The sequence below is a fragment of the Phaenicophaeus curvirostris genome, chromosome 2 (genome assembly GCF_032191515.1).
Source record: "Phaenicophaeus curvirostris isolate KB17595 chromosome 2, BPBGC_Pcur_1.0, whole genome shotgun sequence".
Taxonomy (NCBI): domain Eukaryota; kingdom Metazoa; phylum Chordata; class Aves; order Cuculiformes; family Cuculidae; genus Phaenicophaeus; species Phaenicophaeus curvirostris.
Genome location: NC_091393.1, coordinates 90,057,279 through 90,179,600, shown reverse-complemented (window position 1 = coordinate 90,179,600; position 122,322 = coordinate 90,057,279). Strand labels below are relative to the sequence as shown.

The window sequence follows — 122,322 nt, the reverse complement described above, 5'->3', positions numbered from 1 at the left end:
ATATGATGCAAATGGTTTATTTTCTCAAATTTATTATTATTTCTTGTCTTGACCTAGGAAAGTCTTAATAAGCAAGTAATACTTGCAGATTGTTAACTCTCCTCTAATTATTATTTTATAGACCTAGGTTAGCTATACCATATTAAGAGATATTCTTCAACATAGGCTGCAGTCCACGCAAAAATTAATCCAATGGGCTGAGCTCTTGTATCCCATATTTGGTTTCCTTCCTGCTTCCAGGCAAGCTACCCTTATTCTTCTTTTCAAGGTATGCAGCTGGTCCTAATCCCTTGTCTCCTGGCCTGAATCAGTCCCTGGAACCCCACTCTGTGACACAGCAAAAGTGAAACACAAGACCATCCTTTCCTGTATCTGTCAGTCCTATACCTCCTCCCCTGCTTAGCCATCCATTCCAACAAACAGAGTGCATTTAAAGTTCATTTGTGCTGAGGTTTAAGCAAGGCCTGCTCATGCTAAGCTTTAAGCAAACACACACTTGATTCTAATTTAACTTCTCTCTAAGCAATCACACAATTGTAACATTCTGTAATTAAGCTTATTTTAATCCCTAACATTGATTACACTGCACATAAGAACAGTCGTGGTGAAGGTCCACTGAGCTCAGTTTCCTGCTTTCTAGAAGCAGCAGATGCCTAGAGATGTGCAGAGGCTGGGCAAACTTCAAACTTCACTCTCCCTGCCTCTAGCCATTTTCAGCTCAGTAGATTTCCTAAGCCTGATGTCCCCTCAGTGACTCTCTGCCCCAGATACTTGATTTTGCAAACCTTCTGCATCAGCAACATCCTTTGACGAGTCTAGCGCTCATGTGAAGAACTATTTTATTACTATTGGCAAGTGACTTCATTCCTACCAGCTTCGTTGTCCTCTGGTTCTTGTGTTAAGAGAGACTGAACAGTCTATCCCCACCCACCTTCTCCATGCCACTCATGATTTCATGGATCACTATCATATTCCCTCACATTATTCCTTCTTTCATGCTGAAAAGTCTCAGACTGCTCCATTGTTCCTCATGGAGAAGCTATTCCATATATCTGATCATTTTTTATTACCCTTCTTGGTTCAGTTACGGAGTTCTACAGTTGAAATATACCCTTCTCTGTCTTGTTCTCTACTCCTACTGCTTCTTCCCTCTTCCCACCAAATTACTTACTTTTGAATTAGACAGCATTTCAAAATGGATTTTTTTTTTTCAAAAGACGCATGAGCTAGCTATTGAAATTTAAGTGGGATCTATTATATAATTCATCAGGGATTAGTCAATGATGGCTTCCGTCCCATTGATTTTTGTTTACACCATTAAAAACTCAAAACTACCACATCTTATGAAATGTTATAAACAAGTGCTGCTTCATAAGCAAATTTATACCAGAACTTGTTGTCTAATCATCTTACTACAACAGAGGGTTATATGAGCTGCATGATATATCAAACAACTAGTATACCATGCTAGAAAATGTTTCTTGTTCTTTTGAGCAAGTGTATTGGCAATCAGCTGTTTGTTTTTCAGGTGTGATACCACCCCTCTGAGTAGCTACAAGTTTCCTATAGCTAAAATTAGAGATGATGAGAGTTAAAAAATATCCTTGAGATCATTCTGTCTAACCCTTCTGTTACACACATTGGAATTCCTATTTTAACGGGGTAAGATTGAGTGAGGGCAGTGTCCAAACCAAGAGTAACAGTAATCTTGTAATCACTAGGAAGAGGTGAAACTCCAGCAGCACTGCCAAACAGTGACACATTGAAACTGCTTAGGACTCAAAGGTGAGCTTGAGCTTCGAGATCTGTAGGAATGAATCTGGTTGAGAATTCAGAAAATGAATGGGTTTATAAAGGAAGAGTTTTCATATGCATAGCTATAACTGGGAATACTATAAAGATTCATGATGCAGTTTGGTCATCCTCAAAGGAGACACTTGTTTACTATAAGGTTCAGGACAAGATTCTCTCCTCTTTTACAAATAAATGCAATTAAGTATTTTTCTTTCTGTCAAAGACCTGCATGAGATCAGAGATACTAATAACATGGTAATGTAAAGCTGACTTTTTAAATATCTGCTATTAAATGAATGAAAACACTGATTAAAAAAATAATCTTAACAGGGTCATGTGATCTGAAGTGTGATCTGTATTCATATTGATTTATGGTGCTGTAGATCCCCCTACAGACAAGTAATGAAGGTACCTGTAATCTTACGAATCCATGAAAGGAGAAAGTCTTGCAGCTCAAACCTGACCTCCTTTGGACTGAAGCTGTGCACCTCACACCCTGGAGTTTTGCACACCCCTGTGTACGTGAGAGTCTGCCTACAGGAAGAATCCAGGTACAGCTTAAACAGTTTGGAGAAAACACAAAACATGGTGATTCAGTAACTATCGAACTTGCCTTTCTGTTCACATTCCTCTTTAAAATATGTGAGTAATTTCTGTGTTACAGGCTTTAAGGTTTAGGGCAGCATATCTTAGAAGAGCCCAACCCACAGCAGACGCTGGAAGCGGTGCATGAGCTCTGCTGGTGGAAGGCCTCATTACAGATTTGTCAATGCCATGGGACACCTCTGTGGCAGGGGCTGGATGGCCGCTGCTGCATGTCATCCCCTCATGGCTGTGCCTGAGCAGAATGCCTTAGAATCATATAATGGTTTGGGTGGGAAGGGACCATGAAGGTTACCTAGTCTAACCCCTCTGCAGTGAGCAGAGATATCTTTAACTAGATCACATAAGTCAAAACCCCCTCCAACCTCGCCTTGAACATCTCAAGGGATGGAGCTTCTACCACATCTCTGGAAAACCTGTTTCTACAATTCACCACCCTAAGTGTGAAAAATTTCTTCCTAATATCTAGTCTAAACCTCTCCTCTTTTAGTTTAAAACCATTACCCCTTGTCCTATTGCTACAGTCCCTGCTAAAAAGTTCCCCCCCATCTTTATGAAATGCCTCCTTTAAGTATTTCAAGGCTGCAGTAAAGTCTCCCTGGAGCCTTCTCATCTCAAGGCTGAACAACTCCAACTCTCTGAGCCTCTCTTCATAGGGAAGGTGTTCCAGGCCTTTGACTATTTTAGTAGCCCTCCTCTGGGCTCGCTCTAACAGCTCCACGTCTTTCCTGTGCTGAGAGCCCCAGGATAGATACAGTACTCCAGGTGTGGTCTCTCTAGAGCAGAGTAGAGGGGAAGAATCACTTCCCTCAACCTGCTGGTCATGCTTCTTTTGATGCAGCTCAGGATATTGTTGGACTTCCGGGCTGCATGCTGGCTCATGTCCAGCTTCTCATCCACCAGGTCCTTTTCCACAGAGCTGCTCTCAATCTATTCATCTCCCAGCCTGTAACAATACTGAGGCTTGCCCCAAGCCAGGTAGAGGACCTTGCACTTCACCTTATTGAACTCCACGAATTTTTCATAAGCCCACTCCTCCAGCTTGTCCAGGTCTCGCTGGATGGCAGAGCAGTGTTGCGTAGCTGCTGGGTTGTGCCTGGGTGATTTGACCATCACGCTTTGGCCTCATCCACGCCGTGAAAGCTTCCAGGCTCTGACAAAGGCAGCCACATCCATGTTGCCTGTTAGCAACAAAGTAAGGCTAAGAGAAGTGGGTTTGTTCAGCCTTGAGAAGAGAAGGCTTAGGGGAGACCTTATTACCATGTACCAGTACATAAAAGGTGTCTACCAAGAGGATGGAGACTCTTTTTATGAGGAGTCACACGGAAAAGACAAGGGGCAATGGGTATCAGTTGCTCCTGGGGAGATTCTGATTGGATTCCAGAAGAAAATTTTTCACCATGAGAACAGTTAAACATTGGAATAATCATAGAATTATAGAATTGCGAAGTTGGAAAAGACCTTTGAGATCATCAAGTCCAGCTGTACCTGTCCACTACTAAATCATATCCCTGAGCACCTCATCTACCCATCTTTTAAATACCTCTAGGGATGGGGACTCCACCACCTCCCTGGGCAGCCTGTTCCAGTGCCTGATAATCCTTTTGGTGAAGACATTTTTCTTAATGTCCAATCTGAACCTTCCCTGGTGCAACTTGAGGCCATTCCCTCTTGTCCTGTCACCTATCACTTTGGAGAAGAGACCAACGCCCACCTCACTACAACCTCTTTTCAGGTAGCTCAGTAATCTTCCCAGGGAGGTGGTGGATTCCTTTACACTGGACACTTTTAAGGCTCAGCTGGATAGGGTTCTTGGCCATCTCATTTAAACAGTGTATTACCTAAAAGGTTGGATCAGATGATCCCTGAGGTCACTTCCAACCCAGCATTCTGTCAACCGGGGATCACAGAATCATGGAATGGCTTGGGTTAGAAGGGACCTCAAAGCCCATCCATTTCCAACCCCCCTGTGATGGGCAGGGACACCTCTCACCAGACCAGGCTGCTCAAAGCCTCATCCAACCTGGCCTTGAACACCTCCAGCGATGGGGCAGCCACAGCTTCCCTGGGCAACCTGTGCCAGTGCTGCATCACACTCACCGTGAAGAAATTCCTCCTTATGCCTAGTCTAAATCTGCCCCTCTCCAATTTATAGCCATTACCCGTAGCCCTATCACTACAAGCCTTTGTGAACAGTCCCTCCCCAGCTTTCCTGTAGCCCCTTCAGGTACTGGAAGGTTGCTATAAGACCTCCTCGACGGCTTCTCTTCTCCAGGCTGAACAACCCCAACTCTCTCAGCCTGTCCTCGTATGGTAGGTGCTCCAGCCCTCGGATCGTCTTCATGACCCTCTTCTGGACCCGTTCCAACAGCTCTATATCTTTCTTATGTTGGGGATTCCAGAACTGGACACAGTGCTCCAGGTGGGGCCTCATGAGAGCGAAGCAGAGGGGCAGAATGCCCTCCCTCGCCCTGCTGGCCGCGCTTCTCTCGATGCAGCCCAGGATGCTGTTGGCCTTTGGGCACACACTGCCGGCTCATGTCGAGCTTCTCATCCACCAACACCCCGAGTCCTTCTCCGCAGGGCCGCTCTCCATCACATCATCATCCCAATCCTGCTCTGAAACCGCGGATTGTCTCGGCCCAGGTGCAGACCCTGTCGCTCGGGCGGGGGCTCCCGGCAGCCGCGCCCACCCCCAGCGCGGTGCCCCGGCGGCCCCGCCCGCCCGCGGGGCGTTCCCGGGCGCCGCTTCCGCCGCGGCGCTGGGGCGGCGGGGAGGGAAGAGTTGGGGGGGGGGGCGGCGGCATGCAGAGCCCGCGGGAGCGCGGCGCCGCCGGCCTGGCCCGCTTCTACACGGTGACCGAGCCGCGGCGGCACCCCCGCGGCCACACCGTCTACAAGGTCACGGCGCGGGTGAGTCCCGGGGCTGCGGGGGCGCCGCGACGGGGAAACCCCGCGCTGGGGGGGAGGCTGGCGGGGAGCGCTCGGGCGCGGGAGCCGCCGCGGAGCTGGGCCCCAGCCCCTCCTGCCAGCCGCTGCCTGGGCCGGAGGGGGTGGTCGCGCGTGGGAAGGGTGATCAGGCCCTGGAAAGGGTGGTCGCGCTTGGGAAGGGTGGTCAGGCGCTGGAAAGTTTGTCGTGCGTTGGACGGCTGGTCGTTCGACGGAAAGTTCACATGTGGGAAGGGTGGTTGCACGTGGGAAGGGTTCTCAGGCCCTGGAAACGCTGGTCACACATGAGAAGGGTGGTCAGGCCCTGGAAAGGGTGGTCGCGCTTGGGAAAGGTGGTCAAGCACTGGAAAGGTTGCTGTGCATTGGAAGGCTACTCGTTCCCTGGAAAGGTAATGTGCTGGGAAGGGTGGTCACACATTGAAAGGGTTGTCAGGCCCTAGAAAGGGTGGTCGCGCGTGGGAAGGGTGGTCAGGTACTGGAAAGGTTGTCATGCATTGGAAGGCTGGTCGTTTGCTGGAAAGGTCATGCGTGGGAAGGGTTGAGAGGCACTGGAAAGGGTGGTGGCACGTGGGAAGGGTTGTCAGGCACTGGAAAGGTTGTCGTGCATTGGCTGACTGATTGTTTGCTGGAAAGTTTGCCTGTGGGAAGGGTGGTTGCGTGTGGGAAGGGTTCTCAGGCCCTGGAAACGCTGGTCACACATGGGAAGGGTGGTCAGGTGCTGGAAAGGGTGGTCGCACATGAGAAGTGTGGTTGCACTTGCGAAAGGTGTTCAGGCGCTGGAAAGGTTGCTGTGTATTGGAAGGCTACTCGTTCACTGGAAAGGTCGTGTATGGGAAGAGTTGTCAGGCACTGGAAAGGGAGGTCGTGCATGGGAAGGGTGGTTGAGCTTGGGAAAGGTGATCAGGTGCTGGAAAGATTCTTGTGCACTGGAAGGCTGGTCATTTGCTGGAAAGATTGTGCGTGGGAAGGGTTGTCGGCTGCTGGAATTGGTTGTCAGGCATGGGAAAGGTGGTCGTGCGCAGCGCGGGTGTTTTTGTGCAACAAGGGTTGTCATGCACCACAAGGGTGGTCATTTGCGGAGAGGGTTGTTGTGTGCTGGGAGGGTTTGTCATGCACAGTAAGGGTTGTCATGCATGGAGAGGGTTTGTTGTGCACAGGAAGGAGTGTGGTCACGCGTTGGAAAGGGTGGTCGCACGTGGGAATAGTGGTTGTCTGTGTGAAGGATTTGTCACATGTGGGAAAGGATGCTTGCACACTGGGAAGGGTGGTCGCATGCAGGAAAGGTTGTCGTGCATGGGGAAGGTTGTCATATGCAGGAGGCGTTTTCAGGCCTCAGAAATGTTGTCGTGCGTGGGAAGGGTTTGTCATGCACTGTGAAGGGTGGTCAGGTGCGGGAAAGGTTGTCAGACATTAGAAAGAGTTGCGCGTGGCAAGGGTGGCTGTGCACTGGGAAGGGTTGGTTGTGCGCTGGAAAGGTTCGTCACACGTGGGAAAAGGTAGGTTGTGCATGGGGAAAGGTTGTCAGGCATTGGAAAGGTTGGTTGTGCAAGGGGAAGGGTTTGTCATGCCCGGGGAGGGTTTGTCATGCACAGGAAGGGTTGTCATGCATGGAGGGAGTTTGTTGTGCGCAGGAAAGGGTGGTTGGGCACTGGAAAGGGTTGTTGTTCACTGGAATTGTGGTTGTCTGTGTGAAGGGTGGTCATGTACAGGAAGGGTTGGTCGTATGCTGGAAAGGTTGGTTGCGCATGGGGAAAGGTTGATCACACACGGGGAAGGGTAGTCAGGCATTGGAAAGGGTTGGTTGGGCGCTGGAAGGGTTGCTGTGCTCCGGAAGGGATTGTTGTTTGCGGGAATGGTGGTTGTTTGCCTGGAGTGTAGTCATGTGCAGGAAGGGTTGATTGCGTGCGGCAAGGGTTTATTGTACATGGGAAAGGGAAGGGGTTGTTGGGCAAGGGAAGGGTGGTTGTGCACAGGAATGGTGGTTATTCGTGGGAAGGATAGTCATGTGCTGGGGAGGGTGGTCGTGCGCTGGAAAGGTTGTCAGGCATGGGAATGGTGGTGGTGCGCTGGGAGCGTTTGTCATGTGCGGGAAGGGTCGTCATGCATGGAGAGGGTTTCTTGTGCGTGGGAAAGGATGGTCGGGTGCTGGAAAGGTCATGTGCAAGAAGGAGGGTTGTCCTATGCATGGAGGGCTGTCATGCATGGGAAGGGGTTTGTGGCACACGGGACAGAGTTTGTTGCATGTGTGGAAGGGTGGTTATTCATGGGAAGGATAGTTATGTGCAGGGGAGGGTGGTTGTGTGCTGGAAACGTTGTTGGGCATGGGAATGGTGGTTGTTTTCTGGGAGGGTTTCTTGTGTGCTGGGACGGTTTGTCGTGCATGGGAAGCATTGTCATGCATGGAGAGGATGGCTGTATGCTGGAAGGGTTGCCACGCATGGAGAAGGCTTGTCAGGTGCTGGAATGGTTGTGTGCGGGAAGGGGGGTTGTCACAGGAAGGTTTGTCGTGCGCTGGAAGGTTTGTCATGTGCTGCAAGGGTTGTCATGCATGGGAAAAGGTGGTTGGGTGCGGGAAGGGTTGTCAGACATTTGAAAGGGTTGTGCACTGCAAGTGTTTGTTGGACACAGGAAGGGTGGTTGTGCATGGGAAGGGTTGTCGGTCGCCGGAAGGGTTTGTCAGGCACTGAAATAGGCTACCTGGGGAAACAGTGGAGTCACTATCCCTAGAGGTATTTAAAAGATGGGTAGATATGGTGCTGAGGGAGTCTTATGAAGAGCGGCTGAGGGAACTGGGGTTGTTTAGCCTTGAGAAGAGGAGGCTGATGGGAGACCTTATTGCTCTCTACAACTACCTGAAAGGAGATTGTAGAGAGGAGGGTGCTGGCCTCTTCTCCCAAGTGACAGGTGATAGGACAAGGGGGAATGGCCTCAAGCTGCGTTGGGGGAGGTTCAGACTGGATATCAGGAAAAAATTTTTCATAGAAAGGGTCATAGGGCACTGGAAGGGGCTGCCCAGGGAGATGATGAAGTCACCTTCCCTGGTGGTATTTAAAAGATGAGTAGACGAGGAGCTCAGGAACATGGTTTAGTGGCAGATAGAAGTGGTTGGACTTGATGATCCAAGAGGTCTTCTGTAGCTTAGTGATTCTGTGATTCTATGATTTGTGTGAAGAGCTCTTGCATAAAACGGGAACATATCCTACGTTCTCAAGCTACTCTCTCCAGGGAAGATTAATTCCTAAGCAGACCTTTGTGAAAACCACAACCTCCAGAAAGCTTATGATTTCTCATGTCAGGCACTGCCTCAGTTGCTTATGACTTGGGGCTTGGAGCTAGATGATCTTTAAGGTCCCTGCCAAACCAAACTATTCTATGGTTCTGTGTTTTAGTATTGGAACAGTGCAATTGGACTCAATGATCATAGAATCATAGAATGGTTTGGGTTGGAAGGGGCCTTTACAGGTCATCTGGTCCAACCTCCCTACAGTGAACAGGGGCATCTTCAGCTAGATCAGATTGCTCAGAGCCTCATTCCAAAGGCCTTGTCCAACCCAATGATTCCACGACACTTGTAGCTTTGTGGTTGCCTCAAGCGTGAGTTGCAATTAACTGTCAATGTCTTTCCTGTTTGTTGCAGGGCATACCAGAATGGCTTAAAACCAAACAACTCTGCCTTTCTTTCCTTCCTTCCTTCCTTCCTTCCCCCCCAACTTCTTCTCCCCAAAATCTCTTGGATAGGTGACAGGCAAATTGCTCTGTCTTCCTGCGTGTCCCACAGCGCAGTCTGCTCTGGAGGAAATGATGAGCGGGCAGAGAGGTACAGCATGCCTGTGCTGGAATTACAGAGCCACTTGAGCTGGGTATTCAGACAGCCCCTTTCTGAAGGGCTGTGTGTGCCTGATGCTCAACCCCATTTGGACATAAGAGGGTCTGGATGAATAAAGAGAGGCCTGGTAGGAAAAGAAGGAAAGCTGAAGCAAATAATGATAGCATAAGCTGTTGTGGTGCTAGTTTTGCTGAAAGCTTCTTCTGTTCCCCTAGGGAAATGTCTTGCTTTCTTTTCTCCTCTGCTTTCCTATTTAAGCCAAAAAGGGAGCAGAGTAAGTAAATATAGGGAGAGATAGGTGCAAGAGCAGTGGGAGTTCAGGTCACTGGTATTGTGGGATATATTAAAAGTATCAGAAAGTGTTACAGAGGAACAGAGCTTATTTAAATGACTTGTGATCTTGTAACTACTGCAGCTGTAGACGTTCTGCCTCTGAGAGCAACTTATGTTTATGTGCACCCTTCCCTTAATTAAAATAATACAGCATTCTGTATGTGTATATATCTTGTAGTGCTCAGGTGGTTTGACTGTCATCACTTTGTGTGACTTGTGAAATTAAAAACATGTTTTTAAAATTCTTTTTTTTTGTCAGATAGATGTATACAAATCTACTGAATGCAAATATGGCACATGTTGAAAATGTTCTTTTTAGTTCTATAAAACATAGTATCTTTTAAAAGAAAAAGAAAGAAAGAAAAATAGTTGTTTTTCCCTGTGATGTTTTAAGTTAAAAAGCCTTTCCTGAGATGGAGGCAAGGAGGAAAATGGTGCCATTGCATCTTTCTGGTGGGCTAAGTGTTTCATAAAGTTGTGTCAGTGCAACAGTAAGTAACTGGAATGAGCCAAGGCTTCTGCTTATTCTGGTTCTTACTGAATGAAGCCAGTTAAAATGCTCTGTGATACTTCGGTTCATGCAGAATTGTTCAAGAGCAAGTTGTAACTGACTGGTGAGGAATGTCACTGCTTCTCCGTGTCCCATAAGTTGTAGATGTGCAGATGCTTTTCCAAATGAGGTGGTGCAGAATCAGGTGGTTTGAGTGCACGTGATTTAGTGCAGAAGTAGGAGATGGTTAGTCTGTGCACGGTCCAAATTAATCTGAACTAACTGGAGACCATTAGTTCTTGAGTGTGTTTTAATGTCTAAAATCCTCAAAGTGAAAAAGTATTTTTTCCTTTATGCAGCAAAGGAACCTTTGGATTCACAAATGTATTATTTTAAAATAACTTTTGTTTCAGTAGGTCTCTAACTGGTGCTGTGTTATGTAGTACTTGAGGTGAGGATTTGAGAAGTTAGATGCTGAATTAAATAATTCATTATACATATCTGTTACCTTCCTTTTAACTCTGCTCCTATTCCTCCCTCCTGTTCCTGCAGTGATCTGGCTCCATAGTTGATATCACAGCACTACAGCTGTATTTGCAGATCTGATACTCAGCTACTTTGGGGGACCGCCAGGAAAAAAGTGAGGTGGATCTTTCTGTTGTGTTGAATATCCTTCTGGCTGAAGATCTAGGGTACTCAGTGTGTGCTAGTGGAGATTTCAGGTTCCTTTCAGTGGTGGATGTGTGAACTTTTGTGAAACTAAGTTGAAGGAACTTACTATTCCAATGTAATGATAAATATTGATGGATGAGAGAGCAGTTGTTTAATGTGTCCTGTGCATCTGACCCAAAGACACAACTGCTCATACAGTCTCTTCTGAGTGTTAAGGTGGTCTGTCCTTATGACAACTTTTTCTTAAAGGTTTTATTTGTGTAGCAGAGAATATGTTTCTTATTTACTTGTGAAAGGTGAAATAATAGTAAGAGCAGATAAGATTAAATGAATAATGGCTTTTTTATATGCATTTTCAAAGGCTAAAGAACAGAAAGAAATATCAGCAAGCTGTGAAACAAAGAGTGTTCTTTAATGCTATCTGAAAATATAGGCCACTAATAGAAGTTCAGGTAGTTTAGAAGATCACAGATATTAATACTTAGGTATAGATAATTAGAATCCTAATGAGTTATGTTGGATATCTGCAGGTCAGACAAGAACCAGGATAATCTGAAATACTTTATTCGATGGTGAAGATCCTTGTAGGATCCTTGTTTTCAGAGGCTGACACAGTAGTTATGCGTTGGTTAACTTATTGGTATCATTCACCTAATGATATTCTTAAAAATAGATTAGAGTTGCTTGCATTACAGATTTGCAGAAGGAACTGACTGCACTGATCCTTATGGGAGGATTAAAAAAGTGCACTGAATATTTGGGGGATTGGATCATCTTTGCCAAGTCTGTAGGTTGATTACAGGTTGTATTGAAGGGGCAGACCTCTTCTGAAGTTGACCTTCAGAAAAAGATGTGAAGAACAATGTAGGACAACACATAAATTATTATGTACTGACTTAAAGTTGGCGTGGCCGATAGATATAGAAGGCAATGTAACATTAGAACAAGTGTGAAACAGGGCCTCTGGGTTTTATTCCAGATTCTTGCTAACTGGCTGGGTAATTACTCATCTCTCTGGGTCTCCTTCTGCCCATCTGGTAACTTACCTAGCTGCCAAAACTGTTGCAAGGCTTTAACTAAAGGTGAACTGCAAAGCAAAGCAGTTAGCGTGTGCCCTTTTGTGTTCTTCTGTGATGTGTAGCCATGCCTATGATATCTTCTTCCCCCAGCGCTACAGGCTCCTTACATCAAGTACATCAGCTGTTAGAAAAGAAGGTTAGAAATACTTTACCAGTTGTACATGTGAACTGCCTGGTAGTGAATGAAGGAGCAACAGCTGCCAAGGTTAAAATCTGGTAAAGTTGCCAAATGTTAGATTACTCAAGAGCAAGGAAAAGTTGAGGAAGGTTTTATCAATGTAGACTACGTGGGAAGAAGAGGACTTTAATGTGCAAGGTGAGAGAAAGAACTTAGACTTGTGAAGGAAAATATTTTGTGTCTTTTGGGAGATTGCTAGAGAAAGTAATACTTTTTTTTCTGTGTTTTCTCCTCCAAAATATGTGAAAGATTACAGTGGCTGGGCTGTGTAGTAAACCGATGTTACGAAATCTGGGAGGCTTTGACAAGGATTCTTGAAAAATGAAAGTGCGGAAGACAGCTGGTTTGTGAGGAGCGTAAGGAGTATTTCACTGTCACTGAGCAAGTGGAAAGCGTAGTCTCAGTGACTTCCATCTTAGAACGAGCTGTGTGGGGCTTGCAGTACAGTGGGATGGTGTTTTAATCTCTGGGGTGCAAGTGTCATGGACTCCTTACGCTTGCCTATGTGCATCACCTGTTCACAGCATTAATTATTCTGGAGAGTGTCAGTGTGTGGATAGTTTCAGTTTGGATTGAGAATGCCATGTTTTGCTTTAGCTAACAATAGGCTAATTATTTTGTTAAACAGCTTTGGCTGAGTTATAATGAAGGATATGCTGATTTGCACAAGATAATTGAAGTTATGAATTAAAGATGTCTTTAGTTGATTTGTTTGTTTGGGTGGATATGCTCTTGCTGCTATTTGTAAACCCAATATAGAACTTGGATTACAAATGTTTTTGTGATCAATATTTATGTAAAGAAAGAAATCCTGACAAAACACAGGGCTTCTTTATGGTGTGCAACCAAGCCTCATTTTCACTGCAATTTTCCCTGGACAAAATAATTTATAATTAATTAGGCTAAGAGTGTTTAAGGAGAAACAAATACAGAGGGATAGAGTCAGACGTGTGCGCATTGATGGCTGTAAGTAAAGTAGAAATGCTGTCTTAGTAAATGCAAAGCCTCACATTCACATTGAGGTTGTATGCAGCTGATATTAAGCCAAGTAGCCTTGATTAGTTCTGCTTATTGGGAGTAATGTGGCCCTAATATGAATTAATAGGAGGAGAATGGGAAGATGATGGGGGAAGTACTCTATGCCGTTAGTGGTTTTTTTTTTGTTTGTTTGTTTTGTTTGTTTGGGTTTTTTTTTGTTTTTTTATTTGTGAGATACCTTCTTTATTTCTAACTGCAGCAACTGACTGCTGGTAAAATATCTTGCCATGTTGCATTTGGGTGTTAGACTTCCCTAGAACTAAATGGAAACATTTCTCATCGCAGAGGAACATGAAACTGTTTGCATTTTTCCAGATTTTTCTCTGCAGCAACAAATCATTGTGTGTTCCTCTCTCTAACTTCTAAACTGAAAAGACAAGCATTTATCTGTTTTTCTTGTTTTGCTTTTCAGATTGTTTCAAGAAAAAATCCAGAGGATGTCCAGGAGGTAACAGTTTAAACTTTGTACAAATGTCTTTGTGTATCACACTGTGCGTTTTGAAGCATCTTTGATGTAATTTAGCACGTTCTGTGTGTTTTGTCACTGTAATTGAGCAAGCAGGTTTTTGTATGTTTCCATTTTGTCTTTAGCTTTCATAGTTGAAAACAGTAGCTAGGGTAACATGTTGCAATTCATCCCTCCCTGATGAATCACTTGAAACAAAGTTTTAGGAAGTAAAGCCTCTTTTGATGACCGAGCTGTTTTGATAGCTTTGCAAGCTCTTTTCTCAAAGCTGAAATTGGCAAATTGATGGTTACTTAACTCTTATTGGTAAAATTAGAGATCAGTCCACAATCCAAGTCTTAGGTCTCAGCTGTAGGCACTCTTTTCCTCTTTAACCAATACTTCACTGAAAAGCCTGCATCATTACTGTCTGTTGGTGAAGAGGGAGAATGGAGGAGCTTAAGAGTAGTTGAGAAAGATTAGACTGCAAGTCATATATTATGCCTGTTTCTCTGAGGCTCCTTTAGTATCTCCTAGCGGTAAAACTTCAAAATTGCTTACTCTTTGCCACTTCTGAAAAGGCTCCAACAAAAAAATACATCATACTTCTATGGCTTGTGGTTTATTTTTTCTTTTCTTTAGATTAAAACTTTTTTTTTCATCTTGATTTCTTCTGGACTGATGACTCAACGTTGATACTATTATGCTACATCCATGCAAAGTCTTCCTTCAAAAGCACAACCATATGATTTTTCAGACATCGTGTAACATATGTATGTTCAATTTCTGGTGCAGTCTCTTATTACAGTTGAGGAGAACCTGGATAGCTGATGAAAAGAAGAGCCCATAAATGAATTAATTGTATCTCTGTGGGGTCAAACACGTGTTACTGATTAGTGGCTTGGCAGAGGTGAGAATTGGCTAATACACCTAACACCCCTTTGTTGCATCCTTCTTTGAAATCTTGAGAATCAGACAAACATGAGGATTCATGCTTTTTGTATGTTCTGAATCTCTAGAAGATTAAAATAGCCTATCAGAATTGGAGATGATCATAGATCTAGTTTTAGAACTGCATTACTGTAGTTTGTAGCTTCGTGTTCACCTTTTCCAGGGAGACTCCTGAATTGAACCTATCCATGCGCACATTCTGCCATTACCTTAATCTTAATTTTTTGGAAAAACACTTTATAGCAGCTGTTGATGAGTCATTCATCAGGAAAAACATAGTGTAAGTGTTTTTCAGCTAGAGTACTGCATGCATATATGTTAAGTAGTTCTGAAACAATAGCAAAACCGTATCTGTTACTCATTGCTTTGTCTGCTGCTTTGGTCTGTGGCTGTAGGTTAGCCATGGAGAGTTCCCTAGACAATAAAAATACATAAATGTCCTATGAACTTCATGATGATTGCTCTTTTCCACCCTTCATTGTACCAAGTTAATTATTTTGCATGCGATAGCCTGTCACGTGTGGTGCAGTTCTGTTATAAGTGAGCATCTGAAAGTACCTAGTTATTAGAAAGAATATCCTTGATTATAGTTGCCATAAGGGTGAACTGTAGTCAGAAACTCAGATATGTTGGGAGCCTTTCTGTATACGGGGCTTATTATGATAAAAAAAGAGAATTAAAGAGAAAGAAAATGCTCCTAACCTGTTTCCACTGAAAGTAAATTTAGCTCAGTTTTCCAGGATAGTCCATTAGAAATTCAGCTGACAAAATTTGGTGCATAGAACCACCCTGTTGCTTTATAATTTGTGTCATGCAACACCTTTCCTGCACCCTTACAAGACCACTTAGCTGTGCCTGGCTACTTATTCTGAAGTCTCTTAATGTCACTGCTGTGATATTAATACGTTCATTACATGTGTGCAACTGAACATAAGAGCGTGTCTTGTGACCTCATCTCTACTTACCAGTTTTGTGTCACCTCTTTTAACTGCCCTTTGGGATACAAGCCTTTAATGCAGCATCTCTCCTGCTGCAGCCAAATACATTGCAACGTAATCCCAGCTGTTGTTGCTGGGACAGGAAGGAAGATAATGTTGTAAGGGCTTTCCCCTCAAAAAGATGAAAGAAGTTACTGTGAAGTTGTGTGTGGAGGAGTTAAGTCCACTGGTCTTTCTGTCATAGTTAACTTTAATTTCCACGCTTCTGGGGATTGATAGTGGCAACATGGTGTGTGAGGTGATTGTAGCTACAGTACTCTTGTGGGTTTTTTTTCCTCCTCCATGAATGAGTTAGAGATTGTTCTTTGTGGAACTGATGAGTCACTTAAGTTAATAGAGATCTACTAGTTCTGGCCATGGCAAGCACCTTATTACCTTACAAGTCTAACATGTTCTATGGTATACTTACTGTGTTTTGTTGGGCCTCACAGTACAACATGTCCTTCCTTAATTTCTAATAATGAGTATGTTAGAGTGGGAACTTTGCTAACTTTGCTGAGCCACATACATGCACAGGTATGATTTCCACGAGTTTGTGAAAGGTTTTAGGGTGATTTTGACTGCTTTTGCTATGCAAGCTTTTTTCCTCTTGCAGCAGTAAAAAATGATACTTTTTTAGTGGAACGGAATCTCGTGCTCTTCTTTTCTGGCAGCTTTTCATGTTGTCTTCAAGTACTGACAATGCAGAAACTTAGTGTTTCAAGACCTTGCCATCTTAAGCAAATTTATGTTCTGTATGCATGCTGCTCAAGAAGTGCTGATCATCCACTTTCTGGATATTGGATTAGATGGAAGTACAACATTGAAAAAGTATCGGTTCTGATAGCAAAATGGCTTGTTGACCTTCTTGAGAGATTCTGATTTTTCTTCCCTTGTCTGTTGAACTCCACCAAGTACTATTTCTAATTGAGTCCTCGAAATGTTTGCACAATAGTTGGCGCTGAATTGGGACTGCTAGTTGCAGTATAGCTAAGTTTATAAGGTGGATGGAGTGTTGCCATATTAAAGCTTTGCGTATCCACTGTTAACAGTCCTGTTACCTTACACCTGCGGTGTTTTGTGGGTAGGACATGCACCTGCTGAAACTTAAAAAGCCACTGACCTTCGTGTTTAAAGAAAAAACCTGAAAACCTCCAAAATTTCAACAAACAACAACCAAAGAACCCTCTACTGTTAAACCTTTTACTTAGCTCTAAATCTGGTTTGCTTGAAAAAAGTAGTTTTTCAATTATAATCATTCATGAGAAGACAACCTGTTAAATCAGTCAGAAATATTTGGAATCTTTTAAACTGATTAGTTGTATTAAGCTAATTGAGACATTAGGCTCGTGGAACACTGGAATCAACTGCTGAATGCATTGCGGTCTGTCTTTCCTCCCTGTTCTACTTTCATCACTTTACATTTGACTTGAGGTTTATGATGGCTTAATGAATCTAAGCGAAAATGAGGCCAAGATATAAAGTGTGTGTATTTGTTTTATACATCCTGGTAGCAAACCTGGTAGCAGTCAAGTGTAAATTTTGTTGCTCAGTTCTTTCCCTGACCTGATTTTCCTGTTGAGTTCTCCTCCTTTCTTGAATGGAAAGAATAAAAAGAATGGGATGGAAGAAGGATAAGGTAGATACCTGGCTGGGAGATGACTACTCCTTTCTGGAAAGGATGGGTCAGGAAAAGCTGGTGTAATGAACCAGTGCTAACTTTACATTCCTGAAGTTGGAAATTTTGCCTAGATTATATAGGAACATATTCAGTTTTTGATCAGGGTTATTGGTAACTAACCATTTAAAATACGGGTTTACATTTATACCTGATTAGCATTTTACCTAAACAAATTCTGAGCTGGTTTGTCATCCTGCGTGCTTAATGTGCTGTCCTTAAGAATCCTTTACCTTTATTGATTTCTCTTCCCTCATGTTCTCTTTTGCTATTGTTTCCCCATACCTGCAGCCGTGCCAAGCACAGCATGTTGCTGAGTGTTGAATACTGCAACACCACCATTTGGCATTTTTTCCTCCCTTACTGGTTTCCTGTGTAGCTCTGGATCTCAGTGTGGCTTTGCTCTTTCTGTTTCCTTCTTTCAACTTAATGTTTTTTCCTATGCATTGCAGTCTTGTTAGCCAACATGTGGGTTTTGGATGAATAGTGACTTTTTTTATGGTTGTTAAAAGTTGACAACTCAGACTGTATAATTTTGTTAAACATATTTGCTGAACATAATGGCATGATTTGCTTAAAAAATGCATTTGTGGTATGAACAACGAACCACACTAATACCCTCCCTTTTCTATTCTTCAGATAGTCGTTTGGAAGAGATACAGTGACTTTAAGAAGCTGCACAAAGATCTCTGGCAAATTCATAAAAACCTATGCAGACATACAGAACTCTTTCCACCTTTTGCCAAAGCGATAGTATTTGGTAAGCTTAATTTCTTCTTGACATGCCGAAATTCTTGGCTAACTCAATATCTATAAATACATCCTGTTTTGCAGGTGCATTGAACTCCTTTCCATGTGCTTTGAGTACTCAGCATTTTGGTTTGTTGTTTTTCTTGTAGGTTTGCTGCTATCATAGATTGATACTTTATTTTTTTAACAGGGGTAGTTATGTCCTTGCTTCCGTGTTAGAGGTATTAGCTCAAATATTAATTGACGTGTTTTGTATCTTTACAAGGTATGTTCCCTGTTCTCAGGACCCTGAAGTCTGTATTAGCTTTCTGAACAGCACTTGAACAGTGAACCAAGATTTTCACACATGAGCTGTCTGTGATTTTTGATGATGAGGTACAATAAAGTACCAAGTGGTTGTTGCTGAAAAGAATTTTAGTAATTTGATTGTAGTTATCAATTTTATCTAGCTAGGTTTTTGAGATTGGTTTTACAAATAGCAGTTAACTATTTCACCAAAACAGCTCATAGGAGGATTGTGACTGCATGAGAAATGCATGGCAAAAAGTAATTGGCTCTTAAAACCCAAACATATTAACTTCATCCTGTCATAGATGTCATCAGGAGCGAGCTATAAGTGGACTCCTAGTGAAGTGGCAGGACTCCATATAGAACTCCACCTATCACACTTTTTCTTAGCTGCTTGGTGTGGTTATTTTAGCAATGATGCTTTTAGTATGTATTCTTTGTGTTCAGCACAAACCGTTGCAGTTTTTTTGGTGTGCATAAATGCATCACACAATATCCAGTGCTTTTTCTAGTGTTTTTCAGCATTTTTAAATATGTCTGGCATGTTTGGCTTCTTTTATGCATACATCTACCACATGCTTTGTGAATGTTTCTGAGGCATTTCTAAGGTGTTGCTAACTGTCTGGAATGGTTTGGTGCTTTTTGGCATGCATCTACCACATGCTTTTGAGCCTTTCTCCCAAGCTTTTTAATGTCTTTTTTTCAGGTGTACAGCAAGGGTTTGACATTTCTTTGCATGCGTCTACCATGTGACTTGGTTTGGTTTGGTGTTAGGTGAGCATTTTGAATTCTAAAATGCTTTTGAGGTTACTAAGGTGTTTCTGTGGCAGTGATGAGTTGTATTTTTTTTAAGGCATCCAACTTGTTTATGCTTTTTTTCTGATATGCACCTAGCATGGTGTTTAGTGATTTTTTGGCAAGGATCCTGATATGAACTTTGGGCATTTTTTGGTTGTGTTTATTGGCCCCTAAGGTGTGGCTGTAATGTTCTTTGTGTCTAGGGTTTCCATGGTGTTTTTTGGTACGTGTGTGCCACACAATTTTCTGCAAAGTTTTAAGTGTCCGGTGTTTGGCCTTAGTTTTTGAATGCTAGTAAGGCATTTCTAGGGTGTTCCTGATAGTCCAAAATGTATTTAATGCTTTCTAATATGCGTCTGTCGTGCTCTTTGATTCGTGTGGGTTTTTTGGGCACTTTCTAACTTGTTTTTGGGGTTGCTAAGGCATTTCTGTGGTATTTACAAGATGTTTTAGTATGTTTTAGGTGTTTTAAAGTATTCAGCCTGTGGTGTGTTTTGTGGGTTTGGTTTTTTTGTATGTACTTTGCATTGTTTCGAGCATCCAGCACGTATGGCGATTTTGGGAAGCATCTACCATGTGCTCTCTTCTTTGGCAAGGTTTCTGGTGTGAATTCAGGACTTCTTTTTGTGTGGTTTTTCATTCCTAAAGTGTTGCTGTGGTGTTTTTCTTTCTTAGGTGTAGCTTTTCTTCATGCATATACGGCTACAAAGTATTTTGATCAGGAATTTCTTTGTTGAGGTTTTGTTGTTGGGTTGTTTGGGGTTTTTTTGGCATGCTTATGCTGCGTGATTTTCAGTTTGTTTTTTTTTTAGCTATTCAGTGGTTTGGGTTTTTTTAATCTGTCCAGTGTATTTAGTGCTTTTTTAGTATGCATCTACCACGTAAAATTATTGGGCTGGGTTTTTAAGTTCCAATCTGTGTTTGACATTTTTTCTGGCAGGAGTCTACTGCAGACTTTTTTTTTTTGATGTGGTTTTTGGCAGACTTTTCAGTATCAAAGGTGTTTTGTGGTAATGAAGGCCCTTCCATTGTGTTTACAAGTTGTTTTCATATGGTGGTTGGGTTTGTTTTCCTTTCTGGTATTTTTCAAGCATTCATCCTGTGTTTATGTTGGTTTTTTAATGCATCTTGCACCTTGACTAGTGTCCAGCCCTTTTTGGCCTTTTTTTGAATGCATCTTCCACATGTAGTGGGTTTTTTTGGCAAGGTTTCTGGTCTGGATTTTGCATGTCTTTCTGGTGTGTTTCAGTTCCTAAAGTATTGTCACAGCATGTTTGGCTTTACTGTGGTGATGCTTTCAGTGTACAGCATGTTTGGTGTTTTTTGGCACGCACCTTCCATGTACTTTTTTGTTTCTTTGCCAAGATTTTTGCACTTCTTTTTTTTAGTATATTTTCTTGAGCATATTTATGACATGCTTTTAAGTCTTTTTAGAATCCAGCATGGGTTTAGCTTTTTTTTCCTGTTCATTCTCCTACCATGTGTCTTTTTGTGTTTTTTTTCCAACTGTTTTAGCGTTCAGCATGTTTGGCAGTTTCTGGCGTGGATCTAGTATATGCTGTTGTGTATGTTTCCACATTTTCCACGCATTGTGCCTGTTCTCTGTTTATTGTCATACATGGCTTTGCATGTTGTGCACGTTGTAGCATCCAGCTAGCATTTGGTGTGTTTTTTGGCAAGCATGGTGCTGATTTTTGCAAGTTTTTTTTTTTGTGTGTAGCATTTTTAGCAGTTTTAGGGGTGTTGGATGTGCATCTAGAACATCTTTTCCCATATCTTTCCTCTGTCTCACATTAGCATACTTTAGCATCCTGCATGTGTTTCGCATTTTTTTGGCATACACCTACTGCATGTTTTTGCATGTTTTTTACCCTGTGTCGTGATTTTAGTGTGTTTTAGCATCCACTATGCTTGTGATGGTTTTTGGCATGCATCTACTACATGCTTCATGTAGCAAAATATGCTAAAACCCATTTTTACCGTCTTTGCCTGCTTTTAGTGTAAGCTTTTGTGCACTTTTGTGTGCCCTAGGTATTTCTCTTGGGGTTTTTTTCTGCATTTTAATTTTTTTGGTTGAATGGTGATATTTTTTTAATAGTGTGCCTTTTTTCCGGTGTATTATACTTTTTGGCATTTTTTTTTTTTGCATTTATTACTACTTTGGGATAGTCAAGCCTGTGAGTTTGGCAAGTGCCAAAACTGAGGTTTAGTCACTCTTTTTTCCACCACTTCATGTGATGCTATTGTAATACTGCCGAAGTTTATGGTTCTGGAGGAGTATTTGGTGGCTCTCCTGAACTATATGAAACTCCCTGGAGGCAAAACCTCACCCTGGAAACCATAAATTTTCCTTTCAATGTTTTAGGACCAAACATTCCCACAGACATGTAATTTTTGCTGCTTAGTGTTCATTTTTCATGGCTACTGCATGTAGGTGTGGCACTGAGGTGCTTTAAAGAATATACTAGCATAAACAACTTTGAACAAGTTGAATTTGTCTCATAACCCAAGTCTAAACTGCTCCTACAACTTTGGGGGAGCCTCTGACTTGACTCCTTGTCATGCGGACCAGCTAAGTGTAAGGCAAGGAAACTGAACTCTGATGCAGATTTCCTGGCTCTCTGCACAGAGCTCAGTAAAATTATTTCCTTAAATTCATATCAGCTAAACTGTATCCAGCCTTTATAAGTGAGGTGAATTTTGGTGCAATGTGAGAACCTATGTGCTGATGGTTGAATAGAGAATGTAGTATTAGTTTCATCCTGAGATGATTTTTATCTTTTTTCAGAGTAGACTGCTTACTGGACAAGTTATTTATAAGGCTAATATTTGCAAAGTGTAAGTTAATTTCAAGTAGAAGATATGATAGGAGGGAAGAAAGGAGTAAAAAGAAAAGAAAATAGGGGTGGAAAACAGGACAGTCTTCTCAGATCTTAAATGATTTTAAACTGCCAGATATGCAAATTGTGTGTTGTCACACTAGCTCTGTAAGCAAAGGAAGAATTGAGCAAAATCCTTTCTGAAAGCCATCCTTCTTCCATTGTATTTGGTGAACAAAAGTGACTGCAATGTACATTGTAAGAGAAGGAAATGTACAGAAATATTCTGTGTAGTTATTTACACAAAGCTCTCTGAAAATAAACATAAACCAAAACAAAACCCACTACAGTTGAATGAAGCTGAGCCACAGAAGAATACAGAAAAGAGGAGGTAATGTAAAAAATAAGTTTTAAATGGTTGGCACATAGCTGAAAGGAACAGAAATGTCTGACTCTGCTCTTCAATTTAAGAATCATTTAAGTGTAAAATTTTACTGTTTACTTTCTGTCTCACTTCTATATATAATAGCTGCTGTGTTTTACTTTAAGTTAAAGCATTTCTCTTCAGTCCTAGTATTTTTTTTTTGTTCTAGAGGAAAAATGTAATGTTAGTAGATTTTGAGTTTTTGACAAACTTGCTTTCATTCTTGTTTGGGTAATGGTGAGCTGCAGGATCCATCTCTCTTAAGGTCTTGTCAGGCTGCATTATGGAGCATTTCTGTAGTGTTTCTTGACTGTGGTGACTTTCCATTTCTTGCAGCTTTTAGACAAGTTACTAAGTAGCATTGCCAGTAGTTATTAGCAACTTGTTAATTTTTTTTTGTATTTTAGTGCTTTAAATAATGAGTACCTGTTGTTTAGCAGAGAGTACACTTTACAAAATGAGCATTGGTGATTCTGACAGCTGAGCTTGCTTGTAAGAGAAGTATTAAACATGAGCAGTATCTCAAGTTCAGCATTTAGAGTTTCAGGAGATGGTGTGGAGAACTGGGATGTATTTAAAAATGAATGGGTCATGCTGTGCCTCCGTTTTTCATGCAGCCAAAGACTTGCCACATCTGCAGAGCTGAACTGCACTGCATGTTTTATGCCATAGCTTTTGATAATTATAACAGGCAAGTGTGTGTATTTTTATGCTGTTAAAACAGAACTGCTCATGTTGAAGCATGAAACTTGTTATGGGTGGGAAAAAGAAATAGTTTCACTTTGTCTGCACTTCACTTGAACCTTTTCCACCCATTTTATGAAGAAAATATAATGACTGAATATGGAACCTAAAATGTCCTAACAGTTACAGCTGTTAAAGCTTCTCTGAATTGTCTTGCAGCAATTAGGATATTTATTTCTGGAAAGTGATTGCTCTTTTTTTCCCTAATATTCATCCACATAATTTCTTCAGTATTTTCAAACTACGCTGTTTTGTGGACACTTTAAGTATGCCCATGTGTTGGCTATACATGGCATTTTACCAGAATACTGGTGTATCTATACTGAGCATTTCTTGTATGCATAAGTGTACTCTAGTGTAGAAAATACTCTCCCTCTGGACAAACAGAAACCAAAAAACTCCAGATATCGATAATTTGCTAGCAGTGGGTCAGAAAGATGATTCTTGTTATAAAGCTCAGATAAGGCAGCTTCGGGGATTTGAAAATACCAAATGAAGTAGCGTATTTAAGAATTAGGTATAATATGCAGTTGGAAGTCTTGTGAGAAACTTACTGAAACATGAACATAAATCTTGGTAGATGTTTGTTGTTCAGATCTGCTCTGGAAAATGAATTGTGGATTCTCTTTACAGGAATTTATATTTGGTTTCCATGTATATAAGAAATCTTGAAAGGATCATTACTGGGGGAATAGCAGAACGGTGCTAATGCATTTGTTATATGCCAAGAAAGCAGTTGACACTTCCTACAACCCTGGAAAGACATGATCCCTATAATGAAGTTTCCACATATCTAGGAGTTGTAAAGAGTAGTGGAAATAACATGGATTTAGATGCAGGTAGACTTCCTGATAGAAATGCTTCAAGAGTCAGCTGGCTATTTAATCACCTTTGAACATTTGATTGGGAAGGATGATAATGATAAGTGTTGGGCAATACGGGATTGTTTGGAAGTATGAAGAAAGGGAGAGGAGAAAGGAGTTAGGTAGGATTGTCTGGGAATGAAACTGCTAGCAAGATGCCAGATAGCCTGTGAACAAAGCAGTACTGAATTATGTTCTCACTTCTCCCAAAGTCCTCTAGTTCTGTGGTAGTGTATCATGATGCAGATGAGCTGGAAAATGTGACAGTGAGTAATGTTTCAATGGCTCTGTTCAAACATGTATTTTTACTTTTTTTACTTTTTTTTTTTTAGCTCAACTTCCTAAGAAGATTAAGTCTTATGTAATTCTGTTGTCAGAAAACTCAAACTTCTTACTTAAATGCCTAGTATCAGCTACATTTGAGAGAGAAGGTGGTTGCAAATGTATTTCTGCAGTCTGTGAAACAGCAGCTGAGTAAGAAGAAAGCAAATGCTGTGATGCTGCCAAAGACCAGACAGGCTCAGGTTTTACCTAAGAATGTGCATCTGCCTGGACAAAGAGTGAATGTGTGCTGGTCAGCCTGGCAGTGTGGGTCCTGGCATGCCCTGTCTGGTGCCCAGTGGAAGTATTGAGAAGATGTGATGAAGAAAATTAGCTTTTATTTGGTTTGGTGATCGAGTAGATCGGGGAGAGAAAGATCCTTGGGCAAACCAGGAAAAATATGTTGTAGAATTAACTTTCTTGCAAAAGTTGCCTGCTTCAGGCCTTGTTCAGTGTTTACTTCTTTGCAAGTGATTTTCTGTTTCATTATAACACTGTTCCTGCTATTTCTGTAGATTCATTTAACTGGTGTATGCTGCTGTGCTGTATGAAGGGAAGTTGTTTTTTTTTTCAGGATGTCCTATTTTGTGTGTAATGAAACAAAAGCCCTAATGCACCCACAGTGTTGCTCTGAAGACATAGGAAATTTGATGAGCAGTTTTCAGTGTTAACACTCAATGTGGTACCATTGCCTTTGCCTTCTTTCTGCTTGCTTGTTGCTCACTCTTTTGTGTAGCTGCTAAAGTTTGTACTGCTTAAAGGGCAGGGTGAACAAGTCAAACTGAAAATTAGCCCAAAGATGTCTTTCCTTTCCTTTCATGGAAAAATAACCCCCAAAAGCTTTGTTTGTGATCTTGTGACTATGTATGTGTCTTTCTAGTTTTATTTTCTTTTTTTCTGGTACCACATGGGCAGGAGCTATTTACTTGAAGAATTTCTGGAAAGAATCCTGCTTTGATACTTTCTTCTAGGATTATTTTTTTGCTTGCTCTGAGAATAAATGAATTTTGCTTCTGTATTCAATGTTTCTTTTGTCCTCTTCAAAGGTTAATGCCACAGAGCTGTCATAGATGGTTCTTATTTTTCTGGTCATGCTGTTATAGCAATACTGTTTCTTGAACTCGTCTTCCCAGTCCTTTTTTTCCCCTCTGTATAGCCGTTCCAATATCTATTCCATTCTCCTCCAATTATTACTGTTAACCTCTGCCCTTTTCCTTTTATAAACTTGTAACTATTTCAACAACAAAGTGATGTTGATATGAAAAGCTAAAATAAGTTGTGTGCAATTGTGAAGGGTGTGAATTTGAGGCAGCAATCCAAGGGCTCTTTCTCCTAAGAAGCAAATCTCGGAGGTGAACTGTGGGTTGTTTTTTAAATGTGGTTTTTTCTAATTGAAATGTCTTGGGTGCTGGATAGGGAAAAGGGAAGGATCATATGTTTTGATAAATGAGCTGTTTCCCAGCTTTGCTTGCCTTTTGAATCCAGGAGGAGATGAGACCCTGTCTGCATGGAGCTACTTCAGAGGAAAGCTTCAGTGCCTAGTAGCAGGGCTTCACCATCTCCCTTACCCTGTCTCCTCCATAAATGGCACCTTGGAACTGATGATCTGTTTGGGAGCTTTTAGCAATACTTCGTTTACTGTCTGCTCATATTGTGCATTTTTCTTGAGAATATGTGAAGAATGCTCAGCTCCTTACAGGATTTGGGCCGTAATGAAGGCTGACACTGACTGGCATATTGTCAAATTGTGCATGTATCATTTATTGTTAGATAACACTGGACATCCGTTAGTGTCTCTTGGCTAATCAAGAGTGTTGCCTCACATATTCTTATGATGAGAGGGCGAAGGATTCTTGTCGTAGCTGCCAGCTTTCATCATTTGAGTGGATTGCAGAAGATGGGACTCTAGGGACAATTAAGAATAGGAAGTTTGAAGATTTGCTATGTTCTCCTCGAGCATTGGAATGACTTTCGTAGACTCAGGGCATTGTCTCCAGAAGGTTGCTTTTCTCTTGATTTTTTTTTTTTCATGGTGGTTATTACTGCAGAATAAATGTGTGGTTACTTCTAAAACTGTCAATCTATGTGTCTTTTCCAGGGCGATTTGATGAAACTGTGATAGAAGAAAGGCGGCAATGTGCTGAAGATCTTTTGCAGTTTTCTGCCAATATCCCTGCTCTCTATAACAGCAGACAGCTTGAAGAGTTTTTTAAGGTTTGTTAGTATTTGCAGAAGTGTTTGTTTCTTACTGATATGAATAAACTATAGTGCTGATTCTGCTTTGCTTTATAAACTGTGGAGTGACAGTGAGCTGATCTGACATGCTTTGTGAAGTGACTGGGAGTTTTCCATTCACTGTAGAAATGTGGCTTTAAAAAAATAACAAACATGCCACACCTCAGCAAGGTGGAAAGTTTAACAGGAACTTCAGGTGTAGAGATATAGCAGTTTAATTTATTGAATGATGAGCAAACCCTGTGATGTTAAATGCAGGTGTTTAGTGGGGAAGTAACAAAAAGATTGTCACTGTTTCTGTATTTTGTGTAGGTGTTGATAGTTTTAAACCAATGGAAGGAAGATTGTCTAGACTGTTTTCTTATGGCCTGTTAGAAATTCAGGTCTGTGGCAACAGATTTGACATATAGCTAGTCAAATGTGTTGCTTGTACAGTGTTGTGAGTAGCACTCTTCAAAGCATAGTTTTGGACATTATATTTATCTACACATCATCTTTGTTACATCAGAAGCAATTTATTTTCAGTAATTTCTTCAAAACTCTGTTTTCAGTAGCTTAGCCCAACATTCTGCAAACGCATAAGCATAAATTTACATGTAAATTCAATAGTAATTCCGCTCACCTGACTGAGATGGGACTTAAACATACTTAACACATCAATATAGTTAAGTGATACGTATGAAAAATAAAAATTACAGCAAAGTTTAAAAATCTTCACTAGTTTTCATGATGCAGTTGCTGCAAAGCCCTTTCAAATACTTAAAATTATTTTCTTTAAGCTTTGGTGGCAACAATGAATGGGAGACAATAAGAACATTTTATTTGTCAGTTTATTTTTCCAGTCCTTTGGAAATACTTCTGTGGTTTTGGATATTTATTCAGACCTCTTTTTCCCCTCCTTTGCTTAGCAAAAATTACTAGTTTTAGACTTCTGATGGACCTTTTCTGGCTTTGTAAGGCAATGAATAAAACTAGAAAGGCCTTAACTTTTATAGGAGCAAGTACGTATATAAAGGAAGTAATGGAAATGGAAATTTAGCCTCTTTAATTAGCTAATGTTGTATCATGTTTTCTTGTGGGAAAGCCTTGGGGTTTGATCAGTCACCAGCTCAGCCAGTGTCCTGTAGTGCTGCTCATAGGTGGTTTTGTTCTTTTTCAGATTTTTGTGTGAATAGCTATGGAGGGATAGACTTTGGCAATGGAGTCTTAGAAAAAGTTGAAGGAAGTACTGTGTGTATCTATGTATTATAGACATCAGAAAAATGGGCTGGCTAGTGTGAAAATGCGCTGGGCTAGTTCAAGACAGATGAGCAGTGCCCATTTGTAACACTGCCTTGGAAATGATGCAGTTTCTATTAAAGTTGCATAGAAAATGTGCTCCTGAGATACAGAGCAGAATTTATTTCCCCTAATATTTAGATGGTTTCTAGTGCAATTAATTATTCCTGCTTCTACTTCACTTACCTTAGATTCCTTGCAGGTTTGGAAGGGAATAACATCCTCCTTATATGCTGACCTGGCCTTATCTTGCCTGTTTGTCCAGTCTTGACTATGACTGTCCTCAAGATAGTGGCTCATGGGTGGGATATTACTCTGATGGGCAAACTCTCCTGCGTGAGAGACCTGCTGAGCTAGTCCTGCTGTGCCACTGAAGGCACAGAATGTATATACCACAAGAGAAGCAGAAGTATAGCTGTTCTCTCCCTTTCAGACTCTAGGGTTTGCAGGCAGACCTGCTGCAGCCTGTATGGTTCAAGACTCTGAAGTTAGCAGTAAGCTAACTGTTTTGATAGTGGACAGTCTGTGGCAACCGAAAGCCCTTGTTAAATTTTGCAGGCTTATATAGTTTAATTAAATGCATTAACTCTAAAGTAATGGAGGAGTCACTGGTAGGGAAATTTAATTTTTGACTATTGTGTCTCTATAATGAGACTTTTCATAGATCACAGCAGCTAAAATAATTCCTTTCCCTCTCTCTTTTCAGGGTGGAGAGGTGCACGATGGGTCTGAACTGATTGGTCCTGTTGAGCCTTCGTCTGACTCTCTGACGGACAACCTGTCTGACTGCAGCTCTGAAGGTTTGCTTTTGCTTTTCTCATATAACCTTATAATGGGATATGTTTTAAAGCAGCACATAAATGCCAAGTGCCATATTTGTATAAGCATTGGCACTCAGTTTCTGTTTGCTTGGTGTGACAGAAATGCTGGAGCTGGGATTAACAAAAGAGAATTTGGGCTCAGCAGAACTCTGTTTACACTGCTAGAAGTTTGCTTCTTACAGGAAATTTTCTGGGAGTCTTTCTCGTGTATTCTCAAACTCCTTGTGCTCTGTTGCTTAAGAAGTCCTACTTTTAGTGCCAACTGAACTATCCCCTCTGGTTTAAATGTATGTAACCCTATCTGCTTCCAAAAGTTGTGCAAACAGCGTGGTAGTGTTCACAACTAATCGTGATCCAAGCCTCTAGCTGTAAAAATTTGCTAAGAATTTTAAAACTATTTTGAAATTGATCAGTAAATACAAAGGTGACTGGCTGAATTTGTCTGGGGCACGAAGAATATGTCGCAAGATTTGAACTGCCACATTTATTTCAAAGGGTTCTCATTCAGCTGTTCATGCTCTGGGTGTCACTGTGCTCTTAGTGCTTAGCAAAATCCAGAAGAGAGTTAATATATATTTGAAGTTTAAGTCTGTCTTCTGGATTGATCATATGGGAGTGGAGAACATTAAAACCTACTGCAGGGCTTGGGGAGATATGCAAGTTAAGTCTCTTTCAAAAACTGCCAGCATTTTTGCTTTTCCTGGAAAGAACTCCCTGTTCTTGAAAGTTTGAGATGTTCCGTGTTAGAGCCAGGGTGAGTTATGGCCCACTGAAAACTGGAAATCCCTCCCTTAGCTTGCTAATGTTTTCTGGTTGTGCCATGCCAGTAGAGGGAGTTTCCCTTTTCCTACTATCCTGATTCTTTACCACTCTGTAGAGATGCATGTGCTGGCTTGGATATCAGATATAGAGTAATTTGTGGCACTTCACTGGCCCTAAATAGTATAGCTGTAAGGTAGGGTCAGTCAGCTCAAATAAATACTGCACTATGGCTTCTTGCCTGCTTCTGGAGGCTGAGCTAGCTTAGGCATCCCTGCTTATAATCATCTGCCAAGTACCATGCAATCTTTTAGGTGCTGATGTATTTCTGAGTTATGTTTGGGTCCTTGTGATTTCTAAGAAATTCTCTTTACACCCTTCAGATTTTCATTTAGAACTGTTTTACACTGATCTGTAATCATGCAATATTACACAAACACTTATAAAGTTTATTTGGGAGGCTTTTTTTTCCCCCTTAACTACTTAATTCCCTCTGGTCTCTTAATGGCATAGAACTTGCTTTGCTAAAACTCTGCTTAAGCAACAGGAACTGCCTGTGTTTTCTAATAGTGGCTTGTTTATTTATTTGCTTGAGGTTGTGTGACTTGCCAACTGGGATCTCTCAATGTCAATAACTAAGCCCTTAGTTATTGATGATACATTCTACACCTGCAGTGAGTTTTACAATGTATTTTGTAGTACTTTTTGTGATGTTAATAAACTAATGCACTCACAATAGTTAGTTCTGTGAAGGGAAGGTGTAGAGCTGTTTAATTACAGAGGGTAATTGTCATAAATACTGGTAACTGGTTTTAAATTTCTGTGAAATCTACAATTCTGGATTTTGACAATGCACCAAAATTACATTGTGCCTTGTAAAAGGAAAAAGTGCTTCTAAAAATCCTTAATGTGAAGGGATCCTTAGGGCCTCAGTTTTAGAAGAAAACACTTCCTTTATCTGAGATAAAAAAAAAGAAAAAAAACCAAAAAAATGCTGTAATCTAGTAAAGTTCTTTGATATCCTTCATCTGAATTGGCTAGAGTGCTTTTAGGGGATACTTCCAGCAACTATAAGTACAGGATTTCTAGATGCCAAATGTGACTTCTGTGGAGTTACCTTTTTCTAAAAACCGATATGTCTTCCAGCTCACATTTTCTTATGTTTGAACCCAAATTTGGGATGTGTTGGGAGTCTAGGAAATGAAGGAAACATCTGTTTTTAAGGCCTCTAGATGGCAGTGCCAATACTCGGCTCAGAGTTCTCTCCCTGCCACTCCTCAGGGCATCCTGCCTGCAACTAATTTTTCCCGGTCTGATTATCATAGTTAACTGTAACTCGTTCACAGTATTTGTTTTTGTGAGCATTCATGGGCCTCCATGTGAGGACTGCTCCTTCAAGCTGTTGCACTGAGAAGTATCAAACCTGTTCCTTAACAGGTGCTGGTGTTTGCCTACAAGGGTGGGTTGTGTTTTCTCACTTTTATCTGTCCCTTTCAGACAAAGTTCACTCTGCAGAAGGTGTGTAAATTAATGGTAGAAGATGAAAATCATGTTAGTAGAAATGGTTTTCTACCAAAATAAGCACTAAGTGTCTTGCTTGTAAAAGCAATTTGGCAGTTCATGCTTTCACAGGAATCTGTGTGCTCTTCAAAAAACCAGGTTATGCAGGCTTTCCACCAGATTTTGGAAATTGTGTTTGCTGCTCATATAACTGATGAAATTGCACAATGCAGAGACAAGTACAGGAGTTCATGTTCAATTTCAGCATTGTGATACTCATAAATATTCCTGATGAACAGTGACTCTATCTTCTTCTCTGAGAACATGGGGTAATGTTCAAATGTTCAACTTCCTCTCCAGAAGTTTTCCTATGCCAATCACCAAATTCTTTAGAGAAATTTCTGAGGAAGTTAATCTTTTTTTTATCTATATTTGGTTTTTTTCTCTTCTGTTTTACAACATTCGTGTTATCTTCCCAGAAATGAGCATATGGAGTTCAGACTCTGCCTGCCCCTCGGGGTGATTGGTAACCCCATAACTCTGGTTGTGTGGTGCCAGTCCTGTGTTCTAAACCTTCTCTTAAGCAAAGATTATTGGTTTGGGCTCTGTGCCATGATAATTATGTTCATACAGCTTCTGGTCAAGTGGGCTGCAAGAGAAGATGAAATGTTGTTTGGACTGCAGGGAGGGGAACTTGCGTCTGTATGAAATCTGCTGTGTAAATGTGCTTAATTCATCTAGTATGGGTGGCCAGCATACCCGTCTTACAAACATGCAGCTTTTCCAGTCAAAATATGCACCCTTTGTCTGTCAGTCAGCTCTGCTTCCACCTAAATGTTCTCTAGCTAGAAATTCCTCTTCGCTGAACAAAATAACTTGACTTCTCTAAGTGTTGTTTTGTAAATTATCAGTCCTCTGCACCCAAATTTGACATTGCTGTCCCTGAATTGGGCAGGTAAATGGTCCGTTACTAATATACTAATTAATGGATCTTCTGTCATCTTCCAACTGTTCTGCTGTGAGGTTGCTTGCTTTCTTGCAGGACTTGGGGCTACGCAGGCAGTTTTGTGGTTTTTTTTTTTTTGCATGGACACTGTGCTTTGTGTCCCTCCCCTGAAAAGATCAGGAGCATTGTATTCTGTGCACCCTGCCCCCTCCTTTTAAGTAATCTTCTATCACTGAGTATCCCTGTCCCTTGTTTTTCAGACAAAGAGAGTGGCTGGTAATCTGTTCTCCTTCCTTTCTCCTTTAACTCACATTAAAGGAACAGTTAGCTTTTAGAAAAGCAGAATTTCTACAGTGCATTCTTACTCCTCTTCCATAAATTATTAACTCCCTCTAACCGGAGTTGCAAAATCAAAAAGAAAGTTTGAGTTAGTTGCCTTTGAGTCCTTGCTTCATACTTTCTGAAGATAACTCAGCGCACTTTACCTGATTATGTGGATAAACTCTTGACTCTGTTGATAATGCTAAAGAAAACAGATACCAGGTTTTAGCTCAGAATTTACTTTCTCTGTGTGTACAAACAGCTGAATGTCTTGACCTTGTTGCCTGGTTTATTGCCTCAGTGGGTACATGTGCCAAGGTGATAAAACAAACTGCTACTTGATATCCAGGTGGCACTGCCAAATTTGTGGCTCGCTCCATATGTCTCATGCAGGGTACTATTCTGGAATGACATTTTTGAGACTGAAAACTGGCTTTTTTTTTTTTCACTTGATGCGTAGGTCCCAGCTTTGAAGGCTCTCCTGTTTTAAGTCTCCTTAGCTGTAAATCATCAGAGTAGTAAAAGATAGGGATTAAAGCGCTGCTGCTATTGAAATTAGGTGAGTTAGAGTGCTGAGATTTGAATTAGTTAACCCCTAAGCAAGCACCTGTATTTTGTTTTTTAACAATAGAGGCAATAAGAAATGGCACAATTTTAATGATGTGTTACCAAATGAATCTCTCTGATAGCTGGTCAAAGAGCAGTTTCATATTATGTACTTTTACCTGTAGTAGGGTCATGCCCTTTAATTTTGATGGCAAGTGAATATCTAATCTGTTGTACAGAAGGATGCCAGAAACATTTTTGTCATTCTTGCCCTTTTCAGTTCGAAAGGATTTGAGTGGGCTTGATGATGTGACACTTACAAGCCAATCGGAATGTGGAGGTGAGAACTAGAAGTTGTTTCCATTACATTGTGGAATTTAAATTATTAGAAAGTCATAATTAAGAGTGAATGCTTTTCATGGAGGATAATCCTTATAGAGTGAAATGGTGTACATGTGAAATATCTTTGTTGCCATTTATTTCAAAATAACCCTGCTAAGTTGCTGTGGTTTAGTTACTGAAGGTCAAATTGTAGTAAGTATAAATGCTTTTGGCAAGTGTAATTGTTTCACCATGTGTTAGCAATGAAAGAAGAGTATATGTGGTAGACTGAGTACTGCATGCTACATAAGCTGCCAGTAACTCTGATAATTCAAACTCTTAATTTACTATTTTGGGGATGCTTCACCCTTCTGATTTAAAACAGAGTGTTGGGATTCCTTGCAGTAGTAATCTGACTCCTGCTCATTGACTTTTCTAACAGCACTCACAGAGAGAAGGCTAGTTTTGTAACTTCTTGGAGTCCAACATTGTGCAGGCTTTGCAAGTTTGGGTGTTAGATATCGGTTTCTTCATTCCCAATATTAAAATGAAGACCAGATTCTCCTTCGAGTTTGTAGCTAACTTGGAAAAAAAAATTCTGTAGGTACTGTAATAATTTTTAAGACAGCTTTACAAGGAATTTCTGTGCAAAAAGTGTCAGGAAGCTACATAAGCGCGAAGAAAGCTAAAATCTTTGGATGGGATAAAGAATTTTGGAGATTTCTAAGGTATATGAGAAATCTGGTTTAATGGATATCTTTCTGACTGTGCTTTCAGGCTTATCCAGTGACAGCGACCTGATCTCTCTCACAGTTGATGTAGATTCTCTTGCTGAGTTAGACGATGGAATGGCATCCAACCAAAGTTCTCCCAGTAGAGCTGTTGGCCTTAGTTCTGAACCCCCAATACAAAGCACACTTGCACCTGAGCAGGAGTGGAGCAAACCTGAAGAAGAGAGGGAAAGCCATAGTCTGTTTACTGGAAGCTTAAAACCCAAGTCTGGCAAACAAGATTACTTGGAGAAAGCAGGCGAGTTAATTAAACTGGCCTTGAAGAAGGAGGAAGAAGAAGATTATGAAACTGCCATCAGCTTTTATAGAAAGGGAGTTGATCTGCTTCTGGAAGGCGTTCAAGGTATGGATCTTACCTCTTTTTGCTTTATCTTTGAATATGGGTATTTGTTTATGGCATTTCCTCAGTTAACATCAGCTTGCTGTGTTGCAAAGAGGTGATGTGAAATGCAGAACGATGTGTGCCTGGCTTTCCTATGCTTAATAGCTGCTGTACATACAAGAGAGAGAGAGAAATATTTCTCTCTAAGACTGAATGATAATTTAGGGTCTCATCTTCCAAGTGCCAAATATCTCCTCTTTTAAAATTGCAGCACAACCTTAGACTTGCAGGTAAGTAGTAAAGTGCTCCACTTCTGCCTCTTTCCTTTTTATTACCTAGACATTAATTAATATGTGGCACTTGCAGCACTGTTGAAACATTATTTAATTTACATGGTTAAGTGAGGATTAATTATCCCCATTTTACGCATGGGGAGAGGCAGACTCAGGTTAACTTCTCAATCACAACAGGATTAGAACTATTCTTGGCTTACAGCCTCTTGCTTTCTTCCACTGAACAATTCTTTTTTTTTCTAGCTAAAGGGTGCATACATACTTACATGCCTGCACTGCTAGAGGAGAACACAATTTTTTTCCCCCAAAGACTTTGATGTATCAATATATGTCTGCAAAAACTGTTGTTAACTGATCAGGTGCAACTACTTGCAAATTTCTGTGGAGTCTCCTTGCACCTTGTCAGTCGGGGAACAGTTTTTGCCTTCTATCCCTAGACTTTGAGAGTCTAGAGTGATAACCTCATATATTTGTATTTGTCCAACAATGGCTTAAAACTATAAAGAACTGGAAAAAAAATGGTTCTTTTGTGGAGTGAATTCAGGGTCTGTGTATTGTGCTTTTCTCTCGCAAATGAGTAAGATTAGAATTGTGTCTTTGTCTGACAGTATACAGCACGGATACGTTACACTGCTCCAGAGCTGAACTTAAATGCTAATGTACTGAAGCACATACAAGCAGAACCCTTTGCTGCATTTCGGTAGGACACACAGCAGTGATCCAGACCTTCTTAGCTGTTCTAGAAATGAAAGCTACCTGCTGAGCTGATTTAACAGGGCCTGGCAAAATAATAATGGATACGTTACTGATGAAAACTAGAGGTGTGGGCCAAGATATGTGCATAGACTTTGCTTAAAGTGTCAAAAGTTAGCACAAGTAAATCTACCCCTTTCTTTTCAAGTCCTGGTGAAGTCAGTAGAGTTACTGCTTTGCTGCTTATTGTGTCATTTCAATACTGTCCTGTCTTTCATTGCCCATGTTATCAAAATGCTTTTTAATTCATGATATTGAATGTGCTGGCAATCCTTCTGTTGGACAGCCAGCTGTTCTTCCTTTACTAATACACTTCTTTGTAAAGCTGTGCGCCATTCAGTCGTGGTCTTCTGAAGAGTATCCTGTTTCGTCATAACCACTGCTGTCTTCTCACTGCAATGCAAGGCTGCCATGATGCAGTTTCAAACAGACAGTTTGAGTTTCAGCTTCAAAAAACGTTCCTTACTAAACATTTGCAAAACTGTTTAGGGCATGAACACAAGTCAGGCTATTGTACCTCATTTGAGCTGTGGTACTTGACTTGTGGCAGTGATTAAACATGTTGGCTTTGAATCCGAGGTAATCCTTATGGTAATGTGTTTAGCTTGAAGTTGTGAAAGGGCATTCTTGGATGTTTTGTAGGTGACTCGCTCAAGTGACGTATAATAACTTGTTAAACTAGAGGAGGTTGAGCATTTTAATTGTAGTTGATAACATTTTCTGTAAGGGGTTTTGCTGCTTTGCTGTTAACTAGCTACACACCCAGCTACCTCAGAAAACTGCTTATCCTTTTCTCTTGCCTGCTGGTATCCATGCTTTTCAGGCTAGCAAAAAAATCAAGGAGTCTTAAAGAAGTATGATATTCTGCCCTGCCTGCCTGATGTCCCACAGATAGTACAGTGGGGGTTATTAGTAAATGAATAGTGGTGGTACCTCTGTGTGTGTGTGTCTGTTGGTAAAGGTATTGGATGAAGACAAGGATAGCCAGCACCTGCAACTTTTTCTGCGCAGCCTCTGACGTTGTATCTGTATAGCACAAGGAAGGGGATAATAGGAGTGAGTTACTTTTTAACTGGAATCTTATCCCTTGAGAACATAAATGTACATGGGCTAGTTCTTAGCAGTCAGCTCTTCTTTCTCCTTTCTTTGTGTTGCACTGCACGGCTGTGGAGCTGGAAAGGAAATGAACGTTTGTCCTCTGCTGGACGCTTGTGCTAGGTTAGGCTAGATTTAGCTCATCTTGTGTCCTTTCTCTTTGGACCTTCTGCAAGCTGGCAAGGAGAACATTGATGTCCTTCTCTGTAATGATAGGCCTGATTCATATGCCTTCCTAAAAAATATATGGCTTCTCAGGATCTATGAGGACAGTAGAAAAAAAATCCACCAAAACTAAACCCAACAAAACCCAACGAGTAACTGTCTGTATCATGCTTTTTAATCTAGGTGCTTTGAGGGTGATTTGTTTAGTGTTGATATATGAATAGTCACTGTATGCTGCAATAAAAAACCCACAGCCCTAACTTAATTACTTCGGCTATTTAAACACTCGTGATTATGTATTTTGCATGGATTATAACATGATTTTTTTGAAGATAAAGATGGTGCAATTGTTACAAAATGCCTGTGATCATCTCCCGTTGATTATTTTTAGGCTATTTTTGTGTAGATTAGCCTTTGCAATATGTGAAAGTGAAGCACAGTGTTCATATATGCTTACACACTCGTATAAAGTGACATTGCCTTTCAGTGTACAGCTGTTGCAGGGTGGGTGGCCTCTCTTTATGTGACGTGGTAATACATACTTTTGCCACCGGGTGGCACCAAGGAAATAGAAATTGACACCTAAGAATTGCAACCAGGATATGTAACCATTGTAAGAGGAGGGGAAAGAAACCATCCATCCTCTGTGTTTGAGTCTTTTTTCAGAATTACCTTGGAAAGGTAGTGCCTCTTAAGTTGGTTAGATGTATCTGAAACTTTACGGTGTCTCTGCCAGCTGCTCTTGGTACAAGATGAGCTACTTGCACGATTTTGATGAGGCAGTCTTAAGAAGTGTAATTAAGTTTATTTCTGCAAGTTTGTGGACTTGTGTTGTTTAGCTTGAAGTAGCTGGCTTCTATAAAGGCAGTCCGAGCACGCTTGAGTTTGTTACTTTCCTGATGATTTTCCAGCTCTCTGAGCTGATGGCGCTGATTCTAGATGAGACAGGTGTTGCATATGCTTACACCGAAGAAATGTACATCTTGACTTCGTTTTCAGCTGTGTGTGCATGCTCTCACAAGTACAGTAGTGTTAATTACACTGTGCAAGGTGCACATGTATTTTCCTCTACTAGTCTCTTGCAGAGTTTTAGAACTAAATCTTTTAATATCCTATTCACAGTCCTGCCAAAAGGCCTGATCTGCATGTCACTTGGGGAATGAACACTGTCTGTGCTCTGAGAGGCTGGTGTATGCCTTGGACTCTGGGCATCTGCTCTTTATACATCTTGGGCCTAGTTCTGCATTTAATATTAAACATGTTTGTCAGTGGTAAGGAGGAGAACACATTCTTGGATTGGCAGCAGAGCCCTTGGACTGTCCATTGGACTACCTGTACATATTGTAGCTCCCTGCTTCACTTATACCCAAGCTTCCTTGCATGCGGTGAGAGGGAATGGCTGCCATAATTTGTTTTTCCTCTGAATACATATTGATTCTGCTGCCCCTCTTGTGTTTTCTGGATATTGTGTACAGTGTTTTGGAGCTTTTGGGAAGGTCTGTAAGGGTTGTATAGGATGGTTAAATAATTCTTGAGAAACTGAAACCTTCTGGAATCCAAATATTCTGCATTTATAAGCATACTTGAAGATAAGTTTATTAATTGATAGAAACTTTGGCTCACAATTATAGTTTTTCTTTTGTTTCATTAGCATGTCAGAGCACTTTGAGGTCAATGCATTGCTTCAGGCCTAGTGATGGAAAAAATGCACTGATCGATAGCCAACCACCAACTTCTAGGCTGGGAGTTAACTGTGCTGTATGTGAAGTAGTGCTTTCGTTGACTTTAGTGTAGGATATAGTTTGTGTTAGGAAAAAATAGATCAGGAGGCTGAAATTATGGAATGACATTTTTTTTTTGTGGTAAAGGAGGGAGTCCTGTCTGTATAAAGTGCTTTTCTTTTTCCGACTCCAGCTGTTCTCATGTTTTATCCATTATAGATCTGAGCAGTCTGAGCTGTGTGATGAACACAGGATTAACACTATTGCTTACTGCCAGGTTTCAGTAACTTCAGGCACTTGATGAAGCAAGAACGCTTCGCGATATGGCCAGTCTAATAAGTGTGGAGAAGTACAGTATCTGATCCATGTGGTTTAGAAAGCAAATGTGTTCCTTGCTGGTCTGTCACATACAAGGCTCCATGTTACACATTAACATCTGAAGGGGGATGATCCATTTACTCTGTCAGAGATTTGGGGTGTTTGTTTTTACATGTGTAGCAGCTGTGGCTGAGCACATGAATATTTATTTGTTTTAGAAGGCTAGTTCAGCTCAGCAGCCTGGACCTTGTTGCATGAAGTGTGTAGTGCCTCTTAAGTCCGCTTAGCAGCTGCAAGCTGTTTTCTAGGTATCTGTATTTTGCATTAGATATCTACAACTTCTAGATAAGCGGCTGGTGTCTTTGAAAACAGGCTGCAAATGTTAGTTTTGCACTGCTCTTTGCTATTTTAATGTTTATCCAGTAAACAGAGCTGGAACAAAAATTACACAAATTACTGGAACCTTGCTAAAATGACTTTGACTTGTAACCCAGAAATGCATATACAATGAAATGCTGGGAATACTTTGGACAACTAGATGATATTTTTGGATATACTGAAAACAAACCAACTTGTGTCTAATTACTGGGATTATGATGGGCTATGATTTGAAATTGTGATGGAGCCAGGGATGCAAACAGGAGTGTGCTTGACAGAATGCCGAGAAGACAATGCTTTATGAAAAGGAGGAGAGCAGCCATGGCTGTTCCACAAGCACATTTCTGGCTTCTAGAGTGAAAAGCACCTTTGGTTGTTTATTGAATGGCACTTATGAAGACAGCCTCTGTTACAACACAGTAGCTATTTTAAATTCTTTTCAGTTTTAAGTCCTCTGAGTAGTGTTTCTCATCAAGAATAACACTCTCTTAGGCAGTTTCTGAGCTTCCCAACAGCTGTGCCTGATTGGAGCAGTGTCTTTGAGGAAGCAACAGGCCTGTTTTTGAGGAAGATGCATTGGAGTGTGAGCTGATGTCTGCAGGGAAAGCTTAGAGTTGTGCTGGGCCCTGCAGGGAAAGCTTAGAGTTGTGCTGGGCCCTGCAGGGAAAGGTTGATGACAGAGGGACTGACAGAACTGTAGTTCTCCCCACCTGATCTCAGATGTCTCCGCTCCTATGGTGTATCATCACCTTATTTGCTGTTTTAGCTTTATGCTTCCACTGAGGCTGGAACCAGTCAAGACAAAAACTTTCTGCCTCAGTTCCTTACAAAGGAGCTGAAAACTGTCTCTTTTTCCTGCTGATGAAATAAGAAAGCTCAACCCAAACAGTCCTACAGCATCCTCAAAGCAGCCATACAAAGTTACTATCCCTAGTGCTCGATATGAACTTTAAAATCACAGCTGCTGTTTTAGAAGATTAGATGTTTGTGAGAGGACTTGTCTATTGACAAGCAGCTAGATTAAGAAGGGATGTTGGAAATACTGTGACTTGCTTAAAAAAAAGTAATCTGATACAATCCCACTGTGCTGCCAGTGATGCTGAAACCCATACTGATTTGTGCTACAAGCTGTTCATAACTGAAATGTGTTGGCTTCTAAGCCCATTGCAGACCATAGAGAGCTTCAGAGCAGATAGTGCTGTAGGATCCATCACAGTGCAATAGATGCTGGATGGATCACCCTGAGTGATATCATTCCATATGCAGGTGTACTGGGTTTAGACACTTCATTGTGGCAAAACGATAAAATACAACATCTGCCAGTAAAGTATGGTGAAGTTTGTTAATGTATTTATACAGCCAGATTCAGCTATGTAAAGGCATGCTTGAGGCAAAGTTCCACTTAAACTGGAAGACTTCTCTGTACCAAGAGGCTGATAAAGTTCTAAGGTTTAGCACCTGCTGTGTAGCTCGGAGCCTTACTATACACGTGAAGGTGAATTGTAGCAATGCCTGTAAGCTAACATGTAGAGCATGATGCAGAGATGACTCTGACTGCAGTTGTTTAGCATGTTGCTGTTAAAGAATGAATAAATATGTGATGAGGTGAGCCTTAAATCTGTTCTTTCTTCCCTCTTCTGGGGACACAACTAGCTGCGTTGGCTTGGTGTTCATCTGATCTTTCCAAGATTTCTGAGTCTGTCTTTATAGCAGCTCCTTGCCAGGTTGCTGCTTGTGCCCAGCCTCTTTGACAGACATCTCTTCCTGCCTGCACAGCCTTTTATCTCAGCTGTTGTTAGCCAGCACTTAGCTGCAGCTAAATGCATTAATCTTTTTTAGACTGTTGCTACGTGAAGTTTCTTCCTCCCATCAGAAGACCTTCTTCCAACCAGAGTTTTCCAGCATACATTGTAGGCAGAACAGACTGATCTAGGTTACAGTGCTGCTTCTGTCCTTAGGTGCGGAAATTGAAGTCTCTGGCTACAGAATTAAATGCCTCAGGCAGTGTAGGTGAGTTGGGAAAAATTTCTAGCTGGAATAGAAAAACTGTGTAGATATAGTTAAGGGCATGATGCTGTGTAATAATCAGTGCTCTGAACTCCCCTTCTCTCCCCAAAACAGTTCTTGCCTATGACTTTTCTCTTTTCCTATCTTCCTTTTCTCTTTTCCTATCTTCCTATTCTCTTTTCCTGTCCTCTTTCCCTCTTTTCCCTTCTTGAATCTTAAAATAGCCTCTCTAGCTTCAGAGCTAGAAGGACTAGTATAGGTTTCATCTCTCCAGGGCCTGTCTCTGGCTCCTAGATTTTAGAGATTTTAGTGATCGCTTGTGGAAAGATTTCCCACAGTACTGTATAAAAGTATTGTACATGTGAATTAGGTTTAATACATAGATATAAGTGCTATTAGACTATCATGATTGATGAATCTTAGTTTTTTTTCATCTGTCTTTTTATTTTCCCTTTTCTTTTTCTGTAATACTTTGAAACAAACTGCAGTAACTTGTTCTTACTTAAAGAGGTAGATGTCTATATACCTGGGTTTCCTCTGCTCTGAAACAAGGAGTGTTTATAGTTGCTAATTCTACTTTGAACTCATCCTTCTAGTTAGGAAGAAAGAGTGCAGAGAACTTGGAGAATCTTTTCCTCTCTTCTGTGCTGGTGGCTCATGTAACTTATTTCCTTGCTCTGACTGTCCAAGTACTATCCTCCTGTTCCTGTGCTACTTGTGGTGGAGGAACTGCTGCTGTCACCATTCTGTTTCCTCATCTGTGGTGGGATGCTACTGTTTGTCCTTTTTCTGTCTTGCAACACTCATAGTGTATTTTTGTCTTATTCTTATGTAGTTTTACAGGAAAGTGTTCAAGGATATTTCTCACATTGTGATGTCTTACTTTGGTGAAACACCTTGTGGTTGAAGACTACAAGCTTTAGCAGACAGACGGAAAGTTAAGCTTTTACTCTTAGAAATGGTTTGTGCTGTGTGGCCAATTAATTTTATTTTTTTTCGAGATAGTCACACATGCATATGAAAAGTTGCCACCACCTTGTGGATTTAACATAATAGATTTTCTATAAACAGATGTTTGATCAGTGTTTCTGGAAAGTTAAGTTTCTTATTATCTTAAGTGTTACTGACTCCTGCTTTACTGGTTACTCCAAAATGTTTCACCTGCACCATTCTTCTATGTCATCTTAACTTTGGCCCATATACCACCACTTTTTTTCCAGAGAGGTGCTTCCCAGAGATTTACACCACCAGTGTGTAACCTTAGGTTTGCCTCAGGATGTGGAATTGGTAACTGCACAGAAAGTGGAAATCTCTAAGTGTTTCAAGCAACATGCAATGAAGTTATTTAAAACACAGATGTAATAGTTATGAGCACACTGGAAAGTTGGAAGAACAATTCTTTGGTGTTCACATGCTGTCACACATTTGTGCTTCTGCATATGAGGTTTAACTTTTAAGCGGCTTTTCTTCTTGGTTGCTGGAGTGCAGTACTGTCCTGAATATTCAAAAAGCAAGAAAGAATAGTTCTGATAATAAATTTTGACTCTTTAAAAGTGTGATGTTTTATTTTTTTTTTTTGTAAATGAGAAAATGATCACTTTGAACTGATGTACTGTAACAGGCTTAACCATGGTCTTATTTTTTAATATTTACAGTCTTTTTTTCAGCTGCAGAATTTCACCACCACCTCAAAGGAACTCATCATTAATGGAATATATAGCATACTAGAGATGGTGAGCTAGTGGGCTTATTTCACAATTCCTAACTGCCACCTGCTGCCAAAATCTATAGCATATTCCTTTGGTGCTGAGGTGTCCATCTACCTCAGCGCCTGCCACATTTCTCTTAAGTAATTGTTTGAAAATTAAAGGTTACCTGCTTTCCTGTGGAAGTTGGTGGAGACTCATTCCAAAATCAGCAGCTCTTCTGCTTCCTGAAATAAATTTTGGGGTTATAAAACTGTGTCCAAAGTGGTCGCAAACCTGTGCTGAATTATGAGTCGCATTGTCACTTACAATGTGCCTGAGCTTTTGTTTGGCTAATATGGACAAAGGAGTCTGCTTCACATGATGTAAGAAGTGTTTGCCCTAAGAAGAACAGAGGTCCTCTTGAACCAATTAGGCAAAAATAACAGCTGGGCTACCCACTAATAAGGAAGGTGCTGCTAAACCTCTTTTCATTGTGAGAAGAAATAAATCTTTTAAGGCTTACTCCCTTGCATTTTTATAGAGAGCAATTCTTTGAAAAATTCAGCAATCCAGCTGGGTGATATGTGCAGGAAGACTGTGAAGAAGATAAAGAAACTTGTAAAAATAAAAAATGGTATTATAGCTGTTAGATTTGGCAATTATAAATGTTTCATTGAAGATTTCAGTATTTAGAGAAAGTTTTACTGTTTAAATTGTTAAGAACATGGAGTTTGGGGTTAGCACAACAGGCAGTCTCCCACAAGTTCCTTGTAGCCTTTTCTGCGAGAGGACATTCCTTCCTGGAGCAAATCTCTTCTGATATCTTCTTTTAATAAAGGCAGGTCACATATTTTTAGTAAGTCTGAGAGAAAAGCAGGAAGATTTGGAATATGGAGGTTACAAGAGGATTGAGATTGAGGTAGTGCTAATGTTTTGGCCTTACTTTTTCTGTGGAAATAACCACATCTTGGTCAAGCAGCTGGTTAGGTAGGAAATGCACTGATGTTGGCCTGGCAGATTGACTCTTCCTGAGGAAAATCTGTAATGCCTGGTGTGGTGTGACTTGGAGGTGATCAGACACAAAGCAAGGAAGGAATATCTAGAATTCCTGGGTAGGTGATCTATACTATGTATATATACATATATTGTGTATGTTAGTGCCAAATGGCAACTAGCACTGTCTCTATTACCATCCAGTGAGATACACATCTTCCAGATGACTTCATCCTGGATCTGTGGAGGAGAATTCTTAAGGACCAGAGCAAGTTTCACAGCACTTCTATGCATATGAGGTGTTTTCTGTTAGTATTACTGCAGATTATTTGAGGGAAAAGGACAGATTTCTTTTCCATGGTCCTTACTGTCCAGATTTTTTTTTGTTTATTTATTTTATATGGCCCCTTTCAATGCCCTTTTGCTATTAATAAGTAATGTAATTTTCCTATACAATAGGATTACAGAAGATTTGATGCCTGAATGAACAGTTAACTGAGCTGAACAATTTACACTTCCAACATTGAGTTAGTTAATCTCTTAAAGTGTGTACTCTTCTAAGATGCTATGAGGTGTGAGTAGAAGACAAAAATATTACTAGTTCCTCAATGCTACTGCAACGTACATACTCTGTGGAAATGCTGCTTCTCTGTATTTTTCATTCAAATCAGGCAACTATGGGAAAATGAGCAGGGAAGTCACAGATGAGCTCAATGGCACAATTATTCTGATATTTGTGATTTTTCCTCTATCAAACCCTCAAGATCATTTGAATGTTGTTAGGAACGTCTGTTTTTGTAGATATATTGTAGCTGAGCTGTCCTTGGAAATAAAAATTGAAGAACAAATTTTAAATCATTGGCTGCTGTCCTAATGTCCTGGCTACTGTTACGTTGATCAGCGGGTGGCTTGGTCAGTCTTTCCAGAGCAAATTTTCATTTTAAGATATTTTTATTTCTTTGACATAGGCAAGGCCTTTGGAAAATGAGGGAGCAGCCTGCTTGTGCTTGTATATGAAGGCTTATATGTGCAACAAAGTAGCAGTAGAGTTTTTATATTCTGTTTGCAGTAATAGTAAACAGAGCATCTAAAATAACCACTTGCACATTGCAACAAACACATCATCATTTGCTTAAAAAGAGTTATAATTACAGTTGACGAAGCATGGACACCATAAAAAATGCATTAGTTTGGCTTGACACATTAATTACCTGTTTTTGCAGATGTTTTTATATATTGTTGTGTGAACAGTTTACAAAATAATTACGGGAAAGTCATATGGAAAATAAACTAAGTGGGTGGTTTCTCGCCTTGATATTTTCATTCATGTGAATCTGTGTGAGGCACAGCTGCTCTGTAGCAAATGCAGAGGGAAAGAGATGGGGAATCTTGAGGGGTTTTTATTCTAAGGTCTCTATGATCAGCCCTGCTACACTTTTATATCTTGCTTTGGCAGTGTAGTTTTTAAACATGTAAAATGACATTGCTGATTTAATCCCAGTGATCAGGAGGGGGGAGAAGCTTTGATCCTCATCAGATGAAACGTAAATCTTCTAGTATCTAGGAAAATAAATGAAAAATCAATATTATTTTAAGCAGGATGATCTTTTATGAGCAGTTGTAAAGATTCATCAAAGGCTTTGACACAGTTTAAACATTTCCTGTTTGCTGCCACTTAAAGAAAAATGCCTTTCAAGTTTAAATTGTAATTAAAGAGAGATAGCTCTTTAGATTATTGTGGACTAACCATAGGATGGAAATCGGAGTTCAGTATGCTCATGCAATGTTTAAATCAAGAGTTTTTGACATGGAATAAATTAGTAATTATTTTGATAATATGCATTTTGTGTAACTAAAAACACTATCCCATAATAAAATCTAATATTACATTTAAAAAAATGTATACATAAAGCCTGCATCATAGCTTTAATGTCTGTCAAATATAAAGATTTGTTTCAGTACTGTGTTTCAGTGTATGATTTTAAGTGAAGAGTTCTGTGACCTGAAATTTAGCATAAATGCTAAAGATGAGTTTAATGGGATCTTTGTTATTACACATCACCCTGTGTTTAAGGCTTTTAAATAACATCTATTTATTTGTTTCTTAAATTAATATCCTGTATTTCCTTATAGCTTTTTGTGAAATATTGGCTGTTCAAAGAGGAATGTGTATTGGAATGTATATTTTCACATTTTCTTGATTAAATTGATTTAAAGAGTAAAAAGCCAAAATTCTACTTCTGTAAATCCAATTCTCAATCATGTACCTGTTAAAGTATTTAGAGGCTGAACTATTAGTGATCTTATTCACAAATAAGATGCAAGAACTTGTTGAGTAAATATTGTTTTGTGAATCCACACCCTGTTCTAAGGCTGAAGATTTTAATGAGCGAACAGTTTGCAAATGTTATTTAGCAAATTACTCAGGAAGGAAAAGTAGAAGGAAAACTGAAATTAATGTCTTGTGAAAGTAGGGAGAACAAAGACAGCTCTAAGGGGACATCCTAGTTTGTTTGTGTTAATTACTGTAAAATTACTGAAGCATTGAGAAAAGGCAATAAACATCCCAACTAAATACACATAACTAACAATTAAGCAGTAAGCTTGACTTTTATGGTAGCCTTAGACACTAACCTAGCAGTTTTCCACCAGTCTGCTTGAAGAAAATGCTGGCTAAAGAGTTTATTGTTGCTGTGCAGATGACTTGTTTTCCCTGAACAGCAGCCACTTTTGTGGGTCTAAGAGAATGTGGGCCGTCACTGGTGAATCGGCACAAGAAAGCTTTATGGTACCCTAAGATTAAGTGTAGAGATGAAAGCAAGAGTGTTAGTCATGTTCTAAGAAATTGCAGTACACACTTACAGAATACTGTCTATCTTTTCTCTTCTGATAAAGCCAAATTCGAGTTCAAACAATTGAGTGTTGTTACCTTTTTACCCTAGAAGGGAGTAAGAACCGCACTCTCTTCTAGGGCAATTTCACCAGGAAAGTCCTACCAAGTGCAGGCTGATAGTAGAGGTGCTAGACCTGGTACAAATTCCCCTCTGTCTTTAGAATGAGAGAAATTACTGAGAAATTGGTACATACCCATAATATTTTATGCTGAAAGCGCACTGAATTTCTGAGCATCCAGCTTCTTCCCAAACCAAGTTTTTGAAGAGCAGACCTCTGTGTCTCTTTCCAAGGATGTGACAATTCCTTTTCCCTCCTGCTGTGAAGTGAATAATAAGATTTACAATAGATCACTTACAACAAAGCTTGGAGTAGTTTGTAAGTCCCTTCTACTTATTCTTGACGGAGTCTGTGTAATGGTTCTGTGTATTTAGGTAATTTATAGTCGTGATATGAAAGGGAAGGGGAACCTTTTATTTCATAACAGGGTCAAATGGACTAGTAGTAGACGATGGTAACATCAAATGGAAAAGACTCTGCCGCCTTCCTGCTTTGAGTCTAAGAGTTGTCTAAAGCAAGAGTGATGATTCATTTTCTCTTGTATGGGGCAGGAGGAAAAGAGCAGCCCTAAGAGCCTACAGCAGAGGAACTTTCCATCAACTTTGTGAAGAAACCTTGTACTTAGTTTTTCATTAGTCTCTGCCATCTAAAAAGTGTTTTGGGAAAATTGAACTGCCAGTCAACCTGCTCATTCTCCTTTATTAGGGAGCTAGGGTTTAAGCTAGCCAGATCTGTCTGACTGAGGGATCAAGGCGATTCCTCCTGCCCTGAGCTGCTGGAGAGATGTGACTGCAGCTTATCCTTTCTTTAGGTCCTACCAGTAGAGGGTCTGAGTGCAGATTTCCAAGAGGGGCTTACATGTGTGCTTACGTGTATGGACCTGGTTGACCACAAACAATTTGACGCAGGCAAAGCAATATTGTCTTTGCATACACCTACATAACCACAGGCAGTGCGAACAGCCCAACAGCCTTTGAACTATTGCTGCTCAGGGAAACACCTGCTATTCAGATCTCTCTGGTAGCTGACCCCGAAGTCCATGGTCCAGTTCTTGGGCATTTTGTCTGACTTGCCTGCTTATGTGACTTGAAGTTTGTTGGTGTTTCTTATGCACAGAGAATGATGAGCACACTAATGCAGAAAATAGTGAGGAACCGTTTCATAAGAAGGTTGGACAGATAGTGGTGGGCAGGTACAGATGTCAGACAAGCATATTGACCCGCAGCCTGCTTGTACACAATTGAACCATAAAATTCCCACCTGTTTTCTCATGATTGCCCCCCCCGACCCCTCCTTTTCCTCACCTCTAATCCTGCCATTTAACATCTCACAATGTCTTACGTGTTTCCGCAATCCCCCACCCCCAAAAACCTCCCACAGAAAGTTTTGCTTGCAAGCATTTACACAGTAAATTCTCCCTCAGATATCCTGTAATAAGTTTGCTCTTCTTTTATGAGGCTCATTCTTGATAACCCACAGTAATCCTGTTTTATTTCTTATCAGAAACCAAGTTTCTGGTTGAAATTCTTCAAGGTTATACTCAGAGGTTCCTTTCATGGCCCATTGATTAGTGTCTTATGAGTCCTAGTCTTCATTATTGTCTCTGTTATCTGCTGTTGGTCAGGGTTTGTGTGTTTGCATGTTTAATTTATTACCTCTCCTGTTCCTTGCTTTGTCTTTCATGATAAGTAGCACTTAGGCAAATATCCTTGCAGTTCCTTGCCCTGTTTGAGCACAGTTTTGTGAGAGAGGCTTGCACCTGTCGGTGCAGAAGCCCATGAAAGCCAAGGCTGTATTTCTGCAAGTCTTGGTTGACCTTGGGGCTGGAAGAAACTGTCAGGGCCACATGAAGTCTCTGCTGTTGTTCGGGCTCCTTTTGGCCAGTTTTCTCTTAACTGTTTTTCAACATAGTAATCTCAGCTCTCTGTTCTAATAATTGTCTCGCAGTCTTTTTGCCTGGCTGTTGACTGATTGGGTGTTGTCATCACAAATTGAGTCTCTTATAACAGTACACTGCTCATGATGTGAATGCCTAACCATAAACTGCAAATTTTGGAGTGAATACAGAATTTGCGTGGTGTCACAGGATTCTCACCTCTTGCAAGAATATGGGTAGATGAGACATAACACAGTGGTGGTTCACCCATCTGGGAAGTTGGTGCAAACACTTCTTCCTTTCTTCCTGTGTCACCCTGAGCCAACAGACAAGGAGCAAGTAGCACCAGAAAGGTGTGAGCAAGAATTCTTCATATCTCTCATATTGCCTTCTGACTGTTGATAGCATTTCTGTCTTTACTTTACACTTAGGAAAGTCCGTATTAGAAACATGAGGAAAAAAACAAGTTTGCTTATTGTTTCATTATAAATGTCTTATTATATTTTCACTAATTGTTTTTTTGGGGGGGCACAACATTTGAATCAGTGACTTGTTTCAGTTACTTATGTTGCCATAGAAACATATACCAGTTCACAGAAAAATGAGGTAAGACTTCTTATTTACCTTAGGCTATGGTAAGGTTTAAATTGTTATTTTTGTAGAATTCTGAGATCATAGTGCTTGCTTTTTATAAGATGCATGTCTGTAGGTTTGATTATGAATAACCCAAAGGAAATCAAAAAGGTAGAATCAAAGCAGTCATGTGCTTTGATTACTTAGTACCCCTCTCTCTATAGAAAAAATAACTTTATCTTCCTCCATTGAGGTGAATCAAGTCCAACTCGTCGAGAAGCAGTGAAAAGGAAGACTGCAGAATACCTTATGCGTGCTGAAAAAATTTCCAGTCTCTACCGTAAATCCCCTGAGGATACATCTGTTTCTATGGTAGGCTTTAATTTCTTTTTTTTTCTGAACCAGAATTTGGTGTAATTAAATTACTCTGTCTTTTAACAAAGCATATTTGAACTTGAGGTTCAAAAACTGTCTAGAATTTCTCTTTGAGGAGCCCTGAATGTTATGTGATGTCACTGAATGTTTTGATGTTATGTTTCTGTCAAGTAGACATTCTTTTCTAATTCTTGTTGGTTGCATTTCATAGCATTATAAAGAGAGCTTGATTTAATCCAGGCACTTGTTGGCATGTTTTCCTTCTACTTGCAGCTAACTATATAGAAGCTTTTCATCATGCTAAAGAATATTGCTTGGTCCTGTATGGAGCGGAAAGGCTGTCGGTTTCTGTAGCCTAGCACAGAGCAGTGTTTCAGAAATGAGTTAAGCACATGGTGGAGGGGATGAAAGATGATTTTCCCACAAAGTAAAAACTTAATTGAGCAAAGATTTGTCCTGCTCCCTTCAAATGCCTCTCTTGGCTATACTTGAGTGATCAGCTGCTTCTTGATTTTTGAGGAGTTTCTGTAGCAATTCCCACCTTCTTAAGCAGAAACGCACTTACCTGTACTTTTACAAAGGACAAAGAAAGCTTGTTCCAAGGAGCCCTCAATAAACTTCTACTTTGCCCTTCCCTAACCAGTTCCTCTGAGACTTATCTGTTCTTACTTTAGACTTTTACTGCAGTCACGCTAAACTGTGTGTGATCGTCGATGACTGCTCTATTGTAAAAACTACAGAAGTTACCAACTTCCTGTCTCTCTACATTTATATCAAGTGAGGACAAAAAGGGCAGCAGATTATTGCTTCTTATTTTGCACAGATCTAAAAAATGCTTTAAGGAGACCACTGCTGCAAAAATGGGAAGCCTTATAAAATCCTACTGCCTAGTAAGTAAATTGAAAAAGTGAAAACATTGATTTTGAAGGGTAGCTTTTTTATGTTGAGAGCCCAGAAGTACAATTTTGAGGATGTTCCAAATGGGATATATTTTGTAAGATTTGGAGTCTTGCTGCTGCTATGTATTGTACTTTGAACAATTTAGTATTTTGGACTGATATGAACTCCTACTAGGTAGGTTTTCTTTGGGTCAAATACGCCTGAAAATGGTGAAGAATGTGTACTGAATGAAAACCTCAGTGTGTTTGGAAACCACAGAACAAGGAAAAAAAATAACATGAGCAACCTATTTTTGTCTTCTTATAAGTTTAAAAACTAATTGTGTTTGGGAAGGAGGAAGAAATAGGTTGAATTTTTGTATGTGAACTTGAGTGATAAAATATTTTCTTTTTTATACTGTATTGAATAAAGCACATGCCTTCTTTGCAGATCCAAAGGAAAGCAGAATTAATTGGGATAAGATAAGCAAAAAAAGAGTTGAGAATAGAGTGCCACTCTCCTTCAGTGTTGGAGCTCAAAACTGACAAACTGGGGCAAATCTGACTTTGAACAAGCAAAATTTTGCACCTGCCTTATCCTATTTGCCATGTTTCTACATTTTGGCTTTGTTTTACCTAAGTCTGTGCATGTAGTTTAATTCCTTTTATCTACTGCTCTTCAAAATGCATGAACTTAACTTTTACTGTAGAGCTTTGGAATCTGGTGGCATCAAGGGCAGATGGCACTGATGGGTCATTATGTTTGTTGTGAGGAACAGCTTGTCTCTGAGTTGATAGCTGAAATTTAATTTGGAGGAGGCCTTATTTCTCAAAGTTATTGTGAGGGTAATGGTAGGAACCACTAAGGATTGTCATACTGTCTGCTTTGGCTTAGCGTCTTAATGAAAGCGAGGAATGTGACTTTTGCTGCATGTTGGTTGCTGACCAGACCTAAGTTCTTGCACTTCGTGTACTGTTTATCCTTTTTACTCCCCATGATAGGTTATACTGGAGTTTGTGTGATATGTTCCAGCCCATGCAGACAGTGATAAGTGCAATGAAGTGATCTGCATCTATATAGTGTTTTTCTTGGGAGGTACTAGTGGAAACATGCAGATATTTTGTGTTCTTCTCCTAAGGAAATTAAGTGTTTGGTGTACAAGGTTTGAGTGTATGTCCCCTTGCACCTTCACTTCACACCAGGCTGATGTTTATCTAACTGCTGTTGACATGCTGTTAGTCATGCTGGGGCAAGGTTGGTCTGTTAGCAGTAGTACCTTTCACTGCTGTAGGTCATGCTGACCGATACCATCTCTTGTTCAAATGCTGGTGCAAGGATATATATGTGAAATATATATGTGAATTCTGTACAATAACTTGTTTGCCTACATGGATCTGTAAAGAAGTCTCTCATCAACTCTTCTGTGCTGGAGGGACACTGAAGCGTTTGAGAAGAACCACTACACACATAGGAAGCCTTTTGTAGCAGCATGGCCAAGTGCTGCTACATCTGGTAGCCCAGTACAGTTTAGTTGTACAAATGAAAGTGATTTGGAAGAAAATGATGGACAGATACTGTACCCTAGCAGTGCCTGTTTCTATATTACAATTGGCAGAGTGCAGTTTTGCTATGGGAAGCATGGTTCAGCACAGGGAACTTCATAGGCAGTGGGGGTGCTGAGACCGTTTGCACCTTGAAGGAAGAGGTCTGACAAGTAAGCAATAATGGGCATTTAAGACAAAGTGTTCTTGTTCATGACCTCATGTTACAAGCAGAACTGTTGTGTCACCCATTTCTGGTGTAGATAAACTTTGTATTTCCTATTGTGCCCTTACAAGGAACAACCACAGTGACCAACATCAAAACCAGGCTCGCATGTCCTTCTTAGACATGACATTTTACTTCTTTCTTTTCCACAAGGCCAGAGAAATGTGCAGCAAGGGAAGAAATAAACTCAGAAGTGTGGGTTCAGTTATTGTCCTGCACCCCTCGGCCTGTCATATCTCCGAAAAGCTCAGGATTCCAGCCATGTGCTGAGCCATGTGCAGCAGTCTCAAAAGACTATGCTCGCTAAACACACCCCAAGCCACCCATTTGCCATCTGAACACCACATGCAGGTGAAGCACCATGACTTTTCTCTAGGGGCTTGGGACAGGAGGAAGCAAGCCATTCTTCCACAGCTTGAAATGCCAGCCCCTTGCCTCTTCGAACTCCAGATTTCCCTAGGGGCAAAGGCTTGGCATATCAGAGCTGAAAAGCAAAAATCATCTTTGATGCCATGGAAACCAAACAAAGAACAATAGTAGCTTGTTTCTTTCCTTGCCTCAACAAAAAGCCAACAGTGTAGCCCTCAAGGATAGCATCCTTAGCAACCACCCTGCTGCTGGCAAGTCTGAGTGGTGAAGAGAGGAGCACAAGAGGAGGTGTTTGGCACTGTTAAAGAAAGGTTATGGGTAGAGAGCTTAAGGATGGATAGAAGATTCCTTAAGGCTGAAGAGAGGCACTGGGAACTGACACATCTGTGACTGACCATGAACTGGGAACTCACTTGAAAGGGTCCTGTTAACATTGAGGAAAGCCTTGCTTTGACCTGTAGGAGTAGGAGAGGTGGAAACAGCTTCTGGAATTTGTAAACAGGCATATAGACCTTCTGGAAAAACAAGCTGCAGCAAATACTGTCCTTCTCTTATTCTTCTGGCACAGTATGGCAATCTCAAGAGCCTTCTTGACCACAAACACTCAAGAATGCTGTGTAAACGCAACCACAGGTCATTTTACAGATTCTTAAGCTCTGTTTTCTCCTCTGCCTCTTTTAAAGTAGCAGCTCTGGGGAGCTACCTCCAAGCCTGAGTGGGAGCTACCTCCAAGCCTGAGTGGGAGCTGCAGCGGCAGCCTTTGAATCGCACTGGTTTGACTCTCAGAAAGCTGTGGTTGTACATAGCTGTCAGCTGCAAGGCCCAGCACAGCGCCATGTACAGGCTGTGGGTCCATTTTAACTTTGTTGGTACTTTTGTAATGCTTAGGGGTTTTTCACTCTTTGAAATTATTTCTGATTCTGCTTATGCCAATTTTTTTATCTTCAGAATTGTTTCTTTTGCACCCTTATAAAGGCTGTTGTCTTATAAAATGTCAATTATTTTTGATTTTCAAAGCCATTTAGTAACAAGGTACATGCAAGCCTGATGCCCAAACAGGAGAAGCAGTCTTCATTCTTCATGGTTTTCATAAGATACTTTACTTCCTAAAATTCTCATTAAATGTGCATGAAAATTACATGAACCGTAAAGAAAATAAACTGCTGTAGATCTGTAAGATGTAAATTTAACAAGAAATAAGAAATTCAGTGCCAGTGCTTTCATGATCACATCCAAGGTGTGTCCCAACTTCAGGGAAGATACAGTCCCCAAATGATGATCACTGGGTGCCTTGTGAAGCATGCCATAGCTCTATCTGGTTCAGATGCATGCAGAAATGCAACCTGGTTTTCTCCTGATGCAGCGTGGAGAGGAGGCCAGGATATTCTGCCAGACCAGGAGAGCTGGAAGCTCTTTCACACCCGTAGTGTGGAGCCTCATGCCACAGACCAGCAGTATCTGCTTCAAAACAAGGCATCTCCTTGCTGCAATTGAGGGTCTGGCCACGCTACAGGGAGATGGTTACTGAAGTCATCAGACATAGGCCTCTGAATGGTGAGGGGAGATGGCATCTTGATGTGCAGCTCTGCACTGGTGTTCATGAAAGTAATCATTTTTATCCTGAAGTTCTGTGGTGGGTGCTGTCAAAGGTGGCAGTATCAGCAATAAAATCATTTCCCATCAACTGACATTTGTGTCACTGGGCTAAGTACGGTGCTTTTGCCTTAAATGAGGTTAATGAGAGAGGGTCTTCCACTTGCTTGACTGGTGGTGTGCTTCTCTCCCAGCTCTTTCAGCTGCTGGCAATGATGCCAAACTCAGGCTAGAGCTATTGGTCATATTTCATTGTGTAGCTTGCAAAACTAGAGCCTTCTGAAAGCGATTGGTGGCTTTTAAGTCTTTTAAGTCTTTGTGGAGACCAGCATCACAACCAGCATCATACGTTTCTACTTGAAATTATCACATACTAGCTGAGAGATAATGGTGGGAAAGGAACTGTTAATACCAATTCTAAGTAAGGTAGCTCCAACTGTGCAGCTCAGAGTGTAGTTTGGAAGTTGTTTAAAAATATATAGGGACGGTCTACAGTTGAGAAGATCCTGGGGTGCTTAAGTAGCATGCTGAGCATCTGGACAGGCTGCTGAAGTCTTTCTGAAGGCAGAGGTAGCTTGTACACTTTCTTTAGAATACAAGCGCCTTATTTCTAAAGGCAAATGAAGCTTTTAACTTTTGTTACACTCCTTCCTTTTTTTCCCTCTCCTCTGTTTTTGATGACAGTGCTCATTTTTACTTATTTTTCTTTCTGCTGGCTATGTGCTGAGCTTGGATTTTTACTCTATCCAGAGGAGTAGGCAGCTTCATAGGGTGCTTAATTGGTGTAGTTTTGGGAATTGAATATTTAGACATAGGTTCTGGCTTGCTTCGTGACAGAATGTGATGCCTCCTCATCAATGGGCTCCACTATTAGACTTAGCAACAGTGAAACCGAAGTACTGTAAAGAGCAAAAGATAAACTGAAACTGATAAAAATGGAGAAGCTACTAGGAGCTGCGGAGACGTGGATGTGATTGTAAATCATTTTTAGGTAAGCAGTAAAGGTAGACTATACGAAAAACAGTGTGTACACAGTATTACTGACTGTGCCACCACTGATCATATTTTAGAAAAGGATGTAAAAATATGTACTGTTTTTCGGGCTCTTGAGACGTGATGGATGCAGAAATCTGATTCTTGTAGCATTATTAGTCAACTATTAACTTCTGTAGAGATGTATGAACTTAATTATTGGTTGAAATGTTATGCATAAGAGAAAGTTTTAAAGCTTGATTATTGAGGAATGGTTATAAAGCGTAATAGCATGCAGATAAAAGTGGAAATCTTTTATAGTGGTCTAGAGGATTTAAAAATATTCTCTTTCATTAAATGTATTCCTTAGAATGCTTTTGAAATCTTGTCATGAATAAACTCTGTGTTAGCACAACCCTTTGTTTCAAAGCAAATATTTCATTATTGCAGAAAAATTGCACACTCTTAAAATACAACCCAGCAAAAGAACTCCCTCGACCTTTCAACAGCTTGCTAGAATGTGGGACCTAAATTAGATTTGGAGAAAAAAATTCATGTAGCTTTTTTTTTTTTTTCTTCCTCCTGCTGAAACCTTTAGTGAATTGTAGAATCTGGGCTTTTTTCTCTTAACTGTTGTTGATACTCGAGCTTGGCAGTGTTTACATGACAAAATAAATTATGAGACTCAGTCAAATAAATGAAGGTAAATAATAAACTCTTCTAAACAGAGCCCAGTTGGTGAACACAAAAGAAAACCACACTTTTCTCCATGCTTTTTAGACCTGTGTTTGTGTCCCTTTCTTTTGAAATTTTGCAGCCAATGCTTTAAATAAGTGCTGATTTTGATTTTTGGGAAGGAATCTGGAAGGAGAGAGAAGGTGGCTCACTGGCAACGTGAAGTGGAAGCAGTTTTGGGGAGGGCTTCGAGAAGGTGCTCTGGCCTTTAGGGATAGCATGTAAGGATGTCAAGGGCAGACACTAGGATGAAAGGAAATGGAATTACCTAGTTCAGGATCTTCAGTTTTTTCTGGGAGCTTCAGATCATAGGGGAAAATTTATTCATTTTCCCTGATACTTAAACATTTCATCCATAGCATAATTGCTTAGAACTGTTTTCCTTTGTGAGGTTGCTGAGCATTTAGATAAACAGCTTTTGCCTCTTAGAAGCCTAAAAATCAAGGAGTTTCACCTTCCTCTTCCTTTACCTTTGTGCAGTAGAAGCATACTTGGAGAGGCCAGGTTACGCTTAAATGGAGTTTGGCTTTCGACAACTCTGCAAGTGAAGTTACCTTATTTGTGAGGAAGAGATCCAGGTCTGTGGTTCTAGTAGAAAGCTGCATGTTGAATTTTTGGAGGATGATCTAATGAATTCTCTCAGTTGGCAACTAGAAACTTCTGAAAATGTTTGTTAACGTGCCAGAGATATATGTGATGCTTAAGAGGTTGATCTTTGTCCCAGAAGACTTTCAGTTGAAATGTTGTTCCCTCCTCTGACATGCATGCTTTGAGTTTGCCCTGAGAAACTACAAAACATAGTACAGATAAGAATCTATGCATATTAACTACCTGAATATTTAGCACCTGCCAATTCTCTTGCTATGGTGTTAATTTCTAAGTTAATGAGACATAGCAAGCAACCTTTTTCTAAGGCAATTTTAGGAATCCTTTCCGTTGTGCACCTTGTTATTAAAAGGATTTCATAAAGCTCACCAGAGAGCAGGAGAACCCTGTTTATAATTCTGTATTTTATGTTCTTCTGGCTTAAAAAGCCCTTAATTTGCTTTCTCCTCCTCAGCTATCTCTGAATTATTTCATATCCAGAATACCTGTAAGGCTTTGATTGATTATTATGGGGTAAGAATTGAGAATTGATTGCCATGTTCCATTAAGCACGGAAAGTATAAAAATTCATTATTTTTCTTTTTAAAATTTTTGTTTTCAATGTTATCTCAATTTTTATTTACTTGTAAGTTGTTTTTTTTTTCCCCTACTAAGGACAAACAGAAAACTTCTCCTTTCATCTTCACTCTCTCTGATTTATGTTAAATTTAGATTCCTTCGGCCTGGCATTTGCTTCAGCAGGCAGTCTTCCTTCAAGTACCACCCTGATTGATGTATAATCTTTGATATCTTCCATTAGCCTCCAGGATCACTAAGTTCAAGGCCCTCTTGGAACCTAAGGAGCCCTGCCGAGGAACTGAAGGCCTTCAGAGTCCTTGGGGTGATTGACAAGGTAATTCTTCAGTGTCTCTTCAAGAGTTCAGTCATAAATCGACTGCATGCTGACATTTTGTCTTTGAAGCTGTGGATCTTAAGGATATGAAACAAAAGGGGAAAATGACTCAAATGCATCTGCACTTTAAAATAACAAAAGTAGAAGAAAAAAGGCTTTTATCTAAGCAATTCATGTAAGGTCATGCAAAATATATTTGAGCTAAAGGATAAGGTACATGTTTGGTGGCATTCAATAGGACGAGTCTTGTTTTTCAAAAATGAAGTCATGGTTACAATAGTGGGGTAAGGACGAGTAGATGTATTTGCAGTTGAAAAAAATGATGGATACTTGAAGTATAAAAGGGTAGAAATTCCTACTTTTGAACTGTCTCTTGAAATGAGGGCTGGGGACTATTCTCCTTCCCTAAGAATTTGGAATTGAAATCCGCAGCAAAGACAGATCTAGCAACAACGCCAAGCTTATTTTTGACTCATGCAAATAATGTCTTTGAAAATCCCAGGGTAGTACCCCTCTGTAAACAGTAAAGGACCATATGGATTTTTTGCAAGCCTAATTAAGAGAGCAAAAGAATTGCTGCATTGTTTTGATAATGCTTATTAGTTATCACCTTACCAATTACTTTTAAGATGATGTGTTATTCAGCAGTGTGACAATGGCTAATGTTGACTGTAAAGGCTCGTTTCCTTTTTGCTATGCCAATTCCCTTGTGCTTTTGATAGTTTCTTATGTAGTCCCTGGTTTGTGCATGATGTACTGATGCATGGTCAATTTATGCATTTATAACGTGCATCAGAAAACCTGTAGCTAGTCTCTTAAGATCTGTATTTCCCAGTTTCTTTTCCTTGTTGGACTGAACTAAGCTATGGGACTGATATTTTGTTTTCTTTGCTTGTTTTGTTGTAATTATGTGCATAAGTTGATAAGTTCTCCTCAGGGGGCTATATACGCTAGGTATTATGGTTGTTTTTATAGCACACAAGATTTTTTCAGCTCTCGCTTCGTATTCATTGTATTTTCTTTCCTCAGTTATAAAGATTTAACTGGTGTTCCACTATGTGTGAATCAGAGACGCAGGTTGGAAAGAGCACCTATCTCTTGAATTAGTAGGCTTTAAATAAATTAGCAGCTACTTAAATGTGTGGAGTAGGTATGGACTTTGTGAATTAGTCTGACAATATGAGACTGCAGAAGTGTTGGAGATAAATGAAGAAAGACCTTTTCAGTGTCTTCGTTCTTGTATGGGAATAATGAAGAGTGACTGGAGAAGATGCTTGATCAGAATGAAACTTTTGAAGTCCATAGTGTTACCAGATCTCCTAGATCTCTCTAAGCACAGCTCTGGTAAGTGTCTCAGGTGCGAGCTGAACGTGTCCAGATCTTTTAGGCAGAATTGGGAAGAATCAGGTTCTGATGATGACAGAAGTGCAAGATTGTAGTGTTGGAGATGTGTGCGAGGAGTAACAGGCCTGTGTATTCAGCTGTTATGCTCATGTGTAAACAATATCATGGGGTCAGTGTTAATGTTGGATTATTGTATGAAATAGGGAACAATAGGTGTCTTTTAGGTGTCTTGTAGTCTGTGTACCTTCTTCCAAATTCTTCTTATTATGAATTTAATGTAATTCTGAATATGCTGTCTTTTTAAATATATTTTTAAGTGTTCATAAAATTGTGAGTCAAATGAAACGGTGCTCTAAGTCCAAATGTTCAGTGCTTGTGGTATTTGCTTTTATAGTGTATACACAAAATGCATGTGAATATGAAGCAAAAGTGTGCACATGTACCTGTGTGCTAGAGATGATGCTCCTGCCTGTGGTTTAAAGTGCCATCTCACCTCCTTCCTCATCACTACTGTTCTTTGCCTCATTCTCTGCTTGCATATGTCCTAAAGCTCATGGGACAAATCTACATAGGTGTTTAAGTATCCTCGCTAGAGTCAAGCAGAAGACATAGCATGTTTGTTCTTCAAAATGGATTCTGATTTTCAGGGCCATCATTGAAGGTATCATGCTTTTGGGCACAAGTCTGTAGCTGATGAAGCATCACGGACAGTTTTGCCTGTAAATACGCTTCTATTGCAATTCTGAGGCACCTGCTTTGGTTTCAGCAGAAAATGGGTGTGTAATGAGCCACTGGCATTTTTACTGTTGCCTTGCCTAATCCTGTGCAAGACTGACTTAAACACACTGACTTAAAAATGTTGGTGGTTGGTTTGCAGACTTGTTCTCCCACTGCTGCTTGAAGCCCAGAGTGGTGTCTGCCTGCTACAGTGGTGCCTCAAAAAACCAAGCTGTTAACCTGCACTCCATCAAATGCTGAAAGGTTCAGTGCCTTCCCTTAGAGTAATGTCAGTCTTTGTTCTTCTTTTGAAGCCTCTTGAAATGTTTTGAATTGGCTTCATTTTCACAGGCAAAATGCTTGTTGCTACCTTTTCAAACTATTTTAGGCTAGGCAGAATGATTAGACATTTAATTTTAGCCTAGTTTTTTCCCAGTGTGCCATCTTTTTCTCTGTCTACCTTTCCACCTCTGTTGTCACCTGAATAATTTTTCCTATGTTGACCCTTTTCCTGCTGAATCTGCGAGACTTAGAGATCCTAGTGTTATTATGTTGCTTAAAATATTGTGAAAATTCACAGAAGGATGACTGTATCTGTGCCTCGCCTCCCATCCTTCTGCTTCTGCCCTCATGCAAGGGCTGTGGTATAAATCTGACTATTGTAACAAACCAAAGAGGACCCACGCTTTGCTTGAGGAAACTAGGTTTCTTGAATGCTGCTGCTCCTGTCTTTGCTCTTGTCAAGGTGTCAAAGTCTAACTAGACGGTGTTTGCAGGTGTTTTAAGTGTTTATTATTGGAAGAGTCTACCTGTGAATAGGTTTCTGAAAATAGATGTTTTGTCTAATTATAAAGGTGTCCTGCAAATTTGGTGGTCTCTGAGGTGTGCTGATTTGGCAGCAAAGCTCTTGCTAGTGTTAGCAGAGGTACTGCATTGGAACCAGGCTAATATCTAAATATCTTTGCTACTGTTACCACCAACTAAGAATGATCAATTATTTTATCAATTCATGTATTTTGAAGTAGAAAACTTCTTTTTGGAATAGTAAAGATTTTTTTCTTTCAAAATTTGCCTAATTAAAAATCAAGGTTGCAGATTTTGTGCTGAATTTCTGCCCTAGGCAAATCTTTCCTTTGAAGCTACAACTGGCCCCTAAAGAAACAACTTTGTTATGGTGCTGCTGGATACCTTCACTATGCTGTTTCAAACCCGATTTCTTATTCATTAGAACCCTCTGTTATTTAGATTAATTCAATTTAAAGATTCATCTTGAAAGCAGAGTGCATTAAGCAATAACGATGCCTCCATAACCAATGACTGTCTTTTATGTCTTTTCTCCTCCCCTGGCCCCCCATCAAGCCACATTGTCAGTATTAGCACTGGTGTGACTGTGATCAGTTCTTCCACAGATGTCTGTACATCTGAGCTTGTTTGTTAAGCTGTTTGTTAAGCTTTATTATACAATCTCAAAACTTACAAAATGAAATAGTTTCATCAGGGCCTTGCTAAAATTATTCTGGGGATTTCTGAAGAGGATTCTGGAAATATAGAATCATTAGGTTGGAAAAGACCTTTGAGATCATAAATTCTAACTGTGCCTGTCCATTACTAAATCATATCCTTAAACAACTATCCCAAAGTAGATAATTTCTTTTCTGAAGAACTGGAAGGGATACTGTTAAATCTTGAGTATAGGTTATTTTTTGTGGCTGTTGTGCTATCAGGAGAACTCATAACTGTGGTGGTAGTACATTTTAATGAATTGACCTCAGAAATATGCAGAAGAACCAAATCAGTATTATAAGTTATGTAGAAAGTGTAGTTAATACTTGTCTACTGGTGAGCGAAAGTACCAAAAAGCATAAGTATGTAGAATATATGTAGGGCTTGCCTGCATAATCTACAGACCCATTGCTGTATTCAAACAGGTTATGTTTAGTTTTAATGAATTTATTCAGAGGATAGGAGAAATGGGCTCTTTTTATGGCAGCATGTATGATGTGCATGACTAACAAGAATATGTAGCTATGCCTTATTTGTGTCTGTTAAAAACTTAAATATTTGGCATTTTATTTTGAGGTGATATTAAAGATTGTTGCAGATGCAAAATTATTTGCCCATAGCAAATAGGTGTTTTCTCTCACCTGGTTCTCAGGTTCACACTGCCAAGTGTCTTTAGATCGTCTTCTGGATTTGAATGAGTGGCTGTATGTGCATAAGAGGTGTGGGTAAAAGGGAGATGTAATAACAGCATGATTCCCTTCAGATATTCATTCTTGTTTCATTATGATGCTTAGAAAGAGAAACTGGCAAAAATGGTTAAAATCTGAAACTGAGTAATAACAGTAAGTATTACTGCAAATAAAGAAACTTTTAAAAGCTTGTTTTATGTTTTGATAACCCTTTAGCTTCTTAAGTGACTTGCCAATTCCTACAAAGTCAAATGGACTACTGAGTCGTTGTCAAATCTGATTTCTTGGCTAACTACCTTCCTTTCCCCACTGCTGCAGGATTATTCCTAAGCTGCAGTCAGGTTTGAAGCCACAATAACAAAGCTTGCTCAACTTTAAAACTCAATCTCTCTCTCAGCTTGAGAAAGACTTGTCCCTTCTTCCTTGCCCTCAAACATCTGACACTTGTTTTCCTGAAGTCATTCCATTTATCTATTTATACTAGTCTGAACAATTCTGAGTGTTTTGTTGTTGTAACCCTTAGTCTCTCTCTGGCTTCTTTCTTGTTGGTCTCACTGAAGTTTCTTTTGACTTTAGTGAATGTTTCATTTCATCTGACATAAACCAGTCCTAAAATTGACTAAAGTAACACAGATTTTTGCGCTTCCTTTTATAAACTATAGATTAGATTATTGAATATTGCATCTGAACTATATATATATATCCCAGCTTCCAGAAAGAAATTATTTATAGACATATTTTACTTCCCTAAATTTTACTAAGTTGCCTAATAATTACTCTTAGCAATTACTCTATAAGCCCTAGTGGCATTTCCTATTATAAACTATATACTCTAGCAGTATAATTAGCATAACCTGCCAGATTTATTTTCTAGGTTAATTTTTGACCATTTGTCATTTACTGGCTGGTTTTTAGTTTGCTCTGAGAAAGTGGACTTTCGTCTCTGTTACTGACCAACTAAAAGTATTTAAAAATTGAATTTGAATGTGTGCTGCTTTCTTAGCAGTTGCTTTATTTAAAGCTGCACCATTTGTCTTTTAAGTACACTATTGTTACAAGTCATGGGATATAAGAGCTGTAAGTTCCTTAGAACAATGGTTTGAAAGGAGGAATAATTGCAAACTGAAGATAATTCATATTGCACAGGTACAGGCATAAGCAATAATTGCGTCTTTCATACAGATTAGCCAAATGTAATATCTTTTTATAACGACAGAGGGAGATGAGTGAGTGTCTGGGTGGTGTAATTTGAAAAGTGACAAGAATAAATCTGTGTTAAGTAGATCTTTTAATCCTGGTAGCCTTGACAGCCGGCACAGCTGAGGAGAGCAGGGAGAATTGCATGCCTGCTTTTGCCTTATCACTGCAGCTGTGCCCTGAGTGTGGCACCCAGCCATGTGCTAGCCCCTGCTAAGGTTTTCTTGAAGGCCCAACTGCTCATGTTAGGGTCAGGGGACCAACTTGTCTCGTTCCTGGTAGGCTGTCACTATCTGTAATGGGATTTTCCAAGAAGAAAAATCCTGGATGGTCATCTGATATATCTTAGAGTTTGTAGGACTTCTGCTAGTATCCTGTGGTAAAAGCACATTTGTTTAGGAATTAGGGACCAGAATTAATAGATGGCCTACTGGTGACGTTATTACATGATGTGTTTTCAGTGTAGGACAGAAGTTTAATGACAAAATGGATCTGGTTTTAAAATAATCCCTTACCTCTGGTGTGTCTTAAAACCACTTCACATATCTGCTACTGCAGTAAGAGATCCTATTACATTTTCTTTGATCAGGCATGGGCTATTTTTCAATCTGTGTAGTGAACTTGAAGCCACGTTTTTGAAAGCAAACATCTTTTGAGGTATTTATTTTGTTCAGTGTTAAAACCTGCTCAAATAAATAAAAAACATAGGTGTGTTCTGTTGCCACATCCTGAAACTGTGGAGTCTGGAAAAAATCAATATTAGATACTAGGTGTGAGTTAAAAAAAACCAAAAACCAACAGAAAAGAAAGGAGGACTGAGGAAGCAAATGTCTGTGGTGTGACAGGGGACTGAATTTATATTTAGGCCACTAGCAGGAGAGCAGTGCATTTGGAGCAGTCCTTAGTTCTTCCAGTGTTGTCCCCTGCGACCTTGATTGGGTGCTCGGTGGGGTGACTAATGGTTCACTCTGTTCTTTTTTTCCTGGTGACTTGCCTGTTGCCTGCCTCTGGGTTTGTGATTCCCCTTATGCTGACTTCTGCAGTATTCCTTCAGTCTCTTATCTCAGGGCTTTGATGCATATGTTCTGAAGGTGGCCACCGTGACTTTGGGTGGCAGCAGATGGTAAACCTTCAGGCTGCCACCGGCTATACTGGTGTTAAGTTGGAAACTTAACGTTTGATGAAGAATCAGTAGTGCATATGAAAGAGCTTTTACTGCAGAAATATCTTTTAATTAAAAAAAATTAGCATAATGAAACATTTGCTAATTTCTGTGCATTTAAAGGATCCTAAAATTAACTGTTTTCTTAAAGCTAGGCTATGGATATTTACCAGGCAGGTTTTATTTTATTTTTCTCCAATTAATTGTACCAACGATATTGAATTTAGTTTAATTTATTTTCCACTAAGCTGTTGGATACACTGTAAATCAAATCTAAGAAGCTATTTTTTTTTCAAGTAGCTTCTGTCACCATCAGAATTAACCCTTGACTTAGAAAAAAAAATAAAAGTCACAAATAGAGACTCCTATTTGGCATCATGGAGGGTGATTCCTACCTGCCACTTTACTGAGATGCTGACATGCAACAACTGCTGTGTTCACTTGTGTTTTGTGAGATGCCTGGGAGCCTAACTGCTGGTAGAAAATAGGGATGTCTGTGCTGCTGAATACATTTATTTACATTACATAATTATTTCTGCGAATTACTATTTGCCTGTCAGTGGTTTTGACCATGTTGAGGTTGTTATTAATGCAGAAAAATTGGGAAAGGACAAGTAAGCAACAGTACTGTAAAAGCCGGCTATGTAGACCTTGACTCTGTTCGTACATTGGTAATACAAATAGGATTTTGCCTCGTCTCCTTTTGTGTCACAGTCTAGTTGCTCAGTGCCCAGGAGTGCCCTGCTGTGCATTTTTCTCCTCTGAGATAGGCTGCTGAATGTTGCAGCCGACAGCTCATTGTTATAAGATATTAAATATTACAAGTAGCACAGCAGTCAGTGAAAAAGGTTCCATCAGCTTTATGCAAGCTAGAAACAGCCTGGTCTAATGCAAGCATCTCTGTCCTTCTTCAGAGTAGATTACATGGAGTTATGCAGTAGGGAATGCTACATGGAATCCTGTTTTGTCCCATTATGCTGTTGTCACTTTCCATTTTAAAAGAAATCTTAGAAAAAGAGTCACTGAAGAACACGTACGCACTCTATTTTGCAATGGGGAAGAAATGTGAAGGAATGCAAACAGGAAAGACTTGTTGGGATAGCACTGCTATCCAAAAATTGTCTGTAAAGCCTGATGTGTGTGGTATAAGTTGGCATTCATGTAAATGGTAGGCTTACTGGAACGCACTTTTGTAGCAGCCTGGTAATGCATCCATGAGCTGCTCTCCTTTCTCTGCTCTGCATGTGTGATAAAAAGTCAAGCAAATATACTTGTGTCTGTCTCTTTCCCTGGTCTTATCCTTTTCTGAAGTGCCAGTTCTCTGACAGGGATTTATTCATTTGCGAGGTCCTGTAATTATTTCACTGAATCTGGTTAAACCACTTTTTTTTGTAATATGGATGGAGGCTACCTCCCCTTGAAACAGATTTTTGGTTGGGTGGGCCCATGTTAAGTAGTCTGCTGGGGCAAAATGGAGCATCACCAGGTAATTTTCTGAAGTTACTTTTACGGTTCTTCTACTCCCCACAAGGGGCTTTTGGGAGTCCTTTGTCAAGTAAACACTCTGGCAAAAAGTTCAGTATAGAGTCGGCAAAGAGATAGTTTTCCACGAGATGGAGTGGAGCTGTGGATGATCATCATTGAGGGAAGAAATGATGCTTGATGGGAAGGAAGAAGAAGCTGGTTAGTAAGACTGGTTAGTTCATCTAGGTAGTTAACCTCAAAGACACACAAATACTATTTGTTGTTATTACTGTTATAAAACTGTAGCTGCTACTTTCATTTAGATGTTGTAATATATCAACAGATGAAGCTAGTCCTAAAGGGACCCGTTGACTGCTTTATTCCCGTTTGTGGTAGTCATTCTATATGTCGTCTTATAGGGTGAGGGCTCAGTAATCTCTTCTGTTACACCATATGCTAATACAGTGCTGATAAGCAAGTGTGAAAAATGAAAGGGAGGAATACATTAATTGTATTTGTGCAATAAGGTGTGCTATCAAAGGTAATTATTTCATGACAGTTTTAGTTATAGCAGTTGTTTTATCATAGAATGAAAGATGGCTTTAGGAGCCTTTTATTGGAAAGACAATTGTATCAAATTAGTACCAAATTAGATTTTTGTCTTTATAAAGGTGAGCAAACCCATGAGCAGTTTTTAAATTGGTGTCTTCTACTCTACAAATGAATAAACCCTGTTTGAGGGTTAAAGAAGCTATTATTCTGTCCTTTATGCTGACAGCTTCATTACTGATTGGCCTACTGTTGGTATTAAAAAAATGTTTGGCTCCTTATGATCTTTGTGCATGCAACTATAATATTAATACAGACCACAGAATTGTTCATTAAGAAATGACTTTAAATGAGGTTGATGCTTGTAAATCTGGAGAGTTACAGATGTTAAATGCTATGATTTTTTTTCATATACAGCCGTATGGCTAATAATTTCCAAGTGGCTAAAGCTCTTGTTAGCAAGAGTGCTGGTGTGTTAAGAATGGCCCTATAAATAACTTTAAGAACTGAAGTTGAAGGTGCTTCTTTTAAAGACTATTGTTAACTAAACATTATTGCCAAACAGATGGAAAACATTCACCAGCCTGATGTTTTTAGGTCTAATTATATTATCGCCAGTCCTGTACGGCTCAGTTGAAGAGGTGTATCCAGAGGCCAATTTATAATCATTTAGCCAACACCTGTTTGGGAGATATTGACAGTCAAAGGGCACATTTAAAAAAAAATCACATATGTTCTCGTATTTATTGCCTCAATGTGAACAGTGTCTAGTTGCAAAGAAACTTGGGACAAGAATGAGTAAAGTGGCTGTTAACTTATGCTTGTTTCTGAACCATTTTTACCTCTTTTGGCACCTCTTGTAAAGTGGCTTTTATTTTTCTTTTGTTCTTTTGGTGTCCTTTATTATTTGATTGTTTGGTCCTTTATTGCTTGATTGTTTGTGGTTGGTTTTTTTTTTTACTTTTAATTTTGCACATTTTGGTTAAGCAAGGAGAACAAAACCAGTTTTACAGTTGTTATTTATTCAGCTGGTTTCCTGTGTTTCTGGAAGCCACAGTTGAGGCCCACAAAATTGTTCAGCAGACTCAGTGGCCTGGGGACATTTGCCTTTCCTTCCTGTGTCCCTGAAATGGAAACTGTGTGCCTTTCCTTAGTCAGAAAATCTCGGTGACACCAACTTCTGTTGATATTGTTTTCATCAGAAGATATAGGACGTCTTTTAAAATTGTGTGCAATCCTAGTAAAAGAGGAGACTATCGAGATGGAGAAGTGCCTGTCACCTCACTTCTTTTGGTGAAATTTGATGAGAAGAATGATTAGGACAGGCTCCAATTTTCCTCCTCTTGCTTGAGATGCTCACGGTTGTAATAGGGGGGAAACGGAGGGCAGCATTTTGAATGTGGCTGTCCCAAAGAGCAATGGTTGCTTTGCTGCTGCTGCTGCTTGGAGGAAGCCAGCACAACCCTACCTTGAGACATCTCCTCCTGGCCCAGCCGCCTGGACATTTTGCATGTCTCCACCTCACCTCTCTGGGGGAGTTGCATTGGATGGCTGTTTCCACAGTTGCCTTCACCATGCCAGCCTGGTAGACTTCACCCTTTCAGAGATAGCAGACATGACCACATCACTGCCCCACACAGCAGGGAAGTGAGGGAGACTGCTGTGGTGTTCTCCTGTCCCCTGATGAATCCAACGCAATATTACACCTGACATGTTGTTCCTCTGCAAGAAGTCTTTTTTGATGTGAGTTGGCTCCATCTTCACTGCATCTTGTCTCTTGATTTGGAGTTGCTGCATCTTGTCTATTGAACTCAAAGTTTTTTAGCTCCAGTGCTGGCATTTATGACACACTAGGTGTTTGATTTTGTAGCCTAAATATTTTGGTATATTTGCATCAATCTGTTCAGAGTACACATTTACATTATTCTTTAGGTCCATTTAAGATATTTTTGGAGAAAATGTTTGAAAGATTGTGTCTGACTCATTCCATATTTTCCTCTGGATCAAAATAAATCCCTTTAAAGCAGAGACTAAGAAGAGGTAACTGATACTGTAGCTTCAAACTAAGCAGTCAGATTCTGAACTAGTTAAACACTTAAGCATGTATTTAGCCTGAATATTTATACTGGAAGTTTACGATGTCTATTGTAAATAAACAGTGAGTGCAAAATCTTGTTCCTAGAGGAAGGTTGATCTTGTGCTGGTCATCTGGCTGTCTTGCAACTAGCACTTTTCAAGTATATCTATGTTCTTGGAGTTTAAGAACAGTTCATTTCCAAGCAGGAGTTGAAGATGTGGAGGGTCCCAGCTCTCTAAAGACGCATGTTCGCTGATATGTATATACACATACATTTGTTTTTTTAATTTTATTTTCAACATATAAATAAATCAAGCTTGCTAAGAGGGAAGACATTATTTAGTACTTCTCTCATTGCTGTACTGCGTTTAAAGTGCTTTCAGTAGAGGTGATGCACTCCTAGCAGAGATGCTCTCGGCAGTTGTAAGTATTCTCCTGTCTGCAACGAACCCGCTCTTTTCTCCCTCAATAAATCCCTTTTTTGTTTGTTTATTTTTACCTTAATGCTAGTTTACAGTGGCACAAAGGGACTTCCTTACAGCCACTTCTGTTGTGGCTTATGATTGTTGCAAAGCAGAAATGATAGTGGAGGATGGAGGCAGCGGTGAATATACAGTTGGTAAACCACTTTTTCTTGTCTTGGGCATGTGTGTGGCCATTTTTTAGATTAGCTTCCCAGAAAGAAGCTATTTAGCCACCCTGCAGAAACCCTTTCTCTGGTAACCCACTGGTAGGCAACATGTTTGATTTATAGAAAGCCTGATGCAGAAAAGTGTTGCACTAGGAGGGTAGGTACAGTGAGGGTTTAAGTGAAGTGGCATAGGAAAGTAAAGCTATTTGAGGGTTACTTTTTGCGCTTCATTGTGTTGCTACTATTCTATTTCTATAAACTGGGTTCTTCTAGATTATTGCTGTAATTATAAAGTACTGGTTATTTCTGTTACCAGGTTAGGATTCATTTTTTTTAAGTTAGCAGGAATCAGGTAACGTTCTGGTAGTTCTCGAGAGATCTATATCCTCAATCATATTTCTTTCCAATAAACGGCTCATTATCAAATGTATGCTGCCGGGCTTTAATTTTTTTTTTTTTTTAAGAATATTCAACGTTAGATTTAAGAACCATGTCTTGTTAACATACTCCTGTGAATCTTAAGTATTTCTCTGTATATTTTTTGCATAGGTTTTGCTTGTAATGGACACTAGAACACAGCAGACCTTTATACTGAAGGTGAGTAAAATCGTTGATTACTTCTCTAAACAGTTTGGTCTCCTATATTACACCAACACAGAGATCAATTAGTATCTAATGTAAAGAGTTATCCCTGTGATACATTGTTATGTTAATACAAATATTCCTGTTAAGTGCACTGGAATTCTTTTTGTTGATATTCAGTTGCTTTCCCTTCCTTTCTCTGTAATGTCTCTTGTCCTCAGATGTGCTGGTTTACTCACTTGAGTAGACACCAGTTATTGAGGCTAACACCTTAGCAGGCTTCGGTAAAGAATCACAGTTTCAATGTGCTGCTTAAAGCATCTGTAAAACCTTGGTGACTCAGGACATGTGCTGGCTGCTGATTAAGGTGAAAATTCTCCTTAGCCCAAGTACATCCACAAGACTTTGTGTTTGGTCTTCCCTTAGTTGAAGAAGATATTGGCCAATTCTGAATGAAATGGATGACTGGTCTTATTCAAAATTGCTTTCGTATGTTTTACATTGATAGGCTGTGAAAATTGAGTTTAATTGAATTAACGAATTAATAATATTTTTTTCCCATTACTCGTTTGTGTTTCAGAAAGTGCTCAGATCAAGATCCCAATATCCTATGATGCTGAGAATTAGTGTAGTATGAGTATTGTTATTATGGCCATTATTTCAGGCTCTTCTTGGCATGAATTCCACTGCTGATGAGAGGAAGGGCTGAAAAACTGTTACCAAACATAGAGTTCTAATTAGTTGTTAACATTTTGTTACTTTGCTTCAGGTCTGGCTTACAACTCTGCCTTAACTTTGTGCATCTGACCCTTGAAATTGTTTGTCTTGAGTATATCCAGGGTGCAGAAAACCTGTTTGTTCCTCAGAAAGGATTATTTGTGAATATTGTATATCCGAACCTCATTTTATCTACTGGCAGATAGGGTAATTGAATTTCCCATTTAACTGCTTATGTTTATCAATATTGTAATAGGTCACACTATTGACATAATTTTTTTTTCTCTTTCTCTCTCCCCTTTCTTTCTCCCTCCCACATCAATTTTTTCACTCCTGGCAACTTCATCTCCATGCTACCTCCCAAAAATCATTACCTCTCAAGGAGACTAATCCTTTCCTTTCCTTTCCTTTTTGTTGTGGTGGTTGTTATCTTTAGTTAAGTACAATGGAAATGTGAGGATTACCTGTAAGGCTAAGACATTATTTTGTCTTTAGAACTCAAATTGAATTTTTTTAATAGTGTCTTTTGGTCACACACAAAAATAAAATTTTAAAAAAAGGTCACAGGGAAATAACTGAGTGTCATCCTGATGACTTAGTTTGAGAGAGATTCTAATAAAAACATTGACCCATGTAATTGATTTTAATGGCAGCTTTGTGCCATCTTCTGTTCTCTGGAAGTGCGCCAGATGCCATCAGCACAGCCTCGGGGGACTGAGGGGCATAGAGCAGCAGATGAGTGGTTTCTCTGAAGCCCAGAGTAACTCGGATAGATTAGTTTGGTTGATAAACACAGAGCACAGCAGGCTCCAAAGGCAACTGAGGGTACAACTGACCTTTTTGTTCTCTGTCAGGGTCTAAGGAAAAGTAGTGAGTACAGCAGGAGCAGAACGACCATCATCCCCCGCTGTGTGCCCAACATGGTGTGTCTGCACAAGTACATCATCTCCGATGAGTCTGTCTTTCTCGTGTTACAGCATGCAGAAGGTTTGTCTCTTGTTTACATATATTGCTGAAAAGAGGTAAAGGTTTAAGTTTTAATCAGTGGTACATTTCATTGTTAAATTAATCTCTTGTACATTTAATTAAAATATTTTTTAGTGTGCCTAGGGAATGTCATGTAAGACACCCCACTCCCATCCTCCAGCCCTCCCTCTTTTTTGCTGCTGTTCCGTGGTGGATCTGATTTCTGTTTCAGATGGCCTCAAATCCTGATGGGTCACTTGAATTCTAGCAATATTGAAAACTTCCAACTGTTTATTTTCTACAAGAGAGTGAATGCTTTGACTGCAACTATCTGCAGTATTTGCCATCATTTCTGAGGTGGTTTTGGCTAGTAAAATCTTTTTAGCATCTTGCAGTTAAAATGACAAGTATTTACACAAGAATTTAATAACTCTCTGCTAAAAAAACATGAACATTTGCTATTGGTTAATATTGCATAGTTATCTTTTTTTAAGAAAATAGCTAGTGGCGTCACACATGAGTTCAAAGCAGAACCACAGAGTTGTGCCTTCAAACTATTTATAAAATTCCTGTTAAATGTACAGGGAACAGGTGGCACAAAATAATTACATTTTGATTTTTTCATCCGACACCTGGATTTAAATATTCCCTAAATGTAATTACCCGTATTTGTATAGAATGAGCGCAGAATATAAATTTTGGGATTGCTAATAGTTCTTTTTTTAGGAAATGTTAATAATTCAGTCAGAATGGATGATGTGAAGGAACTAAGCTAACCGATAGAGCACGTAATTTTATTACAGTGAATATTATCTTTTTATCCTAATAACTTAGATTTTGGCTTTTTCATGAACAATTTGTCCCATGAGGCCAGTTAACTTTAACTTTACAACATGAATGACTGTTTCTGAAATTTGTGACTTAATTTTGCCATGAGCAGTGATGCATGAAGAAAGGCTGCATATTACAGTTGGCTGATGGTGATCTTGAGGGTTTACTTCTCTGTACAATGCTACTTTTCTTTAAGTGTGTGTAATTCAGAGAATAACTTAGAAACTCTCACCTAACTGTAATCTCCACATGAACTGGTACATTTTGCTTGGAGAAATAATATTCAAAAATATCCAAACCAAAGCCCAAACCAAGCAAAAAACCAACCCTTGTCAGATACCAACTTCCATTACAGCTAGTGTAATCAAATAGAGACAGGATAAAAATCATCATTTAAAAAACTCCTTCCTAATGTTTCTGCTATTTCTGAAGACCTACAGATTTTCTCTTCTCTTGGGGAAGAACATTCCTTCTCAAGACAGATGGAAAAGTGGATGAAGAAGTAGTGGGGGGGGCAGTGGTCACATAATTGCAGAATTGTTTAGGTTGGAAAAAACCTTTAAGATCATTGAGTCCGAAAATTTTAAGGACCGCTTACCATGACCAGTTGACAAAGATAAAATCCTGGAAGTGATAATTTTATTGTGACAAAAGAGAGAAAAATGGAGACATTGCATGATCAGACCTCTTTCATTTAAGAAGAGAAATCTCAGCTTAACGTTTGGGATGGATGAACGTAGTCCTTACAAAGGAATTACTCTCTCTTGGTCATCTTTGACATGGTCACAAATCCGGTGAAATGTGGTTGGCCTGAATGTCTTGCACTTACCAACATAGGCTGCAATGTTTTGATTTCCTTCCTTCCTTAGGGAAAGGGTTTTTAATTTACTAAGTGGCTTCTAAATCAGGTTTGTGCAACACACGGCCTTGTGCAGCACCCCATGTCATTTGTGTGATCTGCCATCACTGGAGGTGGTGTCTGTCAAGCATCCGCATTTTGGTGGGTCAGGCAGCAAATACATACTCAGAGGCAGCTATGGCTCATGTAGCTTTTCTCCCAGCTGTGGGTCAAAACCATGCAAGTAGGAGACATGGGAGGTGAAGGGTTATTTTGAGGTGGAATTGGGAGAGAAGGTGCTGATGAGATATGAGTGCTTTCTACAGGGAGAGCTCTGAAGGGAAACAGCGTCTGGGAAGAACTGGGGAGCATTGAGGGGAGGATGAAGGACTGGCAGGTTGTGCTGGGGAGGAAAGGGAGAGCTACAAGGACCTTAAGGGATTTCAGTGCGGATTGGGGGTCTTGTTGGTAATACATAATCAGTGGATTCACTTGACTTGGACACTTGTGGGTATAAGTTATAAATTGCATAGGGTTTTCTGGTAAAGCAGCAAATAGGTTGGAAATGGTTTCATCTCTATCCTTGTTTGCAAACTGTTTGAAAATAGTGATGTACTATAAGGACTTCTCCCTGATTTTCAGGGAATTAATAAGATTATTGTCTAAAGATAGTTGCTTGCTTTCATGAACTTACTGACTGGGCTTGGAACAGGCAAAGGGGGAGGAAAAGGAGTGATTGAGGGGTACAAAGTCATGCCTAAGTTGCCTGAGAACGCGTACAAAAAAAGCATAATGCAGCTACAGGGCCTAATCCCAAATACTTAAGTGAGTATATATAATAATTATATATTATTATATTTTATTATTATTATATTATAATATATATAATACTTTTGTTGCTTTTAAAACTTCATGGCCTCTGCATGTCACCTTGTCCCAGAGGACTGATGCTGGAAAGTGATTCGGGAGGAAGGCTTAATTTTCAAGCCTTGGAATCTCTATAGATAAAGCTCTCTTAAAATTTTGTTTGTCTTGGAGCAAATAAAAATAGAGAAGTTACTTATTTATTTTGGGAAAGGACAGAAATTTCTAGGACAATGCTTTTTATATGATAGGTTCTGAAATTTTGCTTTGTAGCTTCGTGAATGCTCTTAACATTCATACTCCAAGTAGTTCTGTTCCAATAGGAAAGATGGTACTGCCAGTCACATTTATAAATATATTACTTTGTGGTGATTTATTATGTTAGGTATGTTAGCTGCATCATTGGGAAGTTCAAGAGTAAAATATTAATTTAAGTGGGCAGTGACTTCAATTATAGCAAATTCAGAGGAGGTTTTAATGTTATACACAGACATTACATATTTGCTAACAGCTTGCTATTTCCTGTTTGTAGTGAATTTTAGCTATATTAATAAGTGCAACACTATTAGGTTTTGTATGAAATTCTGAGAGTTTAACCCTAGACTCTTGGCCCCAGATTCTTGCTCAAGATGAAGTCTTTTTTTTTTTTTTTCTGTAAATCATCAAACCATTGCCTGCTCAGAATTGGTGAGTAAAGTCTTGGGTTCTCCTACAGGCTTTTCTCATGGTCACAGCTGGAGACTTCAAGGGTTTCTCAGAAGCACAAAAGTCCATAAAGTTATCTTGTAGCTTTGTTGGAAAGCACTTGGCAAGTTCTAGCGTGATGGAGAGCCAATCTGATGTTAATAAGGCCTCACTTCTTCTTGGCAGTACTAACTCCAGAAATTTTAGAAGCAGATGCTTCAAAAATAGGCTGGGGGGCTTCCATGGGACATCAAAGTTTAAGTGGCTGTTAGAAGCTGTCAAATCTCTTTAAGCATAAACAAGCTGGAGTTCTATCAATCTGGAGAGCACTCAAGAAACTTCATGCTGAAGTGGCTTGCTGCATACAGGAGTTGATAGACAACAAGGCAGTAGTGTTCTGGCTCACAAAGCTGAAGATTTGTTGTTAGGAAAGGAGATAGTACTAACTGTAAAGATTTGACAGCGATTGGAAAATGTAGGAAAGGTGATATGGTCCTTGGCAAGTGACATTTTCAGGAGGCTGCTTTGAAATAACAGCTTTTGCTTAAAATGCATCAGGAAGTGGGAACTTTGCCTAAACTAGCAAACTTTGTAGCACAGATTCACCAGTGGCAGTGGAAGCAGCCATGTATCTAAGGCTCTGGTGTTTGTAACTACTGTCATTAGGTTGGAGATTAGCTTCCGATTCATCTGTACGCTGCAGCCTCACAGGGATGCTGTGAAACACTATTATTGTACGTAGCAGTGCCTACACATCTGATTCTTTCTTGGCTCAAAAACTATACAATCATAGTTTTACGTAATCATTGTATATTAACATGATGAACTTCACCACTAGCCACATCTTTATTGACAAGAACAGCGATTGTAAGGAAACCATTAGGTTGTACTTTTTCCAGTAAAGAATAATGAGGTGCATGACTTACAATTGGTCCTCATAGCCATACAAATTCTTATACCATGATGTAGAGAGTTTGGCCCAGTTGTGGAGAATAATTTAAGCAAATGTCTTTCAGTACTCTGTTTTTTCTTCCCTATATTGTCACAGTTATTTGGAAGCCTGAATTGCTTGCTTTGAGATTGTTTGGGATTTCCTGAAAAGAGTGAGTACTGCATTCTTAGCTGCATTCCAGTTCTGCAGGCACTGGAATACATTGTCCTTCAGAGTAAACCAATGGGCCAAGGTGGCAAGAGCCGCTGATGTATTTTGGAATGTGTCTCTTAGTCAGCCAGTCTTTAAGGATGTGAAGCTGAAATGGTGAGTGTCTGAGCACTGGGTGAGGAAAAATAGAACAGGCCATAAATTTTTCTTGTTAGCTAAAACAAAAACATGTTTAGGACAACAAGTTTACTGATTTGTTAGGTTTCATTTTATCCTATGATACATACTGTATAGTCTGTATGTCATGTTCCTGCATCATGTGCTGTTAATAACGAAAAACCTGCAGAAATGTTCCAAAGAATAAAAAAAAAAAAATTATGGAACTAACCAGATTCTTAGCCACCTTCATCACTTAGTCACTTTATGCTGAAATTATTGATTATTTTGGACACTAGCTTTTTAGATTCTGCCTCTTAAAGCAGAAGTATAACCTCCAATGTGGTTAAGTAAGGTGATTCTAATAAGTAATTTTACATTGAATATCTTCAGAGAATGTAGACCTTGGTGATTTTCACGGGCTAATAAAGCCAGAAAGGGTGAGCTGGACTGGTAGTCAATGCGTGGCAGAAGAAAATTATCTTAATAATTAGTTATGTTGATATGGTACTTCTGAAATTGTATTAAACACTAATAAACTTTAACTTCAAATGGTAGCCTTTATAGTTATTTAATATGTTAGACTATTTGACAGTGACTGAACCTTACTTATTTGGATTGATTTCTGTAAAAATCAATGCGTAAGCACTTTAAACATGCATGGCTTGCTAATGGGTTTTCTTGATCTTGCACAACACACGGGGAGAGGGGGGAAGATTATTAATATGTCATTCATAAAGGCATAATTATATACCCAGATACAAATATCACTCTTGTTTGACCCCGGATTGGACGTTTTCAGAACGAAATAAAATTGTTGTTTTTCACTATAGAACACAATTATTGAATAGCATTTATTTACGTATTTCCACTTGACCAGGAGGCCAGTCTTGAAATATTTGTTCGTAAACATATTTGGACGTAAATATTTTTTTATGTATTTACTTGCATTTAACTCTAAATTGGAGTGTCAGTAAGTATCTGACATTCCAATGTGACTTCTAAGTCCAAGTGATTATTAATGAGCAACTTCTTTATTAATAAGGCAAGATAATAACACCTTTACTAATAGAAGTCATTGTTGCAGTTCTGTTTTCATAGGTGAACAGTGTTGAATTCCTGAATTCTGTGAGGGTAAAGAGATATTTTTTGTCTTTTGCAAATTTTAGGTTTGCTAAAAGCATTTGAAATCAAACATTTAAAAAAATGTACTCTGAACCTCTTGACTTTTGCAGTGGTTTTTTTCTATAGGGTTTTGAAGGATTGATCTCAATGCATCTGTTTTCCTTTCTTAATCCATCTTGTGCCTCCTTCTTTCTTAAGCTGCTCTAAGACTTTGAGTAGAGGCCAAAATCTGGTGGAGGCTTCATGAAATCTTTCATGAAGTGGGGTGGAGGGAGCAGAAGACAGGAGTTAACCTGAGAGCATCTTGACCTGTCTGCGTGTGAAAAGCAAAATTGTGTGAGGATAATTCTTGCACTTTTAATACTGCCGGGCAGCCCATCCCCTTCCTACTTAATACAGGGATATGAAACGCTTTGGTCAGTGAGAGCCCTTCAAGTGTTGCAAGTAAGAGCACACCTAGTATCCAGTAATGACAACTGTGGTAGTAGACCACAGAAATAAAGTTTTGAGCTTTCTGCATCCCCGATTCCAAAGCTTAACCCAGGCCTCCATTAGAAAGACCTTTTCTTAGTACTTGTGTCTAATGGTGCTAATATTTGCATTATAGCTGTGCCTGGAGGCTGAGGTGCTGTTGTGCCAGGCACTGGCCCGAGCTACAGAAATGTAATGTGGGTTTTCAGGGGTCATGTTCTGTCAATACCCTTTGAAACCTGAGATTTGTGTTTTTATAAGAAATTTATGAAGCACAAATAATAAACACAAGTAATTTGAAGATAGAAATATTTAGCATTTGCTTGTAGTAATTAATGGTAGTGGGGTGGGGAGACTTTATTTTTTATTAAATGCAGCAGTGGTTTGGTTGTTAAATGAGGTTTTATTGTTTGGTAAGAAATAATATAATAATAATTCCATGACTAGTTAATAAGCTGAGGAAAGTTATTTTGCAAGAACTGTTTACTTAAAATAATTTAATTGAAATTTTTAAGCTAAGCAATTGCTATAAAAATATTGTTCCATCCAAATCTTGGGGAAAAATTAAACTTTTGTGTTGCTGCTTTTGTCATGGATGAAAATGTGGAAAAGAGGAGGTGGTCTTTCACACATATATAAATGTATGTATGTTCTCACTCTCTCATTCTCTTTTCTGTTCTTTTCCTTCTCTGCCATTCCATAGGAAAAGCATGAATAAGTGTAAAAATGTAGTGTTAGAAAAAGAATTATTGGTGATTGTGGGATGAACAACTCATATTTATACAAAACAAAATCAGTAATTCTGAAGTCCCATGCAAGCTGCAGGGATCAGAAGGCACGGCAGTGCCCTGGCTCTAATACATCTTATTTAAGGCAAGTGGCTTCATCTAAGATTTTGCAGGGACTCCCTGCTCCTCACAGAGGTGAGGTCCTGCTTGTCAAACACTCGTCAGGCTGGCAGGACCAGGGCCCTTGGTCTCACCATTGCTGGGTGCTTGTGTCCAGGCAAGCTCAGAGTTAGTAGCTGCCCAGGGAGGCAACCTGCTCTGCAGGGCTGGGGGCTGTGGCTGCTAATGCTGCTCATGTGGGACTGACCGATGAGCCATGTCATGCTACTGTAGCATGGCACGCTTTTAGGTATTTGGAGTGCATCCTTGGGTAAGTGTTTAAAGTGCTTATGCAATACAGTGGTCGCTATAGCAGTTCTTGTTCCCTTCTCTATGAGCATTCCTTCCATTTACTCCTGTTCGTTTACCTGGCATCCTTTCTCTTTGTCTTCTAGAAGGTCGCAAGAGTCATTCTGACCTACTAAAGTCAGTTTGTAGCATATGACAGAAACCATGTGGGTTAATGGATCTAAGTTGTCATTTTTACCATTGGACTCAAGCTATTAGAATTCTCTCTTAATATTTCTAATATACTTAGTTTCACTACAACCAATGAGACTTTTATTTCTTCCTCTTAAAAAACAAGTCTTGTCTTAGCCAGGGGGATGGAGGGCAAGAAGACCCCACATTATATTATTCAAATTCATTTTTTAAGAATCAAGGGTTTTCTGCCTTTGATAAGTTATTTTTTGAAATACCTGGAATATAGAAAACCTGTTCCTAGGCAATGAAAAATACTTTCTTCCTTTATTGTGCTTTCTAAAGGAATTTTGCTTGATATGGAGACTGTTTAAAAATAACCATTAAAGACTGTATTTGGGAAAAATATAAAACTCTGTTTTAGCCAAATAAGATAAAAAAAAGAAGAGGGAGAAAACAAAAAAAACCCCCACCCAATGAAAACTTTGCAGATGCCCAGTGGGCTGGATACTTCTTTTTTCCTCCTACAAAGAGTTTGTTAGAACTCCTAGAATTTCTGCACAATCTTTTAAACTGACGTGTCTTGACTTTGCATTTTCCCGTAAGTTATCAAAGGTGGCTTTCTAGCCTTAGGCCAAATTCTTTGGAGTGTGCAAGAGATGCAGTAACTTCTTGATTTGTTTTTTTTTGCAAATTATGTTTTAGAATCTGTAAGACTTTTTTGTAAGTACAGTGTTTGGAAACTTAGTAAGTCCTGTCTTGTATTTTTTAAATGTAACTATTTCTTTTGGAACTGTGACTTTCTTAGAGCCTTTGATGTAAGGGAACTGGTTTGTCACTGTAACATAGAGTACTGATAAATCCTTGTGTAATGCAGCAAGGCATAAAATCTTTCTTGAGTTCTAAAGTTAAAGGGAGAAAAACATCCATATTTAACTAAAAACTCCCTTCTTCAAAGAGAGAAACAGATGCTTAAAATATCCTTTTAGTGTAAGGTAATTCCCTTCCCCTTACTGGAATTGCTAATTAGTTTTTAGTCCACCTCCCTTAATGTTGCTCAGGAGCTTGGAGCTGTGATACTGAAGTATTTAGTACAGGCAGAACTGGTGATGGGCATTAAACCATTTGATCTTCCTTAGTTTTTGCTTTCTTTTGAGACAGCAGATGGAGAGTAGTCACCACTGTGCAACTTGAGACAGACTGTGAAATGAGACTTTACTGAAGTTTAAAAAAATAAAAAGATTAATATCAGATGCAGCTCTTTAAATATTTATGTATTAATACAAATCTGCATGAAAAGCAAGTTGTGGTCCCTGTAATTATTTCCTCTTGAAGTAGCTGATGCAACTTCGTCTATGGGCAGAAGAACATAGTGCATTGTGACAATGAGTGTATTTTCTTGTTTCATAATGAAACTGTTTCTGTTTTGAAAGAAATTAAGAATCCCCCCTCTTTTCTTGCAGGAGGAAAACTGTGGTCTTATGTCAATAAATTCTTAAACAGAAGTCCTGAAGAGAGTTTTGAAGTTCCTGAATCCAGAACATCCAGTTCGACTAAAATTTACCTGGAGCAGCCAACACCTAGTCCTAAAGAAACTGGTAGCAGCACCGATTCCAGAGAAAGTTATGGGGAGAGCATGCTGAAGGTGATCCCACTGAAGAGCAGCCTGACGCCAAGCTCTCAAGATGACAGCAGCAACCAGGAAGATGGCCAAGAGAGTTCGCAGTGGATGGACTCAGGATCTAGCTCAGAAGAAGAGTGCACTACTAGTTATTTAACATTATGCAATGAATATGGGCAAGAAAAAATTGATTCTGGTTCTCTAAATGAGGAACCAGTGGTTAAACTGGAGACTGAAGGTCTAAATGCCAAACAGAGAAGTTGCTTGCAGAAATGCAGTGTTGGTGGTGGTGATAGCTTCACCTCTCAGGTTGCATCTCAGGAACGACAGCTTTTCATTGATGATGCTGAGTTGGAAATGGGTAGCCCTACTAGGATATTGGACTCATTAACTAAATCGAAGAACAGCCCCATGGAACTCTTCAGGATAGACAGCAAAGATAGCACTAGTGAACTCATGGGGCTTGATTTTGGAGAAAAGCTATATAACCTGAAATCAGAGCCTTTGAAGCCATTGTTTTCTGTCCCAAATCATGACAGAAGCTTGGACGCTCTAGAGAGCCGAATGGATGCGAGAGCTCATGACACTATAAGCCGGGGTTCCAATGACTCTGTGCCAGTTATCTCCTTTAAAGATGCTGCTCTTGATGATGTGAATAGCATTGATGAAGGAAGGCCTGATCTCTTAATAAACTTACCTGGTATGTCTGATGAAACAGAAGAGGCAGTGTTGTCAAAGCAAACAAAGTTTACAAAAACTGATAGGAACATGTTGGAAGTAAAGTTATTAGAAACACCTGATGTCTTGCAGTTAAATAATTCCTCAGAGCCATGTGAAGCATTTGACCAAGAGCCTAATCATGTGGCACCAGAAGTGGGTGATCTTTCCCACGAAGAAGCAAATGGGCAAAGTGGTGTCACTCAGGGAGGTCTTGGGACTCTCTTTACATCTGACCAAGAGGTAGGTAGTTTAGAAGATGGGGCTCTGTTTCAAGGGCTTGGAGCCTGCTCCTTAAATGTGACGAACAAAGAAGAAAGTTCATTTGGTTCCAACCAGCTCTCAGGTGCTCAAGATGTTAGCTTGGATGGAGACATGTTAAGAAATGAAGCAGTGTTGCTGTTTTCCGATCAAACCGAAGACTTTGCGAAAGAGGGAACAAGTTTGGCTTTGTTACCAGCAGCTGAAAGTAAAAAGACAGCACCAAAAAGGGAAGACAAAATAGTAGTAGCAGGGGAGAAGGAAATACATCAAATTTTTCAGGACCTCGACGAAAGATTAGCGATAACCTCCAGGTTTTATATCCCAGAGGATTGCATTCAAAGATGGGCAGCTGAAATGGTTGTAGCCCTTGATGCTTTACATAGAGAAGGAATTGTGTGCCGCGATTTGAACCCAAACAACATCTTATTGAATGATAGAGGTCAGGAACTTTTGCAAATGCATTTCTTTTTATTCGCTGTTGCTTCCAATTAACTGAGTAGGCGTTTTATCTTGTAATTAGTATCTTCATTTCCTGTCTAGAGCTTCATTATCAGTGCAGCAAATTCACCCCCAGTAATAGCTTCTAGTACTTAATGATGCCATTATTCTTAATGATACTGTTTTTAGCTACAAAAGGAGTAATTACAGTTCACTTCTGCAGAAAATGGAAGGGAAAAATGTTTTGATTTCTCTTGTCGTTTTGTTTTTAGGACACATTCAGCTAACGTATTTTAGCAGGTGGAGGGAGGTTGAAGATTCCTGTGACAACGATGCCATAGAGAGAATGTACTGTGCCCCAGGTTAGAACAATCACCTACAATGTTTCACTTGGAAAGCAGATTAGCAGTTTTCATTTTCTCACAGAGCCTTTATGGCAAAGAGCTCGAGATCGTGCAATATCTGAATTTTCTTTGCTTTTTTTCCTGAATGTCTTAAAAAGCTAGAGGTCTCATAACTGCTTTATTGTTGAACTGTGGTGGTGTTTGTTACATCATTTCCATAAAGTGTAATTATACTGAATGTCTTGGTTAAGCAAAGTTAAGAAACATTTTGTTCTCTTGCAGTTATCTGTTATGTGTGAGTACATCCTGATAACTGAAAAGAGCAAATAATGGAAAAGGCAGATTGAAAAGATGACTTTAAGACCCCTAAAAATACAAAAAATTATACATGCAAAGAACAGGGTGGGGAGGAGGGGGGAGGAAACATAGCAGTTTGAAAAATACAACCCTAATAGGCTCAGAGTTGCTTCTGACATTTCTGATGAGCTACAACAGGCTTTGAAATAGTTTAGAGTGCTCTTTTCTTAGAACTGCTTTCATCAATCATAAGGGTGATAAAATCAATATCTCTTGGGTCTTTATAGCAAGGATAGCACTTGAAACCGAGTCCTCCCTCTTTTTCTTTTAAGAATTTATTTTCTGCTAATACAGTGGTCAAATAGTAGTGACAGCCAAGAATCAGGTGTTTTACTTATAACTTGATTTTTAAAAAAATTCATAGCTAGCTTTAAAACCCTTACATTTAGAGTTGAAATGACTACTGGGAGGCTATTCAGATTTTCTGTTTCTCCTTTCTGTTCTGAATTTGAAATGCCAGCATACTGTTTCTGGTGAGTGCATGGTCTAGCTGGGCTTTGCAACTCAGCATGCAGGTAGTCTTCAAGCTCAGAGTCTGCAAATGTGCTCAGAAAAAATTAGATAAGAGTTATCAGCAATGGAAATTCTGAACTTAGTTTGACATCAGATATGTATTCTCTGACTTACTCCAGCAACTGAAATACTGTAAGGAACTGCCCTCTGTGAATATATGTGATGAGATCTCAACAAAAATTTGAATGCCAGCCTTTTGAGATAAATAGTAAATGAAATATTTTCCGTCCAGGTGCAAGTCAAAAGGGCAGGTGTTACAGAAAAGAATTCTTTTGACCTATCAAAGCAAACTCAACTTGTTAGTTCTACCTTCACTCCACTTTAATTAATGAAGAAGAAAATTGGGGAATCCCGGCAATTCTTCTTGTTAAATAGAAATGTGTTCTGGTTGCCAGCAGAAATGTGTCCTGGTTGCCAACGTAGATGACGTCCTGTAAGAAAGAGGTGTTTTCCTGCCTCCCTAACACAGCCTCATGCAAAGCAGTCCCTAGCTGAGTAGTAGCAAAGATGGAAGTGCAGCCTTTTCCCACCCTGTCATCATTAATGAGCTGTGAAAGTCAAAGCTTAATTTTTCTGTATTTTAATGAGGATCCAAAGAGAGGCTTTTTTTGCCCCCTAAGCCCCAACCAGCCAACTCCTGCAGTAATTAAGTGTTTAGGGAGCAGTTGAAATAATATTTGAAAGTCCCCAAATGCAAGAATAAAGTTTTCCGCACCATCATTATTTCCACCTCACAGCACAGGTGTGGTATCTATTCACACTTTTCTTGGTTAAGTTGCCCTCTCCTCTTTGCCCTCTCTGCCCTACCCCAAGCTGCAAATGATGCTGCAAAAGGTGAAGTTTGCAAATGCAAATATTATATATATGCAAGATGGCTGAATTGATATTGGTCTATGATTCTTACCTTTCATATTTATGATCGTAATGTTAAGAGCGTACTCTTATTTTAGTGTATTGGTTTTTCACACTAATTCTTGCATAGGAGCATAACACTTGGTATAACTTAGCAGTACAAAATATATTTTGGAGCCAAGTACCATTCTATTCTGACTAATGATATAATACTGTTACCTTCAATAATAGTGTATACCTGAGTCCAAAGCCGCTTTTTTTAGGGCTGCTGCCGCTGGTTAATCTTGCTGTAGAATTTTGATCAATATTAAAAAAAAAGTCATGTTAGTGAGCTTTCTTTAGGCTGTGATGGTGTGGGAAAATAAACCTTATTTGAGCAATCATTTTTCATTTTGAAGAGTGTACCATGTCCCTGGAACCCACGTCTCTCACGACAGCATTGCTCCTCAAGGTGATTCTTGGAATAAGGATTTTGAAATTATTCTTGAGCTTCAATTCAGTACAGTAGGAGAAATTGGCAGGTTTGGACTTTGCTATTTAAGTTGCCTTTTAAAACTGATCATAACTGTTTTTCACAGCTTACTTTTTTTCCTGCTGAAGGGAAGGCAGCAGTTGTATAGAGATGAACAAGTGATCTTCAGAAAATTTTATCAGGTCTTATGATTTCTTATCATACTAAAACACAGTGATTGCATAAAGTGGTTCAAAGTGAGTCTTGTTTTGAAATTTCCTGGTGTTTACAGTATTGTGTGCTGTGTTGCTTTACCTTTGGATACTCAGCCTTCCTTCTCCTTTTCTCTCTGAACTGAAGGATATAGTGAAACTTGGCTGTAAAATTTTCTCTCCATGCATAGCTCAGTATGTATTTTCAGGAGAGCTGAGGATAGAATAGGATGTGGATATGATATATGAAAATACACGTTATATAGTTTCAATGTTTTGTTATTTAAAGGTATGCAAGAAAAGGAAGGTGTCTTTATCAAAACACTGCCTTTTAGGGCCTGGTGTTAGAGACTGAGAGCAGATGGTGAGTCTTGGGACACAATTCTTTCTCCATAGTGATTTTTGAGGAGCGAATTTTGTAGGCAGAAAAATGAGAGGATGAATGTGGAAGCTAAACCAATTGCAGGATATCTTCAGTTTAAAATACGTAAGAAATCATATTGCAGGGCTTTTTAAAGATATGAAAGTGTATTTGAAACTATTTTATCTTTTTAATCGATAACATTTCAAGTGTTGTTTTCATGCAGTAGAAGTTACCAAGTACTTCGAAGTGAAGTGCCTTATGACATTTAAATTTTAATTTGCTCTATTGGGTCAAGGAAAATATGGAATCTAAATTCTACAATTATATATCAGAATCTAATTCTTGGAGGGATTTGGGATAATAGTGTATTAATATTGAAGCCTTTCAGACTCACGGGAACAGAGGTCTAACTATATGGAGCTTGTTTGCAGGATCTAGGATTTTGTTTAAGGCTTTCGGAGTACTCTGAGTGGTAACCTTGTCTTAAAGCAAAGCCAAGGTAGTATTGGTACAGAAACAGTGATAAGATCCTTCCCATGGTGAATAGCAAGGACTTGCTTTGTTCTTGTTATCCTTTGAAACACAGAGAGGCAATATGATTGAATATGTAGGAAAGAAATTATGCAATGTATGTATAAAATAATAAAACAAATGCAAACGTTATAAATGAAGAATTGTCAAGAAGATGGGGGAAGAGATAGCTTATAAAGTTGCATACCATTCCCTTCTACCAAAATAATAATTTTTGAGTGAAATAGCAATTCTTTTTGTGCATGAACTAGAAGTAGGTCTCTGGTCTGTTACATGAAGTGGCACTTCTCCACTATTGACGGCAGGTGGCATTATACCATTAATGGATTTTGCTGTTATACTTGCTGGCTCTAATTTGCTTAACTTCACATAAGAACTGGAGACGGAAGATGTTGTTTATTTGTAATAATTTGCGTATCAAGAGTTGCACTCAGAAGCTCAGAGTTGTGTGTTTTAGTGCCGTTGAATCTGTTGATAAAGCTGGATCACTCTCTTCACTCCTGCATAGTTCTACTCAATAAAAAAAAGTTCATGCTGATCCAACTACTGTAACAACAAAGCAATCTGCAGATGCTTAAAAGTAGCGCCTGTGCTATACTTTGATTAATGGCCAAACTAAATCTTTGCTGTTCACCTATGATAAGTCAGATGTTGTTTCTCTAACCCACAAGGGAAATGATGGATTATAAATCATCCGCTATAAACTCAACACCACTTCAAGTAAAACTGTGGGGGTTTTGGCCAAGAATAACCTATTTGCTTTTAAAGAAGAAATTAAGCACTTGTAACTCAGAGTTTCTGCTGTGTTAATACAGTAAAGGTGACTAATGTGAGGCTTATGTGTTTTTTCTTTAACTTTCCTCCTCTTTATAGTAATTTTGTTTTCTGAATGTTGTAAAGGGTGCTAAGCAGCTGATGTCTGAATACAAAGTTATTAGCAGATCAGATGAGAATGATTCACTTCTGTTTAAACAGCCCTTTGCTCTCCATGCCCCCTGAGAACTCTTATCACATATTTGTCCAAAAACCCCCACAAAAACTAACAAAAACCCCCTTGCATTATCCACCTGCCTGGTGGCTGTTAGTATCAGCAATGTATCTCTTTATCTCTTGGATAATGTGCCTTGGTATTCTGAAGGGGGGAAAATTCCAGTAACAGATTCAATTTACACGGACAGAAACTTGAGCAAATGCCAGCCTAGCAGGGGGGCTATTATTCTGCTCTATAAATAAGTTTAAAAAAGAAACAAACACACATACAAACCTGTGAATCAACATGTTTTGGTCTAATTGAGGGGAAAGCAAGATAGATGAATTTTGAAATGCAAATGATCACCTTCTGTTATTTAAGTATAATTTTTGCCAGCTTTGTCATCTTAAATATAAGGAGCTGTTACCTTTTAAATGAAGTAATAATTCTATTACATCCTTGATAGTAATGAGTTTTAAAATCAAATCAGTAACTTTTTAAAAAATGCTCCTTCGTAGTATGCTTAATACTTGTGAGAGAGAAACGAAGTGCCTACAGCTGCAGCCCAGTCGAGGCTGTCTTCAAATAAAACAGATTAAGGTGAAGATATACTCCTAAAGAGAAATTTTTAGGTACTTTTTCTGTCGAACCTGTGAAGTGTCATGTTGTAGAAGTGCCTTGCTGTTCTGATGTCATGTGTAAATGCGATGCGTGAATGAGGTGTTTTATTTACACTCTCTGAGTTCTTGTTCCAGCAATGGGGATATGTTCTGTCACATCCCTGTAGTGTTATTGGAGGACAACATTTCAGAACTGAGCTGTATTTGGAATCTTTTTTCTTTCTTGTCCAAACAATGTGTTTTCACCAGACTGTGCTTTGTGAAAACTGGAGAATGCCTCATTAAGATCATAAAGCTAAAGGGAGCTTAGCTTCATAAAAAATACAAGTCGGAAACTGGCCATCAGTAATGCATCGTATTTTTCTGATGCTTTTATATGCTGTGTGCTATAATCAAGCCTTATTTACACAAACCAGCCTTCACAGTAAACCACACATAAATATATGGTATATTGGGTTTTATCTAACCTGCTACTAATTGTACACAATGCAAAACCTAAGCAACAAGCATGCTTTTTCAGTAAATAATTTTGTCCCCCGAAAAACCTGACACATTTCGGTGTGCAGCCTGATTGTTGCACTTGCAAGTGAAGATGTCGCTTCTGGTCTTAGACAGTTGAAAATACCAATGTGAAGTGCAGCTGATAGCCTAAAACATATGACATGAAGATAAAAATTGGTAGGTTGCTATTGTTAGCCTGTATGCTATAATTTTTATATACTGAATAAGGAAAAAATGGTCTTCCTCTGCTTACCAAATAGATATTTAATGCTGGAAAACCTGCTTGTTATTTGTGTATGTGTTTTTCAGTAGGAGTTTGCAGGCACTCATTACATCTGCTATTCTGTATTATAGTAATTTAATTTGAGTAGATTGTTTAAGGAGCAAAATAACTGTGGTAGTTTAAAGTGCCATTGACCCCGAGAGGTACTGAGGGGTGGACTGGTCTTATGGTTGTAGTATGGGACTGGACTTCCTAGATTTTCTCTCTGACACTATCCTAGCTTTTTGTGTGACAATAATGTCTCAGGATAATCCTAAAAAGGAAAGGACAAAATAGGGCAGGTGAATGAGCTTTGAGCAGCAACGACAGAAGGATGGGCTACCTTTATTTGAAGAGCTTTGGCAGTAGGAAACAGGACTAAACATTAACATGAAAAATATATGGCTGGTGTGAATAGTGAGGAAAGATCTGAAGCTGCAGAGAAGGGACTGATTATCGTGAAGCTGGGAATAACAACTTTACAACAAGCATTTGGGGTGGTACAGCTCTCCTAAGACACCTGAGTGTCCCACAGAAAACCATAATAACTGCTCCCAAAATAGCAAGATGTCTTGAACGTGGAGTAAGTAATTGAAAGCATCCGTTTGGGGAGAGAATCAGGTATTTGCAGAAAATAAGCTGATGTGATTTGGCACTCAGGCTTACTGTAAGTACACTGCAAGTTTCAGGTGAAGTACCTGTCCTTGTGGTTTTTCGTAGACTCTAACTGGAGTAAGAAGTAAGATGTACCTAAGCCATTGATTTGTAAATATCTGGTATTTTAGTCTGGCTGACATAAAAGCCATTTAATAACTATAGAAGAAACTGTAATTTAGCTCTGTGGTCAGTTTCATTTTTTATTTATTTTCTTTTTTAATTTTGAAATTGTTATTATAACAGATAGAGCTAAAATGTGAAGATAGTATAGAAGATGCCTTTTGAAAATAAATGGAGCTAGCTGATAGGTTAATTTGTGTTTGCTTTGTTTTGATAACGGAGCGGCACAAAGGAAGAAAGAACACAGTTCCCTGTGTTAATTTGATTTTTTTAGTGACACGTGGAAATTTCTTCCAAAAAGGAATGTAGATGCTCAGGGGATTTTGCATATCTTTAAGATGAGACTTCCTATTTTCATACTCCATTTGATCTCAGCAGATGTTCATTGGTCTTGCCTCACTACTTGATTGTTTAAAGACCATGATGGACTTTTTATACTTAGCTCTATATGGTTCAATACTGTCTTTTATAAATTGCTAAAGCATTTTAGGCAAAGTATTATGGCTAGATTGCTTGTGTGATGTGTTATTTAGTGACTATATCTTACAATATCTTGACTGACTGAGTCTGCCTAGAGAAAATTAAGTTGGACTCATTTTACGTGGTTCTCTGCAAATGCTTCTTTACATACATAGATATTAAAATATGATAAAATAGTAAGCTTTTAAAATTAAATGAGTGTAAGGTAAATAGAATTTCTGAAGCGACTCTAATGGTTTTTTTGTGCAATACTGTTTATCTTAATGACTAGAGAAAGTGAAAACATTGTGTCTAGTGTTTTCAGGATGTTGGAAAAGTCTGTCTCCTCCTGATGGTTTCAGGTACATGATGGTAATTCAGATGGGGCTCCTTGTTTTCTTATCAGTGCAGAAATGATACTTGAAGCTATGGTGTTTCTGCCTGAAACACGGCATAAGGGAAAAGGGCCCCCTCAGGTTTTGAAATTCTTATCAAATTCTTCTTTGACAAAGAGTCAAATGATTCCCTTCTTAACTGCAGGAAAAGCAGGTATTTAGGTATTTGAAGGAGCAGAATCTCTACCTAGAGCCTGTTTTCTTGTGAGCTGACTTAAGATGAACTTGTTTGGATATTACAATTTATCCTATGAAGTTTTTGTTCTTGGTGATTTGCAAGCCCTCTGGCCTGAATTGCAGAGTCATTATCTACGTCCACCTTTATGCCATACTACTTTTATGTTATCTATTCTTTGTGCCTGCTGTTAAGGAGGCCCCGTTGTCAGCCCTGAAGGAAACAGTATTTGCTAGAAAATGTTTGAGGTGTGGTAGTAAAAGCTTCTGAAATCCTTCAGCGTAAAGGGTGTGTTTCAGGTTAAGGTGCTGTAGAAAGAATAAGAAAATCAGCCTTGGTATTACTGTTAATACCTTTATCGAGGATTTGTGTTCAAGAGAGGTGAAGTTCTGCTTTTTTTACTTTAGTATTGGCACTTCTGTTTAAAAATACGGAGCATTGTCAGCTACGTGTCCCTTATCAGGAAGTAAGGTGTTACTGTGTATAATGTAAATATTGAGATAAGTATGGAAACCATAAAGAAATGGCCTTTCAGTTGAGACCAGCTGCTCTGGAAGGAGGACAGTGCTGGGTAGTGAAGGTGTTTACCTGTACCACCTGTCTCTGTCTGAACCTGATAGCATTTTACAAATCTCCTTCCCTTTAGTTACCCGAACGGCTGCAGTTGAAATTGCTGCTATGCAGGAATTTAGCATTGCTGTTGCCATGTGCTACTTGGTGCTAGATGTCCTATAGGCGTGCATTGGGAAAGGAGAAAGAAGAAACCTCTCCCTTCAAATAAAGTTGCAGTGAAGTTGGAAGAGCTGCCGATTTTTTTTTTCACTCTACTTTTTTATTTCTCCAGTTTAAAAGGATTTTGTATTTGAGAATGATATGAATATTTTTTTTTTGCAAATTGGACACTGCTAGTCCTAGAAACACCAACACCGTGCACATGCGCACACAGTTATGTTTGTACAAATGTGGATAAGGTCCTTGATTTCAAGGTTCATGAAATAAAGAATTGGCACAAATATACCCATGTTATTCACTTAAGCTTATGGGTTGCTACCATTTATTGTCTAAATTACTTTGCTGATGGATTGAGATGAAAATGTTTTCTTAGTGAAGGCAGATATTGTAGTTCAGATTTATTGCAATATTAAAGCTTTAAAAAACCCATATGCCCTATGTGGTATATTACATTAGCTAGCTGCTCTGTATCATTTGAAAGCACTTCAGAATCTATAGTTTCTACATCTTCCTATGATGTGTAGTCAAGGTAAAATGCAGTAATATTGATGTGATATCCTGAACTTATTATGATCAGTGTATTGCATCAGAGCAATGTGACCTGTTTGACGTAAGGGAATGTAAACAACACATGTTTATTTGTAGTACTCACTATGATTTTTTTTATTATTAGTTTTTTTTTTAAGGAAAACAGGTATTTTAAGCTGAGGTAAGGAGCCTTTGGGACCTAGGGGAAGCAGCGTGAAAGCAGATGTTGGATAATAGCAGAAAAGTTAAGCTAAAATTTAGTTCTTGTAAAAAGGATATCCAGATGTTCCTCTCCACTGACTTTTTAGTTTTCTGTTCTGTGTTGGTTCAGATGACTTGTTGTGCAGTTTCCACTGTGTGCATGAGAGCTCAGCCAGTGCCCTTCAGCCTGGGCAGAAATCTGCATTACTTGAGTGTTCTCAGTTTATCTCACTTGTGTCATGGTCAACAGTGAATGGAATAGTTCAGTGCTGCTCTCTTAAGAGATCTGCAACGGCGTTTGTTTTGACTTGGCACATACTGAGCATGTTCTTACAGCTGAAAATACAGGCTTGGATTTTGGAGAAGTGGAATCTAGTTTACTTCTTGACTCTTGTTCTGTCTTCATTTTCCTCATCAGAGAAATAAGTGAGGTTACAACAACATCCCATAATGAACAGTGTATGATTCTGTAAATGAAACTAGTGTAACTTGGATAATTCAAAGAACTGGATTATCACCTGTGATTGCCAGCATAAAAGGAAACAACACCAAAACTCAGAAATTACTTTTTTTTTTTTGTAGTATTTCTTTTCCCTGTCCTCAGAATGATGCTTTATTTCACCTTTAGAGTATTTTTTAATATCGGGCTGTAACTCGAGAGGCCTATACCCACCGAATGTCTTTGAGGAAGAATGGATTAAGTTCTTTTGTGGCATTATTCTAAAATTTAAAATGTGTCAATATGGAGAAGTAAATGGTATTATAGGAACTGAGAATGTTCTAGTCAACCTTAATTAACTCTCGGCTTTACTGTCCTTGTTCTGGAATAAAAATATTTTAATATAAAAAAACTTCACTTGTTTGGAAGAAAGCTCTGTCAGTCTACAGTATCCACAGGATTAAAGCTACATGGGAAAGAAAACTCTGCTCTAAATAAGCCTTAAGTATTTGGTTTTAGTTTTTCCTTTCCATTCACGTTATCTTGTTTTTGAATATACGTTATTGGAACATACAGCACTAGAAAATCACAATCGGACTGAAAAGGCATTTCCATTCTGTAGGTTTCAGTGAGATATGCTATGAAAACCTTTTGCCAGCTGGTTCATGTGGAAAGGCTTGAGTTTGGTTTTTTGCTTTTCTTTTGTAAAAGACAGTTTCCTAGAAGGTCTGACTTTCTGAAGGGCTGTAAACTTAAATTGCAAGAACAGATTTTGATTTTCACACAAATTCTCTCAATTTACTGTAATTTCAACTTCATCTGAATGCTTGTCTGGAATCATAAAAGATCTTAAAAATACATGTAGTTATGCTGATACAATTCCCATATGGATGCTATTATATCTTTGTAAAAGTTTGTCAATGCTGATCGAAGGATTAATCTCTAAGGAATGGAATGAATTCTAACGTGTGGTACACTTATAACGATATATTGGGCATTCAAGTGCCATTGATCATAATAAACTTTTTAGTATGAGGGATGTCCTACCTCGAGAAACAATCTCTGAGCCTTTCTTCCTTGTTGCTCTTGCAACAGCAACCTCAGCGTAATCATATAAGGTGCTGAACATCTTCCAGCTTGTGTGGCAGCTGCCCGAAGGGGCAGCCCTCTGCACATCCCTGTACTCAGCGTGTGTGTGCATCTCCACATCTGGAGAGGTCTGGGGCTACCACCTTCCTTTCTCTGACCCTGGAGTGTGACTCATCTGTAGTTCTCCTTGGCCATGCTCATACTAAGCTCCATAAAACGATGAGCAAGATTTTTCAAGCATGCCACAACGCTTTTCACAGCAATGACTATGTGACTATATGCTAATTATTGTCCTCTGCTGGGAAGCTGCTGTAGCTTTTGCCACCAAAGCTATTTTAGTGCAGCTCCTGCATTTTTTTGACAGTCAAAATGAAGATTTCATCTTCATTGCAATCTGGTTTTCTGCCTGTTTTAGAGCACACAGTGTGGTGTGTTTGTATTTAATAGTTTTTATAGTTTAAAGCCTGAGTCAGTGAGGGCCAGGTTTTCTGCATGCATCATGCTATTGTATATATGAATTTCTATGGCTAGGGGCTCTATAACTCCCGTCTCACCTTTCCACTGTTTCTTGTGCATGAACAGCAATAAGAGAGTGTTGCGTGATGGCTGGATGCGAGGGGAAATGACTTTTCATACCTAGGTACAATTTAGGCTGAGCTGAAGTGATACACAGTTCCTGGCTGTGGTTAGGCTATGTGAGGTAGATTTAGCATCTCTATCTGGTTCCCAACAGACAAGAGAAGCTATCATGGAAAGCCTTGCATGGTGATCCCAGAAAACAGTGTGGGTTAGTTATGAATCCTAGCCTTTAAGACAAAAATAAGGCATGCAGTAGACTATTCAAACTTACCTTGTTCTGCTTTTATGGATACTTCGGGCCACTCTGGTCAGTCCAGCTCTTCTGAGCAGGGTAAATTATCTATGAAAGTATTTTGCTTTACTGTCTGTCACTGTCCAATTTTGGTCTGGTGTAGAAGAATCCTAACTGTAATGCCTACAAGTCGTGAAAATGCCTATGTATGCACAGAAAAGTCAAATTATGCATGAAATATATAGTGTTGCTGCGTTTGAACAATAGAGTCTGTAGGTGGCTAAAGGGCTAACTAAATTGCAGGCATAATGAAAGCTCTCTGGTGTTTAGTATATGTTCTGTCAGCATTAAACAGTCACCTTGTAAATATATGTTAATTTTGAAGGTGTAACTGACCTCTTAAATATTAATTGAAATGTCTTGTTTTTAGAGGTTGGTGCTATCCTGGAAGAGACAGAAGCCTGTGACTGGTGGAGTCTGGGTGCCATTCTTTTTGAACTCCTCACTGGGAAGGTAAGGCTCGGAGCAAGTTACTCAATAAAAAAAAATGACCTCTTGGCTAGTAGTTTCTCACAAGTGGTGTGTCCAGTTATGATTTCCTTGCTTGCCTTTTTCAATCTGCTTTGCTAACCTGAGTACCCCCAGTTTGCTTGGTCTGCATTGAACCAGAGAAACCAAACATGTTGTAGCTTCAGCAGAACAACCAGATAAAGCTGTATCAACCTCAGAACTGAAAAAAAAAAAATAGCCAAAACCCAGGCTGAGCACTCTTAGCTACAGTGGAATCGAAGTTCTGAAACATTCCTTCTGTACATTTATAAAATGTTTGCCCTAATAGTTTCAGTATTGTTTCCTGGGACAGTGTAGAAGCCGTATGCTGCTGTTGCACATTAATTCACTATTTTGAGACAAAGAGTGCTCAGCCTAATCAAACTGGTGATTAGTTGACAGTTATGCACGAAGAAAGCAAAGTCCACCAAATTCCCAGACTTCAAGTTTGGGCAATAGAGCACAAGCGCTAAGATATAAATGTTCTAAAACTGTATCTTCAGGGAGACATCAGTGCCTGTAGACATTCCTTACAGGATCAGTACTTCATACTAGGAAGCATTGAAATTTTAGTTGTATGTGTTAATTTACATGTGTACTAGGAGATAATCCAACATAACAGTCTTTTAATTGATAAATGCATCTGCCTGCTTTGGGGATTTTTTCATTTTTTCATTATTTTTTTTTTTCTTCTACAGTCTCTGGTTGAGTGCCATCCATCAGGAATAAACACTCACACTTCTTTGAGTATACCAGACCATGTGTCAAAGGAGGCCAGATCACTGATTCAGCAGGTAATTTAGGGGAAAACTTGCTTTCTATAGGTACACATGTAGACTGATAAATACTTACCTACTGGAGTTGTTCTAGTGAAGTAAATGTAAAAACAGAAAGCTGCTGATAGGAATGTGTACATTTTTTTGTCAGCATTGATGAATTTTATCCAACTGTCTTGTTGCGTCTGGAAACTTTGAGTTCTGCTGCCAGGTGTCTCTTTAGAAAACCAGAATGTCTTGCCATTTCTTCAAAGAACAAGTTTGGCCAATGCTGAATGCTTTGGAAACACCTGCTGGTGATGTATGAACATTTTAGGAATTCAACCCTAAATGTTCATGGAAACATTTGTAATGAATTAAACCAAAAAATGTTGATGCCAGTTCAGCAAGATAGCTCTAAGTATTACGAAACATGTAACACAACGATTAGAATTTATGACCTCGGTGTGGTTGAAAATCTGTAGATGTACTCCAGAAAACTTTCTGGATGCCATTTGTTAAGACAAGTACTTTAAATTGTGAATACAATTACTCTTGTAATAAAAAGACAACTAGTAGGTTGGACAAAAGGCAGAATAGGAAACTGAAATACAGACAACCTTCCAGACTGATAACACCATTTTCAAACTAATGGGAATAGTATTGACTGCTAGTTTTAGTTTACTCTTAGCTTGGGGCACAAAACTGAAAGAATCAACTAGTAGTACAGGCTCTTTAATTTCAGGTGATGCTATCTTCCGTCTTTTTAGTTTTTACCCAGCTTAGGAAGTGGAGCCTGGATCTGACCTATTACACTGGAGTAGAATAAGTGGTAGATGTGAACTGTGTTGTTTGGCTTTGAAGAGTATCTTACTAGTGGATGCATGAATGATGGCATCACTTAGATGTAGATTTGAACAGATCAGAGTGGAAAAAATAATTCTTAAAGAAAATGAGTGAAAGGTATTCTGAAAATTCTGTGAGTCGAAAGCCCCAGTGACAGATTGATTTCTGTGCCACTACTGTGAAACTATTAATGGAAATGAAAATAGGACCTTCTATTTTGACTAGGTGACATAAAGTCACAGAAGGTGAAAGCATGTGTCTGCGTGTTTCTGGCAAAGGTAGAAAGAGAAATGTCTAAAGAAAAATCCCATCTTTGTGTAATCTACATTTTATTGTTAGATGGTAGCAAATTGTTGCCCTCACCCACAGATGCTACTGGACTCATATGGCTAAGGGAAACCAAATCCACACTTCATGAGGAATATTCCTCCCAATAAGACTAGAAATCAAGACAAATGAAGTCATCCGGTCCACCTCTCTCTGCCAGTGCAGGATTATTCTTTGCTGCAGACTAATTTAAAGTATGCCGAACAGTGGCTCTTTTGCCACTTGCAGTTAAAGTGGCAAATATATCTCTGCCACTTGCAGATATATTACAAGGCCATAACAGTCCAGAGAACAGTCACCTCAGTGCCTGTTAGGTTAAGCTTTCTAGTGTTGAATGGTGACTTGTCTGGTGGAGGTTCAGCTATATGAGCTAGTAAATCACGTTTTTGTTGTGTGACTGTCCAAGGAAGCTGCCATTCATTGTTGAGGAAGCCTTGTCAGGAAAAGGAAGAAAGCTCTCTTGGCATGGATAGTAATTTGTCATTGCTACTTTCCTTCCCCCCACTGCCAAGGGTACGCAGGTCAAAGCATCACAGAATAACTCTCCGGGATCAATGCTCAGCTATATAGAAAACTCTGTCAGATGTTGTCCCCTGCTGTGGCTTCCAGTGCAGGTGACTTTTTTGTAAACACCTTCTTCATTTAGCCAGCTTTTATGAAAACAGAGATCCGTTTATTTCTGGTGAAAGATGAAGTTTTTTTTCTGTTGGTTTGGTATTTGACACCCAGTATTTTTTTCAGGCACCTCCAGACTTTACTACCAACAAAATATGCAGCATGAATTTACAATAGGTATCTGTTGCAGTTGTGTTGCATCTGCTTTCAAAGATTAAAGTTCTTCTGAAAGGACAAACTCCAGAAAATTAGTGTCCATGCTTACTTTCTCCCTGCTGGTGCTGGTTGTATTTTGAGAGATGGCAGGGAGACTCTGGCTGCATCTGTATCTGCTGGCTTGTGGAAAATACTAGAGCAAGACTATTCACTGTCACCGAGCTACCTTTGCTATCTGACATTATGACTACAAATAGCAGAGCCGTCTTAAAATGTGTAAATGCCTATGTTTATGGATGTAGACTCACTTAGATGTTGAGTGCATTAAGATATGAATACACATTGTTGCAAGTGACAACTGGGAGAAGTTATCCTATTAGCTGTTGCAGAAAAAGCAAGCAAGAGATCATGCCTTTGTACTGGCTGTAATTGAATAGAGTATAAACAGTTCTCTAAAACTTCAAAATATGTTTGTGTGTCTTTATTAGTCTCTTTGGAGTATTACCTTTGAATTCCCTTTTATATGGATTGGTAACTTTTAACAGATGTAAATATTGTGATTTCCTTTTCACATGAATTCAGCACGTGATCTACAACTGAAAACCAAACGAGCTGCTGAATTTTAGGAAATTTCCATGAAGCCCTGACACTGTTTTGTTTCTTTCACTGGGGTTTTGATTTTTCAGTTTTAGTCCATTTGTAGGATTAAACTTTTTTTTTTTTTTCAGGAAATAGAGTACTGTCTGTAATATCCTGGTACTTTAGGACCAGCTCACAGTTTATACAACGGAAAGTTACAGACCACTGTCCCTGATGTAGCCATAACGCAGTGGTGTGAGCAAAGGTTAACCTAAAGCAAATGCGATGTCCAGAGTTCTACCAATGCAGGCTCTGCCTGCTGCTCTCTTTTTTTAAAATGAGGTTACACTTAAAATGAAGTCCCAGTGTGCAGTGCTTCAGGGAATTGCATACTGTGATCAGTAGTCTCTGAAGACTGTAACACTGAGACTCAAGGAAAGGAGTCTTCTTCCATTTACTGGATTTTAGGAATTTCAAGTATGCTTTCGCACTCTTGAAAGTAATTCGTAGAGCAGGAAAACGGTAGGATGTCTCTTACCTTAGACCTTTCTGGAACTTTTAAGCAGTTGTTTTTGTTCTTACTCACTGAATCATATGTATTTTTTTCTTCCTATATCAAGCTTTTGCAGTTCAATCCTGCAGAGCGTCTTGGTGCTGGCGTTGCTGGCGTTGAAGACATCAAATCTCATCCATTTTTTGCCCTTATAGAATGGGCAGATTTGTTGAGATGAGAGGTATGTGCCCTCTGAACAAACTCAGGTCAAGTGGAGAAGTTTCTCTGGCACAGAAGCACCCTGACTTGCTTCCTTTGGATGTTGCAAACCATTTGGACGCGATGGCTAAAGGACACTGGAACAATCAGGCCAGAAGTGAACACTTAACAAGAATCACTGTTTGTACAGGGTGCTAGCTTGTTTTTATGGCAAGTTGCTACGTGTATGTGAGTCTTTTCTCCAAAGGGTGGTTTGTGATGAAACTCCTGGGCAGCATGTTTAGCTCTCCCAGCTTGTTGACTGTGTAAAATCAGGAATGCACTCCTAGTGCTTTGTCTGATGGTGGAAGTGTCTATAGGCTGTGCCAGTTGGAAGTATCTTTTATAGTGTCAACAGACCATTTCCCTATGCTAAGTGCAGCTCGGGGGCGGGCGGGGGGAAGAAGGATCAAATAATTTATTAATAGTATATGCTGAATAAAATACTAAAATGCTTTATGTGAAAGTTGACACGTTAAAAAAAAATCTATTAAAAATTAAGAAAGCTGTTGCATAATACTGTGGAATGTGTCTGGAAAATGGCATATCATTTCCTGCTGTGGAAAGAGTATATAAAAGGCAAATAATGCTGTCAAATGTTGTACTTTGTTGGCTGGCAATATCTGTTTAAAACTCTTGATTCCATTGTATTTGATGAGCTACACATTAAAGTCACTACAGAAAGGGAAATCTTCTTTTCCTCAGCTGGATAAACACTGCTTTGGCACTCTAATAAGGAGCAAGAAAACATAATGCTAAATATATGTATAGATTATGAAAGGAAAAGCTCTTCTTTCATCACTGCAGCCACCACTTTATCACTTAATGAACTTTACTTCCTCTAAGTGTCCTATTTTTAGCTGCTACTTCAGGAAAAAACCTTTCTGCTCGTGCTCTTCTGCTTGAGGAAGCTTCCAAACTCTTCTGTTTGTTAATAGTCTTAATAAATCAAAGAAAGCCTTCACCCACTCTGCTGCTCCAACAGGAAGAAGCCTGGGATTTGCTCATGCCAAATGACTAAGTGACATCTCTGTGCAAACCCTAGTGGGTAAGACTTGGGCGGGAGCCAGTTAGCTGACCTGTTTGTTTGTTAGAAAGGTCTGGAGAATGCGAGAAGAATATAAGACATGCAGAATATTTTTACTGTGCGCTGCTGTTGCTGCTAAGCGGCCGTTCTTGTATGGGTTCCCGACGTACAAATGCTGTACACTGTGATGCTTGTACAGATTATGGATCTGTGGGTTTTTTCCTAAATGTTCCCTGTGCTCTCACTCTTTTTTTTTTTCCTTTTTCTTCTTCTTCCCAGCTTTATCCGGAGAACAAAGGGCAAATTCCTTTGGGAAAGTGAGGTGACAGCAATGCTTATTAAATTTACAACTCAAAAAAAAAAAAAAAAAGTATCCCTCCATTTGTATTTTAGCAGTGTGTTTTATGGGCACTCCCAAAAGTGCATCTGCACAGTCTCCATCTGTTAGACACCAGGTCGATGCATTCAAATAAAGTGGAAAAGGAAAATGCTTCACTTAAACAAAGGAAATCTGGAAACTTTTTTTTTCCTTTTTAAATTATTCCACTCCCCTCTTTTTTTCTTTCTTCCCTTTCTTGTGATCACCAGGCCAGCAGAGAGGGGCTGTAACAACACTGCAGGTTGTAACCAGGTCACTAGTATCACTGCCTAGGGAGTGCTGTCCAAGATTACATCACTCTCAGAAACTGTGTTTCAACCTACCACCCTCAGGCTTCATAACAGGAACTCCCTCAGGTGAGCCACAGGAACAACTTCCTGCGCTGAGCGGGTCGGAAATCTCTAATGCGGAGACCAAGCTGATCCAGAGCTTCCTTCCAGCACTGCCCTGACTGTGACTTTGGAGAGGGCTTGTTGCTCAAGGGAGGCCTCCCTTCCCTCGGCCACCTAACTCCATCCCTGGGACTCTTTAGCCCGGCCACCAGATAACGTCGTTGTGTGTGTTGATCAGTCCCATTGCATTTGCCTGGTGATAACTGTAAGATAAAATCATTTCCACATTACTTGAAAGTGCTTTCTTGTTCAGGTTGTGCCCATGTGCCAGTTGCAAGTGAAGGCAGGATAAGACAGCACAGGAGCGCAAGCTGGTTTCCCTGAGCAGCAGAATGAAAACACTGTTCTAGCAGAAACCAGATGACCAGTCACTCTCACTGCAAAGCATTTGTTATTGTTCATGGCACAGAAATATTTCTTTTCCGAGTATGTTAGTAGTGAGGGAATCTAGATCATGGAAGCTAGAAGGAATGGGGCACTTGGCAAGATGACGTGCCAGAAACGAGCTTTTAAGATGCTACACATTTTTGTAACCTTACCACTGACTCAGATAATGGTTTTGCTAAAGGAAGCCCAGTCTGGAGTTAATTGCACAAAAAAGTCCTGCTTCTATCTTTTTTTTTTCCCCTTTAACATGTATTATGTTGTATTGGTGTTTACATTTATTCCTTTAATAAACAAGACCTTCTAACCCTGATTCAGACCTTGAGTTTCTGAACTTTATGTTTAATTCTTGAAGACAATCCTTCCTACCTAATCAATGCATTTTGTCCTTGGCTTTTACAACGTAAAGTGCTCTATGCATCATCTTTTTGGTGCCTCTTAAGAAGCCCTGTGGAGCACATCTCTAATTTGCTGACTGTTAAGTAGTGCAAAGTCCGTTCCACCTTCCTTCTGTTACACCTAATGGCTGATAGCAAAACAAATCAGTGCCACTTTGTTCACAGGAATTAGCAAGATCCTATGTAAAGCACAGTAAAACAAACCTACAGATTTTCCTATTCTCCTGTGGATGTTCACGTAAGGCAGATAACACGCTTAGGACATGTCAAAGCAGTAATTCATTGCACCCCATTGAAACACTCTGTAATGTGTTTTGTGTTCTAAATAAAACTGGGAGACAAAATGAAGGCTCGCACTGGGTAGAACTGCTGCAAGGTGAGCCAGGGCCTTTGCCCAGACCTACGGAAGAAATTGCATCTCATGAAATACAAGGGGCATAACTTTGTTCGCTTTTAATGGCTGTATTCACAGCTTCTGTGCTTGTAGCACAGCTCCTATATCTCCTGTGAAAATCACCTCAGACAGCAGTCACTGTCACGCTGACTCTCTGTGCACCTTTGGGATGCTGAGTTGGCAGGGTTAGCTGCGCTGGGACATCCACCCGGCTCCTCTCTCCAGTGCTAAACCTGTTCCTTGGCGTGTCCCCGCAGCGAAGGGCACTGGGATGAAGAAGGCTGGGGAGGTCAGCCTTCTCTAAATGAAGCACTCAGCATAACAAGGTACAGGGAAGTGCGAAGTAAACCACTATGGGACTTTTTTTTTTTTTTTTTAGTGTGGTGTCATTCATTTGTTTTCTCAAGGACACTGAGTAGGAAGCTGGAGAAACAGAAGCTTCCTCTCTGGTGAGATTTATGGTAGGGATTTTAGCAATAAAATGAAAAAGTACATTTGTTGATTTCTTCGGGTTTGTGCTTTCTGCCTGGGCTTTGCTTTGAGCTGAACTCTGCGGTTACCAGCTGCTGCCTGGCCGTGTGCTCTGTGTGGGGTTCCCAGTGTGTGCTGGTGAGCCAGCCCGTGGTCCTGCTAAAGCACCCCAAAGCCCTCCTGCAGTCAGCAGCATCAGTGTGTGCCCACCAACAAGTGGCAGGCTGGGGTGCAGCGAGGACCTCACCGCGCCTGGGGCTTTGGCCATCCTGAGCACCGAAGGACTTTCCATGTGACCTCACCTCCAGGGCTGCACCCTGAGGGTGTCCTGCCGTGGTATTGGGGGCGAACAGCTGCCTCGGTGAGGTCTTGAGAATGGGGCGTAGCTCCTGCTTATGGGAACGTGCGTGGGGTGAGATGGGGGAGTGAGGGACTTGGCTGAACAGCACCAGGACTGCTGACAGCCGCAGCGGGGCACGGGGCGTGCATGAAGGGCTCAGGCAGCTCCCAGAGCAGGGTGCCTTGTGTAGCTCCAGCTGTAGTTTGGGAAGAGGTGGCAGAGCCAACTCCCAGAGGGGAAATGGGACTTGCTTAAAAGGTGCCGAGCAGCTGCTGCTGGCAGCAGTGGTTTGGACTGGCAGCACATTGCTGTCTCCTGTGCCACAGGGACCGTGGAGGGCTGCTTGCTGCCTGAACAGTGAGGGCTCTTTGAGAGAATCCCAACTTCTGGGTGGTAAAGTGGTGGAAGTGGTCTTAGTAGGGCTGTGTAGTGAAATCTCCTGCATCCCTGCCCCTGGGCAGCGAAGGCTAATTGGGGCACAGCAGAGAGGATGCTCCAGACTCCCAGCAGTGAGTGACAAGTTAGCAAGCTGCCCTAACAGGACCTCACTGCCTCTTGGCAGACCAGAAGCTGTCCTTCTCCAAAGGCAGCTTGTCTCCATTGTTTTGGCCCAGGGACCCACCAGGAAGGATTAGAGCTGCTGCCGGAGGGCTGCAGTAGCACCGTGACGGGCAGGAAGGCTGGGGAACTGTTCAATGCTGGGCTGTGAGGAATTAGCACCCTCCTGGGAAGGTTGCAGGCAGTCACCTTGATGCTTCACTGCTGAGATACTAAGGTTGGCAAGTCTGGGAAAAGTCTTTCTGGGGGCTATAAGTTAGACAAGCCATTTGGCAAAGGGTGGTGCTGGATAAAGATGGGCCAGCCAGGGAAGAACAGATGTGAGGGTCAGCAGTCCTCAGTGAAGCCTTGCTAACCTCTTTTTGGATTGCCTTGGAGATAGAGGCGTTTTGCCTTGGTACAACCTCACCTCTACCAATTTCTTCCATCCCTTTCCATGAGCTGGGCCATTTATCCCCAGGGTATTTTTCTAGGTTTGCTCAGCTGTCTCCATCCTTGCCCTGCACTACATCCTTCAGCCCCAGTCACAGATTTTCTTGCCCTTCCTGTGCCATTGGTTCTGAAACATTGCCCCAAAATGCTGGGACCCTGGGCTGGATTATTAGACACAACTGTTATCACCATGTATGGATGAAAACAGAGAGAGGATTACTCCCACAAAAGGAAAGTGCTTGGGTTGTAAATGCGTTTGGAAATTGCTTACCCCGGCAGCATGCTAGTAACGAGAGTTTTATGGTACTGTGCGCAGCAGTGGGATAACGAAGAAGGAGCCTCCACAGAAGGGGCTGGTGCTGCGCCATGATTTAGAGCATGGCGCTGTCTGGCTACACTCCAGTGGTGGTCTTGCTTGTGCACTGTGGTCTGACATTTGCCAGCTCACAATCTTCCTTTATGAACCAGGCATGGAGCATAGCTACTTCAACAGTGTGGACCATGAGCCAAATGGAATATATCCTTTCTCCTGATATCTAATATTTTTTTTTTTACATCCTTTCCCATTACTCTGCCTCCTTGGGCTCCTTCCTTTCCAGCTCTATGCCTGCTTTGACCTCAGAGAAGTGTCCTGTGACCAGCCCCTGGTGCCTCATGGTGTCCTGCCAGGCCCGCCAAAGCTGAGACCGAGGAATGCGAAGCAAGAGGTGAGCTCCTGTGAGAAGGGGCTTGGCTGCTCTGGCTCCTTGCAGACACCTCAGCAGGTGCTCTGTGGTACTGCAGAGAGTCGTGACCTAATCAGCCTTCTAGGGTAAAACAAGCACACAATGTGAAGTCCCAGCCCCATTAACATCACTGGGATTTTCCCCATTGACTTTGCTGGGGTCAGAAGCTTACCCTTGAATTACAGAATTATATAGAATCATATAGAATCACCAGGTTGGAAGAGACCCACCGGATCATCGAGTTCAACCGTTCCTATCAACCACCAAACCATGCCCCTCAGCACCTCGTCCACCCATCCCTAAACACCTCCAGGGAAGGTGACTCAACCACCTCCCTGGGCAGCCTGTTCCAGTGACCAGTGACCCTTTCCGTGAAAATTTTTTTCTAATGTTCAGCGGAGCTTGAGGCCGTTCCCCCTTGTCCTGTCCCCGGTCACTTGGGAGAAGAGACCAGCTCCCTTCCCTCCACAACCTCCTTTCAGGTAGTTGTAGAGAACAATGAGGTCTCGCCTCAGCTTCCTCTTCTCCAGGCTAAACAACCCCAGCTCACTCAGAGAAGCCAAGTTCATGAAAACAGGTATGGGGATCTTATTTGCTTTCCTACTTTAAGCATATCCATGTAATTTCAGCCTCAGTGTTAGAGAAATAAGGTATTTTTGTGTTAATTTCTTTGTCCTTCTGGTGGGTGCAGTTAATATGGTTATCCAGTTACCGCTCCTGGTTAGGGCAAAGTCTGCAACTCTTCTCCCTCAGTGTTTGCTGTGCCACCGATTGACTACGTGAGCCTCCCTCTAGTGCGTGGAGGGCATTTTGCTAAGTGGCAGAGATGGGAAGAGCTAGTTAGCACCTGCCCTGTGTTTAAGGCTGAGAAGTTTTTGATGACCAGTGCTGCACATGTCCTGTTAGGGTGACTGGAGTGCAGAGGGCTGAGAAAGGCAGGCATCTGGTTTCCTCGTTATTTCTTCTCATAAATAATCCCTTGTCCCTGCACCCTGGACTCTGACAACATTTAGAACATGCCAAGTGTGGTTTCGCCCCCAACTCCCTTGAGACTTACTCATTTGGAGAATGGTTAAACAATAGGTTTTTGTCTAAATCTTTACCAGTGAAATCGTCAGGAGAGATTTCTGCCCCCCTCTCCCATCTATCCTCCTTTTGTCTCCTTCAGTTGCCGGGGTCAGGATCTGCCGCCAAACGGAGACCACGGTTGCTTTTCCAGGCCCCAGATGCCAATATGTGGCAGCATCTGGCTGGTTGGCAGGCGCCGGGGCAGTGGTGCTGGCTGCGCCGCAGCCTGTCATGCTGCGGCAGTGCTTGATGGGCGCCCTGCTTCTTTGAGAACATGGTCCCAACCAAGGAAACGGATAATAATTAAATCTGCTGAAGGAGGTGAATTATCGGGTAAGGCGGCTGCCATCGGAAGCTGTGCTGGCTCCTGGCCCTGTTTTTTTATGTCCTCTTCGGCAGCATCTCGTGTAACCTTACCTTCTTGTGCTGTGAGCATTTCAGGTGCCTTAAGGCATGGAGCTCCTTGAAAGAGAAATACAAATCACTAAAAATGTAGAGATAAAACCCTCTCCTTAGAGGCCATGTGTTTGGCATGGGAAACACATGATAACAGCTTGCTTTAGAAAGGTGACATTTCCACTGAAGGCTGAATAATAAAAAATGCATTCTAAAAGCTGAGCTTTTCTCTTTTCTGATATATTAGACTCTTGTAATGAAGACAGCTTGTGGGACCGGGGAATCTACTGCTTCCTTGAAATATATGCGTGGGAGCTCTCCCTGGCCCTAATGGGTGTCACATGTGGCTCTGGCTACATTAATGTTGCAAGCTCTATTGAAAGGGGTTGTCGGTAGCCCTTCACGTGCTGTAAATCAAAGCTGTCTTTCCCTAACTTTGCTTTAGCTTAGGCTCATGCATGCAGACTGACTTGCCCAGGGTTAAATCACTTTTAATACTGAGATGGATAGAAAAGATTCTGATATGTGGGTTGGTTTTTTTTTTTCTCCGTTTTAATTCAGAGCTTGCTGGTGAAGGACTCTGGAGGGATGGGGAAGGAGGAGACAGCCAGGCAGCTTAAAGAGGCCTCTGAGGGTCATGTTGAGTCTATGCTATTATGTTCCAGCGAGGAGAATAGCTTTATTGACAGACAGCTGTTTGACTCCTACAGTCATACAGTGTTTGCTGTGGTTCCACATAAATACTGAGCCCATGTTGACAAATTCCTCATCAGTGGAAGACAGTCAAACCTGCTTGTTTAATCATTTGTGTGCTCTTACCTCTGCAGCTCTGAAAAGAATGGGCTGCTGTTTTACAATACGATGTATGAGAAACCCGTAAATGCTCAAGCTGTTTCACATGAGATTTTCAGGGTGTTTTGTTTAATTTGGACCCTCATAGAAATATAATGCTCTATATTTTTAATTATGGTTAATTAATTTTTAAATTGAATTAGATTTTTTTAATTTAAATTATTTTCCTTTTTTTTCTCTTAAAAGGGTTCAAATTTTGTTTTTCAAATACATAAGTCCGGCAAGCTGGTTTTACAGTACCGGTTGCAGATCTCTTGGCAGAACTTAGGTCCTGCCTGCGATGTGCTACTAGCACCAGCACAGCCCCTTCAGCATTCCCTCACCTTGGCTTGCAGCATGTGTATGGAGGCACGTGAGGATGTGTGTTTTGCTTTGGCTTTTCTGGCATGGGAGTATGGAACTGGTTGCCTCCTGTCCATAGCTCAGGTTGTGACTTTTTGACTTCCCTTCTGTTTCACAATAATATCTGCCTTCATACCAGAGTACTATCTTGTCATGTTGTTGGCCTCATCTCTGGAAATATAGTATCTAAATTTAAAGGTTTGTTTCCGTTTTGGAAATTTTAAATGGACCTTTGTCACTTAAATAGGGAGTGGTGCAAGTCAGAGCTCCTACCATGCAGTCAATAGGGAAAAAGCGAGATGTCTCTTGAGCCTTTTGTCAGACCCTCTTTACAGTGTAGTGTTTGTGGTGCTTTTAAAATGCTCTGTGTGTATGTATGTAAGTTTCTACTCAAAAGGTATGTTATTGAAGAGTGACCAAAAGAGAAATCTATTATTAAGGCAGACAAAAACTTAAAACTAAAATTTCAGATTAGTATTTAGAGAGATTAATCACTGTACATTTATATGGCAGTGAGGGAGATGGATGTTTCTTTCAGGATCACATGTAAGGCTGTAGATGTTTGAAGTCACTGGCAAGTGACAAGCTGTCTATCCTATGGCTGTAACTGCTGATGGAGTTGAACCTAATGATGCTACTGGGTTTTGAGACTTTTTATCAGTTTCCTAGCAAGTATGGGGAAAGCCAAAGTTATTTGTCATTTTTTAAGCTCTAATGACAGAGTAAGACATTAGTTATAATAAACGTTTTCACTTGTGTGATGCACGCTTGTGAAAAATCCCGTGTGTTCTATGGAAGGACACTCAGCCTGGTCATCAGTCTCTGATGTGGCTGCAGGGATCAACATACAGAAGAAATCAAGTTTCCACTGATTTCAGAGCACACAGGTACTTCTCTTGCATTGAGTTAACTAAAAAACCCAATGTAAGTATACAGTTTTCAGAGTATGACACAACTTTGCCTGTAGACCAGGCCAGGCAGCCTCATTCAAAGTCTCTGGAGCATGGACAGCTCCTTCATTACCTCCTAGGGAATTAACCCCTCCTGTCTCCGTACACATGCTTATTCGGGGTTTTCCAATTATTAACCAAATAATTTATTGAATGTAGTTTTTATGATTCATGGGATTACAGTTTTGACACTCAGTTATTTTTCAGTCTTTTTCCAAGTGAACTTGGTTCTGACTTGCGTCCTGGACACTGAAAGGATGGTTTGTTGCAGAAATTTTAGCTTACATTCCATTCAAGCATTTTAAAAGCATGTTCCCTTTTTTTCCCATACATCCCCATAGCTTGTATGTTGAGGCCCAAAGAGCTGCACAACATGATGTGGCTGAGGAAAATATTTCCAGATTAAGATGTTAAAAAAACGCAAACATCATGAACATAATTAGGAGCTTTGGAAGTTCCTTTGGTTCAGGGCATAAGCCAATCTTCAGGTAGAGGCCTTTTTAAACAATTATTTTCCTTATGTTCTTCATCTTTCATCATTATATGAGGAACAGCAACCTATCTTTACATATAATTAATAAAATAGCTCAATCGGCCACTTAAATAATTTTTAAGTGCAATTTTTAAGTACAATTTTTAAGACAACCATGCAGACCAACAGGTAGCAGTCATTTGGAGGGACTGAGGAAAGGTAACCACAGAGAACTGGCGTAGTCAGTTGAATTTGGAGTCCACCTTCAGAGAAGAGTCAGTAGAGCTTCCAGAAGATGGCTGGAAGCAGGTCAGGTTTCTTCAGGTGCCGTTGGTACTATGGCTGTTGTCCACACTGTTTTTTAAACAAAATTTTTGGTTGTGGGGCAACTATTTTGTATAAAAACCAAAGCACTAATGATTCCTGGCAGTAGTGGGGCTGGTGTAACCCCCAAGCATGACCTGCTAGAGAAGGACATCAAGCTAAAAGGCTGGTGGATGGGAGAAGGAATCCTGTTCCGTGTTCAGTGGGATACTACTGTTTTGTCGTGATGTTGCAGTCTTGAATAATCCTTGTGCAAGATCGAAGGAAGGAGCATCCCCAGCCTCAGAAAACTGACAGTTCAAATAGCCTCACGTCAGAGGGCCTAAAAGAAAGGGGCTGAAGCCATGGTGTTTTGTACTATTGATCATGCTGGGACTGGGCTCTTTACGTGCTTGATATTTACCCAATGCTTCCCAACCCGGCTCTCCCTAATTAGCCCTCCTTAATGAGAAAAGTCCAGATGATTGATATCCACCACAGTTTTCTCACTTGTTTGCCTTGTTCCTGAATTATGAAAAAAACCAATTTGCTGGTGTCTGGGTGTCTCTGTGGTGGGAGTCTCAGAGGACAACATACAGCAGATGTACCTGAGTGATGGGTCACTACAACCACAAGCACCCTGGGGAGGCACCTGAGATTGCTGCCACACACACCTCTGCTGCCAGGAAGCCTGAGAGGTTTTCTAGTATGGGATACAAGTGGGTTTTTCTGCAGTCATCAGGGAGTGAGCATTTCCTTTGGATGTGTGCAGCTTGTTTGTTATGAAGCAAGATGTATTCCTGCTGTGCAAGTGTTGTGTATGCACAATGCTTATTTATTACAGCCCTTAATCAGAGCTGGGTCAAATCCATCTAAGGAAAACATAAATGTGTTACAATGGATTTTTTAGTAATTAAAATTGCAACTCCTTCTCTGAAGTCTTGATTAAACAGTATTAAATGTCACAATGCTGTGAGAAATAGTCATTATCAACAAAAATCAAACCAGGTACAGACCGCTAAAGGAATTTTGCCTGGAGCGGTCAAATTTCAGTGCAAACAGAAAGGGTCAACTTGTGACACTTGGCTCCTGTATTCTGCTCGTAAGCATCCCGGCGTATTTGCTTTGCTCTCTCTGTCTTTTTCCTCCTCTGTTCCCCTCTCCATATATCAGTGTCGGGGAGTTCAGACATCACAAGGGCCGGTGGGTTTTTTATTATTATTGTAGTGCCTAATGTGGAATTTTGCATGAGCAACACTCCTTCCTGTCGGTACTTGGAAACTCTTTTGTGTTACGTCCGTCCTTTCTCTGAAGTAATCGCTCAACTATTTCTAGCAATAAAATATTCCTCTCTAGCCCCATCGGATATGTTGGAAAGATTAGTGTGAGATCTGAAGGCCCTGTCTGGCTAAGTTCAACAAAACATCCCTGGGCTTTAATGTTCTCCTTTCATTTTACTGCAGATATCGCCTGAGGACACAGTATAGGAAAAAGGCACCTAGATACTGCCTGATAGGCACAAGCAGCACGCTCTATAGTTACAGCTGCACGCTGTCTGAGCGGCACATCTCACGTGAACGACTTGTCAAGGGACAGGGGCATGATGAACAGGAGTCTGCATGTGGTTTTATTAACTTTAAAAACACTACCCTGAAGATTTGTCTAAAACTCAATAGGGTACTGGGAATGAGACCCGCCTCTCCTGTGGTCTGAAAAGGCAGTGTGGTCCTTTTCTCTCCACAACTGGGAAAGTAAGGCAGTTTAAAAACCATACTTGGCACCTAAGATACCCATTGAGGGAGGGGAAGGTTTCCCTAAGATATTTAAACATACCTGACAAATGATGGCAGAATTTGCTTCCTTCGCTCCCCACTTGGGGACTGACATTCGTTGAAGTGGTGCTGAAACTCCCAAAAGTTGTCAAGAAAACCTTACAGAATGGAGAAGTGATGCCCAGTCACCGATCACCAGTTGCACCAGCTAGAAGTAAACATGCAAACTGTACTCATTTTCAGTGGTTGCTTTGACCTGACTTTGGCAAGAAGGGAGAGAGTCTGTCGACACTTGCTTGTGGTAAAAAACAACTTGAACTTCCACTGGAGAACCATCTCCTCCACGAGATTAAGTGCCAGGGATGAAACTGCTTGTTCCTTGGCTTTTCTTCAGTCTTTCTTCATCTGGACAGAGGCCGTCTTTGGGGATGCTTCCCGTCATGTGGCAGTCTACTCCCTGGGAAAGGGCTGTGAATGAGGCCACGGCACGGCTGTCTGCCTGTCCCACTCGCTGCCTTGCTCCACACTGCCGTCTCCTGTGGCTTGGACTCTAAAAAAAAAGTTTACTTCAGTTTGAGGGTATATTTTTGTGCACTACCTTTTTTTTTTTTTGTTTTGTTTTTGTTTGACAGCCATGACAGCCTCTCCTCATTATTATGGAAAATATAGGGTTGGTGGTAATTACTATCTGAGTATGAATGGGATCAGAAGTGGGCATAGCCTGCACTGGCCTTTCTTTGACAAGGTATAACTTTCTTCTGAATTTCTGTGTTAATTAATGCTTATTTAAAAACCACTTTAATTGGCAGTAAACACCTCAACTTTTTGTACTCATTAAAATGCATCCATTGATGTGTGATGGATTTTTTAAAGCTTAATTAACTTTCTTCCTGTATATATAACCTATAATAATGACAAATACTGGAAATGGCTTTTCTGGTTTTTTTTCCCCCCACCATTCAGGCCCTCCCCCCGATATTGCTATCACTTGAAGAAAGGCTATAGAAATGTATCCTGACTTGGCCAGGATGGGAAGGTGCTCTGGGGACGGTACTTCGGCTCCTCTCAGAGCCCCCACCGGGGCTGGAACAGTGGCTGGGAGCTGAGGGCGGCTGTCCTGTCCTGTGGTTTTGGTTGCAGCCTGAGATGCCCACCCTCCCCTCCCCTTTCTACCAGGCATGCAGAAATAGAATCCTTCTCCCCTTCTTATTGCATGTTACCTTTCCTTTGTTTCTATAAAAAATGCTATGTGAAACTTTTTCTCAGGCAAGCTTGTATGCCTAGTCTTCCTCCTGAAAAAAACAAAATCTTTCAGTGAAAATTGAAGCGAAAATTGACTTTTTGGTTATTTTGTTGGGGATTTTTGTTTTGTTTGTTTGGGTTTTTTTTAAAGTATCACATGAGTTTATCCACACAAGCGTGTATAAGCACCAACCCAAAGTAACCAAGGGAGCTCTAAAAGTGCTTTTCTCTTTTTCCAGTTTTCAGTCCACGTATGAGCAACAGAGCAGGATTTAGTGTAAGACTTTCTGAGATGCTGAAGTAAGCGATGATTTCAAGCAGTATTTTTTAAGTGTCTCAGGATTTTAGACTTATGAAATTAGATTCCTGAATCACTTTTGAATGTGGGATGTGGGTACTTTTTGCAACTGTGATCCTTCACATACAATGGAGATTACTAACAAGCAGAGCCCATTATAGTAATTCATGCAAAATATGCAATTCGCTTATTTCAGCTCTTAAACACAGATAATTTCCTAGTTTTCCTTTGCAGTTTCTGGAATATTCTTGTTTAAAGTAAATAAATCACAAGTTTTAAAATGGGGAGTCTAGTTTGTGAAGGCATCTCTGCTGAATATATTTTAAATGCATGAAGCAATAATGTCATTTCCAGAAGTGCTTTGTTTCCAAAAATTTCTTCAAACTTCTGTGAAATGTAAAATTGTTTAAAATACCTTTTAAAATTATCTTCTTTCTCCTTTACTCTGTGCATTTTTTCTGATCTAGTCAGCAATTTTAATGCTGTCCAATTCCTTTCTCTTTACCTGTCTCAAGGAGCGATTAGACTGTCTAAATTCCCCAGCAAGATAATAACTATACCAAGAGATTCCCTCCTGCTTTGTAAACTGTTGCATGACTGAATATGTAATGGCCACTACCTCTTGTCTGTTTTACAGGAATCTGCCACTCTGTGGTGACGGACACAAATCTTTATAGCTGCAGCTTATCATTCAGTAAAGCACGTGCTTTTTGGAACTGTATAAATAAGTACATTATCCCTGTGGGGCAAGCCATCTTGTTCACCAACTCGTGTGCAATTTTCAGATATCCCCCCAGCTGTTGATGTTCAGATAAACACTATTTATTACTCACACTCTCACTCCAGTTTGCCTGAATTTGCCCCTTCTAGCAAGCAGGGGTCAGGTTTGTGGCTGTGCACACTTTAACCTGTGAAGCTTACTTAGTGTCTGCTGCTGGGTAGTTTTTCTGTACAGCCTGAGAACAGAATGAACAAGATTAAGAGCTTTAATTCTCTTACCTGCTCAAGGTAGCTCAGTTAGGGTGACAATATTTAATTATTATTTTAAAATATGTATCTATGTGGCTAAATTTGGGTGGCATGTAGTATCTGAACATTAATGCTAACTTTCTTCCTAGGCTGGTTTCAAGGCTATCATTAAAATAAAATGCTGCTGCCTGTTAATTTGACTATGTCAATAAATAAAAATGTCCATAACAAGTGTATGAAGCTAATTAGGATTTTATCGCTGCGTTGTTCTGGTTGATAGTTGTGCTGCGGGCTTGCTGGGTCTTTATGTTTCAGTGATGTACACCTCATTGATGCATAACATGTAACACCTGTTGATGCGTTAAATGTTTCGTTCTGGCAATTGGCCCTTACATCATTTCTGGGTACAAGAGCTCTGTGTAGCAAGCTGCAGGTCTCGTAATTAGGCTTCCTCAGTTTAGAAGAGCTTTCCCTTTTTCCATTAAAGCTTCTGTAGTCCTGCTAGAAGCTCCCTGAATTTTGTGAAAAAGGCCATGGCTATTTTCTGTTGCAAAGGGGCAAGTTTAGAACCATGGGCTGGTTTGGTCCTTGTCTCTGAGGTAGGGCCACCCCCACAATAGGATGCTGAGGCTCCAGACACAGCTGCGCTTTTTGTCCCAGAATGTGCCAGCAAATGCACAGCACTAACGACATAGCTGCTTCCTCATCTTGAGTTGCCATGCGGTAACATAGGTATTCTGAAATAAAATCAGTATTCACTGAATTGAGCATCTGTTCTTCACTGTTTTTCAGCACCAGGCCTGCCTGAGAATCACATCTGTATAATTAAGAGCTATGAAATAATTTTCATGTAGGTGGAGTTCCCTGAAAAGTCCAATTAGTTTCAGACTTTGCTTTGAAATGTAAAAGATTATAAACATCTTACCTTTATCTAATTGAATGGTTTTAACTAGATACACTTGGATGGTTGTTAAAAATTATTGTTTTTTAAAATATTTATGTATTGCTTATAAAATCCTGTTAATGTTTTAGCTTTAATAGGATTTTGTCAATGTGGATTGCACAAGCCCATTTAACACTGCTCTTAAGTAGAAACGCTGTCATTTGCCTGGAGCGCTGGCTCCCAGGCTAAGCTCCACAGCAGTTCCCATCTGCTATGGCCCTGGATGTTAGGAAAACCACCTTGTGTTAACAAAGGGGGCAGACACACCTCCCAGTGAAGTGAAGCTAATAGGGATTCCTGCTAATTGTAGCAACAACCCTTGAGGTTTCTGGTTTGTGAAAGTTCGAAACAAGTGAACAAGTTTCTCTGCCACTGCATTAGAAACACATTCTTTTTACCTTGTTTTTAAAATAACTGCTATGTTAACAGGACATCAGTGTTACTCCTCAGAAAGAAAAAGCGGGTAAGAAACCCAGCTTGGAATCAAATCCAATAAATGAACACAATAAAAAAAATCCAGCAGTTTATTTTATCCACCTCACTCTTGTCATTCTGTAACCCTTTAAAAATTTGTTTTCAGAAAAGAGCATGGCTGTCAGATGAAAACAAAGCTGTTACAGAAAGAAATGTTTAAGAGAGTGAAGACTAAAGCAGACAAGATGGAGAAACACCTCAATAATCAATTTCAACAAAAGGTAGGCATATGCTGATGGGGGATTCAGACCTTGCTTTTTTTATGGAAAAAGTTGTCTCCTAAAGGAAAGGCCACATTCTTAACTGCAAAATGACCTGAAGGGAGAAAAATGGGGTTTGAATTTTGGCAGTGGCTCCTGAAATGGTGGAAAGTGTAGCTCTGGGCGAGCTTGTTGCTGACTTCTGCTTGCCATGGGTCACTCAGTGCCTCTCATAGAAGCTTTCCATTGGCCCTGGGGGTGGTTTGTTGATAAGACCACTCCCCTGCCAAAGTCATCTTACTTCTTAAAACTGGATGTCTTCCCGTCTTTCTACTTTTCTGCACACATTATACAAAGTAAGTTTGTGTTTGCCTGTGATTAACTTGTTACCAAGATGTTTATTACTTGACTTGAGAGATTAGTTGCGTTGATGACCATGATGGTATCACAGCTCCAGACAGAAGGTGATACGCAAGCAACCAACTAAACCCAAATGCCTGGTTTTATGGTTCAGAATTTGAAACCCCTACCATTCCTTCTGCAAACTGACTGGTCAATGCGTGGTGAGAAGAATAACTATGTTGGATGCATCAGGGTTGATCAGGAACCTGATTTGGAAATCTTGGGGTCACCAGATTTGCCAGTGTTTCAGATTTTTGCCAAAGCAAACTGGTAAGAAGTTTGATTTTTGAAAACTGGAACACAGTGGTTTCCAGATTATTTAAATACTCTTCTAAAAAAAATCCTACGCACCAAACTAGGTAAACTAGAGGAGAGAAAGTTAAAAGCAAAAAACCTTGAATTTTTACCATGTAAGTTTTACCAAAATGAAAAATTTTTATAAAAATGGATTTTGTTTAGCAGGCTATTTTGATTTGATTATTGTTTTTATTTTTTCAATGGCAAGTTATTTACTGTTTTCTTTTCTCCTCATTGTGTGGTCCCAGGCCTTACTGAATGTGTTCTATTCAAACCCTGCTCTGAAGACAGAAATATTAATTTCCATGTGGGCTTTTCTATAGAACTCATCACTATGGTAACTGAATGTTTCATAAACATTAATGAACTTATTTTCACTGCACCGCAGTGAGGCATTGGGTGGTAGTATTATCCACATTTCATGATGAAGAACTGAGGCAGAAAGAGATTAAATGCAAAAGTATTCACTAATTTTAAGTTCCCAATCTGAGATGCATGGTTTGATTTTTCAGAAGAGTTACCTTGTTATCTGTTCAAAGCACAGCTCCCATTGCCTTCAGTTGCAGCTGTGAGTTCAAATTTCTTTGCGCTTTCTTTGCTTGGATAGAGACTGCTTTAATCCCATTCATACATGGCCCTTTTAATTTCTTTCCTCCAGGATAATCAGAATGAACTGAAACTTATTAGGTACTGGCAACATATTCTTTCTACGTATTGACTGAAATGACAATAGTTGGTTTAATTTTATCCAAACACCAGTTCATAGCCTTGGTATTGTAACTGGAGTAAGAAATGGCTTTATCCTAACTTCTCAAAAATTAAACAAGCATTTACTCTGGTGCCATTTGTTTTTAGCTTTCATGAAAAAGAGCAAACTCCTGCGAGCCACTTGTTTTGAGGATAACCTGGAGGCTGCTGATGTAGTTCCAAAGAGTTAAATTGGTGTTTGGAATGATGGTTATGTATCTGGAGTCATTCATTTAAAAAATTAATCCTGCCCTTCATGAAGGCAAATACATCAAAAAAGCTAAATGTATTAGATGTGCTTTGTTATATAGGATTTTCAAGCAGGTAAATCAAATATCTTGTTTCAAACACATCTGGGCTTCAGCAAAGTTCAGATTCGCAGTTGTTGACCTGCAGACATAACCCTGCACATGAGAGAGGGTCTATCAAAGTTGCTTTCTGCCTTTAGACTGCAATGCTTTATAGTGGCTTAGGACACCTTGAAGAGCCAGGCAATAATTTGCATCAGAATATGTTACTTGGACTCACGACTCCCCTTATTCAGAATAATCTTGCAGTCTCCTGTCCCATTCTTTCCTTAGGCCTACAAGTTACAAATGTTTCTGTCTGTAAAGTTTACTCTCAGATCTTCCCTGAGAGATTTACTTCTGGGATAAAGTTTTGTAGATGTTTTTCTGAAGCAGTGATTTAGAAAGCAAGCACTGACCCCATCTTAACCACAGAGGTACGAACAGGCTGCTGTAATATTGTGTTGTTGAATTTTCCTTCCAGTACCGAATGAAAGAGAGCTTGCCCTTTTCCTCAAATCTCTCCCCGATTGAGAGATGAGTGAGCTGGTACCTACAATATCCAACAGCTTCACCAAGTCGAGAATGTGATGCCTGTGTAATAATGCTCAATTTTGCACACTTCAAATCCATTAGTAGCAATTACCTTACCTGAGGTGTTTTGAGTTAGTTTTAGCACAGCATTCTTGCAGTTGGTAGATAATGAGCATAATAACATATACAGCATTTTCAAGTCTCTGTTTTTAGCTACAATAATGCCATTAGGATTCTATTTAGTAAATATGTGCTTCAGGCAAAAAGTTAAGACTTTTTTGTTCATGTTTCCCCCCACACTTTTTCTGTTGCACTTCATGTCCTATTCTATGCAGTGCTGGCTTTCCTGAAAGAGCAGCAAAGTGTTTTAACTACTGCACTTGTGCAAAGGCAGTGGAGCCTAGTACACCGAGCACAAAACCAGTATGTTCAAGAGCAGGGTTTTGCTTTAGGTCTGCTGCAGCTTGCTGACCACCCTCACCAAGCTTTGCGTTTGTTCTCTGCTGTGTCCTGTTAGCCCAAGGGATGGGGATGCTTACCCCTTGGAACACACCACAGCAGCAGTCCAGCTCGCAGCAGGATGGGCTACAACGCTGCTAAAGCCTCTGGTGGACTGTATGGTGGTAAAGAGATTCAGGTTGGCTGTGAGGTGGGGAGAGATACAGGTGTTGCAGCACCTTTTGCTAAGGATGTGGCTCAATCGTCTGTGCTGGGGGTCCTGTGGCACTGCAGATATGCCACGGCTCCCCTGCCCCACTGGGATTTTTCTTCCTTTAGAAAAAATAATTTATAGGCTGTACGGGGAGTTACAGCTGAGAGGAGCCCAGCTTGGCCCTGAGAGACTATAAGGGATGGATGGTAAAGTAAAACTAGCTGCAGTATGTGTTGCCTCATGCCCATTTTTTTTCCAGAAGTCAATGGTGTCATACAGCTCTGGTTCAGGTGTGACAACCCTGCCCTCACTCTGGGCTGTGGAGCCACCCCAGCACACCACGGGATTCTTCTTCATCAGGTAGGCCCTGCTGTCCTTGTAGCAATATAACTGTTTCAGGAAGGCTTTGGGCTGGTACTTCACCTTGTTTTCCTTTCTTCTGCCCACTGAACGGGAAAAATAAGGGTTCTGAATTTTGGCTGTTATCTGAACCAAAGCATGCTGCTGAGTTAACCACCTAAGTTTTCTAAGAAACAAGGTTTCTTCAGTTTTATCTTTCCAAAGATTTCCTTACCAGAGAATGAATAAAGGGATGGGGAGGTATGACTGATGCCTTTGTAGATGTCACTGCTCAGGTCTCTGGCACAGATTGTGTTGGCACATTAAAAATAGGTCTAAAATGTCACAGTGTTCTTTTTATTATTAAAATGACCAAAATCAAGAAGCAAAGAGCATTTGGGCAGACACGTAAAATGTTTTGAGAAATTATTTTGTATTTACAGTTGATGTGTTTAGAAACAGACAGGATAAGATCTTGGAGAGCCTTCTCTGTTTTAAAAGGGAACACATGAACGCGTCTTTGGCAGACGTGCACCTTCTCTCCAGATCTTTTTGCACTTAGATCCTCTTTTGAAAAAGCAAACTGATTCTTCTGGCATTGAATTGGTCTTTCTCACCTTTTAGATGCTTCTGCCACACTGTACTGCATGCCCATCTAATGCTTCTTCCAGCCCTGCGAGCATGTGTTCACAACATACAGAATACGCTAGGTATGCCGTGCTTGAAGGAGTGTGATGGAGAGCTGTCCTGATCATGCTCAGCTGGGAAAGCTCAGCTGAATTTAGCACCCCATGACAGGGACAAAATGATGGACAAGCAGCTGGCTGCATGAAGACAACAAAGTGCTTCTGGCTGTGGGGTTGGTGGGATGAAGGGGAGTATAGCCTGTTCCTCCTTCCCCTGCTGCTGCTCCTTCTCCCTGCTTGCAGGGCTGCCAGGCAGGCAGTCGGGCTGTGACTGCCTGTTCCTGGGGCTGAGGTGTTTGCTCACCACCTCCTGGCCCCTTCAGCTGTGACTGTCACCTCAATCCATCGGCTGCCCCGAATGACTGCTGACTTGACAGTAGAGCCCAAAAGCTGACCCCATCCACAGCCTGCAAACTGAAGGGGAGCTGGGGGAGGCAGATATCACCTCTCAGTCAAAACGTGCCCAGGCTGCTCCAGGGGCAGCACAGCAAAGCGCTTGCCCTGATCTCCTTGCATTGCCATCACCTACCCTGAAATTAGTAACAGCACGTCCAAGGTTAGTGGCAAATTCAGATATCCAGGCTACAGAGAAGGAGGGTGAATAAAGGACAGTGGTTGTGTGCAGTATAAACGGTTGTCTTAGACAATGCGTGACCTCTGAATTAAAACGGCCAGGATTAGCGAAGAGCTTTTTGCATTATTGGGCCCATTTACAAAAAGCTTTAGTCCTAATTGTATGGTACCACAGAGCTTTAACTCAAGCACATATTGGTTTTGTAACCTGATCCCCACATAAATCATAGTTGGTGAGAGTGGAACAATTAGTGCCTTAATCTACTGGAACTACACGATATCTGTAAATCTGAATTTTCCTGATCATTATGGATATTACAAGAGTCAATTAATTTATATTTCACACAAAATGTAATTAAATCCCATGATAACCTGACTGTGAAATGAAAGGGGGGGGATAAGGGGATAGGGGAGAGGAACAGGGAGGAGCAGACTTTTCCCTGTGGAGCTACCATCAGACGTCGCAGTGTGCCATCAGTGGAGACAAACTGCCTGCTCTTCAACTTTACAAAATATAGAAATCTTGGGGAGAGGGATTATTGGTTTTTAATTTCGTACTGAGCAGCTGTGTGGTCACAAAAAGAGGTGGTCACAAAAAGAGTTGGCCACCATGTGCTTCCAACGCAGCCTGCAAGAAAAGCATATAGTGTTTTCTAACCCATTTAAGTGCCTGGAAAAGAGAAAGGCCTTGATGTTGCAAAGAGCCCAATGCCTGTAGTTGGTCACCTAAGGGAATCCACTTATGACTCTATTACCCAGTAAATTAGCAGAGTGGTTCAGTCAGGTATATTTATCATGAAGAGAACTGAAGATAATTAATACACTGCATTGAATGCAAATTGCACCCACAGCACTTATCTCATTTTCAATTAGCACAAATGTTACAGCACTGCAGGCTTGTTATGGTTTTACCATGGGCTGGGTAATTAATTTCTGTGAGCTACACATCAGACACCTGATAATGCCGTTTATTAATAAATGTCACCCCAGGTATCTGTTAGGAGAGGTAAATAAATTAAATGTTCAGTTGTCTGCCCTGCACAAATCTATTCTTACACTTCATTGCATCTTTTCACCTGTTTGTTTATTAAGGAGAATGTAAACAGAGATTACAATGGCAAACAAAGGAATAAGAGGAACAGTAATCTGTATCCAAAAGTGGTGTTTCTGTTGGAGGCAGCCCCACAACCTGTAGGAGTCTCCCTTCTGCTTTGGGGCATAGTCCGCTGAGGAAACCCTCCCACTGGGAGAAAAGCTGAAGCATCCCCAAAATTCTCCACTTCCAAGGAATTTGCCAACCACTTATCTGTATATAGTGCTGTCAGTAACTCTGTCCCCCACAGGGTTTTATCCACCCCTGGCAAAGTCCATATTTAAAGCTAATGTCTAATGTCCACACAGCTCCTTGTGGCTTTTTTCCTCGTTGGCTCCTGAGGTGATTTCAAGTTTGCATTTTTCCCTAAAACTTTAGAAAAGGAAGGGTGGGTGTGGGTCAACCCACTGGCTTGTCTCTACCCCATGGAGGATGCAGCCATGCTGTGCCAGGTATTTTCAGAGGGCTCTTCCTGCCTCGGGAACGAGAAATACTGATTATAGTAAGAATGAAGCAGCCGTGTATTCTCTGATCCGTTCTAGGCTTTGGAAAAAGAGAATAATAGGAGGTGGTGTGATTTTGACAGCCTGACACAGGAAGAAGTCAGGTAAGGCCCATATGCAGGAATCCAGAAATGTCAGGTATTGCCATTTCCCTCAAATCTTGCACTGCTTTATTTTGAGTGCATACATAGTATCTGGCCAGCTTTATGGCCAGGTCCTCCTTTCAAAAATTTCAACATCAGGCTTCCATGAGGAAAGGCTCTTTTTTTCTCTTTGAAAGTTTTAGCGAGTCATACTGATAAAAGTAGCTGAAATTATTCCAGCTAACACCTTAAAAAAAAAATAAGAAAATCAGTTCACTGAACTGATTAAGTTCAGTTAAGGCTGTTAAGTTTGGAAAATGTGTGTGGTCAAACCAAACCTATTTTGCCTTTTAGCTTCTTTGCCAACTTCTTTTGCTGGCTCTGTTCAAAGAGCACCTGCTTCTCCTTCCATTCATACAGTGCAGACCTGTGCCACAGGTGGCTTTGGTGACCCTTCTCCCCAAAGAAGATCACAAGCAGGTAGCTGCAGTCATTTTAAGCAAGCTTTGCTTTTATCTGTGTTAGACCATGCAGGTCTGGTGAAATCAACACAAGCCTTGCTGTATGGGTGCTGTTCTGCTGACAGAAAGATACTCTGTGCTAGCAATTCCTTAATACAAGCATAGCAACAAGACAAGTAGAGCTACAGTGTATAAATACTTTTATTCTGGTGCACATAAGGAATCACAGTAGTTTGAATATACTGGAAAAAGAAATATCTTTAAGCGACTGTTAAAGATCTGAGTATAGAAAGAGTTTCAATCCTTCCTGAGGATAAAGATTTCTTACGGCAAAAAAAATAAAATAAAAAAAATTAGGTGCAATACAACACTCAGAGCCCCAGCGAAAGACATATTTAGCAATAGCTGCATTGTGAGCAACTGCTACGTTAGCTATAGGGAAGGAAGGGTCTAACAAGTGACTCTTGCCACAATAATTTAATCAGTGTGAATTTCAGCAAACACTGCTCTTAAACAAAGTGTTTCCATTCCTTATGCAGACCTTCATTATATTTCCTAGTTTTTATACAGTAAATAATTTCCATGTGCTTCCTGGTGGCATGACCTAGCATCTTACCATCATCTGCTGTGATCTTTTCAGATTGAGGACTCAAAGATAGCTCACAATTTGAAGATAGGATTTACAATAATGCTTCAAAAATACCACAGCTCTTGAAAAATCAATTAAAAAAAAATTCTTATTTGGATTAAAGTTCATACTCCAGAGATGAATATGTGATTTTAAAGGCCAAATGACGTGCCAACATCCCTCGAAACCATGTTTACAACACTGAGAAAAATGTATAAACTCTCAGTTTCAATAATTATAATACTCATATGTGGAGATGGCAAGGTACAGAACTCATGAAAATTCCTTTTTTGAACAAGGACAATATATATAATAAAAATAGAGATGGTGAATATACTTTAGTATGTAGGTGAGACAGATTTTGTTTCTTTCTGATCAGATCCGGGTTAACTTCCAGACATGGCTGATGGATCCCTACCTCAAGTGTGTATCCTGCATGCAGGCTCCCCCCACAGAGCCACCTTGCCCCGAGAGGCAGAGTGCAGCCAGTGCCAGGGCCATGCTAACCCCTGTGGCTTATCCTCACGACAGTCAGCTCCTTGCACCCTATGATGAACCTCCTACCCCTGCATCAGTCACACACACACTGATTCCCTCTCCCACCTTCCTGCCAAGGGACAAGTGGATGTAATGGAGCATCTTGTTTTTGTGTTACTGATGCTATTATTTATGCAAGTCAGAGCAATATGCCTTTATGATGGAGGGGAAGTTTAGTGAAGGTTTCCATTCCCTGAAGATGTTCAGTCCACAGGCTGAGGGGTCTGGATGGATGCGTATGATTCTTTCTGCAGAGATCTCAGAGGGCTTTTGGAGCAAATCTGTCAAATATTTCCTTCACTGCAGCTTTATAAAAAGTGTTAGATGTGACGAGGATGATAAGAACAAAGACCATGAACTCAATTAGGAATTCCATGGGAAGCTGGTCCCAGGCCCAATGCCAGATTTGATATGCCTTTGTCACTGAAGAGATGCATTGCAGCAGTAAATGAAGTTTTTGAAGCATGAATGCTGTGTGCTTGCATATTTCAAATTGCTACAGTCCAGCTGAGAAGTGGTACAGCCATGAATAACGGAGACAAGGTCATCACCTGCCAGGATAGCAGAGAGCCTCCTAGCCAATGGAAGAGAATAGAAGTGTTACTTCCAGAGGTTGCTATGGGAAAACTTAGCATCAGTAGCAAATCCAAGACCACTCCTAAATTGTAAAACAAGCACACCGATTCTGAATATGCACCTTCATGCCAGGCATAATGCACTTAAGTGACAAGCTCTTAAAAATGCTTTCCTGCCTCCTGTCTTACCTCTGTTTTGCTTGCATTTAACCAGCTACATTTCATGCACTGCCACACTGGTTGTTCCAGTGTGTGTACGTACACAGAAATTTAGGTAGAGCTGTATTTTATCTGCGTGTTTCTGGCAATTCAGTCCATGCAGTATAACCCAGCAGCTCTGCGTAGACACAGGGAAGCACTACAAACAATATCGATCAGGAGTCCACAGGAGAGGGGAGTGTAGTTCTGGAGCTAATTTTTTTTTTTTTCACAAATCACAGAGTGGATGCCAGCAGGAATGGTTCAAAATAATTTCAGCACGTCACTCTGGACTTCTGCCACCCACCAGGTGATAAAGCAGTATCTCATGGTTAATGCTGAAGTCAAGGAGGATGAGGATGGATGTCCCTACTGACAAGAGGGCATCATCTGTCAATGCCACTTGAATAGGTAAAGTTCCACACCCTGGCTTGAATCCAGACCATGCCATATCTAAAAGATTCACTTCTGGTAGGTTTAGTCCAAGCTGCCCTTTGACTAGCAGCTGTAGGAGCTTTCTTGGGGACTGGGGAGCCTGCTGTATATTATTTGGGAAGAACTCTTGTCTGCAGGGTGTTTTTTCTCAAGACTGGGCCACAGTAAATTCCCAACATACTGGCAATTCCTGGTTGGTGTCCCCCCAGCTTCTCTCTTTCAAGACTTCAGCCTTCTGTGTTGGACTCTGGAGCAATCCTGGACAGACAGCAGTGTGGGGAAGCCAGACGGTGTCTCTGGGTTAAACCCAGATCAAGCAGATAGTAAAATGGAGGGAGATCTGTGGTGCAGCCACTACACCCACAAGCCCCATCCTGTCAACGCACTGGTAAGTGACTATTCCTCCAATCAGCCAGGTGAGAATAATTTCTAGGATTTTAAGATGAAGATAAGTTTGGCCAGATGTAAAAGAGT

The 122,322-nt window shown here is 40.2% G+C and overlaps 1 protein-coding gene across 2 annotated transcripts; it reads left to right on the top strand.

Annotated features, from left to right (window-relative positions):
- Positions 1-5,190: 5,190 nt before the first annotated feature.
- Positions 5,191-99,551, top strand: RPS6KC1 (ribosomal protein S6 kinase C1). 2 transcript variants are annotated; one of them, XM_069852822.1, is made up of 16 exons: positions 5,191-5,310; positions 13,375-13,410; positions 17,653-17,773; positions 26,119-26,234; positions 28,240-28,333; positions 32,707-32,766; positions 33,525-33,881; positions 48,926-49,044; positions 56,768-56,860; positions 68,743-68,790; positions 70,347-70,479; positions 79,300-80,877; positions 81,149-81,238; positions 92,890-92,972; positions 93,707-93,802; positions 96,907-99,551. In XM_069852822.1, exons 1-16 carry the CDS (start codon positions 5,203-5,205, stop codon positions 97,015-97,017), a joined length of 3,243 nt encoding a protein of 1,080 aa, XP_069708923.1. In that variant the 5' UTR covers positions 5,191-5,202; the 3' UTR covers positions 97,018-99,551. The 2 variants fall into 2 exon arrangements, with proteins under 2 accessions (XP_069708923.1, XP_069708924.1); XM_069852823.1 differs by lacking the exon at positions 81,149-81,238.
- Positions 99,552-122,322: the final 22,771 nt, after the last annotated feature.

Bases quoted from the DNA above. Each gene is read 5' to 3' on its own strand.
- RPS6KC1 (XM_069852822.1), top strand. From the start codon at position 5,203: ATGCAGAGCCCGCGGGAGCGCGGCGCCGCCGGCCTGGCCCGCTTCTAC. The intron at 5,311-13,374 runs GTGAGTCCCGGG...TTTGCTTTTCAG, and splicing joins TCTACAAGGTCACGGCGCGG to ATTGTTTCAAGAAAAAATCC. The intron at 26,235-28,239 runs GTTTGTTAGTAT...CTCTCTTTTCAG, and splicing joins AGCTTGAAGAGTTTTTTAAG to GGTGGAGAGGTGCACGATGG.